Below are 116,311 nucleotides of genomic sequence, written 5' to 3' on the forward strand. Positions count from 1 at the left end.
GTTCAGGCAGCATCCAACGAGCAGTGAAATTGATGTTTCGGGCAAAAGCCCTTCATCAGGATTTTTACCTATGTTTGGATTTCAGCCAGGCTTGACAGATGCTGGATTTAAAATTTGGGAGTCCAGAGGTATCTCCTGTTTGGGAGATCTATTCAATGGGGAGATCATGATATCCTTCAAACAGTTGTGTTAGAAGTTCGGGTTTTCAAGTACGAAACTTCGTACAAAAAAAGACCACATTGATGACTAATTGGTACAAATCAGATATGGACAGGAGAATGATTCAGCCGATGGGTGCACCCTCAGTCAGCACTCTCCACCACTCGCTAGGTAATAAGGTATCGAAGGTTCTGGAACGGTTATATAAACCCTGGACTCAAGAATTTGGGATGGAAATCTCAATGTGGGAGGATATCTGGGAAAATGCCAGGAAGATCTCTATCTGTAATAGAACTCAGGCTATTCAACTGAAGATACCACATCGGGCTCATATGGCACCACAGCGGCTTGCAAAGTTCAAGGCAGGAGCACCCCCAATGTGCCCTAAATGTAAAATAGAAGTTGGGACTCTCACTCATTGTTTGTGAACATGCCAGAAGATTCGTAGATATTGGGACAGTGTAGCGAATGCCTTGGCAAAGATTTTGGGAATGGAGATTGGGTTGGACCTTGTGTCTCTCCTTTTGGGCTTTCCAAATCTTCATTCTCTCAATGCATACAGGAAGAAACTATTTACTATCGTCTCTTTTTGTGCGAGGAGAAACATTTTAGTAAGTTGGGTATCGGAAAATCCCCCGGAACTTCTAAATTCGTATAGGATAGTTATGGAATATATTCCCATGGACTTCCTTACGAATATGGTGCACCAAAAAATTGAATTATTTTATAGGACGTGGCAGCCCTTTTTGAACCACACCGGTGCAGGTGTATCAGCCATACTGTTTTGGGCCTTTGTTTATCCGTGAGGATGATGTTTGTTGGTTCGGTGGCCCCTGGGGGAAGAATCCCTTATAAATGCGGGTTTTGTTATGATTTGATATAATTTTATTTTGAATGCTTATTTATTTATTTACCTTCTTTTTTTGTTGTTAGTTATGTACTATATATAGAATTATTTTCTATATATAGAGTCTTCTTTCTTATATCTTATTTTGTGTTTTAGTAGTTTGTACAGTAGATTAGTAGATAGTTTTCTTAATTTTATATTGATGCTGTAAAGTGGTTACACTATTTTGTGTTAATTTTGTAATTTTGTAAAAAAAACTCAAAACCCTTTTTTTTCAATATTAAAAATATTTACAACAAAAAAAAGGCATACGGTGTAATCGCTTTTATTGATAGAGGGATTGAGTTTCAGAGCCACGAGGTCAAGCTGCACCTGTACAAAACTCTGATGTGACTGCACTTGGGAGTATTGCATACAGTTCTGGTCACCGCATTATAGGAAGGATGTGGAAGCTTTGGAAAGGGTTCAGAGGAGATTTACTACGACGTTGCCTGGTATGGAGGAAAGGCCCTATGAGGAAAGATTGAGGAAATTGAGGCTGTTTTCATTAGAGAGGAGTTTGAGGTGACTTAATTGAGACATATAAGATAATCAGAGGATTAGACGGTGCACAGTGAGAGCTTTTTTCCTCAGATAATGATGGCTAGCACGAGGGGACATAGCTTTAAATTGAAGGGTAATAGATATAGGACAGATGTCATAGGTAGTTTCTTTGCTCAGAGAGTAATAGGAGTGTGGAATGCCCTGCCTGCAACAAGTAGTGGACTCGTCAACTTTACATTTAAATGGTCATTGGATAAACATATGGATAAAAATGGAATAGCGTATGTTAAATGGGTTTCACATTGGTTCCACAGGTTGGCACAACATCAAGGGCCCTCACAGCGCTGTAATGTTCTATGTTCTATATCAGTTAAACATCTAAATTCTAGAGAAACAGGCCTAATTTGTAATATTTAATTCATCTGCTCCAGTCGCATATCCTCAATAATGTTTAATTCCCCTTATCCACCCCCACCTTACAAATATTTAAAGATTCTGCATTCATCACATTTTTGAGGAGAATTCCAAAGAATCACAACCTTTGATATCATTTTTTTCCTTCATTATTGGAAAAATGGGTGACCTATTATTTTGAAACTGGGATGCCTAGTCCTAAGTTATCCCATAACAGCTAACCTGAGAATGCAACTTTAAATAAAACGGTTTTGTGATCTACACATGAAAGAAGTGAAACTATCACTGTATTCTAACAGATGAAAGGCTTAACAATCAATTTTTCAATGTATAATTTCAGTGACATCACACTGTAAATTTTTCCTATAAATTCTGTGTTACGATCGAGCCCTCCACTATCGCCTGATGAAGGAGCGTCGCTCCGAAAGCTAGTGTGCTTCCAATTAAACCTGTTGGACTATAACCTGGTGTTGTGTGATCTTTAACTTCATAACAGGAAAAGTAGTCATAGAGATGTACAGCATGGAAACAGACCCTACGGTCCAACGCGTCCATGCCAACCAGATATCCCAACCCAACCTAGTCCCACCTGCCCCATATCCCTCCAAACCCTTCCTATTCATATACCCACCCAAATGCCTTTAAAATGTCAAATATCACACAACACCAGATTATAGTCCAACAGGTTTAATTGGAAGCACTATCTTCGGAGCATTGCTCCTTCATCAGGTGGCTATTAAATGTTACAATTGTACTAGCCACTTTATCACAATATCCACAGGCTGCAAAAGGATGGACTGAGAACAGGCCCGACCTGGCTCTGACCCAGGGGACGGGGGCGGGGCCGGGGTGTGTGTGCGGACTTGTCCTGCAGGGGGCGGTGCTAGAGGCGCGGGCTGGGGCGGGACCGGTCAAAGCCCCGCCCTTCTGATGAATATGTGGCGTCGTGTCCATTGTTGAAGGTGGGCCATTTGTGGGGCATGACCCACCCCCTTATGAATATGCAGTGAGTTACGCGCTGTGCGTGCCGGCTGTGGGGCGCACGGTGCGGCGTGTACGTGCTGACGTTGTGCGCTGTGTGGGGCTGATTGCTGCAGCGAGGTGTCAGTCTGATGAAGATTGGCATTCAGGTAAGCTGTCAGTCAGCGCCCGCGGCCGGCCCCGCTTCCCGCCGCTGCCGCCGCCTGGCTGCCCGCCTTCCGCCTAGCGGGCCCGGGGCTCAAGGGAAGGTTGGGGAACAAAACCACCCGCTACCTCAGCCCGTCCTCACTCGGAGCGGGAGCGGCGTCCAGCTTCGGCCCAGCCCGGGGCCTTTCCCTTTGTGTCGCCGCCTGCGGATGGCGACGGGGCCGGCGATGGGGGGTGGGGGGTGAAAGAGGGTGAGGCGCGCCTGTGCGCGTGCCCGTTCTTGCTGCTTGGGGAGCGGGTGTCGGGGCCGCGCAACGGGGGTGGGTCGCGGGGCGCAGTCCCGCGGAGCTTCCTGGTTGGTTGGAAAATGGCGCAATTGGACAATGGCGGCGGGGCGGTCGGGTGGCTTTTTGTTTTAATAAAAAGCAGCAGAGGCGAGTGCGCCCTCCGGCCCGGGTCTTAGCACCAAGCTGATGGACAGGCCCAGGCTTCATAGCCAGACGCACAATACTTCAACAACTGACTGTATCCTGATTAAAAACAAAACAGTGAAACTCAAAATGAAGTGAGAGACAAAAGCTGCGTGCTGACGGCAAATGGTCAAAGCAGTAAGACTGGCTTATCATGCCAGGCTGAATGGTATCTCCACAGGTAGATCTGAAATCAAAACATCACCAAATAATATTCTTGGCATGGGACAGAAAACTCTCCTTGTCTACTCTTCACCAAATTTCTTTTACAAATTCTGCTTAAACCACCAATTCAATAAGTGTCTTCCAACATCCAATTGATTTGACTAAAATATTATGTCACCTTCCAATATCCATCATAATCCACAAGGATATCCACAGTTTTGTCAACTTCAGTGAATGTTTTTAACAATAGGCAATGAACAAGGAGTTAAATATTATAATGTAGTCTCCGTGACTTGACTTTCCAGTTTTTCATCGAATGGTGTGACAATTACTTAATAAGAAAATGTGCCTGTTTTTGATAATTGCTCCTTTGCAAATATGAACAAATTTATGAGCTGGAAGTCTGTGGGCATTTTTGCAGTCCTTCATGTAAACATTTCTCAGTGCATACAACACATCTGTATCCCAGCCCCAGCTCACAATCAATGTCTCCAAGGGATTGTCATGACCTTTCTGCTCTGCCAACTCTGTTGCTGATGCAACTTTAGACTATCGATGGACCAACTCTGGATGTATTTTGGGAGATGATCTCACCTTTAAATGCTGCTCCACAAAATCCTGGCATTATTTGCCGAAGTTTCAGTCAAAGTCTGAACTTCCCAAGGTTTGTAAGTCAGTTTGAAAATCTGGTCTGCCTAATATAATGTCAGCTTCAAATAGGTGCTGCACATTAAAGGCTATGGTGTACGGTGTCCTAGAATTATAGAATTGTGGAAAAAGGCCATTCTCGATTGAAAGATTGGAACAGAAAACAGGGTTGCAGTTGAAATTTTCTTAGTTTGGCAAAAATGTTGTCCCTCAGGAGCTACTGTCATTCACGATCTTTCACACAAATCATTTGGATTGAGTAGTTGGAGATATGCAGTTTGACACCATGTTGAGAGTATAGGTGGAAGTTGTACCAACTTACAAGAAGACAAATAGATTTAATATGACAACAGCAGAAGTAGGCCAATCAGCCCATCATGGCTGATCTGATAACCCTCAGCTTCATTTTCTTGCCTTTTCCCCAACACCTTTGATTCGCTTACTGATTAAAAATCTGTCTCAGCCTGAATATACTTAATGACCTAACCTCAACAGCCCTCTGTGGTAAAGATTTCCACAGATTCACTACTGAAAGAAGAAAATTTTCCTTCGTCATAAATGTGCAATCTCATATTCTGAAATTATTCCCTCTGACCCCAGACTCTCCTATAAGGGGTAACAACCTTTACGCATTTACCCTGCAAAGCCCCTTAAGAATCTTGAATGTTTCAATCAGGTTGACTCTCATTTTTCTAAGTTACGAGCCCAACCAATACAATTTCTTCATGTAAGACAATTCTTCCATACCCTTCTCTTTCTTTCTTTCTTTCAATAAGGTGCCCAAAACTCTTTACAGTACTCCAGCCTGACTAATACCTTGTACAGTTTTAGCAAACTCTCCCTATCTGTACAGGTAGTTCTCTGATTAACGTGATGGTTGCATTCTTGTGCAACCCTGTGTTATATAAAAATCGCTTAAAGTGTTGGTAATGTAATCATGCTTGAGAAAGTGTCCCCAATTTGTCAATTGCGTTGCAGTGAATTCACATTAACAAAATGCATGTTAAAGCAGAACAACCAATTTAATCCATTTCCTTTGAAGTAAAGGCCAATATTCTCTTTGCCTTCCCTGTTATCCACTGAACTTGGTTGCTAGCTTTTTGTGATTCATTTATGAGGACTTTCAAACCACTATTTTGTAGCTTTCTGAAGTCTTTCTCCATTTAAGTAATATTTGGCTCTTCCATTCATCCTACTAAAATGTGTAACCTCACGTTTCCACATTATATTTCACCTACCAAGTCTTTTGCCTTGGTAGGTGATCTGACTATGTCCCTGCCATTTTTGTGTCATCTGAAAACCTGGCTGTAGTATATTCACCTTCCTCTTCCAAATCAGTAACAAATATTGTAAATAATTGTAGTCCCAACACTAATACCTGTGCCAAACCATTCGTTAGAGTTTATTATTCTGAAAGTGTCCTCTTATCCCAAATCTCCATCATAGTTAGCCAATCCTCTGTCTGTACTAATAGACAAGTTATAACACTGTCGGCTTATTGGGTAGCCTGATATGTGGCCTTTTATCATTACCTTCTGAAAATCCACATATATCCACTATCCTTTATCGATCCTGTTTGTTAGTTCCTCAAAAAACTCCAGTATGTTTATCGAGCACGATTTCCCCTTTGTGAAGCCATGCTGATTCTGCATATCATATTCTATATTTCTATATGCTTTGCTGTTACATTCTTTATAATACACTTACAATTTCCCAAAACTGGAGGGTTTGTGCATAAGGACAGGATGGATAGGTTGAGTCATTTTTCATTGGAGAGTAGGAGGTTGAGAGGTAACCTTTTGGAGGTTTATAAAATCATGAGGGGTAAAGATAGAGAAAAATGGTGAATGTCGTTTCCTAGTGTGGGGACTTTCAAGGCTGGGGGCATGTTTTTAAGATGAAAGGATGAAAAGATTTAACAAAGACATGAGGGGCAATTTTTAAAAAAAATGTGTGGAATGAACGTCCAGAGGAAGTGGTGGATGCAGGTACAGTGCCAACATTTAAAAGATATTTGAATAATTACATGAATAAGTAATGTTTGGAGGAATATGGGCCAATCACAGGCAGGTAGGACTAGTTTTGTTTGGGATTATGGTCAACATGGACTGATTGAACAGAAGGGTCTGTTTCCATGCTGTATGACTGTACAATAAAAGATGGCCTATAGCTATTTGCCTTTTGTCTCCTTCCCTCTGTGGAATCTGTGATAAATGACAAATTAAATTTAACACAGAATGAGGCTATTCAAGTTGGTAGAAGAATTAAGGAGCAATTTATTTTTTGGAAAAGTGGTAAAAAAGTAGGATTGAGGAACAAGGACTCAAATGAATGCAGGTGTGCAAATGGTGAGGCTTTAGCATAATTAGCATCCAGGTAATTCTGCTGTAATGTGACAGTTGCGTTCTTGTGCTACGTGGTGTTAGAGAAAAATTGCACTTCAGAAACAGCATTACAGTCAACACATGTTTCAAACGTTCATGCTTTAGAAACACTGTCCCCAAATCATCAATCATGTTACAGTGAATTTACATTAACGAAACGCAGATTACAGAACCACCTGTACTGGAGTTTATTTCTCAAAGAATGAAATACAGAAACATGGTGTTGTTAAATTCATATACTGCATAATTATCCATCATTTGGAGTAATGCTTTCAATTCTGATTGACTAGCCATTCTATAAAGTAGAACATAAAATTATAAGAAATAAGAGCAGGAGTAGGCCATTCAGTGTGTGAAGCCTACCCACCATTGATGACTGATCTGATTGTGGTCTAAACTCTATTTTCTTATATGCCCTCCCTCCCATCTCCCCCTTGACTCCATTACTAATCAAAAATTGGTATAACATCCTTTGAACCGATTCAATAATCCAGCCTTTACTGGTGTCTGGGGAAGAGAATTCTGCAGACCAATTAACCACTGAGACAAATTTCTCATCATCTCTGTCTTACAACTTCCCAAAACTGGAGGGTTTGTGCATATGACCCCCAGTTTTAGATTCTTTCACAAGGGCAAACATCCTTCCGCCATCTATCTTGTCAACTCTTATCACCTGTCAGTCCTCTAAACTCTAATAGAGATAGATCCAACCTGCTCAGCCTGTCCTCAAAGACTGAGTACTCACCCCAGGAATCACCCAACTGAACCTACTTTAATTAACTTTCAATGCAAGTATATCCCTCATTAAGGACAGTGACCAAAACTGTACACAGAAGTCCAGCTGTTGTTTCATAGCAATCCTCTCAACGGTCTATTAAGATTTCTCTACTTTTATATTCTATCTCATTTAACTCATAACATTCTATTTGCCTTTCTAATTACTTGTTGTACCTATATTCCTGCTAAACTAATGCACAGAATTGAACAAAATACTCCAGCTGAGATTGAATATATATTTGTACTTTTAAAAATAGTTTTCTTGTTTTTGTACTCTATACACCTTCTGAACAAGCCTAGAAATGTTAATGCTTTGTTAGCCACCATCAACCTGTCCTTCAGTAATTTATGCACAGGTGACTCCCAGCTTCCTCTGCTCCACCAACTCCTTTAGAACAATACCACCACTGTTTCTCCATGTTCTTCCTCCCAAAATGAATTATTTCACACCTGTTTGCATGTGACTTCATCTGCCACCTGTCTGCTCACTTCACCAAATTATTAGAAAACATCAAAATGTTTCCTGTGCCTTAGCCATTTAAGAGGCAGTTTCAGTTCAGATTTAAATCTCAAATATTCGTGGGGAACAAATGCAGAATATATTATGTTCTCCAAATGAAACTTTCCAAATAAAACAGTCGGAATTACATGGCAACTTTGGTAGAGATCAACATTCTTTGAATTTGCAATATGAAGGAGGCCAATGAAGTCTTAACATTAATTGAAAGAACTGAAACAGCTCAGCCTCAAATTCTAATATGCTCTAAAAATCTTAACAAAACATCAACATTAAAATGCACTTTTTTATGAACATTCTGCTTTTAAAAAAAAAGCAGCAAAGATACTCCAATACGATACTCTAATACAATACTCTCATCTGGCTAAGGCATGACCACTGACGCAATTGCTTTTTTTTTGAAACAGCTTTGTAGAATTTTGAACAAATCAGGCCCTCAAGGACCTCAAACAATTTGTTTTAAGGTTACAAGTTTGATTGTTTTAAAAAAGAACATAATGTTGTATAATTTCAGTGTAAAAACAAACTCTGCCCTATTATATAGCCCACACAACACAACAAATTGAGATCCTGATTCAAACACAGCAAAACAATTACTTAAAAGGATTCTCTGAACCAGGATTTTAACAAACCAAAATATTTAAATATCAAACATTCTCAACATGGCAGAATGTACATTGAAACTTTCTTTTTTTGACCCAAATATTAGTATAATCTTAATTTCAGTGTTTCGTGTCTTTTACTTTCCGCATCCTCTCGATGAAATTATGCTTGTGAAAAGAGAAAGCCCTCACAGCAGACTACATGGTGCCGCAGTGCAAGCCACTCACTTCCCCCAGAAGAAAGACTCGCCGAGTCGAATCCACAGCCCAGAAACTGAGACTCCCACAATAAAACCTGGACAAAGCGTCCCTTGCAGTCAATGCATTTGACTGTTGGGATCTGAGCAGACTGGGTCCACCTTCTCCCCATTTTCCCAGTGATGCATTGTTGCTCTAAAAGTACTTCTGAGGTGTGGGGGTCAAAGATGATAACTTTAAGAAGTACCAAATTTTATTTAGATGTTTTTCTTTGAAGTTCCTGGTTTCCAAATGTTCTGGAGCCTCAAATCTTGCCACTAGAGGAATCCAAACCTCTTTTTCCAGGGGACTCAAACCCTTTTTCTTACTCTATATGTCTAGAGACTCTAACCCCAATCAAAACCCTGGGGATTCTAACTCTGATTAAAACCCTGGGCACTCTAACCCTGATTAAATCTTTTTCCTTGCAAAGCGACTTGTTGGTGTGGAAGTATGCGAGTTACCTCAAAGGTTCCGTCACCACCAAGCCCCAGGAGACGAGGGGTCAACTGAGTGTTAAGTTTACAGAGAGAGAGATCAAGATGAATCTTACCTTGTGGGCCCATCCGTCTCATGCAACCAACACTCAGACGATGGCTTATTCAGTCTGCCTAGAAGTTCCGTGTACGTTGGAATCCCACCGCTGCCACCTTATGTTATTACTTTTCCTGCAATTCGCACACACCAACTTCCCCACTATAATCTAAGTGTGAGACAGTGTTAACAATTGTGACCTTGATTCTTTATATCACCTTTGCAGGAGTAGAGCCTCCTGTTTCATTCTGTGCTTGTAGATTCCCAACTTAGGGTATTCCCATTTCACTGTTGCTGACTCAACAAATTCCCAATTCCTTTCCTAAAGCTATGTTTAAATCTTTGTGATAAACTATACCTCCTCACTTTGTCATTATTGTAAATCAATAACAGCATTATACAGTACATCCACCCTGAGCCCCCTCCCACTCCCCAGTACACTTCTACATTTTGGAGTGAGTTTGCTTTTGCAGAGCTCTGGAGTTTATATCTTAGGGATATGGTGACTGCTGGTCTAATATTTCTGAACACAGGTGTGAGGTGCCCATCTGGTTAATATCCAGTTTTGATTTGATCACAATCTACACTTTGGAAATTCCTGCTGTGTAGGTGAAAAATGAATGCTGATACACTCCAGGGTGTGTCACATCACCTTAAGGCAGCTAGTTGCATAATAATCAAGACACAGACAGAATAGTCGCCTCTGTGCCTGTGCTTTTGACAGGATATAGTCCATGTCATGAAAAGTAAAAAGGGGGGGGGGGGGATAAAATTATGAACCGTACCTCAAACTACATCTTCCTTAACCTCCCTTCTTTATGTTTCAGGGTCACCAGCTTCCTTCCTCATGATGCAAACATTCTTCCAGCTTCCCTTGAAACCATGATGGCAACACAGTCAATCCCCCTTGATTCATACCCAGAGCAGCCGGTAAGACAGCTGCACTGCAAGGTCTCACTCATGCTTTGGTATAATTAATGTCATATTAAGATGAGAATAATTTTCAGACATGCTGTTGATGGGACAGCATGCTGTTAGTGAACAAATTTAGTTGCAAATCAGAATTAGTATTTTAATTAGTGGGGTGCGTGAGTTACTTAAGATTCTGAGGGATAAGATATACAGAGGTACCTCTGTCATCTGGCATTCGATTATATGAATTTCAGATTATCCAGCAAGAGCACAAGGTCCCGATGCTTGGCTAAACTGTTCTCTGACATTCAATTATCTGGAATTTGATTAACTGAATGAAATACTCTCCGCTCACAACCTTTGGATAATTGAGGTTCCTCTGTATATGCATTTGGAAAGATGGGATTTGATGAGGAGTAGGCAGTATGACTTTGTGAGTGGGTGATCATGCCTCACAAATTTGTTGGCGTTCTTTGATGAAGTGACCAAGAAGGTTGAAGAGGGCAGGGTGGTAGACATAGTCAGTGTGGATTTCAGTAAGGCCTTTGATAAGGTTCCACATGGTAGGCTGCTCTGAAAGGTTACATTGCATGGAATCCAAGGCTAGCTGGCAAATTGGATTCACAGTTGGCTTGATGGTAGGAAGCAGAGGGTAATAGTGGAAGGATGCTTGTTGGACTGGAGGCCTGTGACTAGTGGAGTGCCTCAAGGGTCGGTGCTGGACCCATTGCTGTTTGTTATCTATACCAATGATTTGGATGAGAATGTACAAGGTATGATTAATACGTTTGCTGATGACACTAAAATAGGTGGTATCATGGACAGTGAGGAAGGCTATCAGAAATTGCAGCAGGACCTTGATCAGCTTGGGAAGTGGGCTGAGAAATGGCAAATGGAGTCTTATATAGATAAGTGTGAGGTGTTGCATTTTGGAAAGTCAAATCAAGGTAGGAGTTTCATGTTGAATGGTTGGGCCTTAAGGAGTGTAGTGGAACAGAAGGACCTTAGAGTTTAGGTGCACAGTTCTCTGAAAGTGGAGTCACAGGTAGACCGGACAATGAAGGAGGGTTTTGGCACACTGGCCTTCATCAGTCAGGGCATTGAGTATAGAAGTTGGCAAGTTATGTTGCAGTTATACAGGACGTTGGAGTATTGGTTTCAGTTTTAGTCACTTGGTTTTAAGAAGGATGTTATTAAACTGGAAAGAATGCAGAAGAAATGGTCTGAGTTGTAGGGAGAGGTTAGACAAGCTAGGACTTTTTTCTTTAGAGTGTAGGAGATTGAGGGGGGACCTTATAGAGGTGTATAAGATCACCACAGCTATGGATAGGGTGAATGCACTTAGTCTTTTTCCTAAAATTGGGGAATTGAGGAGTAGAGGGCACCAGTTTAAGGTTAGAGTGGAAAAAATAAAAGGGAACCTGAGGGGCAACGTTTTTACACATGGGGCGCTATGGAGTTGGAATGAGCTGCCAACAGAAGTGGTTGAGGCGGGTCATTAACAATATTTAAAAGGCATTTGGACAAATACATGGATAGGAAAGGTTTAGAAGGATATGGGCCAAGTGCAGGGAAATGGGTTTAGCATGGATGGACATTTTGGTCAGCATGGACCAGTTTAGGCCAAAGGGCCTGTCTCCATGCTGTGGGACTCTATGACTCTAACATTAGCCCCAATCCATGCTTCTGCCCACCAAAGGAATATAACAGATGTTTACAGATTTAACAAAGTTTCTTATCAACTGAAATAAGGAAAGAGGAATTGCTGAGCACAACAGTGGCAGGGAGCAGCAAATGGCAGTATGTGTGACAGTATAAGGGAGCCAGATTAACAACAAGAGAGAAGAGGTCACTGGGAACAAAGAAACTACTAAGTGACAGTGTAAGGGAGCTGGGTTAACATTAGTTAGGTTAACTAGATTAACATTAACATACAATCAGTAACAAAGGGCACTGAGGGAGAGGGGGGCATTAGTGAGGGAGCAGCATTAACATGTATAGTAATATATAGTTCCTAGGCAGGATGATATGGGTTTTTTCTTGCAGCTGATGGTGTTCCCTAGTATCTGCTACTCTTATCCTTCTAGGTGGTAGAGGCCACTTATTTGGAAGAGTTTGTTGACAATATGATCAAAAGGAAATGATTCTTGGGACATTAAACTAAGACTCTGGAGGACTACTTAAGTGAAATTGCTATTATGCCAGTACTTCCTCACAATTTAAGTTTTTGAAAAGCTTGCTTTGGGAAGGCAATGGCCTAGTGGTATTATCGATGGACTGTTAATCCAGAGTCCCAGCTAAATTCCTGGGGACCTGGGTTCTGCCAAGGTCGATGATGAAATTTGAATTCAACAAATGTCTGGAATTATGAGTCTACTGATGACCGTGAAACCATTGCCAGTTGTTAGAAAAACCCATTTCGTTCATTAATGTCCTTTAGGGAAGAAAACTTACCAGACCCACAACAGTGTGATTGACTCTTAATTGCCCTCTAGGCAATTGGAGATGGGCAATTAATGCTGACCTAGCCAGTGATGCCCACATTTCATGAATGAATGAAAAAAAGCATTGAAATTCACCATCATTGATAGATTTGTAAAACGGAAGGTAAGCTTCCATGATTACCGTTATGATTATTCCACCTTATCATTTAATTTAAGTATTAGAATCATAGAATAGAATCTTAGAATCCCTACAGTGTGGAAACAGGCCATTTGGCCCAACAAGTCCACACCAACCCTTCAAAAAGTAACCCACCCAGACCCCTACCCTAATGCTCTACATTTCCCCTAACTAATGCACCTAACCGACACATTCCTGAACACAATAGCATGGACAACTCATCTAATGGATTGTGAGAGGAAACTGGAGCACATGGAGGAAACCCACACATGCACGGGGAGAGTATGCAAACTCCACCTGAGGTGCCTGAGGCTGGAATCGAACCCAGGTCCCTGGCGTTGTGAGGTGGCAGTGCTAACCACTGAGCCACTACGTTGCCCTCAATATTGTTGAAAAACTAGAATACCTACAGTGTGGAAGCAGGTCATTCACCCCATTGAGTTCACACCGACCCTCTGAAGGGCATCCCAACCCCAGTGCCCCCCCCCTCTATCCCTGTAACTTTTACCATGGCTGATGCACTCAGTCTGGACATGGACTGTGGGAGGAAACCAGAGCACATGGTAGAAGCCAACGCATACGCAGGGAGAATGTGCAATCTCCATGCAAACAGTTGCCTGAGGATGGAATCAAACCTGGGCCACCTGGTGATGTGAGGCAGAAATGCTAACTACTGAGCGACCATGCCACTTACTTAGCTTTTCATTTTGTTCTCATTGCGACATTATGCAAAAATAGAAATTCAAGGGAAAAGCAAATGAGAGAAGAGTACTGATTGGTTAGCAAGTAGATTCTGACTGGTAGGGATTTTGCCTTGAGAATGCACTGATTAATAATGATTAATAGTTAACAAGTAGACATGTTCTGGAGAAAGGAACCAGTGAATGGCTGACACCTAATTTTTGAATTGAAATAGGCATAGTGCCTGTACCTGCTCTCTCTGTCCGCAAAGTACAGGACCCAGTGTATTAATGTATCAGATTTCCAGTATACACACGGGCAGTATACTGTGAGGCTGGCTGACGATCCTAAATAGGTTGTCAGAAGAACTTGCAAACTCAGGACTATCCCTCAAATGCTGTCCAATTACAGATTCACTTCTAATGTTAGGCATTGTGTTGAAAATTTTGCAAGTATAGGCTTGTTGGGCATGATCAGACCCTTGTTTGTTACACAGAAACCAGAGAAACATGTTGTTTGATACAAACTGCTGGTCTTTGAGACATGTAGCCTACATACCTGGCATCACTGTAGTGATTCTAACTTGGAAATGCATTACTGATCCTTCAATTCACTGAGTCAAAGATCCAGGAGCTTCCTCCCCAATGGGATCAGCTTAAACTGAATGCACTACAGCAGTTCACGAAGGCATCTCACCACCACCTTCTCAAAGGAAACTAGAGATTGGTAGTAAATGCTCGACCAATCTGTCTGTCCTATGAACGAATAAAGAAAAACTCTAGGGGACGCTAATAATATGAGGGACAGACATGCATTTCTGCATCTGTAAAGGAGACTCTAGGATGGTAGGTTCATTCCATGGTGCCAGGGTCAAAGATGCCACTAAACAGCTGCAGAGCATTCTGAAGTGGGGAGGGCAAACAGACTGAGGACATGATACATATTGGTAACAATGACATAGGTAGAAAAAGTGATGAGGTCCTAAAAGCAGTATTTTGGATTAAGAACAGCTCCCAAAGGTGGTGAGATATTCATCACTCCCGTTAATGCCAGTCTTAACTCTGAGGTCAATTTTTCCTCTTCATTATAAAGTACCCCCACCAATTTCAGACTGGAAGCTTCTCATCCAGCCCCTATTTCCTCACACTGGAATCAAAAATCCATCTCGGGTTGAATGTAGCATTGCTTGGTGTCAACATGTCCAAGACCTATCCTTTATCTAACTTACTCATAACCTCCTCAGAAGAGAAAAAAAATGGAGGCTTATGGCAGGTACCAAGAGATCAAAACAGCAGAAGCCCTAGAGGGCTATAAAATGTGCAGAAGGAACTTAAAAAAAGTGATTAGGAGAAGTAACAGGGGACATGAAAAAGTACTGCCAGGTAAAATAAAGGACCCTTCAGGTGACCGGACACAAAACGTTAATTCTGATTTATCTTCACAGATGCTGCTACCCCTGCTGAAGTTTTCCAGCAACTTCTGTTTTTGTTTCTGATTTACAGCGTCTGCAGTTCTTTAGATTTTTATACAATCCTCATTTGTTTTACAGGTGCATTAAGTGTAAAAGATTAACAAAGAAAAAGGAGAACCCATTAAGGACCACATTTGGTAGCTTGTGCGTTGAGTCAGGGGAAAGTTCAAAATGAATGCTTTGTGGCAGTGTTTGCTCGTGAGAAGAACAATATGGGTATAGAAATCAGGCAGAAAGACTGGTACTATCGAAGAAATTCAAACAGACAGAGAGGAGGTTCTGAGTGGACTGGCAATCTCAAAACTACATAAATATCCAAGGCTAGATGAGAGGTATCCTGAGTTGTTGAGTGAGGCAAGGGAGAAAATAGCAAGATCGCTTGCAAAATTTTCTAAACCTAATCAAGGGAGAGTACCAGAGAACTAGAGGACAGCCAATGTGGTACCATTATTCAAGAAGGGAGCAAGGGATAAACCAGGAAAATACAGCCCAGTGAGTTTAACTTCAGTGTGGGGAAACTATTGGATGTAATTTTGAGGTAGAGAATTAATCTGCATTTAGAAGATAGGAATTAGTCAAGAACAGTCAGCATGGTTTTGTTCATGAGAAGTCATGTTTGACTGACTTGATTGAATCCTTAAAAGGGCTGACCAGGTCTGTAGGTGAGGACGGTGCATTCAACAGGTTTGACTTGGACTTCAGGAAGGCTTTTGATAAAGTCTCACATGGGAGATTAATAGCAAAGGTAAGAACCCATGGGATCCAAGGCAATATGGCTAATTGGATTTGGAGTGGCAGGAAACAGAGGGTGATACTTAAGTCATGTTTAGCAACTGGAAATCTGTGTCCAGTTATGAAGAGTGATTGTACAGTGTGGGGTTGGTTTCCTTGGAATCTGTGTAATTTAGAACTCCAGAGTATGGTGGACTTAAATTTAAATTAAATTTAAGGAGGATTTAGACAGATTTTTAATTAGTAATGGGTTGACGACAGTGGGCAGGAAAGTGGAGTTGAGATGAACCATAGTCACATTAATTAGCGGGGCAGGCTCGAGAAGTTGAATTGTCTATCCCTGCTCCCATTTCTCATGTTCTTAGAGCAGAACAATTGAGAGGAGACATGATGAAGGAGTATAAAGTTATGAGTGGCATGGATAGGTAGACAGGAAGAAGCTTTTCTCCTTGATGGAGGGATCAGTGACCAGGAGCATACATTTAAGTAAGGGGCAGAGGAAGTATGAGGAAAATGTTTTTTCACCCAGCGGGCGATGGGAATCTAGAACTCATTGCCTGAAAATGTGGTAGAGACAGAAAGTTTCCTAACATTTAAGAAGTATTTAGATGTGCAGTTGGAAAGTTAAGACGTAAAAGGCTTTGGAACAAGTGCTGGAAAATGGGATTAGAATAATTAGGTATTTGTTTTTGCCCAGCTCTGACGTGATGAGCCAAAGGGCTTTTTTTCTGTTCTGTGGATCTTTCTTACTGATGAATGGTGTATTGAATGCACTGCCTGGAGGGGAGGTGGAAGAGGATCAACTGAGGCATTGGATGATTATTTAGATAAAAATAGTGTGCAAGAATATGGGAGAAAAAGAAAATTGGCACAGGATACTGGTGCTCATTTAATGAGATGATGAAGGCACAATAGGCCAAATGGCAACCTTCTGCATTGTAATGTGACTGTGCTTACAATTACTGTTTCTGTGGGGGTCTTTTACTCTAACATTATTAATTAAACTTGTTTCATTACACCTTAGCAGGTCTGAAATAGATTGATCCCTGTTTTGATTCATAACCTATTGTTCCAGGAAACTGTCTTGAATACACTTTATGAATTGTTACATGTGTCTGTCTTTGCTAATCTGACTAACCCAGTCTATGTGAAGATTAAAGGCACCCATGATTAATATACTGCCTTTGTTACATGCCCTCATTTTGTCATAATTTATTCCATGTACCACTTTATAACTACTGTTAAGGAGCCTATACAATACTCCTAGCAGTGACTCCTTTTTTTATTTCTTCACTCACCTCTGGATTCTCCAGATTCTAATCTAGGATCATTTCTTAATCTCTTAAGTATTCCATCCTGTACTAACCATGCCACCTCATCAACCTTTCCATCCTGCTTGTCCTTTCAAAAAGTGAAAATGTTTATAGCCGGACAGGTATCCTTGTAATCATGTTTTTGTAAGGGCTATAAGATAATATCTGTCTTTATATCATTAGTTCATTTGTTATATTCCAAATACTACGCAAATTCAAGTAAAGAGCCATTACTTTTCCCTTTTTACCATTTTGTCCTCCTTTGGTCATATTTATTGCTGTTTTTCTATGTCAGTCCACTGTCCCTTCCTGTCCCACTATGGGTATCATTATCCAAATAGCTGCCCTGTATTGCTGCTGTATCCTCTTGCTTTGTAAGCCTACGTTTTCTCCTCCCATCACCAACCAACCTCTGCCCCGAACCAAATTAGTTTTAAATCCTCTCTACAGCCCTAGTTATTTGATTTGTCAACACATTGGTCCCAGTAGGGTTCATGTAAAACTCATCCCACAAGAATAGCTCCCTTCGATCTCAATACCAGTCACTTGTTTGCAGGTTTGTTTTTATTGAAGGTTTTTAACGTACTAATTAAAAGTCACAGCTTATAGCCATTGGAAAGGTGAAGTAAATTGGCTATCTTCAGGCTTGAGTTGCTTTATACTGAGAAAAAAATAGAAACGGTGCCTTCGTTTAGAACTAATTGCTTCATAGATATTCACATCCCTAAGCTGGGACCCAATCTCTCAGTTGCTGGCAGGCAGGGAAGGCCTTTGTCATTAATAATTGGTCACTGGTCCACAGCCCAGTCAACTACCTATTGCAAGCCAAATCTGTATTTGTTGTTGACCCCTTGGCTCCAGCTCCTAGAATTCCGATGTTGCTTGAAAAAGCAGCTGTGTAAACAGTATTTACTATAAGTGTCAGGATACTTGCTTGAAGAAGTGCAGCAATCCACCGTTTTTAAAACAATTCTTTTCACATTTCAGCCACAATCAAAAGTACAGAAAAATAAAAGTATATAGTCTTTATGCCACAATCTATCAAATGCAGGGCAGTCACTGCATGAAGTCCAGCTGTTTTGTCCATGTTTGACCCAAGGCTGTAATGAGGTCAGGAGCTGAGTGGACCTGGCAGAACGCAAACTCAATGTCACTGACAAGTGCTGCTCGATAGCACTGTTGATGACATCTGTATCACTCTATTGCATATTGAATGTTGCTTTTTATTGTAAGGGGAGTTGAATTCAAATGTAGGGCGATTAGGCTTCAGTTACTCAGGCAATGGTGAGACTGTTATGGTTCTGTTCTCCGAGCTGGGAATTTATATTGCAGACGTTTCGTCCCCTGTCTAGGTGACATCCTCAGTGCTTGGGAGCCTCCTGTGAAGCGCTTCTGTGATGTTTCCTCCGGCATTTATAGTGATTTGTATCTGCTGCTTCCAGTTGTCAGTTCTTGCTGTCCGCTGCAGTGGCCGGTATATTGGGCCCAGGTCGATGTGCTTATTGATTGAATCTGTGGATGAGTGCCATGCCTCTAGGAATTCCCTGGCTGTTCTCTGTTTGGTTTGTCCTGTAATAGTAGTGTTGTCCCAGTCGAACTCATGTTGCTTGTCATCTGAGTGTGTGGCTACTAAGGATAGCTGGTCGTGTCATTTCGTGGCTAGTTGGTGTTCATGGATGCGGATCGTTAGCTGTCTTCCTGTTTGTCCTATGTAGTGTTTTGTGCACAAAGGTCTGCAACACAAATTCCCAGCTCGGCGAACAGAACCACAACAACGAGCACCTGAGCTACAAATCTTCTCCCAAACATTGAATGGTGAGACTATTTTGGAGTACGTACAATATTTTCTTAAGGAAGGATTAAAAGCATTGGAAGCAATTCAGAGAATGTTTACTGGATTAATAACTTGATGAATACTTTGTGGTAGTGTAGTTTTAAGGTCACTGGACTGGTTATGCAGAGGCCCAAGCTCATATTCTCAGGTCATAGATTCAAATCCCACCATATTACATTGTGAAATTCAAATTCAATAAACAGCTAGCCTGATGGTGACCATTTAACTAGTATTGACTGTTTTTAAAATCCATCTGATACACTAATGTCCTTCAAGGAAGAAAACTGCAATCCTTACCTGGTCTGGTCTAAATGCGACTCCAGATCCATAGCATTGGGTTGATTCCTAAATTCCCTGTGAGCCATTCACTGCTCCAAGGTCTGCAGCAGAAGGTAGCGCACTACCACCTTCTCTAGGGCATTTCAGATGAGCAATAAATGCTGGTCCAGCAAGTGACACACACTTCTCATGTGGATGGCCTTATGATTTAAGGTTGGTGTTATGAATCATGGTGGATTGAATGATGTTTTTAATATAAAAAGCTACCGTATTTATCCCTGGGATGTGGGCACCTTTGGCTGGGTCATTTTCTGCCCATCCTAAAATAATCTGAAGAAGGTGGTGAGCTGCCATCTGCTGGAGTGCTTGGGGTGCAGAAATACCCACAGTGCTATTAGAAAGGCAGTTAGAGTCATAGAGATGTACAGCATGGAAACAGACCCTTTGGTCCAACCTGTCCATGCTGACTAGATATCCCAACCCAATCTAGTCCCACCTGCCAGCACACGGCCCATATCCCTCCAAACCCTTCCTATTCATATACCCATCAAAATGCCTTTTAAATGTTGCAATTGTACCAGCATCCTCTGGCAGCTCCCTCCCTCTGCGTGAAAAAGTTGCCCCTTGGGTCTCTTTTATATCTTTCCCCTCTCACTCTAAACCTATGCCCTCTAGTTCTGGACTCCCCGACCCCAGGGAAAAGACTTTGTCTATTTATCCTATTTATGCCCCTCATAATTTTGTAAACCTCTATAAGGTCACCCCTCAGCCTCCGACGCTGCAGGGAAAACAGCCCCAGCCTGTTCAGCCTCTCCCTGTAGCTCAGATCCTCCAACTCTGGCAACATCCTTGTAAATCTTTTCTGAACCCTTTCAAGTTTCACAACATCTTTCCAATAGGAAGGAGACCAGAATTGCACGCAATATTCCAACAGTGGCCTAACCAATGTTCTGTACAGCCACAACATGACCTCCCAACTCCTGTACTCAGTACTCTGACCAATAAAGGAAAGCATACCAAATGCCTTCTTCACTATCCTATCTACCTGCGACTCAACTTTCAAGGAGCTATGAACCTGCACTCCAAGGTCTCTTTGTTCAGCAACACTCCCTAGGACCTTACCATTAAGTGTATAAGTCCTGCTAAGATTTGCTTTCCCAAAATGCAGCACTTTGCATTTATCTAAATTAAACTCCATCTGCCACTTCTCACCCTATTGGCCCATCTGGTCAAGATCCTGTTGTAATCTGAGGTAACTCTCTTCGCTGTCCACTACACATCCAATTTTGGTGTTGTCTGCAAAAGTACTAACTGTACCTTTTATGCTTGCATCCAAATCATTTATGTAAATGACAAAAAGTAGAGGGCCCAGCACCGATCCTTGTGGCACTCCACTGGTCACAGGCCTCCAGTCTGAAAAACAACTCTCCACCACCACCCTCTGTCTTCTACCTTTGAGCCAGTTCTGTATCCAAATGGCTAGTTCTCCCTGTATTCCATGAGATCTAACCTTGCTAATTAGTCTCCCATGGGGAACCTTGTCGAATGCCTTACTGAAGTCCATGTAGATCACGTCTACTGCTCTGCCCTCATCAATCTTCTTTGTTCCATGATCTTGACCTAGCGAAAGCACGGTGGTATGTTTTCAATTTCTTATTTTCTTCTTATTTTCTTTCAAAGGGCCATTTGGAATGAAAAATAAATGTGGGTGCAGCCAACAAAGCACACATCCCCTCGAATGAATTTAAAAAACAGTTAAGGTGGTGTGTGGCTTAGTGAAATGCTTGTAGGTAATGATGGTCCTATGCATTTGCTGCTCTTATGCTTCTTGGTGGTTATGTTTGTGAGGTTGGAATATGTTATGTAGAGGCCATTGATGAGTTACTGAAGCGCATCTTATAGATGGTACACCCTACTGCCACAGTGCATAAATAGTGATGGGCGTGAATGTTAAAGGTGTTTTCTCTCATTTCTCTCTCTCCCCAGATAAGATGTCCTCTCATTATCCTCTCTATTTAACTATATTCAATAAAGTGTGTTGCTGTTTGCTCACAAGAGATTGGATCACATAAACTACAGATTGTTTCATGCTAAAAGCTGTTGCCTAAGTTGTCATTCATGTTGTATAATCCCTGAAAGTGATTCCCAAACAACTGGAGGTCACATTGAGGCTGGAAAATTCTCATTGCCCTTTCAAAGCAGCATGACAAGATGATGTAAGGTAAATCTCCCTACTTTCAAACAAGCATGTGGTAAGTGTTGGGATGTCACGGGTCCTATTTAGAGACAATACTGAAAATAAGGAACAGAAAGGAAGACTTGCATTTAACTTTTACCATTCACAACCAACTTAAAGCACTTTGCATCCAGTGAAATTCTTTTGAAGTCACTGTTGTAATTTAGGAAACACCACAGCCAAATTTGTGTACAGCCAGCTCCACAAACAGCAGTGTGTTAATGTGCAGTTACTCTGTTGACTGAGAGATGAGAAATGGCTGCAGGATCTTATGTCCATCTGAAAAGCCAGGTGGGCCCATTTTACTGTCTTATCCAAAACACAGCATTCCCACTAGTGCGGTTCTATTGGAATATCAGCTTTCTTTTTCGTGCTGAAGTGGGAGTTGAACCTATAACCTGCAGACTGAAAGATGATAATGCTAACAACTGAGCTTGTACTTACAAAAGGGTAGAGACTGTAACAGACGAGTTGGTCCTGATTGTGAGTGTTGCTCTGGACACAGGGCTGGCATATGCTTTTCCCTTTGCACTTGGAATATATAGCTCCTCTTGAATAACTCCAGTCATTCACTTTACAGTTACTCATGACAGCAGTATTTTGCCACAGGGTGTAACAAGTATATTTCAACAAGTCATTACAAAGTTGTAAATGTGTTTTAATACAACCATTTATTGTTTTTTTTCCTATGAGAGAAGCAAAAACAGCTTAGCTTGTCATATTATATGCAGTCAGCTGGTGCTACTGAATTCAGGGTTCAGATAGAATTTGCTAAGTACTCTCAAGTGGTTAGCAATGAACTAATCCAGAGTGTGGGATCATGCTCTGAACAGACAACACATCTAAAGGTTGGTATTCTCATCTTGCAGTTCAATTTGAAACAGTAATGACTGGAGCTTTTGTATTGGCAGCATTTGTTTGGAAAACAATACTGATTTGGTTATTGAGTACGTTTCTAACATTGAAGGCAAATACACCTATTTATAGAAGTAAATATTTTAAATCCTTGTTCAATTGTTATATAGAATTGGGAGAATAAGTTCTTACCTGCAGTCTGACCGAGTTGTTTGCTTGTAATAATCTTGATTTTTGAAGATGTATAAAACCATATCTCAAAATACAAAGATTAATCAACTGAATTCTATTAAACTCAAGTGAATAGAAAATTAATTAAAATTCTGCTTACAGTTGAAATCTAAATATTCAGCAATGTTTGCATTAAAGTTGGGAAATCCCTGTATAGGTATTTTTTACTAATTTGTTTTTGGAATGGAGTCTTCTCTCTCTGGGAGCTAGTTTAGATGCGGCCAAGAGCTATTGAGCTGTTTTCCAGTAATTTTCTGATCAGAATGATCATCAGATATTATACATAAAGTGAAGATGAGATACTAATATGAGTGGCAGAGCAAAGTGTGCAGTGTGAAACTTTGCAGAGGAACATAGATACATTGAGTGAGTGGGCAAAGGTCTGGCAGATGGAATACAATGTTAATAAATGTGAAGTCATCCATGTTGGTAGGAGTGACAGTAAAAAGGATTATTACTTGAATGGTAAAAAGTTACAGCATGCTGCTGTGCAGAAGGACCTGGATGTCCTTGTGAATGAATCAGAGTACAGCAAGTAATTAAGTAGACAAATGGAATTTTATCCTTCATTCTTAAAGGGATTGAGTTTAAAAGCAATGATGTTATATTGCACCTGTATAGGTGCTGGTCAGGCCGCACCTGGCGTAGTGTGCAGTTTTGGTCTCTTACTGAAGAAAGGATGTACTAGCACCAGAGGAACTGCAAAGGAGATTGACTAGCCTGATTCCGGAGTTGAGGGGGCTGGCTTATGAGGAGAGACTGAGTAGACTGGAATTATAGTCATTGGAATTTAGAAGAATGGGGGCTTTTATCCATGACTTTAGTAAAGCTTTTGATAAGGTTCCACATGATAGGCTGTTGGAGAAAATGCAGAGGCATGGAATTGAGGGTGATTTAGCAGTTTGGATTAGAAACCGGCTTTCTGTAAGAAGGCAGCAAGTGGTGGTTGATGGAAAATATTCAGCCTGGAGTCCGATTACTAATGGTGTGCCACAAGGATCTGTTTTGGGACCACTGTTGTTTGTCATTTTTATAAATGACTTAGACGAAGGCATAAGTGGATGGATTAGTAAATTTGCAGATGACACTAAAGTCGGTGGAGTAGTGGACAGTTTGGAAGAATGTTACAGGTTGCGGGGGACTTGGATAAACTGCAGAACTGGGCTGAGAGGTGGCAAATGGAATTCAATGCAGCTAAATATGAAGTGATTCACTTTGGGAAGAATAACAGGAAGGCAGAGTACTGGGTCAATGGAAAGATTCTTAGTAGTGTGGATGTGCAGAGGGATCTTGGAGTCCACGTACATAGATCCCTGAAAGTTGCCACCCAGGTTGATAGTGTTGCTAAGAAGGCATACAGTGTATTAGGTTTTATTGGTAGCGAGGCTGAGTTCCGGAGCTGCAATATCATGTTGCAACTATACAAAACGCTACTGCTGCCGCACTTGGAATAGTGGGTGGCATGGTGGCACAGTGGTTAGCACTGCTGCCTCACAGCGCCAGAGACCCGGGTTCAATTCCCGCCTCAGGCGACTGTGTGGAGTTTGCACATTCTCCCCGTGTCTGCGTGGGCACCCTCCGGATGCTCCAGTTTCCTCCCACAGTCCAAAGATGTGTTAGGTAAGGGGTAAATATAGGGGTATGGGTGGGTTGCGCTTTGGCGGGTCAGTGTGGACTTGTTGGGCCGAACGGCCTGTTTCCATACTGTAAGTAATCTAATCTAATCCAATTATGTACATTTCTGGTCACCATATTTTGAGAAGGATGTGGAAGCAATGGAAAAGGTGCAGAGGAGATTTACCAGGATGTTGCCTGGTCTGGAGGGAAGGTCTTATGAGGAAAGGCTGAGAGACTTGGGTCTGTTCTCATTGGAGAGAGGAAGGCTAAGAGGGGATTTGGTAGAGACCTACAAGATGATCAGAGGATTAGATAGGATGATGACATCAGCTTGTATAAGGGGGCCTAACTACAAATTGAGAGGTGATAGATTGAAGACAGATGTCAGAGGCAGTTTCTTTACTCAGAGAGTGGTAAGGGTGTGGAATGCCCTGCTTGCCAATGTAGTTAACTCAGCCACATTAGGGAGATTTAAACAATCCTTGGATAAGCACATGGATGGTGATGGGATAGTTTTGGGGGATGAGATGAGAGTAGTTCAGCGTAACATTGAGGGCTGAAGAGCCTGTTCTGCGCTGTATTGTACTATGTTCAATGATTGGATATATAGGAAGGATTTGGAGGGATATAGGCAAGGTGCTGAGACTAGATTAGGTTGGGATATCTGGTCGACATGGACGAGTTGGACCGAATGGTCTGTTTCTATGCAGTATATCTTTATGACTTTTATTATAAACATATCTGTCCCCTTCATAATTTTATAAGATAGAAGTAGTGAGGATGTTTCCACTGGCGGGTGAAACTAGCACAGAGGACTTAGACTCAAGATTAGGAGCAGATTTAGGACTGAGTTAAGAAGGAACTTTTTCACCCAGAGGTTTGTGAATTTGTGGAATTTCCTGCCCAGTGAAGTAGTTGACGCTACCTCAGTAGATGTTTTTCAAGCTAAGATAGATTTTCCTTTTGAACAATAAAGGAATTAAGGACTATGGTGATTGGGCGGGTAAGTAAAGCTGAGTTTACGATCTTATTGAACGGTGGGGCAGACTCGAAGGGTCAGGTGGCCTACTCCTGCTCCAAGTTCTTATGAACAAGGATTGAGGCAAAATTGATGAGAGTTTCTTCATTCACCCTCAGGTTTATACTCTCTGCTGATTTTTTACTCCAAGCAATCATTGCTCAGACCAGGCTCTATTGTTTTGTGCTTTCTTTGTATCCATTGGATACTATTATTGTTTATTTACACACCTCTTTGGAATGCTGTTTTAACAACTAGGTTTAATGATGAATCCAACAAATCAAATTGAAGCTGGAGAAATACGATACATGTAGTTGCATTGAGTCTACAGGAGGCAATTCAGGCTAACAGGCCATTCAGCCTCTCTTCAATCCCCATTCCATTATACATGCTCCATGTTAATTTCCTTCCCTCTTTCTTCATCTAATACTAAAAGTTTATATTTCATCTTCCTTGTTTTCACTCAATTAATTCTGGGCTATTTACTTGAAATACATGTGACAGTGAGTTCTGTGTTTTCATAGTTCTTCAAAAATCTAAAAAGAGTAGCAAGAGTAATTGGTCCATTCAAGGATGAGATTTTGGGACCTTATAGGGTTCTGAGTAATGTGGGCAGAATGGGACAAGAAGTTCATTGAGGCATATTTAAATGTTGGGAGCATTTAGACCCTTTTTTATATTTTGCCAAGTGAAGAAGTTTCTTGCTAGTCAGTGGAGATTTGCCTATTAAGTGGGATTCTAACTTGTAAAATATCTGATTAATTCAATTTGCCTTATTAATATTAAACTCCCTATCTTAGTAAAGGTGCTGAACAAATTAGGCATTGAGAATTCTCAATATGGAAGTCAGAGCGGGTACCTGGGAACTTCAGCTTGCTGTGAGGAGCCCCTGTCTGATTACCAAATAGCATTTCAGCACGTAATCCACAGATGCCAGCCACACTCCTTGTCTGTGGACATTTCCATCTGAGTTTACTCACCCAGGGGAGGCAGTGGCCGAGAGGTATTATCGCTGGATTATTAATCCAAAGAGCAAGGTAATGTTCTGGGGACCTGGGTTTGAATGCTGCCTTGGCAGATGGTGGCATTTGAGTTCAATACAAATCTGAAATTAATTTTAACAATGACCATGCAATTTGTTGTTGACTGTGAGAAAGTTTCACCTAGTTCACTATGTCCTTTAAGGAAATAAACTGCTGTCCTTATCTGGTCTGGTTGACATATAGAATCGTTGAATTTTACAGTTACAGAAGGAGGCTATTCAACTTATCTCATCTGTACCAGCTTCCAAAAGAGCTACCCGACTAGTCCCATTAGATAGATTCTTTGATTCCAGACCCACAGCAATGTATTTGACTGTCGATTGTTTTCTGTCGATTAAGGAAGGGTGATAAATGCTGGCCTAGCTAGTGACACACACATCCTGTGAACGAATAAAAAGATCCTTCTTGACCTTCATGACCCTTTATGATATCTTTGCAGGCTGCATATGATGCACAGACATAGGGTGCACTGGCAACTATCATTGAAAAGCTACTGTGAGGATGCTTTGTACACAGAGACAGACATCTGTATTACTCATTGGACCAGGCTACATCTCAGGGCTGCTCATTTACTTCCTTCGTAACCAAGCACTTCATGCCAATCTAAGTGCTTTCAGCACCCCCGGCTTCCCCTCCTTGCCATGCCATGTTATGCCATTGCCTGTGGTGCATTTGGTCAGCATGTTTGGCGGTTAACCAAGAGGTTGGTTGTTCGATACCCCTCGGGGACGGAGTGATTGCTGTTCTCACTTCATCATCAGTTTTAAAAAAGAGTCTTGATGAAGGGTCAAGCCTGAAACATCGACCCTCTTGCTGCTCAGTTGCTGCCTGACCTGCTGTACTTTTTCCAGTGCTACACTTTATTGCCTATGCCTGGTACTTCTTCAGCCAGAGCCAAAGGCTGTCAGTACTAGTGTTTTGACATACTCCTTTGCATAGATGTACAGACAGGCAGCTTGTTAATGGGGATCTGTTCATGGTGGAGGAGGTACCAAGAGGCACCTACTTTATATGATATTTGTCAGTGCAGATTTGCTCAGCCAAATATCCATATTAGAAACTGGCTAATCCTCTATCTAGTCGAGGGGAGGGGAGGAGGGCACTGTTGGCCAAGAGGTCCCAGTACTGTCAGTCAGGGGCACAGTCCAGGGCATTGATCATGATCATTTGTCAGCTGGGAAAGCTGATGTTTGGGGAATCTGTACAACTGCAGTCTGAGAATGGGCAATAGACTGTGCAGTGGGACAAGCAGTTAGAGAATTTGTGCATCATCAGTTGGGGAACGCAAAGCCAGTGTTCAAGGATCTGGTCAGCCATGTCTGAAGAAATGATTGTTAAATCATCCAGAGGACTGGACCAAATACAGTTTTGAGGATCCAGCTATTGATCATTAGGTTGAATTCAAGGAGGCAACTGTAGGTGCAGTGGTGGCTCACTACCAAAAGGAATAGGGGACTCAAAGCTGTATGGGCGTGGGGGGACAATGCCCAGGAGGGTCAGGGTCAATGTCAGTGTGATGGGTGAAAGTGCAAGATCCATACCTGCTGAAGACAAGGATGTTGTAGGGCAAAAATATGAAGTTTGGGTTTACAAATTTCAGTTACATTACATTTGCAATAATCTTTTCACCCATATGCAATTTGTACAGGTGTAAGTCCTGCCCACATTTGACCTACTAAAATGCAACATGCATTTATCTAAATTAAACTTAATCTACCATGCCTCAGCCCACTGACCCATTTGATCAAGATCTCGTATGGCCAGATAACCACCTTAACTGTCCACTACACCACCAATCTTAGTGTCATCTGCAAGCTTACTAACCATACCTCCTAAATTCTCACCCAAATCATTTATATAAATGACACATAACAGCGGACCCAGCACTGATCCCTGTGGCACACTGCTGGTCAGAGGCCTCCAGTCTGAAAAACACCCCTCTTATAACCACCCCCTGTCCTTTACCTTCAAGCCCTTTAGAGCGCAGGAGGCTGAGGGAGTGAACTTGTAGAGGACTATAAAATCATGAGGGGTATGGATAGGGTGAATAGCCAAGATCTTTTACCCAGGGTAAGGGAGTCCAAAACTAGAGGGCATAGGTTTACGTTAAGAGGGGAAAGATCTAAGAGACTGGGGTGGGGGTAGGGGGGGGTAACTTTTCCGCATAGGGTTGTGCATATATGGAATGATTGCACTTTTGGAGAAGATGTGTACCTCAGGTTGTACATTTGCTTGCTGAGCTGGTAGATTTGTTCTCAAACGTTTCGTCACCATGCAAGGTTATGTCATCAGTGAGCCTCCAATAAAGTGCTGGTGTTCTGTCCCTCTTGCTGTTTATCTGTCTTGATCTGTTATGGTGGGTGATATCATACCAGACCAAGACAGATAAATATCAAGAAGGACAGAACACAAGCGCTTCATCAGAGGCTCACTGATGATGTTACCTAGCATGATGACGAAACGTCTGAGAACAAATCTACCAGCTCAGCAAGCAAATGTACAATCTTTATGGAATGAGCTCCCTGAGGAAATGGTAAAGGCTGATACAATTACAGCATTTAAGAGACTTTTGGATAGGGACCTGGAAAGGTATAGAGCAAGGTGGGCAAACACAGATAAATGGGACTAGTTCAATTTAGAAAATCTGGTTGGCTTGAACAAGTTGGTCCCAAGGGCCTGTTTCCATTCTGTATGGCTCTATGGAAGAATTGTCTTTATCAAGGCTAAATAGAAAATGTTCTAATACAAGGAGGTTGAGAAAGAAGCCAAATGAGCTGAGGGAACAGGTAGGCACATGGGAGTATGATATGATAGCCGTTACAGAAACTTGGCTCAAAGATAGGTACCTTAACATTCATGTTATATGGCATTCTGAGAGGAAATTGAGCCCAGCTATTCCCACAGTCATCATAAAAGTTAAAGATTTCATGAAGTACTCAAAGTTTCCCAATTTACCTGACTTTCAGACCCAGACTGATAGATAGCATGGACTGGATTCCTGTAATGATCGAGAATCTATTTTTTACAAGCAATTATGTTCCAACTACAGATAAAACATTGGCATATAATGCTATAAATTAAAACTCTAATCCCCTTACAGAATTCCCTTTACACATAGACATACTGGGTTCAATAGGTCATGACTGGAGGAGAAATGGGAAAAACAATTCAGTGGTCTTTGTCCTAGGTACTGTGTTGTGATATGTTTATGGTTTTTCTGCTGGCCAGCACTTTGCTTTAGTCTTTTTTCTTTGGTTGCTTTAACTGGTTAGTGAGAGGCATAAAATGGCTGATAGACTTAAAACAAGCCTCTGACTTTTCAGTTAAAAGTCACATTTTACCACAACTGTTACCAGCAAAGATAAACTGGTGTGGCCGCACTTGGAGTAATGCATGCAGTTCTGGTCACCACATTATAGGAAGGATATGGAAGCTTTGGAAAGGGTTCAGAGGAGATTTACTAGGATTTTGCCTGGTACGGAGGAAAGGTCTTATGAGGAAAGGCTGAGGGACTTGAAGCTGTTTTTGTTAGAAAGAACGAGGTTTAGAAGTGACTTAATTGAGACGTATAAAATAATCAGAGGGTTAGATCAGGTGGACAGTGAGAGCCTTTTTCTTAGGATGGTGATGGCTAGCCTAAGGTGGGATAGCTTCAAATTGAGGGGTGATAGATATAGGATAGATGTCAGAGGTAGTTTCGTTACTCAGAGAGTAATAGGGTTGTGGAATGCACTGTCTGCAACAGTAGTAGACTCGCCAACTTTAAGGGCTTTTTAATGGCCATTGGATTGGCATAAGGATGAGAATGGGACAGTGGAGTAAAAAATGAGGTCTGCAGATGCTGGAGATCACAGCTGCAAATGTGTTGCTGGTCAAAGCACAGCAGGTTAGGCAGCATCTCAGGAATAGAGAATTCGACGTTTCGAGCATAAGCCCTTCATCAGGAATAAGGGACAGTGGAGGTGAGCTGGGCTTCAGATTGGTTTCACAGGGTGATGCAACATCGAGAACTGATGGGCTTGTACTGTGCTGTAATGTTCTATGTTCCAAACTAGTTTTCCTCAGGTTTACAGGGAGGTTTGACTGAAGAACTCAGAGAAATCCTGAGAAATAATAACTGAACTCTCTGTCTGTAACCTGCTCCCAGCTCCAAACTGTTCAATTACCCAATAACCACTCATGTACTTGGTGCATGCAAAAAGATCTGTGCTGTTGGTCTATGAATGAATGACCAGTTAAAAATGAATTACTTGTTGTCATGAGAAAGCTGGTAGCCTTACACATCTGCTAAGAAGATGCAGGAAATTGCTTGACCACTGCGGGGATAGGGGGGTGGAATTGATCAGAAGAATTCATGACATCTATTCTTAGTGCCAATGGATTGGTGTAAATAAGGTGATAACATTTGTTCACTTGTGGAATGTATGCCAGTACTTCCTTCTTATCCAGGGACTGGAGGCGGCGGATATTTCACAGTGGGATGGTTGGATAAGTAAATATCTGGTTTACATGTATATTGAAGACTCTTAACAAAACCCATACTCAATAGGAAAAGAACTTGTAATTTAATAAGCTGAGTGGAATATGCATGTAATAGAACAATCCTGATACATTTTCATGTATACCACACTGAGCAGATTTGAATTTAAGAAGCTCAGCTCCCTCATCTTGACTGTTTTGGAAGGTGAATGTCTCATTACCTGTGTAGGCTAGGAAAACACGAAGGCTGAAATTGACATAGTAAGAAAGTTGCAAGATGTTCATGTGTGAGTGAGAGAGAGAAAATATTCTTCTGTAAATTACATTCGCTGACCGAAGTGTTCAAGGGATACTGTGTGTGTGTGTGTGTGTGTGAGAGAGAGAGAGAGAGAGAGAATGGAAGCTGGTGGAAAGGTTAAATCTTTGTGGTCTGATTTGAATGTGCACTGACTTGTCATGGATTGAATGTGTGTTGTTCTGTGGAGCTTGAGATCTGGGAATGTTATGAAGTTAATTTCATTTTGGGAATCTAAGATGACTTTAAAAGAAAAAGCCATTTTGTCGGACAATGATCCTGGGTATGTTAGCTGAGCAAAGTTACCTCATGACCTTTTCCACGTAGTTCAGTCTAGTCCCTCGTTATGATGTCCTGTTAAAAGGGAAGGTTATCTAGCCAAAGCAATTGGCCATTTGTCCTGGCTTGATTAAGCTTCCCAGTTTGATATGCATGCAGCTTAATTAATCAAGTGTACACAGACCTGTCAACGAGTTTCTCTTCCTCTGCAAACTTTTGCCATTTCATTGCTGCTTGTCTGATTAAGAACATGTGGCGTTTTGTAATTTTAATACCAAATTCTGTATAAAGACAACTTGTTTGCAGCAATGGTGGGGGGTGGGGTGGGTTGGTGGTGGGGAGGAGGAGGTGGAGGAGTAGTCTGAGAGTGCTCTTAGGGGTAAGAGCTGGCACCACTACTCTGCTAATGGCTTTAGAACCTTAGCTCAAGCCTGGCTTGTAGGTATCTGTGTTATAGTCTAATATTGATGTCATTGGTAAATAAAGGAAATAATTTAAACTAAACTGTCTGTAAGAGTTTAATATTCCAGACTACCACAGCATATGATCTCTGGGACGAACCAAGAGAGGCTGACAGGTCGAGTCTGTCAGGGATTCCCTGAGCCGTCTCGAATACGGACTTTAACAGACAGTAAACAGACTGTTGGTTCTAAATCTTCTACAAACATTGCCTGTAGTGGGTGTTGGATTACTTGTTTTCAAAACTTCAGCCACTGTTTAAAACACTGGTTCTTAAAGCATGACTTCCTTGTTTCAGTCGACAGTTTTAAAAACATAATAATAGAAATACGTGGTCCTTACAGTATATTAATTATATGGATTTAAATATACTGGGTATAATTAAGAAGTTCGTGAAAGATCCAAAACTTGTTTGGATGAGACATAGTGAGGAGATAATCATAAACTGCAGGAGGATATCAATGGATTGGTCAGCTGGGTTTGGCAGTAACAAGTGGAATTCAACCAGTATGGACTTGTATTAGATAATCCATTTGGGAAGGGCTAACAAGGCAAAGGATAACACTATGAATGATCACAACCTGGAAAGTATTCAAGATCAGATGGACCTTGTTCTGCATATCCACAGACCCATTTTTAAAATCATCTTATCTACCTTATCTACCTGCACTGCCACATTTAGTGATCTGTGCACCTGTACACCCAGACCCCTCTGCATATCAATACTCCGAAGGGTTCTGCCATTCTCTGTATAATTTCTACCTGTACTTGACTTTCCAAAGTGCATTACCTCACATTTGTCCAGATTAAACTCCATCTGCCATTTTGCTGCCCATGCCTCCAACTGATCTATATCCGGCTGTATCCTCTGACAATCCTCCTCACTATCTGCAACTTCATCAATCTTTGTATCTTCCACAAACCTATTAAGTAGACCAGCTACCTTTTCCACCAAATCATTTATGTAGACTACAAACAGCAGAAATCCCAGAACTCACCACTAGTTACAAACTTCCTTTCCAAAAAGCGTCCTTCCACTACTACCCTTGGTCTCTTATGACTTAGCCAGCTCTATATCCATCTTGCCAGCTCAGTTTTGGTACCATGTGACTTGTCCTTTTGCACCATGTTGATCTTGCCTGGCTGACGTCCTGTGCAACATAACCTGTGTGCCTTACTCCGTCCAAGTCTTTTGTTTCACCCCGTGATCTGTATGACCTTGCTTAATATGGTTTGCCTGTAAACTGCTCACAAACAAAGCTTTTCACTGTACTTAGGTACATGTGACAATAGATCAAATCAAATCTGCTACGAGGGATCTTGTCAAAGGCTTTACTGAAAGTCCATGTAGACAACATCTTCTGCTTTTCCTACATCAATCATCTTTGTTACCTCCTCAAAAAAACTCGACTAAGTTAGTGAAGCATAACCGCCCCATTCAAAACCATGCTGTCTCTCATTAATAAGTCCATTTGCTTCTAAATGCATATAGACCCTCTCCCTCAGAATCTTTAAGGAGAAAGTGAGGACTGCAGATGCTGGAGATCAGAGCATTCCTGAAGAAGGGCTCATGCTGCTCCTGCTCCTTGGATGCTGCCTGACCTGCTGTGCTTTTCCAGCAACACATTTTCAGCCCTCAGAATCTTTTCCAATAATTTTCCTACCGCAGTGTGAGGCTCACAGGCCTGTAATTCCCTGGGTTATCCCTAGTACCCCTCTTAAAGAATTGGACAGCATTATCTATTCTCCAGTTCCCTGGGACCTCATCTGTGGCCAAAGAGGAGACAAAGATGACTGTCAATTCTCCAGCAGTTTATTCTCTTGCCTCCTTCAATATTCTGGGATAGATCCCATTAGGACTCAGGGACTTATCTACCGTACAACTTTTTAAGACACACAACACCTCTTCCTTTTTAATAGCAACTTGGCTTAGAAATTCAGGATTCCTAGAATAAGTGGGGTGGAAAGGAAGGCCCTTTTTTCTATTAGAAGAAGAGTCAATAACGGGGGGGGGGGGGTGGTCAGAGGGGCAGAGATTTAAGGTTAGAGCTAGATGATTAGGAGGAGAGGCATGGAGAATCGTGTTCACTGAAGATGGTGATTGGAGTCTGGAAGTCTGCTTCAAAGGACTGTTGAGTCAGCAACTCTTGTAACATTTATACATTATTTAGTTATTCATTTATGTTACATTGCCTCCAAGATTACAGAGCCAAGAGCTGGAATAGGTGGAGGGACAGTTAGTGTTGAGGAAGTGAGCAGGTTGGAGAAGGATTTGGACAGGCTAGGAGACTAGGCAAAAATATGGCAGATGGAATACCATGTGGGACTGTACGAGTGTATGCAGTTTGGTAGGAAGAATAGAGGTGTAGACTATTTTCTAAACAAAGAAAAGCTTCAGCAATCTGAAGTCCAAAGGCATTCGGGGGTCCTAATGCAGGATTCTGTTACAATTAATATGCAGGTTCAATTGGCAGTAAGGAAAACAAATGCACTGTTGGCATCATTGCAAGAGGGCCACAGTACAAGAGCAGAGATGTACTGCCATGGCTGTATAAAGTTCTGGTCAGATTTTTGGAATATGTGCTCTTAACAGCACACAAACCAACAGCCACTCTCAGACAACAACTCACCAGGACAAAGGACCCGATACCCAATGAGCAAAACCGATGTAGTGTACAAAGTCTCATGCAAGGACTGCACAAAACACTACATAGAACAGACAGGAAGACAGCTAATGATCTGCATCCATGAACACCAACTAGCCACGAAATGACACGACCAGCTATCCTTAGTAGCCACACACTCAGATGATAAGCAACATGAATTCGACTGGGACAACACTACCATTATAGGACAAACCAAACAGAGAACAGCCAGGGAATTCCTAGAGGCATGGCACTCATCCACAGATTCAATCAATAAGCACATCGACCTGGACCCAACATACCGGCCACTGCAGCGGACAGCTGGAACTGACAACTGGAAGTGGCAGATACAAATCACTTTAAATGCTGGAGGAAACATCACAGAAGCACTTCACAGGAGGCTCCCAAGCACTGAGGATGTCACCTAGACAGGGGACGAAACGTCTGCAACACAAGTGCCCAGCTCGGCGAACAGAACCACAACAACAAGCACTCGAGCTACAAATTTTCTCCCAAATATTGAGATGTTTTGTGCCCTGTATCTAAGTCAGGATAAGGCATTGGGAAGAGTTCAAAGGAGGTTTACAGGAATGATCCCAGAGATGAAGACCTTGTCACATGAGGAGTAGGTGAGGACCATAGATCTGTACTCAGTGTTTTTAAAAGAATGAAAGAGGACTTTATTGAAACTTACATAATACTGAGAATCCTGAATAGAGTGAACATGAAGGGGATGTTTCCACTAGTAGGAGAGATGAGGACCAAAGGCACAGCCTCAGAGTGAAGGGATGGCCCTTCAGAACGAGGATGAGGAATTTCTGCCACCAAAGTGAGGTGAACGAGTGAGGGACAGACATAGATAGGTTCTTGATTAATGAAGGGTTCAAAGGTTATAGGGGAAGGCAGAAGAATGGGGCTGAGAAACATATCAGCCATGACTGAATGGCAGAACAGAATCAGTGGGTTGAATGGCCTAATTCTGCTTTTATATCTTAGCCTTATGGGCGGCACGGTGGCTCAGTGGTTAGCACTGCTGCCTCACAGCGCCAGGGACCCAGGTTCAATTCCCAACTGGAGTTTGCACATTCTCCCCGTGTCTGCGTGGGTTTCCTCCCACAGTCCAAATATGTGCAAGTTAAGTGAATTGCCATGCTAAATTGCCTGTCGTATTAGGTGCGTTAGTCAGGGTGAATATAGGGGAATGGGTCTGGGTGGGTTACTCTTCAGAGGGTTGGTGTGGACTAGTTGGACTGAAGGGTCTATTTCCACACTTAAGGAATCTAATTTAATCTTTAAAAAAAATAAAAGTCGTTAGATCTTTGTTGACAGTTATGGATCAGGCCAGACCCCCTCAAAACATTTCAAGAAAGTAGCCCAAACCCTAACTTTGCTAGTTGTTTTAATGCGGATATTCCAGGAGGAATGCAGTTTGTCAAACCACATTATTTGAAACAAAGCAGAATTTATTTAAAGATTACCGAATGAAACACAAATAAAAGAGATCAGAATACTGAATAACTTAATCTATCTGAAAATCCAATAGATCATCCCAACTTAATGATGCTGTTCCAAATACTTGCAACAATCCCAATAAACACCCCTTTCGCACAAAAGGTGAAATTAAACACAGGGTCTTACAGGACAGATGTCAGAGACAGAGAAGTATCAGCATGGACCTGCTCCTTTGGGTCTGGGAGGGTTATTCTTTGGAGGGTTGGTATGGATGTGTTGGACTGAAGGGCCTGTTTCCACACTGTAGGGGCTCTATGAAACATTGGTGCTGTAGTGATTGGAACCAGACGGATCTCATTGAGTATGAGTTTTTGGATTGGGGCTGTTAACTTGGGCCAATGAGAGAGTCCTGGCTAACAGATATAAGCAGGGGTCTGCAACCTGAGCCGCCTCCGGAATTTTAATTTTGTTTCCTTTCAGGGGGTGAAAAGGCGGGCCTTGTATCAACTGCTGCTGCACACCGTCCACCTCTTCTCCCTCATCCACCGGCCGGACACGCCTTGGCATGCCCATTTGCCACCGGGCGGTGGGGATCCCCAGTGGAGGGCCCTCTATGCTGGAGTCCTCCCCCTTTCTCTCGGGGATCTGGGGTGGAGGGTGCTGCAGGCAGCAGTCCCCTGCAACCGCAGATTGCGGTGGTTCACGGACTCCCAGCCCAACTGCTTGTTCTGTGGTGCTGTGGAGTCCGTGGACCATGTGTATATTGGGTGTGGGCGTTTGCACTCCCTTTTTGATTTTCTGAAAAACCTTCTCCTCTGTTTTTGGTTGCACTTCAGTCCCACGCTCCTGATCTTCGGGCACCCGGTGCGGAGGAGGGAGGGCAGGTCTGAAGACCTCCTCGCGGGTCTGCTGCTGGGCCTGGCCAAACTGGCCATAAACAGGTCCAGGCAGCGGGCCGCGGAGGGGGTCGTTAGGGCCGACTGCCTGCCTCTCTTCCGCGGTTACGTTAGGGCCCGGGTGTCCTTGGAGAAGGAGCACGCGGTGTCCACCAACACCCTGGAGTTGTTCAGGGAGAGGTGGGCGCCGCAGGGAGTGGAGTGCATCATTTCCCCCTCCAACGCTATTTTGATTTAGTCCTTGCCCTCCCCTTCACTGTTTTGATCACACAGCATTGCCCTTTGATGTGAAGGGCACTGCTTGTCACAGGCCACTCGGGTGTTTTCCTACTATTCCTGGTGGTGGAAATTAAATCAAGATTTGTGCACTTTGTGTCTCTCACTGTGTCTCACACCTGCACACACACACCATGGGTGCTGGGGAAAATAAGCACTACTGCAGTTAGGCGATAGTGTGGGGGAAAAAGGAAAAAAAAATATATAAACAGGAGAATTGCCCTTTGATGTGAAGGGCACTGCTTGTCACTGGCCAAAAAGAAAGAAAAAGAAAAAAAAAATAAGCAGGGGTCTCCAACCTGAGCTGCCTCCGGAATTTTAATTTTGTTTCCTTTCAGGGGGTGAAAAGGCGGGCCTTGTATCAACTGCTGCTGCACACCGTCCACCTCTTCTCCCTCATCCACCGGCCAGACACGCCTTGGCGTGCCCATTTGCCACGGGGCGGTGGGGATCCCCAGTGGAGGGCCCTTTACGCAGGAGTCCTCCCCCTTTCTCTCGAGGATCTGGGGTGGAGGGTGCTGCACGCAGCAGTCCCCTGCAACCGCAGATTGCGGTGGTTCATGGACTCCCAGCCGACAGCTTGTTCTGTGGTGCTGTGGAGTCCGTGGACCATGTGTATATTGGGTGTGGGCGTTTGCACTCCCTTTTTGATTTTCTGAAAAACCTTCTCCTCTGCTTTTGGTTGCACTTCAGTCTCCCGCTCCTGATCTTCGGGCACCTGGTACAGAGGAGGGAGGGCAGGTCTAAAGACCTCCTCGTGGGTCTGCTCCTGGGCCTGGCCAAACTGGCCATAAACAGGTCCAGGCAGCGGGCCGTGGAGGGGGTTGTGAGGGCCGACTGCCTGCCCCTCTTCAGTGGTTATGTTAGAGCCCGGGTGTCCTTGGAGAAGGAACACGTGGTGTCCACCAACACCCTGGAGATGTTCAGGGAGAGGTGGGCGCCGCAGGGAGTGGAGTGCATCATTTCCCCCTCCAACTCTATTTTGATTTAGTCCCTGCCCTTCCCTTCACTGTTTGATCACACAGCATTGCCCTTTGATGTGAAGGGCATTGCTTGACACAGGCCACTCGGGTGTTTCCTTTCTTCCTGGTGGTGGAAATTAAAGCAAAGTTAAGCAGGGGTCTCAAGATTTGAGGTTTGTCCTCATCTCCCTGTAAACTGAACGGTAGGGTTTGGGGTCTGGCTTTGCTGCTCCTCTCCCTTGTAAAATTGCTGTTGTATACAGCTGTAAATGTTAACTGTTTTTTGTAAACTGTTTTGTAATTTTGTAATAAAATGTAAAAAAATAAGCAGGAGTCTCCGGGATTCTCACTCGAGGTTGGCTCTGAGCTTACCTGATCAGAGTCCATGTATGGTGCACGTGTAAATAAAGGGTCACTTGGTGCTGGGATACCAGCCTCCATGGAGTTATTTCAGGAGAGGATGTAATTGGGTTCAGTATGGAGAATCTCTGATGTTACATACCCTGTTGAAATTTGCTATCAAATCACACATGAAGAATGAGCAATTGTGCAAAGTACAATTAGATCTGTATACTCTAGTTTGTACTCCAGAAAGAGTCAATGTGCCTACAGTGTTGGAAGGTGCAAACAGAAAAAATAATTGCATTAAATTGCATTCAGTTATCTGACACTTGTCCAGTGCTTAGACTTCAGATCATTCCTGGGAAAGGAGTTTACTGTGAAGGTTTGGTGGCTTCACTTGTCATTTCAAGATTCAGTTCTTCTTCCTAACCATCCTGCATTGAAGACAAGAGGAACAAGCCAAGACCATTCAACCTTCTCGAGCATGTTCTTTCATTCCGTGACAAAATGGTCAATCTGTATCTTAATTCAATTTGTCCACCTCCATTCCTTCACTTTTAATGTTATTACGGGATTGAATACAAGCTTTGTTTAGGCAATCTATCAACCTCATTTAAATTAAATTTTGAGGCCTGGGGTAATACTTAACCTGTATTCTGGTTCTCATCATCCAGGATTGAACACTTGATGGATTTGGGAAATCTGAAGCAGGGAATTTGGGAATATTGGTGCAGGGAAACCCAGTAGTCAGAAGATTTGTGTTACTGGTCTGATAAACTGAATTGACATGCAAATTCAACAGCTAATGACAGTGTGAGTAAGGTTGCCTCTGTTGAGGATTTGTTATTTCATTTGAGAAATGTTTAAAATGTTGACTTGGCTGCTATAATTGATCTCTGTTTCCAGATGCCAGTCATACCCCAGATGTCCAGCAACACTGAAGCAGGTCCAAGCTGCCCCAAGGCCGACCCTGATGCCTCAAGCCCTGTCCCTGCTGAGTGTCAGACATCTATGGAAGCTGACAAAGGAGCCATTTACAGGTAAAGTTGCAACAAATTCTCCTGCAGTTTCATGACAGCTGTATAAATTGGAGGTCAAGTATAAAAATATCCACAAGTGCTGGAACACTTCAACTTCATCTTAATATTGCTTCAACAAATCTTCATCAGTGCCAACTAGGTACTGGATTAAAAAACAGGACCTCATTGGTTGCGATCTTTGCATTACTAGCACACTCCATGCTTGTGAGTATAGGAAGAGGCAGATATGAGACCATAAGCCCATAAGATAGAAGAGCAAAATTAAGTCATTAAATTCATTGTGTCTGCTCCACCATTCAATCATGGCTGAGGTGTTTACTAAACCCATTTTCCTGCATTCTCCCCGTAATCCTTAATCCCCTTACTAATCAAGAATCTATTACTGAGTTTCGAGAAGATTTGTAGCTCAGGTTGAGGTTCTTGATGTAGGTTTGCTCACTGAGCTGAAACGTTTGTTTTCAGATGTTTCATCACTCTACTAAGTAACATCTTCAGTGAACCTCCGAATGAAGCACTGGTGGTGTACCCGGTTTCCATTGATGTGTTTGCGTTTCCTCGAGTTGCTGATGTCAATTTCTGTGGTGAATCATTTCCTTCCCCTTTTCTCAGAGGGTGGTAAAAGGGATCCAAGTCTATGTGTTTGTTGATAGAGTTCCAGTTGGAATGCCATGCTTCTAGGAATTCTCATGATGTCTTTGTTTGGCTTGACCTAGAATGGATGTGTTGTCCCAGTCGAAGTGTTGTCCTTCCTCATCCGTATGTGAGGATATGAGTGAGAGAGGGTCATGTGGCTAGTTGATGTTCATGTATCCTGGTGACTAGTTTTCTGCCTGTTTGTCCAATGTAATGTTTGTTACAGACCTGACACGGTATTTTGTAAATGACATTAGTTTTGCCTGTTGTCTGTATAGGGTCTTTCAAGTTAATTAGCTGCTGTTTTAGTGTGTCAGTGAGTTTGTGGGCTACCATGATGCCAAATGATCTGAGTAGTCTGGCAGTCATTTCAGAGATGTCTTTGATGTAGGGGAGAGTGGCTCGGGTTTCTGGACGTGTTTTGTCAGCTTGTTTGGGTTTGTTGCTGAGAAATCGGCGGACTGTGTTCATTGGGTACCCGTTCTTTTTGAATACACGGTATAGGTGATTTTCCTCTGTTTTCGTAGTTCCTCTGTGCTGCAGTGTGTGGTGGCTCGTTGAAATAATGTTCTAATGTAGCTTCGTTTGTGGATATTGGGATGATTGCTTCTGTATTTGGTCCTGATTTGGAGATGCTGGTGTTGGACTGGGGCGTACGAAGTTAAAAATCACATAACACCGGGTTATAGTCCAACAGGTTTATTTGGAAGCACTAGCTTTCGGAGTGCTGCTTCTTTGTCAGGTGGTTGTGGAGTACACAGTTGTAAGACACATAATTTATAGTAAAAGTTTATAGTGTGATGTAACTGAAACTATACATTGAAAAATACCTTGATTGTTAGTTAAGTCTCTCATCGGTTAGAATGACCATGTTAGTTTCACTTCTTTCATATGTAAATCGCAAAACATTTCTTTAAAAGTTACATTCTCAGGTGAGCTTTGACACTTGCCATAATGTTTAGCCAAAAATGAATTCACAGAATCTTGCAGTTCATGCAGTTTTTGAGCAAAGTACAATGTAACTCTGCAAGTACAAATTCATCCCACAAAATATATGTATATGCATGCATGTGAGTTTGTGTGTGTATGTGTGTGTATGTAAGTAAAGGGGTCAAAGTGTGTGAGAGGGTGCAATGTGGGTCTGTACATAGGAGTCTCTCTCTCTCTCTGTCTCACACACACACACACACACACACACACACACACACACACACACACACTCACATGCACTCTCTCACAGACTTTAGACCCCTTTATACACACATACATGCAAACCCAAATGCACGCTTATACACATACGTTTGTGGGGTGAATTTGTACTTGTAGAGTTACATTGTACTTTGCTCAAAAACTGCATGAATCCATGTAAAATTCTGTTAATTCATATTTTAGATTAGAATCAGTCTAAACATTATGGCACAGACAACAGCACACAGGAGGCTAACACCTTCAACACATTATCTGGGCTGACACCAATTGTTAAAGTTCACCTGAGAATGTAACTTTTTTAAAAAAAGTTTTGCGATTCACGTATGAAAGAAGTGGAACTAACATGGTCATTCTAACAGATGAGAGACTTAACAAACAATCAAGGTATTTTTCAATGTATAGTTTCAGTTACATCACACTATAAACTTTTACTATAAATTATGTGTCTTACAACTGTGTACTCCACAACCACCTGATGAAAGAGCAGCGAAAGCTAGTGATTTCAATTAAACCTGTTGGACTATAACCTGGTGTTGTGTTAATTTTAAAAAATTTTTTTAGCCTTTCTAGTGCTTTTCTTTTTTATGTATTGAGTTCACTTCCTTTTTCCTGCTTAATGTTGGTGCGACTGTCTGATGGTTTGCTGGGTTTCTCTGTGAGTTGGTTGTCTTTCAGTGTTGAAAGTGTTGTTCAGTGCTGCTAAGAAATCTTTCTTGTCCGCATCCTGGAAGTTGTAATTTAATCCTTACTAAGATGGCTTTTTCAGTGTCTGTTCAGTGTCAGTCAGATAAGTATTTTTATCCATGCTATATGTTGTTATTTTGTGCAAGTTTGTCTGTTTTTTTTGTAGTTTTTTCATTTTCTGTGTTTGTCACTGTCTTATGTTTATGGCTTGTTGCACTGTGTCTGTCCATTCATGGTCTGTTGTATTAGTGAGTAAAGATTTTTGGTGCAGAGTTTCCTGATTGTATTTATGGAGTCTGTTGTGGGCATCATTAATCATTTCTCTTAGCATTCTGCAGGCGTTTTGCTCTGCTATTCTTTTGGCGAGTGGGGTGTTAAGGGGAGGTTTGTATTGAAGACACATAGGTAGTATCCATTTCCTTAGGCATTTGTACAGGAAGTACAGCTGTTTGCAAGTGGCACTCTGTTGGATGGCATTTGTTTCCTAATTTTGGGCCATTTTTAGTGTATTGTGCCCATAGGTATTAACAAGTTTTGAGAAGATTTGTAGCTCAGGTTGAGGTTCAGCTAGCCACAAAAAGACATGATCCACTCTCAATGGCATCCTTACATATGGATGAGGAAGGTTACCACTTTGACTGGAACACATCCATCCTAGGACAAGCCAAACAGAGACACGCATGAGAATTCCTTGAAGCATGGCATTCCTTCTGGAACTCTATTATCAAATACATTGACTTGGATCCCATTTACCACGCCCGGAGAAAAAGGACAGGAAATTACATCACCATAGGAAATGATGTCACCACAGGAAATGACAGCACCGACCCAAGGTCACAAATAGAAAGCAGGCTACACCACCACTGCTTCATCTGAAGGCTCACTGAAGGTGTTACCTAGTATGGTGATGAAACATCTGAAAACGAACCTTTCAGCTCAGCGAGCAAACCTTCCTCAAGAACCTATATTTCTTTGCCCAAGTTCCTCTGCCGCCCAGAGGAGATATCCTGAACCTAAGTGCCAGGTAGGCAACACAGCCTTCAGGACTCTCAATTCTGACCAAAGAGTACAGGGCTGATTTCCTCTGACTATGTTATCCTGATTATAACGACATTTTCTTGTCCCTCATGAATGGTTCTCTGTACCAGGCTGCTCTGGTCAGTTTGCTCATTCTCTCTAAAAACCCCACTCTTATTCTCACAGGGAGCAAGACTCTTGAACATGTTAGACAAGCTGAGGCTCCTTCAGTAGTACCTCCTGGATCCCTCTACCTGCCTCACCCTTTTTCCCTACTGTTATCAGACTTTTCAATGGACCTCTCAAATGTTAATATTGATCTCTTTCTCTGTACCTTCTCTGCGGCTGGAATACTACTCTGCTCACTGTTCAGCTACCCTGATGCACTTTGTATTGTATGATCTGCCTATATAGCACACAAAGCAACACTTTTCAGTTTATCTCAGTACGTGACAACAACAAATCAAATAAAATCGCCCTGCTGTCCTTGACTGTAGACTGAATTTGAGATAGTTAATCTGAATTGTGTGACTGCCTCCTAAAACACAGTGTCCAGGTAACTGTCCCCCTCTCTGATACACTATTCAAAACTCAGACTCCAGCTCATCAACTCTGAGCTGGAATTCATCAAGCAATCAACACATGCTACAGATGTGGTCACTATGAACTACAATCGGGTTCACCAACTCCCACAGCATGCAAATGCAACACACAGCTCTTCCAGCATCGCTCTTTTAATGACTTTGTTCTCAATTTGATTTTTAAAAAATTCCTACTGTTCTTTTAATTTGTGACCTGAAAATATTGCCCCAATTAACCATCACTCTAAAAATCATCTGTCATAGATAGTCAAATTGTTTGCTATTACCAACCAATGAGCTTATAGTTTACTTGTGATGTCACTCTTGGGCTGGGCCCCTCATCCTGAGCTTCAATTTATCCTGTTAAAAAAACCTTAGAAATTGTGAGCCAAGAAAAAGCAAAAAATACCTTTTCCCCTCTGCACTGAATTACCATGTTGCCATCAAATTCCCTAAACTGTATCTCATCCTGGATGTGATCTCTTTTTCCTGACCATGATGAATGTATCACTGATGAGTTGAAAGAGGAGGGATCACTTGACCCATTTTGGGGAATGTGGACCATGTACAAGGCCACCTGTTCCAGAACAGAATTAGATAAGGACAAAAAATGGAAACTGATGCTAGACACTGAGGGCTCAGAACGCTAATGCCTGAGAGTTGTATAGAAATTGCATAGGTTACTTAAAAGATAAATTAATAGAGCAAATATGAAAAAACTCCAGTGTGTAATATGCCAGAAATCCAAAGCTGCTTTATAAGTATGTTAGGAGCAGCACGATAATCAGAGAAAGAGGAGGGCCCATTAGAGACCATATGAGAAGCTGAACTTGTTGCTGAAATTATAAATCAGCACTTTGCATCTGTATTCACAATACAGAAGGATGATTAGATTAGATTAGATTACTTACAGTGTGGAAACAGGCCCTTTGGCCCAACAAGTCCACACTGACCCGCCGAAGTGCTACCCACCCATACTCCCACATTTACCCCTTACCTAACACTATGGGCAATTTAGCATGGCCAATTCACCTGACCTGCACACATCTTTGGATTGTGGGAGGAAACAGGAATGCCAGAGGAAACCCACGCAGACATAGAGAATTTGCAGACTCCACACAGACTGTCGCCCGAGGTTTGAATAGAACCCGATCCCTGACGCTGTGAGGCAGCAGTGACAAGCATATACCCTGTGAACCCGTGACTTGCAAATCCTGACAACGCACCTGATCAGTGTGGGGGTTGAATCCACGACCTTGGCGTTATTAGCACCGTGCTCTAACCATCTGAGCTAACCAACTTATGAACAAATTACAGTTAAGTGGCAGGATGTATTAACGGTCTTAGCAAGCTTAATCTTGTCTAAACTTCCCAGCTCCAAATGAGATGCATCGAAGTCTGCTGTGGGAGACAGGAAGAAAATTTTAGGGGCTCTGACACTAATTTTCAAATTCTGTCTGGCCATAGGAAGGGTGCCGGAGGACTGGAGGACTGCTACTGTGGTACCGTTATTCAAGTAGAGAAGTAGGGATAAATCAGGAAACTACAGGCCATTGAATCTATCACCTGTGGCAAAGAAATTTCTGAGGAGTATAATTAATAAAGAGGCCAGGATAATCAAGGGTGGTCAGCATGGCTGTGTGAGAGGAAGACCGTGTCGACAATTATGATTGAATTTCTCAAGGAGGTGATTAAGTATATATGGGTGAGGGTTGTGCAGTTGATGTAGACTTCAGTAAGGCTTTTTGATGAGGTCTCTCATGGAAGATTGGCCATGAAGCTAAGACTACATGGGATCCATGGCACTTTGGCAAATTGGATGCAAAATTGGCTTTGGGGCAGGAAGCTGAGGGTAACGGTGGAAGGGTATTTTTGTGATTTGAAGCCTGTGTCAGATGGCACATCACTGGGTTCAGTGCATGGTCCCTTGCTGTTTATTGTGATAGATTAATGATCTAGACATAAATATATAAAATATGTTCAGTAAGTTTGCAGATGTTATGAAAATTGGCGGTGGTCGATAGTGAGAAGGAAAGCCTTAAACTATCGACAGGGGGATTGATGCCTTTTAGGTGGACTAAAAAGGCAAGGGAATACACATTGAATGGTAGAACCCTGAGAAGTACAGACAGTTTTTTGGTGTGCATGTCAGTAGATCCTTGAAAGCAACACAACAGGCGGATATGATGGTATGATACTTGCCTACATTAGTTGAGGCATTAAATTCAAGATTAAGGAGGTTATACTTGAGCTGCATATAACCGTAGCTAGACCATAGCAATGTGGGCATTGCTGGCCAAGCCAACGTTCATTGCCTTCCCTAATTGCCCAAGGGGCATTTGAGAGTCAACCACATTGGAGTCACATGTAAACCAGACCAGGTAAGGATTGCAGTTTCTTTCTGTAAAGAATATTAATGAGTCAGATGTTAATTGATAATGGGTACGTGCTCTTCATTAAATTATTATTTCCAGATTTATTTACTGAATTAAAATTTTACCACCTGCCATCGCAGGATGCAAACCAGATATCCAGAACGTTACCTGGTGTCTGGATTAATTGTGTCGTGATAATACCACTGGGCTATCACCTCCCACTAAGATAGGTTGGAAAAATGTTTCCCATTAGTAGAGGGCTCTGAAACCAGGGAACAGGGTTTTAATGTAATGAGCGGGAGGTTTCAAGGGAATTCAAGGAATAAAATGTTCACCTAGATGGGTGTGGGTAACTGGAACTCACTGTCTGAAAGGATGTTAGAGGTGGGAACTCTTAAAATATTTAAGTATTATTTAGATGAGCGCTTGAAATGTCAAATCATACAAATCTACGGGCCAAGTGTTGGAAAATGGGATTCGAATAAGTCAATGTGATTCTATGTTTGATGACCAGCATGGACACGGTGGGCTAAATGTGTTGAAAAACTTGGTAACTCTATGTTTGTGGTATTCTTAAAAACAGGTGACGTAAAATTTACTGTGTGGGCAACCCTTCAGAAATTCTGTATGGATGATGGTGGGAATGTTCACACATTTAGAGTAATTCTAAGAAGGAAATTTGAAAAATAAATCAGGAACAAGTAACTTTGCATACTTCACTAATTGTGAAAGAACCACACTGGAGATATTAACTGGGTCGATAGCTGGGTTACCAACTGAGGGTTGATGTGCTCAGTTGGCTGGATGGCTGGTTTGTGATACAGAGTGATCCCAATAGCACGGGTTCAATTCCTACACTGCTGAGGTCACAGTGAAGGTCCTGCCTTTTGGAGTTCACCCCTCGCCTGAGGTGTAGTGAGCATCAGGTTAAACCCACCATCAGTCGTTTCTCTTTCTAATAAAAGACTAGCCTTATGGTCCTTTGGGACTATGGCGACTACATCTACTAGCTGGGTTACACATGCCACTCACCACGTTCAGTGCAATCATGTTTACAGCAGCATCTATTACCCATGCCAATATGCATTTTGAGTTCACTAAATTTAATTGCTTACACTCAGATCTGGAGATTGCAATTAGTCAGCACTAGGATTGAAATGGAGGGGTGGCATTGCCCACCTACAGCTGCTGCTTCTCTCTCGAAGGAGGCCACCTTGCCTTTGTAAACTGGTCTCACCCCCTCCCATCAACCCACATTTACCGAGGGGGTATCTCTTGCCACAGCTAATGGTGCCTGGAAGTATCTGGATCCTGGGTTCCCAACAGTTTGTTTTGTTGGTCTTGAGATAGTTCCAGCAGCAAATAGCTGGGGGCAGTAGCTGCTGCTGGGATGAGGGTGATACCAGTCAATGAGATTGGCTACCTGGTCTCTGAGGTAAAATATCCTGCCTCAAGCTAATTACTGGTTTTCACCACACTGATTGACTGAGCAGCTGTCAGCAGGAGCTGGGCACATTCCCTGTCAACTTTTTCACTGGCGGTACGAGAAACTGTCATTTGAAAATATTTGCCCCCTGGAATGATCCGTATCAACACGACACTCAGCTATATCAAAGCCACTGCAACAAAATACATCCGATTTCGAAGGCTCAGTGCCATATTCTTGAAGACAGTTTGGAATGGCACTAAATGTAACCTGCTTAATGGCACCCATGTCTCTAGAATGTTTCACTAGTAAGGGTGCTTCATAATTTGAAATGTAATTATGATAGACAGTGTGTTCTTAATTAAGCGTAAGTATTTCACCTAACCAGCTCGATAATAACAACAAAGACTGGCACTAATTCTCACTTTGAATGTGCCCTTTAATGTCAGGTAGCCAACTCTGTAGCTACGTTGCTGGCTGGGGAAAATGGAGTGAATGTTGTTCTGATCTGTGAACAGGTTTCCAGGGTTACATGAATTTCCATTTTCCAGTGCTTTCCCTGTCCCCCTGATGAATAGACGATACTTCAGAAAATGAAGACAGACCACAGATTATGGTATAACTGACTCTCCATAACATTCCCTCTGGGTTTCAATATTGAGTGAGACAGTAACAGACCTTAGCAACTGATGCTCATACTATCCTGTATTTGTTTGCAGACATCCTCTGTTTCCACTCTTGGCTCTCCTGTTTGAGAAATGTGAGCAGTCGACACAAGGCTCTGAGTGCATCACCTCGGCAAGCTTTGACGTAGATATTGAAAACTTTGTTCGCAAGCAGGAAAAGGAAGGGAAGCCATTTTTCAGTGAAGATCCAGAAATCGATAACCTGGTGGGTTGTGGTGTATTGGAAGCTGCCTGTGTATTGCGCCTGCCTCCACGTGAGTTAGTACCTCCAGTGTCATGGTTAATGCTTTCTTCAGGAAACCTTCCCAAATCTTCCTTTTCAGGCAGCTGGCAAACGCTGTGCCTGAGAGGAGAAGCTAGCTAACGTAGTGGTATTCTCTTTCTACTGGATTCTCAAAGTGAGCAGCTCAGGTAATCAAGGGCCAAGGCTGAAATGAGACTAGCAGTTGAGTGGTCTTAACAGAACTCAAACTGAGGGTCAATGAGCAGGAGATTCCTGTTTAAGTGCTGCTTGATAGAACTGTCAATGTTTCCTTCCATCACTTTTATGATAATTATGAATAATTGGATAGCATGGTAATTTGCCAGGTTATGTTTGTCCTGTTCTTTGTGGGAAGGGCTTACTTGAACATTGTCAGGTAAATCACAAATCACAGAATTGTTACGGTGCCAAAGGAGGCTCGTCAGACTATCATGTCTTCCCTAGCTCTCTGAGCTCTTTAAATGTTCCTGACTGTTTCTGTCTCCACCATCCGATCAGGCAATGATTCCAGATACCCACAACCCTTTGGATGAATTTTGTTTTTCTCAAATTCCCCTAAATGTTACCATCATGACTTTAAAACTATGACTTGTGGTTATTGTCCTTCTACTCAGGAATAGGTTTCTCCCTATCTACCCTGGACGTGCCCCTCAGAATTTTGTGCACTTCAGTACATCCCCCTGCAGCCATCTCTGCTCTGAGGAACACAACTCCATCTTATTTAGTCTCTCTTCATACCTGAATTGCTCCAGCCCAGGCAACATCCTGGTAAATCTCTTCTGTGCCCACTGTAATGTAACTGCATCCTCCCTATAGCATGGTAACTGGATCTGCACACAGTACTCCAGCTATGGCTTAACTAATGTTATATATGACTCTGTCCTAACCTCTTTGCTTTTTTATGCAATGCTCTGACTGATATAAGTATCAAATAAGTAGCCAATATGCTTTACTCTGGAACCAGGGGTCACAGTCTAAGGATAGAAGATAGATTATTTTGGACTGAGAAAAGAGAGATCTTTTCACCCAAAGAGTGGTAAGCCTGTGGAGTTCTCTGTCACAGAAAGCAGTTGAGGCCAAAAGATTGAATATTTTTAAGAAGGATTTTGATATTGTGCTTTGGGCTAAAGGGATCAAAAGATGTGGGGAGAAAGCAGGAACAGGTATTTGAGTGAGATGGTGAGCCATGATCACGTGGAGTGGCAGAGCAGGCTCAAATGGCCAAATGGTATACTCCACCTATTTTCTGTTTATTTCTATGGTCTACTGTACTCAGTTTGTTCATAGACATGCAGGGTAACTTGATTTATATGGTTCACTTGATTCCTTACTCCGACTCCACTTACAACTCTCTTATCTAATGCTATCTTCCTCTCTGCATTTTATAATAATATTCTTTTCTGGTTCCCTCAATCCTGCTGAGTTAGTTTTTATCCTCCCCAAAAGCAGCCTGTAAGGAACTCAATCCCACTGTGTTCAGGTGCAACCCATCTGGTTTATGCCGACTCTCCCAGAGTCACTCCCAGTGCCCCAGGAATCTAAAGCCTTCCCTGCTGCATCATCTTTCCAACTGCACATTCACCAATCCTATACTATCTTATATCTATATTCCTGAACTCACTCGCACATGGTGCTGGGAGTAAACCAGAGATTGCTATTTGAGCTTGCTAATTTTCTGTCGAGGTCGCTAAATTCTGACTGCAGGACCATGTCCTCCTTTCTGTTTATGTTGTTAGTACCAGTGGACTATGACCTCAAGCTGTTTGACCTTCCGCAGCAGAAGGTTATCTAAGATTATAAAGCAATCTTAATTAATTGGGTCAGTGGGCTAAGACTGGCAGATGGAATTTAATCTAAATAAATGTGAAGTATTGCATTTTGGTAAAACAAACAAGGTAGGACTTGTATAATTAAAAATAAGGCCTGAGGTAGTGTTATAGAACAGAGAGACCATGGGTTCAAGCATATAGTTCTTTAAAGTTTGCAGCACAAATCGGTAGAGTGGTTAAGATGGCATTTAGCACATTTGCCTTCATTACTCAAACCTTCGAATATATGAGTTGAGGTCGTACAGGATGTTGGTGAGGCCTTTCCTGGAGTACTATGTACAGTGCTGGTTATCCTGTTATAGGAATGATAATATTAAACAGGAGAGGGTTCTGAAGAAATTTACCAGGATGTTGCTGGGAATGGAGGGTTTGAGTTATGGGAAGAGGCTGGATAGGCTGGACTTCCTTCACTAGAATATAGGAGATTGAGGAGTGACCTTATAAAGGTTTATAAAGTCATGAGGGGTATAAGGTGAATGGTACGTGTGTTTTCCCTCATCAATCGACTTTGTAACTTCCTCAAAGAATTCTATTAAGTTGGTAAGACACAACCCTCCCTGCTCAAAACTATGTTGCCTATCACTGATAAGCCCTTTTCTTCCAAATGGGAATAGATCCTATCCCTCAGTATCTTCTCCAGCAACTTCCCTACCATTGACGTCAGGCTCACCGGTCTATAATTACCTCGAGTATCCCTGCTGCCCTTCTTAAACGAGGGGACAACATTAGCAATTCTCTAATCCTCAGGATGCTGCAAAGATATCTGTTAAGGCCCCAGCTATTTCCTCTCTCCCTACCCTCAGTAACTTGGGGTAGATCCCATTCACCTTAATGTCTTTTAGGATTCCCAACACTTCCTCCCTCCTTTATGCCAACTTAACCTAGAGTAATCAGACATCTATCCCTAACCTCAACATCCATCATGTCCCTCTCCTTGGTGAATACCAATGCAAAGTTCTCGCTAAGAGTTTCTGTGACACCACACATAACATTCTTCCTTTGTCCTTGAGTGGGCCAACCCTTTCTCCAGTTACCCTCTTCCCCCTTATATATGAATAAAAGGCTTTGAGATTTTACTTAACCTTGTTTGCTACAGATATGTCATGACCCCTTTTAGCCGCCTTAATTGCTTGTTTCAGATTGTCCTACATTCCCGATATTCTTCCAAAGCTTTGTCTGTCTTCAGTCGCCTAGACCTTATGTTGCATACTTTTTCCTCTTAGCTAGTCTCTCAATTTCACCTGTCATCCATGGTTCCGTAATCTTTAGGAGCACTCACATCTTTGTCCAAGAGTATTCTAAAACTTATGGAATTGTGATCACTATTCCCAAAGTAATCCCCTACAGAAACCTCCTGGCCGGGCTCATTCCCCAACACCAGGTCCAGTATGGCCCCTTCCCAAGTTGGACTATTTACATACTGCTCTTGAAAACCCTCCTGGATGCTCCTCACAAATTCTGCTTCATCCAAACCTCTAACACAAAGTGAATCCCAGTCAATGTTGGGAAAATTAAAATCTCCTATCACCACACACTGTCGCTCCTACATCTTTCTGTAACTTGTTTATATATTTGTACCTCTATCTCTCGCTCACTGTTGGGAGGTCAGTAGTACAGCCCCAACATTGTTACTGTACCCTTCCTATTTCTGAGCTCTGCCTATGTTGCCTCACTGTTTGAGTCCTCCTTCACCCCAGCTATGATATCCTCTCTGACAGTAATGCAACTCCTCCACCCCTTTTACCTCCCTCTCTATCCTGCCTGAAGCATCGATATCTTGGGATATTTAGTTGTCAGTCATGCCCTTCTCTCAACTAAGTCTCATTAAAGCAATAACATCATACTTCCAGGTACAAATCCAAGCCCTGTGTTCATCTGCCATACCTACTACACTTCTCACACTAAAACCAATGCACCTCGGAGCATCAGTCCCTTTGTGTTCATCATCTGCTCTGTGCCTACTCTTACCCTTATTCACGCTGACTTCATTATCTGTTCCTTACAGGCTTTAGTTACTACCTCCTTACTGTCCACTAACCTCCTCATTTGGTTCCCATCCCCCTGCCACATTAGTTTAAATCCATATTACCATATTAGCAAAAGCAACCAAAGAACTAAGAAAATTTACAGCCCAAGAACAGGCCCTTCGGCCCTCCAAGCCTGAGTCGATCCAAATCCACTGTCTAAACCTATCGCCCAATTCCTAAGCACCTGTATCCCTCTGCTCCCCACCTACTCATGCATCTGTCTAGACACACCTTAAATGAATCTACCGTGCCTGCCTCTACCACCTCTGCTGGCAACATCTTCCAGACTCCCACCACCCTCTGTGTAAAGTACTTGCCGCATGTATCCCCCTTAAACTTTTCACCTCTCACCTTGAACGCGTGACTTCTTGTTATTGAATCCCTCACCCTGGGAAAAAGCTTGTCTCTATCCACCCTGTCTATACCCTTCATGATTTTGTAAACCTCAATCAGGTCCCCCTTCAATCTCATTTTCTGAAATGAAAACAAACCTAACCTACTCAACCTCTGTTCATAGCTAGCACCTTCCATACCAGGCAACATTCTTATAAACCTTTTCTGCACCCTCTCCAAAGCGACGACATTCTTTTGGTAATATGGTGACCAGAACTGTACACAGTATTCTAAATATGGCTGAACCCAAGGTCTTGTACAATTTTAACATGACCTGCCAGCTCTAAACTCAATGCCCTGTCCAATGAAGGCAAACATACCATATGCCTTTTTGACCACTCTATCCACCTATGCAGCAACCTTCAGGGTACAGTGGACCTACTCTCCCAATTCTCTCTGTTCATCAACTTTTACAGCGGCTCTTCTGTTTACAGTATAGTTCGCTGCAGAATTAAACTTTCCAAAAGGAACCCCAAAGATATTGGTTCCAGTCCGGCCCAGGTGTAGACCATCCAATTTGTAATAGTCCCACCTCCCCTACAACCGGTCCCTATGTCCCAAACATCTGAACCCTTCCTTCCTGCACCATATGTCAAGCCACTCATACATCCTGCCTATTCTTTCATTTCTGCTGAGACTACCACGTGGCACTGGTAGCAATCCTAAGATTATTACATCTGAGGTCCTACCTTTTAACTTGGCTCCTAACTCCCTAAATTATTCGTGTAGGACCTCATCCCATTTTTTTACCTACATCATTGGTACCTATGTGCACCTCAACAAGTGGATGTTCATCCTACCCCTTCAGAATGTCCTGCAGCTGATCTGAGACATCCCTGACCTGTGCACCTGGGAGATAACGTACCATTCCAAGTCTCATTTTTTATCACAGAATGACCTATCTATTCCCTTTACAAATGAATCCCCTATGACTATAACCTTTCCACTCTTTTCCCCGCCCTTCTGTACAGCAGAGCCAGCCACGGTGCCGTGTACCCGGCTACTGCTGTGTCCCTCTGGTGAGCCATCTCCCCCAACAGTATCCAAAATGGTATTCCTGTTTTGGAGGGAGATGACCACAGGGGACATTTGTACTGCCTTCCTGCTGTTCCTCTACCTTTTGGTCACCCATTCCCTTTCTCCCTCAGCAATCCTAATCTGCGGTGTGACCAGTTCACTAAATGTGCTATCCACGACATCCTCAGCATCATGGATGCTCCACAGTGAGTCCATCTGCAGCTCAAGAGCCATCATGTAGTTTAACAAGAGCTGCAGCTGGATACATTCCCTGTATGTGAAGGAGTCAGAGACATCAGCAGTGTCCCTGAGCTCTCACATTGAGCAAGAGGAGCATGACGTGGACCTGAGATGTTCTGAGAAGTCTTTACCAATCAATTGGTTAAAAAAAATAGAAAACTTTACCTTATCAACACATCACAGTCTTTTTTTGGTTAGAGGAGGAGGACTGGTAAGAGAACCTAGACGTGTAGTGTCTTGGGTTCAGCCACTGTCCAAATATATCAGTTCACTCACCTTCCCAGAACACAATTGGACCGCTCCCAGTCAGCTCCTCGCTCTCACCGCTGCTACAAATGTAGTTCACTCTTTACTGACATTGACGCATCAAGAGGATCTGATGACTAAACAGACCCTCATTATATTTCAACAGAAAGATCTTGAGACAGTGGCCTTTCCCCATTGCACCTTGACAGCAGCTTTAGTGCATCCCTCAGGGATAGAACTGCATGGAAATGCTAGCCAGTAACATTTGGTTGAGGTCAACTCTTTGCTTTAGGAGATCACCAAGCTTTGGGCAGACCAAAGAACGTCTTCAATGAGTTAATGGTTCTTCAGGTGCAGTCAGTGTTTGTCTTGATGTGTGTCCCGGGAAACAGACTGTGGAGCACAGAGTCCTGCATCACAGCTGTTCGAGATAAGTTATGACTCAAACCACTGCATCTCACCTCCCAGACTGCTCTTGCAAAGGCATATTCCAGAAGGCAATGCGTGACCACTCCGCATCTCCCTCACCAAAGCCACGACCATGCGATGGTGCAGAGAGTCCAGGTATACATGAAGGATCGAACAGGCAGTGCCCTTCTCATCACCAGACAAGTTATGCCTTGATGTTTGTTGAAAAGTTTTGGTGATGAGAATTCTGCCAAATGATTTTGACAGTCTCCTCAGGGAACAACCTGGCAGATCCACTGTCTCATTTTCACACAGGATCACAAAGACACTACGCACTGACCACTGCCTGATGGAACAAAGGGTCAAAGATGTTTTTCTTTGCAAAGTTCTCCAGGAAGAGCAGATGATATGGAACAGCCCAACTACTTGGAGCATTCTGCAGCCCTGACGTCAGATCCATCCTTTGCAATACCGGGATCAGAGAGAACCTCAGTACATAGTAATACTTGGTGTTTGCATTCCAAGGACCTGACTCTCACAAAGGTAGTCATCAGAATGAGGGTGGCATTGGGTACATTCTCTTCTTCTTCAACAACCCCCACCCCACCCCCACTGCCGGTAGTTCAGTTCCCAAAGAACGTGGCCTTGCTCTTGCCTCGATTTACTTTGATTCTTGAAGCCAGTTTGAACTGGTCACACATGCTCATGAGTCTGTGCATTGAGAGCAGATCGAAGCAGAATATGGCAATATTATCCATGTATAAGGAGGCTTTTACCTGCTGGCCCGCCACTATTTGGAATAGTCACCCATCTCAGGATAGCATCCTTCCTGATGGACTCGGCAAATGGTCTGTACAATACACCAACTAGGTACGAGAGAGGGCAATCGGCTTGATTCCAAATCTGAGCGGGAAGCTTTGTAATTCCTACCTATTGATTAAAACTGCACAAACAATGTTGGTGTACAACAGTTGGATCCAATTGCAGATTCCTTTGCCAAAGCCAGTTTTGGAGAATATGTCCCTCAGGTAGGTGTGTGGGATCTCGTCAAAGGCTTTCTGCGATTACATCCCTGAGGAGCGTGAGCCTCTCCAAGATCTTCCTGCCCCAGTGCAGCACAGGCTTGGTTGGGATGAACCACTAATGGAAACCTAGAGTTGGTAAAATGTGGAGCTTGAAAAAGCACAGCAGGTCAAGTAGCATCAGAGGAACAGGAGAGTCGATGTTTCAGTTCAGCACCCTTCATTAGGACTCATGCTTAATAGAAATATGCTCATGTTTCTTCTATCCCAACCTGAAACGTTGACTCTCTTGCTCCTCTGATGCTGCCTGACCTGCGGTGCTTTTTCCAGCTGCATACTTTATTGACTCTGACTTTCTAGTATCTGCAGTCCTTACCATCTCGAAACACATTCTTGAGTGGGTAGACCTGTCTGGCCATGGCCAGTGATATAATCACTAGGCTGTTCATCTAGAAACCCAGTAATGTTCTGGGCCTGGGTTCAAATCCCACTATGGCAGATGATAGAATTTGAATTCTATACAAATCTGGATTTAGAGTCTAATGATCACCACAAATCTATTGTTGATTGTTGAAAAAAATCCATCTAATTCACTAACCTGGCCTATATATGACTCCAGACCCACCGCAATGTGGTTGACTCTTCACTGCCCTTTGGGCAATTAGGGATGGGTAATATTTTTAGAAATATCTGATACTGCTCCTGGCATGTGAGTGGGATAAATACTGGGCCATGAGGTTGCAGATTGTGTTGGAGTACAGTCCTGCTACTGCTGGCCCACAGCACCTCATGAATGCACTTTTTTGGGTTGGTAGGCCTATTTGAATCTGTATCATTTTTCACAGTGGGAGTGATGGTGCTTCACAGAGTATCCTCAATTTGAATATGTGGCTTCATTTCCACAAGAAGTGTGCAGTGGGTTCTCCTCCCGATACAGTCGGAGACCGAAGCATTCATAATTTACATTCATGAGATGAGGTTAATTCTGCTATTCCCTTTTGTTGGACCCAGTCTGGCAGTTATGTCTTTTAGAACTCAGCCAGTTCAGGAAGTAGTGTCTTCACTAAGTTTCGGTGATGTACTTAGTGAGGTTTAGAAGGAGGAGGGGAGGATCTTATTGAAACTTACAGAATACCAACAGGCCTGGTTAGAGTGGATGTGGAGAAGCTGTTTCCACCACCAGGAGAGACAAGAACTTGAGAGCACAGCCTCAGCGAAGGGATGACCCTTTAGAACTGAGTTGAGGAGGAATTTCTTCAGCAGAGGGTAATGAATCTGTGGGACCCATTGCTGTAGAGGGCTGTGGATGCCAAGTCACTGAGTGTATTTAAAATCGAGACGGATAGGTTCATGGTTAGGAAGGGGATCAAAGGTTATGGGGGAAAAGCAAGAGAATGAGGTGAGAAACATCAGCCATGATCGAATGGCAGAGCAGACTCGATGGGCTGAATGGCCTAATTCTGTTTATATATCTGTGGTCTTATTCTCTTATAGCAGTGCTACTGAGCTACTTTGTATTGAACATGGGAGACCCCAGTCCCCAGAATATTAGCCTGGGCCTCTGTTTATTAGACTAGTGACATTACTATTAAGAAGGTACATGACCTTCATCGGCCGGGGGGAGGGGTAGAGTACAAGAGTTGACAAGCCATGTTGCAGCTGTATAAGACCCCTGTTAGGCCACTTTGGGAATAATGTGTGCAGTTTTGGTCCACCACACTACCAGAAGGAAGTGGAAGCTTTGGAGAGAGTGCAGGGAGGTTCAACAGGATATTGCCTGGTCTTGAGGGCAATGGCTGAGGAAAGGTTTAAAAGACTAGGATTGTTTTCACTGGAGAGATGATGGCTAAGAGGAGACCTGATAGAGATCTCCAAAATTATTAGAGGAATAGATAGAATGGATAGTCAGAGGCTTTTTTCCACGGTTGAAGTTTCATTTACAGGGGGACACGGGTTCAAGGTGAGAGCTGGGGGGTGGGGGGTGTTTATGGGAGTTGTACAAGGGAAGTTTTTCATGCAGGGAGTGATAGGTCCTCATTCCTGATGAAGGGCTCTGGCCCGAAACGTCGAATTTCCTGTTCCTTGGATGCTGCCTGACCTGCTGTGCTTTAACCAGCAACACATTTTCAGCTCTGATCTCCAGCATCTGCAGACCTCACTTTTTACAGGGAGTGATAGGAGCCTAGAAAGCACTGCCAGAAAAGATGGTGGAAGCAGGCATGTTGACTACATTTAAGAGGCATCAGAATGATTACATGAATAGGGAGGGAATAGGGGGAAACAAGCCAGATAAGGGCAGGAGGCTTGGTTTTTAATTTATTCATGGCATAATCATTGGCACAGACTTGGAGGGCAAAAGGGCCTGTTCCTGTGCTGTACTTCTCTTTTATTCGTTATTACACTGACTCCTCTCCTCACTGACATAAATAATAACTGGAGTAGAAAAGAATGATTGTACATTTAATTTACATTTTTAATTAGTGCACAATTTCTTCAATAATCAGAACTTTTGATACAGACTGAGACCATTCAACCTCTCATCTTTGTTCAACTGCAATCACAACACTGCGTAGATATTTTAATCAACCTTTCCAGACATATTGTGAACCTTGAACTTCAGGCCAAAATATGCTGCCCACTCTAATCCCCTTTCATTTCTTGTTCTTAAATTCCATGATTGACTCAGTTTCAGGGTGAATTACATATTCTGATGACTTTGCATGAAGACATTCATTGTCACCTCCTCCTTACAGATCTGCAAAAGTGGAAACAATCTTTCTCTATTTACTCTTAATCACGGATCTAATAGAATCCTCTTCAGTGACTAGAATCATAAAATCCCTACAGCGTGGAAACAGGCCCTTTGGCCCACCAAGTCTACACCGACACGCTGAAGAGTAATCTACCCAGATGCATTCCTCTACTGTGTTGTCGTATATTTACCCCTGACTAATGACACATCCCTGAACAATATGGGCATTTTAGCATGGCCAATTCACCTCACCTGCACATCGTTGGATTGTGGAAGGAAACCCGAGCACCAGGAGGAAACTCAAACAGACACGGCGAGAATGTGCAAACTCCACACAGACAGTTGCCCGAGGCTGGAGTTGAACCCGGGTCCCTGGTGCTATGAGGCAGCAGTGCTAACCACTGAGCCACCATGACTACTCATACCCTTTTTCAAAACAAAAATCTGTCTATCTGTCCATTCTCTTTCAACTTGGGAGTTTTGGCTTTAAAACATTCCATCTGAGAGATGTAATAAGGAGTTAATGACAGTAATTGCTTCATAGAAGTAGGTTGTCTGCAATCTAAATATGAAGGCAGTTTCTTGGAAGATTTTGTAAATATTGCAGCTGATATTTAATTTTGTCCCAATTAGAAAGTATTCACAGACCTTTACATAAATTATGACTGGCTCAGATTTATTGTGCTTCCTACTATTTATTTCATCTTTCCTTTTCACACTGTACAGATGGTGAAAGCAATCCAAGTGTTACGTATTCATCTTTTGGAGTTGGAGAAAGTTAATGATCTCTGCAAAGATTTTTGTAACCGTTACATTGCTTGTCTGAAAACCAAAATGAACAGCGAAAACCTATTGAGCAGTGATCCAGGAGGTCCTTATGCATCTGTTCAAACACAGGTAATGAATGGTGTCTCCTCTATAAACTGTTTTTTTGCCCTTGTACAATCCACCATTAGGAACTTATCTTAAGATCTTACGTTTTGCCAGTGTTTCATTTATCACTGATTAAGGAAATGATTATCCAGAAAATTGCTGTTACTATTGCAGGATCTTTAACTGAAGCAGACAATATTAAACTTTGGGGACTAGACATACAATGAATCAGGAGCAGGAGAAGGCCACTCGGGCCTTTGCATGTATCTTGCCATTCAATAAGATCATAGCTGATCTGATTACTCCAACTTCTTGCAGATCTCTGGAGACCTTTCATCTCTTGCTTGTCAGAAATCTATCCATCTCCGCCATAAAAATATTTAAAGACACTGCTTCCAGCATTTTTTGTGGAAGAGCGTTTCAAAGATTCACTCCCTCCATGAGAAAAATGTTCTCATTTCTATCTTTATGGGTGATGTCTTACCTTTTAGACAGTGACCACAGATGGAAATATCATCTCCACATCTACTCTGTCAAGACCTCTCAAGATGTGGAATATTTTAATCAAGCTGGCTCTTTCCTCAACTGTAACAGATACAACCCTGGTCTGTTGAATCTTTCATCAGAAGACAATCCACCCATTCTAGGTATTAATCTGGTAAACCTCCTTTGAACTGCTTTCAGCACATTTACATCATTCCTTAAATAAAGAGACTGATGCTGAAGACAGTACTCTAGCTGTGGTCTCACCAGTGCCCTGAATAATTGAAGTATAACATCCCTACTTTTGTATTTATTTCCCTTGCATTATATGTTAGCATTGTATTAGCGTTCTGCTTATTTGTTGCACCTTTTTCCTGGCCTTTTACAATTCATGCCATAGGCCACCAGGATCACTCTGCATCTCAGAGCTCTGCAATTCTCACCATTTTTATAATATGTGAAGAAGGTTACCTCAGAATACAATGATATCTTGATCAGATGGGCCAGTGGGCTGAGGAGTGGCCGATGGAGTTTAATTTAGATAAATGTGAGGTGCTGCATTTTGGAAAGGCAAATCAGGGCAGGACTTGTACATTTAATGGTACGGTCCTGGCGAGTACTGCTGAACAAAGAGACCTTGGAGTGCAGCTTCATAGTTCATTGAAAGTGGATTGTGGGTAGAAAGGATCGTGAAGAATTTGTTTGGTATGCTTTCCCTTATTGGTCAGAGCTTTGGGTATAGGAGTTGTAGCTGTATACAAGACATTGATTCAGCAATTTTTGGAATATTGCATGCAATTCTGGTCTCCCTCCTATAGGAAGAATGTAATGAAACTTGAAAGTGTTCAGAAAAGGTTTACAAGGATGTTGTTAGGGTTGGAGCTATAGGAGAAGGCTGAATAGTCTGGGGCTATGTTCCTTGGAGCGTTGGAGGGTGAAGGGTGACCTTGTACAGGTTTACAAAATAATGACCGGCATGTATAGGGTTAATACTATCTGTTTAGTTCAATTCTGAGTGGCCCTATCACAGGAAGGATGTGGAGGCTTTGGAGAGGTTTACCAGGATGCTGCCTGGATTTGAGGATACAAGCTATAAGGAGAGGCTAGAAAAACTACGGTTGCTTTCTCTGGAGCGGCGGAGGCTGAGGGGAGATTTGAAAGAAGTTTATAAAATTATGAGATAAGGTTGATGGTCAGAATCTTTTCCCAAAGCCGAAATGTCTAAAATTAGGACATGCATTTATGGTAAGAGGGGGAAAGTTCAAAGGTGATGCAAATAGCAAGTTCTTTGCAAAGGGTGTGGTAGGAGTCTGGAATGCGCTGCCAGGAGTGGTGGTGGAAACAGATACATTAGGGGCATTTAAGGGACTTTTGGATAAGCATATGAATATGCAGGGATATGTCGAGTCGAAAAGTGTGCTGGAAAAGCACAGCAGGTCAGGCAGCATCCGAGGAGCAGGAGAATCGATGTTTCAGGCATAAGCCCTTTATCAGAAATGTTTGGGGTGGGAGTCCGTCCCCACTGACATCATTTAACACAGCCCCGCCAACCATGTCACCACCCTTATTTATCTCTCAGCCCCCTGTTCTGTTCTGTATCTCCTTCATAATTTATGTTCCTACCTATCTTTGTGTCATCAGCAAATCTACCAGCCATGCCTTCAGTTCCATCATCCAAGTTATTTACATAAGGTGTAAATATTTGTAAGTATTTCCACATCACCCAGTGCATTTGCTAACCGTTTATGCTTACCCTGTGCCAGCTAACAGGAAGCAATCTTCTGTCCATGCCAACACGCTGCCCCTTACACCATGAGCTTGTAGTTCTGCAGTAACTTTTGATGTAGCAGCTTATGAATTGTCTTCTGAAAATCAAAGTCCAGTATGGTTTCCCCTTATCCACAGCATACATTCCTTCTTCAAAGAATTCCCATAACTTGGTTGAACCCATGATTCCCCTTTCACAGAACTATCTTGACTCTGCCAGATTACCTTGAATTGTTCTAAGTGCCCTGCCACAATGTTTTTAATAACTTGTTGATACCACCTCCCCAGAATTTGTAATTTTCTTGAGTACCTTCTTCCCTTTCCACTTCCTAATTTGTAGGTATTTCTGGGATTTTACTTGTTTCCATTATAGTAGGGACTCATGCACATACCTGTTCAAATCATGTACCATCTGCTTATTTGCTGTTGGTAATTCTCCACACTCAATTTCTACTGGATTAATGCTCACTTTATTCTTTTTAAATACTCTGAGAAACTCTCACTATCCGTTTTTATATTTCTAGGTAGATTCTCTGTTTGATGCAGCATTTGCTGTTCTAAGAAACTATCTTGAGAACGTTCTCTGAACTCCTCATCAAATGCAACCTTTGCCCATTTGATTTTTCTAGTTTAAAACACCCCCATGATTCTCACCATAACTTTCTGACAAGCTCTCGTATTTCTTCCTTTATACTTCATCCGATCATGTGGCTATTGTTAGGACATCTGTAAAGCTCCTCCCACAAATGACTTTTTTGCCTTTATTACTTCTCATCTCTCCTTAAAGTACCGCATTATAGTTTCTTGAACTTGCGCTAACTCTCTCAACTGGACTAATCATATCCTTTATTAACAGAGTTGCCCATCCACCTTTTCCTGGTTTCCTATACTTCCTAACTTCTTGTATCCTCAATATACAGATCCCAATCTATGGCATTCTGCAGACGTGTATGTCTCTGCAGTGGCTCTTAGATCATGCTGATTTATTTCTGTTTGTGCCAATAGCTTGGCTGGTTTGTTTTGAATATTATGTGCATGCCTTTAGTTTAGGTCTTTTATTAGGTTGTAACCTCAAGCCTTATTTATTGATTTTCTTTTTGGAAGGAACAGAGAGTACAAATCTGTTGTGGTTTATTTATCATTTTCCATATTAATACCTTTCTCTCTTGCATCATCTCTACTCTTTGATCTTCCACATCTCCCAGATTTAATCCCTTACTTTTTCTATTTAGTTTAAAGCCGTGTCTGCACCCCTAGTCATTTGGCTCTTCAGAAGACTGGCCACCAGCAAGGTTCAGGTGTAGACCACCCCAGTGTTACAGTCTTTCTCCAATGCTGGAGCTCTCTTCCACTGCACTAATCTTGCAGCCACCCATTCCTTTCTTTAAACTGACACTCTTATAGCTATCAAATATGATGAGGTTTCAGACATGGTTTGCCTTTAAGTAAGGTATTTCAGTTTGTAAAGAGATGAAAAAGACAAGGCTTGTTTTCTTTGCGGCAGAGACGATTAAACAATGATATAATTGAACTATTCAGAATAATAATGACTTGGTTTGACAGAGTGCAAAAGGATTGCGAATGTTTTCGTTGACCTGGTTCATAATCAGAGAATATTGATTTAACCTAATTGGCATAAAAAAAGAGAAGGAAGATAAACATTTTCTTTACGAATACTATCATGATTAAAAAAACACATGATGGAGATATCTTCAGTAGTAACTTTTTATAGGGAATTTGATAAATACTTAAAAGGGACAATGTACGGAGCTATGGTGAGGGAGCAGGAGTGGGACAAATTACATACAAAGTCCTTAACTGCGCCTTGTATGATAAGTCCTTCATCCCTGGGACCATATTTGTAAACCCCCTCTGGACTCATCCAATGCTTATACATCCTTCCTTGGATATGGGACCAAACCTTCTCTCAATATTCCAAATGCAGTCCGACAGGAGTGCTAAACAGAACAAAAAATAAAAGAGAAGTACAGTGCAGGAACAGGCCCTTCAGCCCTCCAAGCCTCTGCCAATCATCATGCCCTGACTAAACCAAAAAACAAACTTTTTGCCCTTGTTCAGTCCATATCCCTCTATTCCCTCCCTAATCATGTAACCATCCAGATGCCTTGTAAATGCCGCCAACGTGTCTGCTTCCGCCACCTCTTCTGGCAGTGTGTTCCAGGCTCTCTCAGTCCTGTAAGGAACCCATGGGGTCTAAGCCAAGTTGGCAACTGGATCCGAAATTAGCTACCAATAAGGGGCAAAAAGTGATGGTGGGGGGTTGTTTTTGTGATTGGATGCCTGTGACCTGCGGTGAACCACAGGAGTCAGTGCTGGGTCCCACGCTGATTGTTATGTCAGTGAATGATTTGGATATGAATGTAGCAGGTGTAATTAGTATGTTTGCAGATGAAATGAAAATTGTTATTGATAACAAGAGGATGATCTCAGGCTATGGGCTGATATTAATCAGCTGGTAAATCCCAGCAGAGCAATGGCAGATGGAATTTAGTTCCATCTGATAAGGGCAAACATAGAACTTTACAGCGCAATCCAGGCCTTCAGCCCTCAGTGTTGCACCGACCTGTGGAACCAATCTGAACGCTATCTATCCTACACTATTCCATTTTCATCCATATGTTTGTCTAGTGACCATTTAAATTACCTGAAAGTTGGCGAGTCTACTACTGTTGCAGGCAAGGTGTTCCACTCCCCTACTACTCTGAGTAAAGAAACTACCTCTGACATCTGTCTTATATCTATCACCCCTCAATTTAAAGCTATGTCCCCTCATGTTAGCCATCACCACCCAAGGGAAACGACTCTCACTGTCCACCCTATCTAACCCTCTGATTATCTTTTCTGTCTCAATTAAGTCACCTCTCAACCTTCTTCTCTCTAATGAAAACCGCATCAATTCCCTCAGTCTTTCCTCATAAGACCTTCCCTCCATACCAGGCAACATCCTATAAATCACCTCTGAATCCTCTCTGAAGCTTCCACTTCCTAATGTGGTGACCAAAACTGTACACAATACCCAAATGCAGCCACACCAGTATTTTGTACAGCTGCAATATGACATAGAAAGTAACAGCGCAGTTACAGGCCCTTCGGCCCTCAATGTTACACCGACCTGTCATACCAATCTGAAGCCCATCCCACCTACGCTATTCCATGTACGTCCATATGCTTGTCCAATGACGACTTAAATGTACTTAAAGTTGGCGAATCTACTACAGTTGCAGGCAAAGCATTCCATACCCTTACTACTCTCTGAGTAAAGAAACTACCTCTGACATCTGTTTCATATCTATCGCCCCTCAATTTAAAGCTATGCCCCCTTGTGCTCGCCGTCACCATACTTGGAAAAAGGCTGTCCCTGTCCACCCTATTTAACCCTCTGATTATCTTATATGTCGCTATTAAGTCACCTCTCAACCTTCTTCTCTCTAATGAAAACAACCTCAAGTCCCTCAGCCTTTCCTCGTAAAACCTTCTCTCCATACCAGGCAACATCCTAGTAAATCTCCTCTGCACCCTTTCCAAAGCTTCCACATCCTCCTTTCAATGTAGAGACCAGAACTGTACACAGTACTCCAAGTGCGGCTGCACCAGAGTTTTATATAGCTGTAGCATAATCTCATGGTTCCGGAATTTGATCCTTCTATTAATAAAAGCTAAAACACTGTATGTCTTCTTAACAGCCCTGTCAACCTGGGTGGCAACTTTCAAGGATCTGTGTACCTGGACACCGAGATCTCTCTGCTCATCTACACTAGCAAGAATCTTACCATTAGCCCAGTACTTTGTATTCCGATTACTCCGACCAAAGTGAATCACCTCACACTTGTCCGCATTAAATTCCATTTGCCAGCTCTCAGCCCAGCTCTGCAGCTTATTTATGTCTCTCTGTAACCTACAACATCCTTCGTCACTATCCACAACTCCACCGACCTTAGTGTTGTCTGCAAAGTTACTAACCCACCCTTCTCTGCCCTCATCCAGGTCATTTATAAAAATGATGAACAGCAATGGACCCAACACCGACCTTTGAGTACACCACTAGTAACTGGACTCCAGGATGAACGTTTCTCATCAATCACCACCCTCTGTCTTCTTTCAGCGAGCCAATTACTGATCCAAACTGCTATATCTCCCACAATCCCATTCCTCCACATTTTGTACAATAGCCGACTGTGGGGAACCTTACCGAGCACCTTGCTGAAATCCATATACACCACATCAACCGGTTCACTCTCATCTACCTGTTTGGTCACCTTCTCAAAGAACTCAATAAGGTTTGTGAGGCATGACCTACCCTTCACAAAACCGTGCTGACTATCCCTAATCAAATTATTATTTTCTAGATGATTATAAATCCTATCTCTTATAACCTTTTCCAACACTTTACCAACAACTGAAGTAAGGCTCACTGGTCTGTAATTACCTGGGTTATCTCTACTTCCCTTCTTGAACAGGGGAACGACATTTGCTTTCTTCCAGTCTTCTGGCACTATTCCTGTAGACAATGATGATTTAAAGATCAATGCCAAAGGCTCGGCAATCTCCTCCCTGGCTTCCCAGAGGATCCTAGGATAAATCCCATCTGGCCCAGGGGACTTATCTATTTTCACACTCTGCAGGATTTCTAATACCTCTTCCTTGTGAACCTCAATCCCATCTCGTCTAGTAGCCTGTATCTCAGTATTCTCCTCGACAACATTGTTGTTTTCTAGAGTGAATACTGTCAAAAATATTCATTAAGTGAATATCTCCTCTGACTTCACACACAACTTCCCACTATTATCCTTGATTGGCCCTAATCTTACTCTCGTCATTCTTTTATTCCTTAAATACCAATAGAAAGCCTTAGGGTTTATCCTGATCCTTTCCGCCAACACCTTCTCATGTCTCCTCCTGGCTCTTCTGAGCGCTCTCTTTCGGTCTTTCCTGGCTACCGAGTGACCCTCAAGAAGCGAACTAACTGAGCCTTCACATCTCATCCTAACATAAGCCGCCTTCTTCCTCTTGACCAGAGATTCCAGTTCCTTCGTAAACCATGGCTCCCCCGCTCTACAGCTTCCTCCTTGCCTGACAGGTAGATACTTATCTGGGACACACAGGAGCTTTTCCTTGAATAAGCTCCACATTTCAAATGTGCCCATCCCCTGCAGTTTCTTTCCCCATCCTATGCTTCCTAAATCTTGCCTCATCGTAATTGCCTTTCCCCCAGCTGTAACTCTTGCCCAGTGGTATACACCTATCCCTTTTTGTCACTAAAGTAAGCATAACAGAATTGTGATTGTGATCACCAAAGGGCTCACCTAGTTCCAAGTCTAACACCTGGCCGGGCTCATTACCCAGTACCAAATCTAATGTGGCTTCGCCCCTTGTTGGCCTGTCTACATACTATGTCAGGAAGCCCTCCTGCACACACTGGACAAAAACTGACCCATCTATAGTACTCGTACTATAATGTTCTCAGTCAATATTTAGAAAGTTGAAGTCCCTCATGACAACTACCCTGTCTCTCTCACTCCTATTGCTATCCTTTCCTCTACATCTCTGGAACTATTCGGAGGCCTATAGAAAAGCCCTAACAGGGTGATCCGTCCTTTCCTGTTTCTAACCTTAGCCCATACTACCTCAGTTGACGAGTCCCCAAACATCCTTTCTGCAACTGTAATACTGTCCTTGACCAACAATGCCACACCTCCCCCCCACCCCTCTCTTTTACCATCTTCTCTGTTATTACTGTCACATCTAAATCCTGGAACTTGCAACAACCATTCCTGTCCCTGCTCTATCCATGTCTCCGAAATGGCCACAACATCGAAGTCCCAGGTACCAACCCATGCTGCAAGTTCACCCACCTTATTCCGGATGCTCCTGGTGTTGAAGTAGACACACTTCAAACCAACTTACTGCTTGCCGGTGCACTCTTGCATCCTGAAACTTGATTTCGGACCTCCCTACTCTCAACCTTTTCTATACTTGAACTACAATTTTGGTTCCCATCCCCCTGCTGGATTAGTTTAAACCCACCCCAATAGCCTTAGCGAATCCCCCCACTCCCCCTCCAAGATATTGGTGCCCCTCTGGTTCAGATGAAGACCATCCTACTTATAGAGGTCCCAACTACCCCAGAAAGAACCCCAATTATCCAAGAATCCCAAAACCCTCCCTCCTGCACCATCCCTGTAGCCACGTGTTCAACTCCTCTCGCTCACTATTCCTCGCCTCACTAGCACATGGCACGCGCAACAAACCAGAGACAACAACTCTGTTCGTCCTAGCCCTAAGCTTCCATCCTAGCTCTGCCTGCCGGTTCCCTTTCCATTCCCTGACTGTAACCCAGCTGCCTTTTTCTTGTACCTTAGGAGTGACCACCTCCCTGTAACTCCTCTCAATAACTCCCTCTGCCTCCCGAATGACCTGAAGTTCATCCAGCTCCAACTCCCGAATGTGGTTTTCGAGGAGCTGGATATGGGTACACTTCCTGCAGATGTAGTCAGCAAGGACACTAGTGGTGACCCTTACCTCCCATATTCTTCAGGAGGAACATTCAACTGCCGTCACCTTCATTCCCACTATTCTAAATTCCCAAAGAGATTGTTGAAAAAATAAGGAATAAAAAATAAACTCGTTACCTTACTAAGCTATGTTATGGCTCTGAAACACAATCCCTCTACCAATAAAAGCTAAAACACTATGTTTTCTTAACAACCCTATCAACCTGGGTGGCAACTTTCAGGGATCTATGTTCATGGAAAACGAGATCTCTCTGCTCGTCGACACTGCCAAGAATCTTACCATTTGCCCAGCACTCCTTATTGCTGTTGCTCCTTCCAAAGTGAGTCAAGTCACCCTTTTCCACATTAATTCTATTTGCCATCTCTCAGCCCAGCTCTGCAGCTTATCTATGTCTCTTTGTAACCTGCAACGCCCTTCGGCACAGTCCACAACTCCACTAATGTAATGTCATCTGCAAATTTACTAACCCATCCTTCTATGCCTTCTTCCAGGTCATTTATCAAAATGGCAAGTAGCAGTGGACCCAAAACAGATCCTTGCGGGACACCACGAGTAACTGAACTTCAGGATGAACATTTCCCATCAACCATTACTCTCGGTCTTCTTTCAGCTAGCCAATTTCTGATCCAAACCGCTAAACCACCCTCAATCCCATGCCTCTGTATTTTGTGCAATAACCTACCATTGGGGTACCTTATCAAATGCCTTACTGAAATCCAGGTAGCTGAAAATGTGTTGCTGGAAAAGCGCAGCAGGTCAGGCAGCATCCATGGAACAGGAAATTTGACGTTTCGGGCATAAGCCCTTCATCAGGAATGAAATAAAATCCATGTACACCACATCAATCGCTTTATCCTCATCCACCTGCTTGGTCACCTTCTCAAAAAGCTCAACAAGTTTTGTGAGGCACAACATACTCTTCACAAAACTGTGTTACTATCTCTAATCAACTTGTTCCTTTCTAGGTGATTATAAATCCTATCTCTTATAACCTTTTCCCACTCCTGACCCACAACCAAAGTAAGGCTCATTGGTCTATAATTACCAAGGTTGTCTCTACTCCCCTTCTTGAACAAGGGAACAACATTTGCTTTCCTCCAGTCTTCTGGCACTATTCTTGTAGACAATGATGACATAAAGATCAAAGCCAAAGGCTCTGCAATCTCCTCCCTGGCTTCCCAGAGAATTCTAGGATAAATCCCATCCAGCCCAAGGGACTTACTATTTTCACACTTTCCAGAATTACTAACACCTCTTCCTTGTGAACCTCAATCCCGGTTAGTCTCATAGCCTGTATCTCATAATTCTCCTCGACAACATTGTCTTTTTCCCGATAAGTACCGACGAAATATATTCATTTAGCGCTTTTCCTATCTCCTCTGACACCACGCACAACCTCCCACTACTGCCCTTGATTGTCCCTAATCCTACTCTAGTCATCCTTTATTCCTGATATACCTATAGAAAGGTTCAGGGTTTTCCTTGATGCTATCTGCCAACGACTTCTCATGTCCCCTCCTGGATCATCTTAGTTAGGTGATGGATTTTGGGAGGTCTAACAAGGGAATGATACACACAATGAATGAGAGATCCCCAGGGAGTATTGAGGAACAAAGGGATCTTGGTGTACAAGTTCATAGGTGCCTGAAGGTGTCAGCACAGGGAGACAAGGTGACGAAGAAAGATTTACAGGATGCTTGCCTTCATGAGCTGGGCGTAGAATAGAGGAGTAAGGAAGTCATGTTACCCTTTCTAAAACATAGATTAGACCACAGATGGAAAAATGTATGCAGTTGTGGTCAACATATTATCAGAAGAACGTGAGCGAAAGTGAGAGCTGCAGATCAGAGTCAAAAAGTGTGGTGCTGGAAAAGCACAGCAGGTCAGGCACTACACGCTTTGACTCTGATCTCCATCATCTGCGGTCCTCATTTTCTTGTAGTTTGATATCTATTCATTGGCCAGATATGGTGAGCCAAAGGACCTTTCTCTCTGCTGTACAGCTCAATGGGGCTGCAGTGGTTTAAGAATGATGTGGAGATGCCGGTGTTGGACTGGGTGTACACAGTTAAAAATCACACCACACCAGGTTATAGCTATAAATTCTGTGTTACAATCGAGCCCTCCACAATCACCTGATGAAGGAGCGTCGCTCCGAAAACTAGTGTTCTTCCAATTAAACCTGTTGGACTATAACCTGGTGTTGTGTGATTTTTCACTTGGTTTAAGAAGGCTGCTCACCATCACCTTCCCCTAAGCTATTCGAGATGGACAATAAATTTTGTCCACGCCAGTGATATGCACATCCGGTGACAAATAAAAAGTCAGAAATCTTCAAAATGTGACACAAAACAATGGATTAAAGAAGAATCAAAGTGAAATTAATGACCAATGTTTCTTTTTATCATTCTTTTGTGAAAATGTTCTTCACCAGCTTCCTGTACAGAACACAACCATCACCACCTTACCTGGCACCATCAGTCCTCAGGGCATTGTCGTTCCTGCCTCAGCTTTGCAGCAGGGAAATGTCACAGTGACGACAGTGAACCCTACTCAAGTTGTAACAGGTATGTGAGCCATAATACTCAGTTAATCCTGTGGGTCATTCATTCAGATCCTTTCATGGCACATCCACTTGTCAAACCAATATCCGGTGTTGGATGAGCAAGACTTCTCTTCAGCTCTGTGCTGAGGAGGCTGTGCCAGGTTACCTGTGATGCTATCGAATGCTGCAGATGTATTGATAATTGTGAGAGACGTGGATAGAGTGGATACTCTGAGTCTTTTTTCCCAGGGTGGAAATGTCAAATGCTAGGGGTCATAGGTTTCAGGTGAGAGAGTGAATGTTTAAAGGAGATGTGTGAGGAAAGTTTTGTTTAACATGGAGAATGATAGGTGACTAGAAGGTGACGCCAGGGGATGCGGTAGAAGGAGATACGATGGTAATATTTAAGAAGTATTTAGACAGATAGATGAACAGACAGTGAATAGAAGGATATAAAGCACTTACAGGCAAATTTGATAAGTTTAGAATGGCACGAATAGACATGGTTGGTTGAAGGGCCTGCTGCTCTGCTGTAATGATTTATGTTATGGGTGCCTTTCACATTATTCCTTCTCCATCTGTCACTCACTAGAATCTGACTGAGGAGAAGCTGAAAAGTGACACCGCTGGAAGGGCTGTAATTTGATTGGCTAATAAGGGGTCTGCAAAATTTGAATCTGTTAATTGAATCTTGTTACTTTCTTGGTTGCAACTTATTTATTGGTTACAACTTGCATAAGCAAAGACACAGAAAAGATTTAAAAAATTTTTAAAATACAAAACCAATTAAATAAAATAAGGGTGGAGGGTCAAGTAATGTATTGTTTCTGCATGATTTGGGAGCTGGTGGACCCCATCATGGTTCCCAGTGACCATGTCTGTAATAAATGTTGGTCGCTGTAAAGATTACAGCTCAGAGTCAATGAGCTGGAGTCTGAGCTTCAAACTTTGCGACACATATTGCGATGGAACAAGATGGCAGTGTGGCAGCAGCTTACAGTGGCCTCTCCCAACTGAGAGCTACTTAATTTCAGGCACAGGAGAAACAGGAAACCCAGTTTTTACAGACACTGCTACAGTCCAGGAACCAGCTGAGAATGAACCTGCATGGAGAGCTGCTGAAGGAGCTACGCTATCCTGCTTGCTGCAGAGACCAGGCCTTCAGTCCTCGGCCTCGCCTGATGCCGGTAACCGGGTGTTGAGTTACCAGAAGCGGTGTAAACGTGTAGGAGTTCATGCCAAGCTAAAAACAAACCCTAGCCGGCCAGCTCTACCTTCCGTTCTGCTCTCCAGTGTCTGCTCCCTGGACGATAAACTGCACTGCATCCAATTGCAGCAGGAGTCTCGGCTTGTGTTCAGAGACTGTTGAGTCCTTGTTTTCATGGAAACATGGATTAGCAACAGAGTTTCAGACACCGCTATCCCGGTGGACAGGCTCACCTTGTTTGGCACTGACAGAAATGCAGCTCTGTGCGGTGGAGCTCGATGTGTCTACATCAACACAGAATAGTGCAAAGACTCTGTGCTAACCTCCAGTTACTGCTCATCACTGGTGGCGTTTATGACTGTTAGATGCAGACCTTTCTATTTGCCACGGCAATTCACCGCTTTCCTTGTAGTCGGTGTGTATACTCCTCCCAGTGCCAGTGCTAAGGAGGCACTCTGTGAACTGTTTGGGGCCATTAGCACACTGCAGAATGCACACCCCGATGGCCTGTTTATTGTTGCTGGAGATTTCAACTTGCGCTCTCTAAATTCCATCAGTATGCAGACTTTGCGACGAGAGTGGGGCAAACACTGGATCTTGTTGACACAGACATCCCCAACACATACAGGACAGAGGCCCGGCCCCACCTCGGCTCCTCAGACCACATCTGTTGTTCTAATCCCAGCATACAGACCGCTCGTCAGGTGTGTCAGACCGGTTCAGAAGTAGGTGAAAACCTGGCTGGCAGGAGCCATTTCTGCTCTTTAAGCGCACTGACTGCCACGGGTTCATGGAGCCGGCAACTGATGGTGATTCTATCAACTTAAGCGAGTACACGGCATTGATGATTTGCTATATTAGCAAGTGTGTTGCTGACATCACTGTGCCCAAGACCATCATTTCTCACCCCAACCAGAAGCCGTGGATTACCACAAAGGTGTGTGCGCTGCTGAGGACCCATGATTCCACCTTCAGAGCAGATGATAAGGCAGCCCTAACAACAGCGAGTGCCAACCTGACCTAGGCCATCAAAGAGGCAAAGTGTGCACACGCACAGAGAATGCACAGCCACTTTCAGGACAGCAGCGATACACTGAGCATGTGGAAGGGCATCCAGGCCATCACCAACCACCGAACAGCATTGCTTGCTTGGGCTGGTGATGCCTCGATCCCGGATGTGTTGAACAACCTCGATGCACGGTATGAGGCACGAAATGACATGGCGGTGAGGAAGTCCAACACCCCCAGCGATTTGAAGATGCCGGTGTTGGACTGGGGTGCACAAAATTAAAAATCACACAACACCAGGTTATAGTCCAACAGGTTTAATTGGAAGCACTTGCTTTCAGAGCGCTGCTCCTTCATCAGGTGGTTGTGGAGAATAAGATCGTAGGACACAAAATTTATAGCAAAAGTTAACATTGTGATGTAACTGAAATTGAAAGACCTGGATTGTTTGTTTACTCTCTCGTCTTTTAGAATGTTAAGTCTCTCGTCCCCCTCCCAATGACCAGGTGCTGTGCCTTACCATAGTTGACGTGAGGAAAACCCTATGCAGAGTCAACTCAAATAAGGCTGCTGGACCAGATAACATCCTTGGCAGAGTGCTCAGAGGATGCTCTGATGTACTGGTGGATGTTCGCATCTCCCTGAGATGTGCTATAGTTCCAACGTGCTTCAAGGCAGCTACCATCATCAACGTGCCTAAGAGGTCTTCAGTGTTCTGTCTCAATGACCAGCACCCGTTGCACTAACACCCATCATCATGGAGTGCTTCAAGAGGCTTGTGATGAAGCAAGTTAAGGCCCTGCTTCCATAGCACCCCCCTCCCTCCACTGGACACCCTGCAGTTCGTGTATCGGCCTCACCGCTCAACAGGTGATGCCATTTCCACCGCCCTCCATCTGGCCCTCACCCACCTGGACAAGAGGGACACCTGTATCAGATTATTGTTCATAGACTTCAGCTCTGCATTCAGCATTACCATTCTTCAGCACCTGATTGGAAAGCTGAGTCTGCTGGGCCTGAATACCTCCCTCTGTAACTGGATCCTGGGAGACCACAATTAGTCTGGATTGGGAACTGACTCCAACACCATCATACTGAGCATGCCCCCTCCCCAGGGCTGTGTGCTCAGTCCACTGCTGGTCACCATGCTGACACATAACTGTGCAACAATGCACAGCTTGAACCACATGATCAAGTTCGCTGATAATATGACTGTGGTGGGCCTCATCAGCAGGAAAGACGGGTCAGCATTCAGAGAGGAGGTGCAGAGGCTAACGGACTGGTGCAGAGCCAACAACCTGTCTCTGAACGTGGAAAAAACAAAAGAGATGCTTCTTGACTTCAGGAGGGCACAGAACAATCGCTTTCCGCTGGACACCGATGGCTCCCCAGTGGAGATCATGTAGTGCACCAGATTTCTTGGCATTCACCTGGCGGAGAATCTCACTTGGACCCTCAACACCGGCTCCATAGCCAAGAAAACCCAGCAGTGTCTCTACTTTCTGCACAGACTCTGGAAAGCCCACCTTCCAAACCCCCCATCCTCATCCCATTCTACAGAGGGTTCATTGAGAGTACCCTGAGCTGCTGCATCACTGTCTGGTTTGTGAATTGCACCATCTTGGATTGTAAGACCTTACAACGGATGGTGAGGACAGCTGAGAGGGTCATTGGGGTCTTTCTCTCCTCTCTATTACAGACACTTACACCACACGCTGCATCCGAAAGGCTTAAACCGAAGACCCTACACACCCCTCACTCAAACTCTTCTCCCTCCTGCCATCTGGCTGAAGATACTGGAGCATTCGGTCTCTCTCAGCCAGACTGTGTAACAGTGTCCTCCCCCTAAACCATCAGGCTCCTTAACACCATGGTCACACTTTATTCCATCTGTAATTCTTTGCACATTTCTCGAATTGTTGCTAAAGCAATGGTTTATTCATGATCATTCATTATTACATTGTAATTTGTCCACCACTGTGCCTATTGTCTTGACTTGTTAGGAATTACTGTGCTGTCTTGTGTGTTTTGCACTTTATGCTGCCCCGTGTATGAATGTGCTGTCATGTAATTTGTATTGTCCATGTAGCACTTTGGTCCTGGAGGAACGCTGTGTTGTTTTAATGTAAAAGTTGTATTTGATAGAAATGACAAATAAAGGTATTCTTGACATTAACGGACGGCACGGTGGCGCAGCGGTTAGCAGTGCTGGTTCGATTCCAGCCTCGGCTGACTGCCTGTGTGGAGTTTGCACATTCTCCCTGTGTCTGCGTGGGTTTCCTCTGGGTGCTCCAGTTTCCTCCCACAGTCCAAAGATGTGCAGGTTCTGCGAATTGGCCATGAGCAGGTTTTACTGTAATGAGCGGTATGTCACGTTCCAAGTGATGGATTGTGATAGGGGACTCTCTAGTAAAGGACACAGATGGACATTTCTACAGCTGACAGTGAGGCATCAGAATACTGTGTTGTGTCCCTGCTGCCAAAGTCAAGGATGTGTCAGAGAGGGTGCTGACTATTCTCAAAGGGGGGAGTAACTAGTAGGAGCAGATAGCTGCACATTGGGACCAATGACGTGGGAAGAGAAAGGGATGAGTTTCTAAAGAGAGAAGAAAGGAAATTAGACAGGAGGGGAGTAATATCTGGATTGCTCCTGGTGACACGAATAGGAGTTTAGGGTGGATGAATGCCTAGCTGAAGAGCTGGTATCAGTAGCAGGGATTTGCGGTTTTGGATTATTGGAATGTCTTCAGGGGTGCAAGTGACCTGTATAAGTAGGGTGGTTTATACCTGAATAGGGAGGGGACCAATATCTGGGCAGGGAGATTTGCTAATACTGCTTGTCTGGCTTTAAACTTTGTGAGTGGAAAGGGAGTAGCAGGGCAGGAGGAGGGGTCCCAAAGAGATATTGAGAAAAGAGACTAGTCTAAGGTTGGTACAGTTGAGAAGAGGAGCAAGTCAAATAGTCAAGGCAAGCAAGAGCAAGGCAGAGTATGAGGTAAGGCTGGTAAATTAAACTGCATTTATTTCAATGCAAGAGGGCCTACAGGTGAGGCAGGTGGACTTGGGGCATGGTTGGGAGCATGAGACTAGGATATCATAGCTATTACAGAGCGGTATGTCACGTTCCAAGTGATGGATTGTGATAAGGGACTCTCTAGTGATGGACATTTCTACAACTGACAGTGAGGCATCAGAATAGTGTGTTGTGTCCCTGCTGCCAAGGTCAAGGATGTCTCGGAGAGGGTGCTGACTATTCTCAAAGGGTTTAGCAGGCGTGCCTCATGAAGAAAGGTTAAGGGAGCTAGAGCTTTTCTCATTGGAGCGAAGAAGGCTGAGAGGTGACATGATAGAGGTGTACAAGATTATGAGAGGCATAGATAGAGTAGATAGCCAGAGGCAGAAATGGCTATCACGAAGGGGCTTAATTTTAAGGTGATTGGAGGAAGGTTTAAGGGAGATGTCAGAGGTTGGTTCTTTAGGCAGAGAATGGTGGGTGCGTGGAATTCACTGCCGGCGGTGGGAGTAGAGTCATATACATTAGGGACATTTAAGCAACTCTTGGAAAGGCATATGGATGGTAGTAAAATGATAAGTATGTAGGTTAGTCTGATCTTAGAGTAGAATAAAAGGCTGACACAACATCGAGGGCTGAAGGGCCTGTACTGTGCTGTACCAAGCTACAATACTGGATTTAGTGTTGTGCAGTGAGGCAGAATTGATAAGAGAGCTTAAGGTGACGGAACCATTAGGAGGCAGTGATCATATTATGATTGAATTTACTCTGCAATTTGGAGTTTCTGAGAGTAATTCAGGAGACACGGCAGAGATTCATCCTGAGGAAAAAGAAGCATGGTACAGGGAGGATGAGGCAACCATGGCTGATGAGGGAAATCGGGGATCGTATAAAAGCAAAAGAGAAAGTATAATGTGGCGTAGGGCAATGTACTGTTCTATATTCTATGTTCTAACTTGCCCATAGAGTGCAGGGGTGTGTGGGTTAGGTGCATTAGTTAAGGATAAATGTGGAGTATGAGGGTAGGGGAATGGGTCTAGATGGGTTCCTCTTTGGAGGCTTGGTGTGGACTTGTTGGTCTGAATGGCCTGTTTCCACACTGTAGGGATTCTATAATTGTATACATCAGGGTGGGGAGAGTTACCTGGATACTGTGTTTCAGGAGACAGTCACACTTCTTAAACTAATTAACTCAAATTCAGCCAGTGGTCAGGGACAGGAAGATGTGGCTGTGAGTGAGGCCAGTCGAGGGATCCAGGAGGGAGAGTTGCAGGAGCCTCAGCCCCTGTCCATGTCCAACAGGTTCAAGTGTTTAGCCCCCTGTGTGGACAGGAATGAGGACTGCAGGGAGGATGAGCCGACTGACCGCAGCATTATGGAGCAGGGAGCCATTCAAGTGGGGAGAGAGAGAAGAGAACTGTTGTTGTAATTGGGGATAGTATAGTTCGAGGCATTAGCACTGTTCTCTGTGACCAGGATTGAGAATCCCGAAGGTTGTGTTGCCTGCCTGGTGCTCGGGTTTGTGATATCTCATCTGGGCTGCAGAGGAACCTGGAGTGGGAAGGTAAAGATCCAGTGGTCATGGTCTGTGTAGATAAAATTAGGGCAGAGGTTCTGCTAAGGGAGTATGAAAAGCTCGAAGCTAAATTAAAAGCAGAACCAAAAAGGTAATAATCTCTAGATTAATACCTGTGCCATGAGCTGATCAACACAGGATCAATAAGATTAAGCAGGTAAATGCATGGCACAAAGGTTGGTGCAGGAGACATGGGACATTGGCACCAGTACTGGGGAAGTTGGTTTTCATCTGAAGCATGCTGGGACCAGAGTCCTTGTGAATCACATAACTAGGCCTGGAAACTGGGCTTTAAACTGGATTTGGGGGGTGGGGGGTTGTGGAGAGGGCTCAGTTATAGGGAAAATTAGAAAACCTGAATTAAAGGAGGAGGTAAGAGAACAGAACTCTTATTAGATGTTATTAAAATCTCCAGCACAGACACAAGTAGGATGGAGTGTATGGAAAGGGTCAGCAATCAAACTTCAAGCACAATGGACAAACAAATGACAATGAGAAGAGGGATGGTTAATCCAGGACTGAAGCTGTCACATCTGAATGCAGACAGTATAAGGAATAAGGTAACAGCTTGTGGCGCAGATCGAAATCGGCAGGTATGACATAGTAGGCATCACGGAGAGGTGGCTGCAAGAGGATCAGGATTGGGAACTGAATATTCAAGCATATACATCCTATCGTAAAGATAAGCAGGTGGCCAGAGGGGGTGGGACTGCCCTATTAGTCAAAAATGAAATTAAATCATAGTAAGAAACAAAGCAGAGTCAGATGGGGTAGAACTGAGGAACAGCAAAGGTTAAAAAACATAGTTGGAGTTATGTGCAGGACTCCAAATAGTCAGGGGTTGGGGCACAAGATACACCAGGAGGTAGAAAAGATGTGTAAGAAAGACAATGTTGCAGTGGTTATGGGGGATTTCAATAAGCAGATGGTCTGGGAAAATCAGGTTGTTAGCGTGATGCTGGAAAAGCACAGCAGGTCAGGCAGCATCCAAGGAGCAGAAAAATCAACATTTTGGGCAAAAGCCCTTCATCAGGCTCCGGCCCGAAATGTTAATTTTCCAGCTCCTTGGATGTTGCCTGACCTGCTGTGCTTTTCCAGCAGCACACTCTCAACTCTGATCTGCAGACCTCACTGTCTCCAAATCAGGTTGGTAGTGGATTCCAAGAAAAGGAATTTGTGGAATGTCCATTAGATGGCTTTTTGGAGCAGCTTGTGGTAGAGCCCATCAAGGAACAAGCAATCCTGGATTTAGTGTTGTGCAATGAGGCAGAATTGATAAGGGAGCTTAAGATGACAGAACCATTAGGAGGCAGTGATCATATTATGATTGAATTTACTCTGCAATTTGGAATTTCTGAGTAATTCAGGAGACACGGCAGAAATTCATCCTGAGGAAAAAGAAGCATGGTACAGGGAGGATGAGGCAACCAGGGCTGATGAGGGAAGTCAGATAATATAAAAGCAAAAGAGAAAGTATATAATGTGGCATAGGGCAGTGGGAATCCAGAGGTTTGAGAAGCTTGCAAAGACCAACAGAGGGCAAAAGATCAGAAATGAGGAAGGAGAAGATTATATATGAGAGTAAGCTAGCCAGTAATATAAAGGAAGACTGTAAGAGTTTCTTTAAATATATAAAGGACAAAAGAGAGGCGAAAATAGACATTGAGCCACTGGAAAATGACGCTGGAGAGATAGTAATGGGGAACAAGAAAATGGCCGAAGAACCGAATAATTATTTTGCATCTGTCTTCATGGTGGAAGACACGAGTAAAATCCCAAATATTCAAGAGAGTGAGGGGGCAGAACTGAGTATGGTGGCCATCACCATGGAGAAGGTGTTAAAAAGACTGAATGGCCTGAAGGTGGATAAATCACCTTGACCAGGTGGACTATCCCCCAGAGTTCTAAGGGAGATAGCTGAATAGATAGTGGAGGCGTTAGTGGTGATCATTCAGGAATCACTAGAAACAGGACAGTCCCAGAGGAGTGGAAAGTCACTAATGTGACACCCCTGCTTAAAAAGGAAGTAAGACAACAAAAGGGAAATTACAGACCGATTAGCCTAACCTCGGTCCTGGGTAAGTTCCTGGAATCCATTGTGAAGGATGAGATTTCTGAATACTTGGAAGTGCATGGTAAAATCGGGCAAAGTCAGCATGGTTTCATCAAGGGAAGGTCATGCCTGACAAATCTGCTAAAAGTCTTTGAGTTAGTAACAAGTAGGTTAGATCAAGGCGAGCCAATGAATGTTATCTACCTGGACTTCAAGAATGCCTTTGACAAGGTGCTACACTGTATGCTACTGAATATAGATAGAGGGACAGGTAGCATTGAGGAGCGCAGGAGGCTGCAGAAGGATTTGGTAAAAACAAGGACTACAGATGCTGGAAACCAGAGTTAGATTAGAGTGGTGCTGGAAAAGCACAGCAAGTCAGGCAGCATCTGAGCAGCAGGAAGGGCATTTGCCCGAAACGTCGATTTTCCTGCTCCTCGGATGCTGCCTGACCTGCTGTGCTTTTCCAGCACCACTCTGATCTAGACTGCAGAAGGATTTGGACAGGCTAGAAAAGTAGGCAAAGAAGTGGCAGATGGAGTGGGGAAATGTGAGGTCATGCACATTTGGTGGGGAGAATCGAGGCATGGACTATTTTCTAATGGGATGAAAGTGCAAAAGTCTGAAGTGCAAAGAGACTTGGGAGTTCTAGTCCAGGATTCTCTCAAGGTAAACTTGCAGGTTGAGTCAGCAGTTAGGAAGGCAAATGCAATGATGGCATTTATTTTGAGTGGACTTGAATATAAAATTAGAGACATACTTTTGAGACTCTATAAGGCTCTGGTCAGACCACATTTGGGGTATTGTGCGCAGTATTGGGCCCCAAATCTCAGGAAGGATGTACTGGCCCTGGAGTGTGTTCAGATGAGGTTCACGAGAATGGTCCCTGGAACGAAAAGCTTAGCATGTGAGAAATTTAAGGACTCTGGGTCCATAACCGATTAAAGTTGAGAAGGATGGGGGGGGGGGGATCTAATTGAAACACAGGATACTGAACGGTCCGGGCAGAGTGGATATTGGAAAGATGTTCCCATTGGTAGGAGAGACTAGTAGCCAAGGGCACAGCCTTAGAGTAAAAGGGAAGACCCTTTAGAATGGAGATAAGGAGAAAGTTCTTCAGCCAGAGAGTGGGGAATCGATGGGATTCATTGTCACAGAAAGGTGTGGAGACCAGGTCATTGAGTGTATTTAAGACTGAGAGAGATAGATAGGTTCTTGAGCCTCAAGTGTTATAGGGAGAAAGAGGGAGAATATGGTTGAGAAACATATCAGCCATGATTGAATGGCAGAGTGGACGCGATAGACTGAATGGCCTAATTTCTGCTCCTATGTCTTATGGTCTTATTTCCCAACTGCCCCCGAAATAACTCTTCAGAGGCTGCTATTTTGTCACCAATCACCCTCCATTCTCAAATGCATAGCCTTTGACAATAGAACAGCCTTTCACTGAGTGAAGCATTCCAGGGCTCAGTACTGCTGACATTCATCCTTTTATTGTCAACCAACTCTTCCTGATTAAGGTTGCTTGTCTAATCCAATCTGGAAACTCATATTCTATGAATTCTATAAGCTGGCTAAGTTCATTACAATCACTACGTCCCCCACCATGAATCCACAAACACAGGGCAGTCCGATCCCTTTACAAGCCTCAAGATGCTTTTTAATACTGAATCAGGTTCGTCCGACTTGGAATCTAACATGGGAGGCGTATGATGAATGGGAGCTCACCTCTTGTGCCAGGAGTGCCTGGGTGGGCTTTCACTCCTTTCTTCCTTCAGTCACGCCCATCTCTGGTTCAGAGGACTCAATTATGTTTGTTGGAGAGAGTGATCACTGGGTCCCTGAAATATTTCTGAAGGCTTGGATGGGCAGTGTAAGTTTTGCACATTGTGTGAATTTGCAGCTTCCAAATGATCCACATGCTTGAGCACATCGACCCAAACTTTGTAAATTGCTGATCCAGATCTCATGTTGATCATGCCGCTTACCTGTGTTTGGTCAGTTCGTGCACCAGACTTTGTCCATTTTGTCTGTCTCACCTGATGGAGTCTTGGGTTTGATACTGGATTTCCTAGTGCCATTCAACCCCACCGGGTGTGGGCAGATCAGGCTTAGCTTATTTCTAGTCTTTTACCTATTTCTACTCGGCCTCCTGGATGGTGTTCTAATTTGTAATTAAAAGTACTTAGTAATAGAGCCATTACTGAAGTAACCCGGAAATATTGGTGACACTGCCTTATCCTCTTTAAGCAGACCAAGTAGGGGTTTGTGATCTGTGATTATCATGAATTTTCATCCATAGAATGATTGGTGGAACTGTCTGACTCCAAATATGACCATCAATCCTTCTTTTCCACGTGTGCATATTTATGCTCTGCATTAGCCAGAGTCCTGGATGCATAAGCTATTGGGCGTTTCTCTCGAATGGGCTACTTATGAGCTAAAAAAAAACCCAATGCCATATGGGAAAGCATTGGACATTGATACCAGATCTTTCTTGGGATTGTAGTGTGCCGACATGTTAGAAAATGATAGCTGTTCCTTGACTTCATTGAAAGCTGGGCCTTTCTATGAGACTGTTTCTAAGGCTGCCCCTTCTTTAGGAGTTGATGCAGTGACACCGGGATGAATGCCAAGTTGTGTATGAACTTTCCGTAATAATTTACTAGACCCAGAAATGACGTAAGCTCCAGGACAGACATGGGGCCATGGCAATTTTGATCACCACCACTTTATCTTCCAATGGGTGTAACCTGGTCTTGGCGACATGTTAGGTCACTTGGCAGGACTGGAACACACAGTTTTTCCCTCCTTAGGCATATGTTGCCTCAGAAAAACACCTTGGGCCATATCCAAGTTCTGTAAGGGCACCTTATTGGTTTTCTCTGTTATCATGATGTCATCTAGATAAATGGTGACCTGAAGTACATCCTACAAAATGTTCTCCATTGTCTGAACAGACTGATGATACCCCACATGGCTGTCTCGTATTTTGGTGGAAGTCCTTATGGGTATTATTTGTAGCACACCTCTGAGAATCCTAATCTAAACGTGACTGCAAGTAAGCATAGCTCATGTCAAGCTTCTTGCAGGACAACCCCCCTGCCAGCTTTGTGTACAACTCCTCTATCTGAGGGATTGGGTATTTATCCAAATATGAGAAATAATGTGCAATGTGGAAAGATGGGAAGTTGTTTATTTTGGAAGAGAGAACAAAAGAATAGAATATTATTTAAATGGAGACAAACTGCAAAAAGCTGCAGCACAAAGGGACTTGGGGAGAAACTTGTGCAAGAATGATGCAAACGATCACTAATGGAATGTTGGCCCTTATTTGAAGAGAGTTGAAGTATATGAGTAGGAAGGTCTCACAGCAACTGTTGGTCGGATCACATCTTGTATAGTTTGAGCAGTTTTGGTCCCCTTATTTAAGGAAAAATCCATTAAATAAAAGCAGTTCAAAGAAGGTTCATTAAGACAATCTCTGGTTTGGAGGGATTGTCTTATGAGCAAGGGCTAGACACATTGGGCCTCCACTCACTGGAGTTTAGAAGAGCGATATCTCATTGAAACATACTGGTCCTTGAAAGGCTTGACAGAGTACAAACTGAGATGATTCTCCCATTCTATTAGAGTCTAGAACTGGGGTGTTACATTAAGACTGAGATGAAGAGGAATTTCTGCTTGGAACTCGTTACCACAGACAGCTGTGATATATTGCGTGTATTTAAAGTTGAGATAAATAGATTCTTCAATAAAACAAAGAACTGCAGATGCTGGGAAGACTGGCAGCATCTTTGCGGAGAACGCAGAATGAACAATTTTATTCAGGTAACCCTTAATCAGAAGATTGATTATTGATCAGTCAGGGAATCAAGGGTTATGAGGCAAGGCAGGAAAGTTGATGTGTGGAATGTTGAATCAGCCGTGATCCTGTTGAATGGTGGAGCAAGGTTAAGGGGCCAAACGGTCTATTCTTATTACTATTTTTTTAATGATCTTATTGTTGCTTCCATGTTGAAATATTTGTTGGGAATCCAGTCCTCTTACCAATCTATTCTGCTTTCCCTTTTTCGGATATTTAACATCTGGAGTTTTGACTCCATCATGACAGCACAGTGGCTCAGTGGTGAGTACTGCTCCTCACAGCGCCAGGTGCCTGGATTCGATTCCACCCTTGGGTGACTGTCTGTGTGGAGTCTGCATGGGTTACCTGTGGGTGCTCCGGTTTCCCCCCTCATCCAAAGATGAGCATGTTAGGTGAATTAGCCATGGTAGATGCAGGATTACAGGAATAGGATAGGGGCTTGGGTCTGGGTTGGAAGGTGCTCAGCAGATCAGTGCAGACTTGAAATGGCTGAGTGGCCTCTTTCCACACAGTAGGGATTTTTTTGATTCTATGGCCCAGCATTTCACATGCTAATGATTTTGTAAGTTGAAGTTGTTCACAACCAAAATGTATTTGCAACTTAGCCTATTCCCTTTCTTCAATAGGTGGTGGGGCAGTTTATCAGCCTGTTACTGTGGTTACGCCTCAAGGCCAGGTAGTGACTCAAACACATGGCACAATACGTATCCAGAATGCACAGGTAGGTTCATAGCTTCATATTGGGAGGGAACTGGTAATGAGTGAGAGTATCATAAACAGCAAAAATAAATTATTGAATGGTCGTCATACTGCTTTGTGATAACTTACACTTTTAATATTATTAATTGTATCGAACTCTAGTTTACAGCAAAAAGGTAAATCTGGCATGTAATTAGGTGGAAATATTCTCCATCACAAGAGCAGTGTATACATTGGTAACACCAATATCCACAGTATACATTCACAATGAGCAGAAAATGTGTTGCTGGAAAAGCGCAGCAGGTCAGGCAGCATCCAAGGAGCAGGAGATTCGACATTTCGGGCATAAGCCCTTCTTCAGGCTTATGCCCGAAACGTCGAATCTCCTGCTCCTTGGATGCTGCCTGACCTGCTGCGCTTTTCCAGCAACACATCTTCAGCTCTGATCTCCAGCATCTGCAGACCTCACTTTCTCCTCGAAGATTCACAATGAGCAGGCTGGCTACAGTGACTGCTCTATTGCAGGGTACAACCTAGTTGTACAGATACGAGGAGGATACAGGTACAGTGTGAAGGTTGATGAACACTGTGTCATTTCAGTACATAAACTGATTGCACATCACTCTCATCACAACATTGCAAGTTATTGGATGGGCCGAATGGCTTAATTTCTGTTCCTTTGTCTTATGGTCTTATGGTTCATGCTGGTTATGCTGATGCACGGAATGACCTGTATCAATACAGAGGTTTATTATCCTGATGCTAAGAATATGATTGCACTGGTTGGAGTGATACCTCAGATAAAGGAAGTTGATTGTTGGAGATCAGACATTTCAGCTCCAGGATATTTCTGCAGGTGTTCCCCTGGATAGTATCCTAAGCCCAATCATCTTCAGCTGCTTCATCAATGCCTCCCCCCCCCCCCCCCCCCCCCCCCCCCCCCATCATAAGGTCAGAACTGGGGATGTTTGTTAATTATTATACAATGTTCAGCTTGATTCATGACTTCTCGGATAAAGAAATAATCTGTTTTAAGATGCAGCGAGATCCCGACAGTATTCAGAATTGGGCTGAAATAGCAAATAGTATTCATATCATGCAAATGACAGGCAATAACCATCTCCAATAAGAGAGAGCTTAACCATCACTCCATGACATTCAGTAATATTGTTGTCCCTGAATTCCCCATTATCAACATCCTGGGAGTTACTATTGACCAGAAACTGGACTGGACTAGCCACATAAGTATTGTGGCTCTAAGAGCAGGTCAGAGGCTAGGAATACTGCGGCAAGTAATTCACCTCCCAACTCCCCACAGCCTGTCCACCATCTACAAGGCACAAGTCATTCACTCCCTCCACCACCAACGCTCAATAGCACCAGTGTGTACTATCTACAAGACACACTGCAGAAAGTCACCAAGGATACTTAGTCCTTCCCAAAACCACCAAATTGAAGGACAAGGGCAGCAGATACATGGGAACAACAGCATCTGCAAGTTTCCCCTCCAAGTGTCACACCATCCTGACTTGGAAATATATTGTCGTTCGTTTATTGTTACTGGGTCAAAATCCTGGCACTCCCTCCCTAACAGCAATTTGGGTCTATCTGTGACACATGGACTGCAACAGTTCTAAGAAAGCAGCTCACCAATAAATGCCGGCCAAGTGAGCGACATCCTCCCAGAAATGAATATATAAAAATGTGCAGAATGATTACATTAATATGAGAATGAACAGTCACAATGTATGGACTGATTATAATTTAATGATGGAGTAGTCATGAGAGGCAGACAGCTTCCATTCATGTCACCTTTTGATAATGGCATAGTGTTCGAACTGTAGAGTTTTGTGACAGAAATTATCCTGAGCTGCCTCAATGGCGATTCCTGGTGGTGACTGTGCAGTATACTGTGACCTGATTCTCTTACAAAGGAACAGCTTGTACACACAGTAAACTGCTGAAGTAGATAGAGGTTTAGAAAGAGGTTTTCTTTAGAAGAAAATGACTGAATTGATCTTAATTTGCAAGGAAAGTGAAATTAAACTCTGCCATCCACATTTCTCCTTCATTTTCTCAGCTGTTTTCTTGTCCAGATTTGGTGGCAGGGAAGAATTGTCCTTTAAAACGCACACATTTTGAAATATCCAGAACACACTAATGCAATAATACTTTCTTACAAAGTTCAAGTTATTGCTTCCACTAAAATAAAACAAAGAATTATGGATGCTGGAAACTGAAACAAAATGGAAACAGAAGTGTTACTGGACTAAAAATGTTAACTCTGCTTTCTTTCCACAGATGCTGCCAGACCTGCTGAGTTTCTCCAGTAATATCTGTTTTTATTACTTGCACTAATTCATTGGCCCCAGTAAAGAGGCAGGCTGCCTTCTAGACCAATACCAGCAACCTTTCCAGCTGTCAGGCCCAGAATTCAAGATATGATTATTCCACTTGTCATCCTAACAACTTTGTTGGGATTTACTAGAATTGAAAGAAAACCCACAGTGAGAATTTACTTTTGTTTCTTGCCTTTCCTGAGGAATAAATAGATATGTAACCATAATTTTTTCCAGTCTGTGGTTCAATACACTTCCCTAAACTGTGTCTCTGTATTCATTGTCCCAAGGCTTCCCTTGTCTCCACTGCTTTGAATTCAAGATCCATCTCCTCAACTTTAAATCCCTCTAGAATCTTGTCAGCTAAATTCCCAACCTGATATCTCCGCCTGAGCACTTTGTTCCCCAATGGTTTATTGTGTATCGCTTTGCTTCACAAAGGTGGCAGAATATTTGTTTCACGTAACTTCTGTTGCTTTAAAAGCCTATATGACTATGCTTTCAGGTACAGTTCAGTGACTGGATTTGATCTGATTTACTTTTGTTATATGTATCGAGATACAGTGAAAAGTATTGTTTTGTGTGCTATCCAGGCAAATCATGCCTTATTTCAGGGTAATAAAACAGAATGCAGAATATAGTGTTACAGATACAGAGAAGATGCAGAGAAAGTTAAACTTTAATATATGTGCAGTCTGTTCGAAAACATTCATGGGCCCCTTTTGGTGAAACTGTTTACCAATGTAACCTGGGCACCATCAGCATGAGGCAGTGCATTTAGAAGATGCTCAGGTTCCCTGTTGGCTTCTACCTACATGACATTTCCTCACTATTGCTTAGGTTCTAACTTCGGTGTCTTAGCAGCTCCAGCCAAGTATTGCAAGAATAAGGAGTGGTGCTGAGCCCTTGTGTGATCTATTCAAATGTTCTGAAAGTGGATCATTCAGCAAGAGATGCTACAAGGAATATTAGCTGCTCTGAGTGCCTTTACACTTTATTGTAGTATCGAGGCTCTGTGGAGAAAGCAATCCTTTGATTTGGCTGTTGCCTATTTATACTCTGAACAAGCTGAATTGTTTTACCCAGTAGTGGTTGATCTGTAAAGTCAGTGGAAGTCAAATATATTTTGTAAAATTCTCCTTGGGGGGGCTAAACTACTTTCCATTATGTGGTTACTGAGCTGTATAACATGTTCCACCCATGGTTTGTTTGAAGTTCGTTGATCTCTAAGAGGTCGTCATCCTGAAATGTTAACTGTTTCTTTTAATGGATGCTATTGGACCTGCTGACGGCTTCTAACATTTTCAGTTTTTAAGTCTTGTTAACAAGTCTTATGTAGAGATAAAAGCAAGATACTGCACCCACTGGAGATCTGAAATAAAAATGGAAAGTGCTGGAGAAACTCGGCAGGTCTGGCAGTATATGTGGAGTGTTAACGTTTTGAGACCAATGTGACTCTGCTTCAAACTCTTCCCTTTACACAGATGCTGCCAGCTTTGCTGAGTTTCTTTAGTACTTTCTGTTTTGTGGTAATGTAGACAACTGGATGAATAATCAAAGGGCTGTGATAAGTCCTATTCTATGAACTCAATAAATCCAGACTAGAAAGTGAGTGCTAGTAGTAGTGACTAGAAAACTACCAGCTTGTCACAAAAATTAATTTCACTAATATCCTTTGGAGAATAAAATCTGCTGTCATTACATGGTTTGGTATATGACAAACTGTGGACAAGCAGTAATGTGATTTCACTCTAAATTGTTTTCTGAAATGGCAATAGCAAGTCCATAAAACAATAATATACAGGAGTAGATTAAACCATTCAGCCTATCCAATCTGCTCTGCCATTTAGTCACAGCTGATAAGTTTCTCAACTTCATTCCCCTGCCTCTCCCTATAACCCTTGATCCCCTTACTAATCATGAACCTATCTTTTGCTGTCTTAAGTACACTCAATCTCTTTGCCTGCATAGTCTTCTGTGACAATGTGTTCCACACGTTAACCACCCTCTGGCTGAAAAAATCCCTCCTCATCATAGTTCCAAAGATTTTTAACTCATTCTGAGGCTTGGGTCCTAAGTCTCTGTGTCCATTTTATCCAGGCCTCTCAATATTCTGTAAATTTCAGTGAGATTTTTTCATATCTTTCTACACTCCATCGAGTACGTACCAAGAATCCTCAACTGCTCCTCCTATTACAAGCCTACATCCTTGGGATCATTCCTGTATACCGCCCCTCCAAACGCTAGCACACCTTGCCATTGATAAGTGGCCCAAAGCTGCTCTCACTATTCCAAATGTGGTCTGACCATAGCCTTATACAGCCTCAACAGTACACACCTGCTGTCATTTTCTGGCCCTCTTGAATGAATATTGCATTAGACATCCTAATTGCCAAATGAACTTGCATGTTAACCTTAAGAGAATCTTGAAGTACGACTCCCAGGCCCCCTTGCACTTCAGATTTCTGAAGCCTTTCCCCATTTGAAAATAGTCTGAACCTCTATTCTTCCAACTACATAACTTCATATTTTGCCACATAGCATTCCATCTGCCACTTCTTTGCCCACTCACCGAGCGCGTCCAAGTCCTTCTGCTGCCTCCTCACTTCCTCAGCACGACCTGTTCCACTGTCATTTATCTTTGTGTCATCTGCAAACTTAGCAACAGTGTCCTCTGTACTCCAATGTCCTAACACAGACTCCCACAGAACTCCACTGCTATCCTGAAAAAGACCCCTTTATTTCTACTCTCTGCCTTCTGCCAGTACCTTGCCCCTAACACTATGAGCTCTTACCTTATTTTGCAGCCTCCTGTATGACACCTTGTCAAAGTCACTCAGTTGTACCCATGCTTAACATCATTTTCTTAAAGGTAATTAAAGCTGATCTTCTAGTGACTACCACATCCGATGAATACATAAAAATACTAAGGCTGCAGACTCTGCAAAAAACCAGTCTAGTGCTGTGATGTTCCCAGAGTAGTACTGTGTGTCAGTGAGTCTGGTATGTTAGCAATGTGTTCCACTGAAAACAACCAGGTGAAAATGACCATTTGAAAATATTAGAGTCTGCTGTTCTCTATTAAAGCTCATTTGAGACAGTGGATTATTTTAAGTTGCACATTTAACTGTTGCAGATAGTTAGATTATGCCTGTTCTTTAGACAGATCAGCAATCTAAATCTGAAACTTCTGCATTAGGCAAGTTTATATAAATACTGATTAAATGTCACACAGAATATTTGTTTTTTAACAGCTGCAGCTGCAACTAAATCAAGATGTGAATGTCTTGCATCAAGACAGTGAGAATTCTCCAAAAAACAAACGAGGAGTCTTGCCAAAGCAAGCTACTAATATCATGAGATCCTGGCTGTTCCAGCACATTGCGGTAAGTTTCACATGTAATGTCGTTTAGCTGTAGATGACAGCTGCAATAAAACTCTTGTTTTAAATCTGTTATGCTCACTTGAACAATCTTTTTTTTATTTTCTGTGTTCAATCGATTTCTTTATGAGGGCTGGTGTGATTTTTAATATCATCAAGTAGCTCATATGATAAACATTTCCAGCTGTGTGTCTCATTGTGAACAGTGTCACATGCTTGACTCAACAAATATTCCATAGCTTGATTGTGAAGTTCAGCTTGGTTCCCCATTAACATAATTCCAGCTTGTCTAGTGAAATTTAGTCTTCAGTGCTTCAGGCTGCACAGTATAAGCTGTTCTCATCAGATTTCAATTTCACATTTAAAATACCTAATGATTAAAATTCTGGTGTTATGTATTCCTTGTGGCACTGCTGATGAGCTTCACAAAGACCTGATTAGACCACACCTTGAATCTCTGTGAGCAACCCTGGCCGTCTCATCTTAGAAAGATACCTCAGCCTTGGATGGATCAACAAAATGATCCTAGAATCCTAAAATTTCCAAAAGAACCTACTTAGAATTTTGAAGGTTAAGAGGTGATTTAACCAGATTTTTCAAGATGGGAAACAGAAAGGATAGATTGGAAGAAACTCACTGGGAAGCCATGGGCTAGAGAACAATCTAAAAATCAGTGCCAGACCTTTCAAGAAGTTAGTATGTGCAAAGGTTGATAGAGGTTTGCCACTTTTTGCTGCAAATATCGATGGAGGCTAGATTAATAGTTAATTTTAAAACTATGATTCACAACCTTTTGGGATTTAGAGGTGTTAAAGGATAGGGGCAGAGAAGATAGATGTGAGAAATAAAATCAGAAGTTGCTGCAAAGACTTAGCAGGTCTGGCATCATCTGTGGAGAAAGAGCAGAGACAGCTTCGGGCAGAAAGATTAAAAATGAAACATTAACTCTGATTTTGTTTCTGATTTCCAGCATTTGCAGTTCTTTGAGTTTTTTTTGTTTAAGGTAGATGTGAGGTTAGGTTACAGATGACAAAGGAGATCAGAAATGAGGGAGAGGGAGAGATTGAATGCGAGAATGAGGGTTGGTAGAGGGTTTTGGGGGAGGTAGAGACAGGAGTAGAGTGGAGCAGAAGTAGACCATTGAGTCTGTTACACCATACAATGTGACCATGGCTGATCTGATAATCCTCAGTTCCACTTCCTTGCTTTTTCTCCGTAACCCTTGATTTCCTGACTGATTGTCTGTCTCAGCTTCTGCAGTAAAGAATTCCACAAATTCGCTACTTCTGTGTGGAGTAATTAATCCTTATTTCTGTCTTATTGTGTGACCCCTTATTTTGAGGTTATGCTCTCTGGTCCTGGACTCTCTCACAAGGGCAAACAACAAAAGAACAAAGAACAAAACAGAAGTCCAGCACAAGAACAGGCCCTTCGGCCCTCCAAGCCTGTGCCGACCATCATGCCTTTATTCGGTCCGTATCCCTCTATTCCCTTCCTATTCATGTAACCATCCAGATGCCTCTTAAATGTCATCAACGTGCCTGCTTCCACCACCTCTTCTAGTAGTGCGTTCCAAGCTCCAACCACTCCCTGCGTAAAATAACTTCCCTCGTACATCTCCCTTAGACTCCCATCCCCCCCCACCTTGAACCTGTGTCCCCTTGTAATTGAAACTTCAACCCTCTGCATGCTTCCCATAAGTTTGTAGGCCTCTCATAAGTTTGTAGACCTCTATCAGGTCTCCTCTCAGTCACTGTCTTTCCAGTGAAAACAATCCTCGTGTTTTTATCCTTTCCCCATAGCCAATGCCCTTGAGACCAAGCAACGTCCTGATGAACCTTCTCTGCACTCTCTCCAGAGCTTCCAAGTCCTTCTGGTAGTGTGGTGACCACAATACTCCAAATGCAGCCTAACAAGGGTTTTATATAGCTGCAACATGGTTTGCCAACCCTTGTACTCCATGTCCCGGCTGATAATTATAAGCATGTCATATACCCTCTCGATCACCTTGGCCATCTGTGTTGCCACTTTTAGGGAACTGTGGACCTGCACACCCAGATCTGTTTGATGTTAACGCTCCTAATGGTTCTTTCATTTACAGTATCATTCACACCTAAATTTTATTTCTCATTTCTCTGGATTAAACTCCATCTGCTATTTCTGTGCCCAAGTCATCAATCTATCCATATCCTGTTGTATTCTTTCACAGTCGTTGGTACCATCAGCAACTCCACCAGTCTTGGTGTCATCTCCAAACTTACTAATCAGACCACCCACATTTTCTTCTAGATCATTTATATATACTACAAACAGCAGTGAACCTAAGACTGATACCTGTGGAACACCACTAATTACCAGTCTCCATTCTGAAAAACACCCTTCCACTGCTACCTTCTGTCTTCCATGACCAAGCCAGTTTTGTATCCAACTAGCCAGTCCACGCTGAATCCCATGTTACTTTAGTTTTTGTACCAATCTGCCATGCGAGACTTTATAGAATCCATATAAACTGTATTCACAGCCCTTCCCTCATCAATTATCTTTGTCACCTCTTCAAAACATTCAATCAGGTGAGTGAGACATGACCCTCCCTGTACAAAATCATGCTACCTGTCACAAACTAGTCCACTTTCTTCTAAATGTGTTTATATCTTGTCCTTCAGTATCTTCTCCAAGAGCTTTCTGTCCACAGACGTCAGAATCAGTCGCCTATAATTTCATGGATTATACCTGTTTCCTTTCTTAAACAAGTGAACAACATTGGCTGATCTTCAAAGAACAAAAAATAAACAAGATTACAGCACAGGAACAAGTCTTCCAAGCTTGCGCTGATCCAGATCCTTTATCTAAACCTGTCACCTTTTTTCTAAGAGTCTGTATTCCTATGCTCCCTGCCCATTCATGTATCTGTCTAGATACATCTTAACTGACACTATTGTGACTGCCTTGACCATCTCTGCTGGCAACGCATTCCAGACACCCACCATCCTCTGCGTAAAGAACTTTACATGCATAACTCCCCTAAAGTTATCCCACTGATTTTAACTTGTGACCCCTAGTAATTGAGTCGCCCATTCTGTGGGGAAAAATAGCTTCTTGCTATCCACCTTGTCTCTACCTCTTATGCTTTCTGACCTCAATCAAGTCCCACCTCAACCTCCGCCTTTCTAATGAAAATAATCCGAATCTACTCAACCTTTCTTCATAGCTGGTGCCCTCTATACCAGGCAATGTCCTGGTGAACCTCCTCTGCACCCTCTCCAAAGCATCCACGACCTTTTGGCAATGTGGTGACCAAACCATTCCAAATGTGGCTGAACCAAAGTTCTATACAACTGTAACGTGACCTGCTAACTCTTGTACTCGATTCCCCTTCTGATGAAGGACAGGATACTATATGCCTTCTTGACCACTCTATTGCCACCTGCATTGCCACCTTCAGGAACAATGGATCTGAACACCCATATCTGTATGTATATCCATTTCCCCCAGGGCTTTTCCATTTACCATACAGTTTGCTCTTGAATTGGATCTTCCAATATGCATCACCTCACGCTTGCCCAGATTCAACTCCATCTGCCATTTCACTGCCCAATTCTCCAGTCTTATCTATATTCTGCTGCATTCTCTGACAGTCCCCTTCACTGTCTTCTATTCCACCAATCTCAGTGTCATCTGCAAACTTGCTAATCAGACCACTGACACCTTCCTCCAGATCATTTGTGTATATCACAAACAGCAGTGGTCCCAGCACGGATCCCTGTGGAACACCACTGGTCACAATTCTCCATTTTTAGAAACTCCCTTCCATTACCACTCTGTCTCCTGCTGCCCAGCCAGTTCTCTATCTATCTAGCTAGGACACCATGGACCCCATGTGACTTCACTTTCTCCATCAGCCTACATGGGGAACCTTATCAAACACCTTAATGAAGTCCATGTATGTGACACCTATAGCCCTTCCCTCATCAATCAACTTTGTCACTTCCTCAAAGAATTCTATTAAGTTGGTAAGACATGACCTTCCCTGCACAAAACCATGCTGCCTATCACTGATAAGCCCATTTTCTTCCAAATGTGAATAGATCCTAATCCTCAGTATCTTCTCCAGCAACTTCTCCATGCTGACTCACCGGTTTATAATTGTATGGATTATCCCTGCTACCCATCTTAAACAAGAGGACCACATTAACAATTCTCCAGTCCCCTGGGATCTCACCCGTGTTCAAGGATGCTGCAAAGATATCTGTTAAGGCCCCAGCTATTTCCTCTCTCACTTACCTCTGTAACCTGGGATAGATCCCATCTGGACCTGGGGACTTGTTTACCCTAATGCTTTTTAGAATACCTAACACTTCTTCCCTCCCTATGCCGACTTAACCTAGAGTAATCAAACATCTATCTTAACCTCGACATCCGTCATGTCTCTCTCCTTAGTGAATACCAATGCAAAGTGCTCATTAAGAATCTCACCCATTTTCTCTGACTCCATGCATAACTTTCCTCCTTTGTCCTTGAGTGGGCCAACCCTTTCTCTAATTACCCTCTTTCTCCATATATGCATATAGAAGGTCTAGGAATTTTGCTCAACCCTGTTTGCTAAAGATATTTCATGTTTTCCCCCTTAACCTTTTTAACCCCCTTAATTCTTTGTTTCAGATTTAGTGCTAGTTTCAAGGTATCCTTTCAAAGCTTCGTATATTTTCAGTCACCTAGACTTCATGTATGCTTAGTTTTTCTCATAGCTAGTCTCTCAATTTCACCTGTCATCCATGTTTCCCTAATCTAGCCATTTCTGTTCCTCATTTTCACAGGGACATGTCTGTCCTCCACTATAATCAGCCTCTCTTTAAAAGCCTCCCACATATCAAGTGTGGATTTCCCTTCAAACAGCTGCTCCCAATCCCAGCTCCTGCCAAATTTTGCTGTAGTTGGCCTTCCCCCAACTTAGCAATCTTCCTTTAGGACCACTCTCATCTTTGCCCATGAGTATTTTAACACTTAGGAAATTGGGATCTCTATTCCAAAAGTAATCCCCTACTGAAACTTCAACCGCCTGGCTGGGCTCATTCCCCAACACCGGGTCCAGTATGGCCCCTTCCCAATTTGAACTGTTTACATACTGCTCTAGAAACCTCTCCTGGATGCTCCTTACAAATTCTGCTCCATCTAGACCTCTAATACTTAGTGAAACCCAGTCAATGTTGGGAAAATTAAAATCTCCTATCCCCACCACCCTGTCGCTCCTGCATCTTTCCATAATCTGTTTACATATTTGTACCTCTATCTCACGCTCGCTGTTGGGAGGTGTCTAGTACATCCCCAACATTGTTACTGCACCCTTCCTATTTCTGAGCTCTGTCCATATTGTCTCACTGCTCAAGTCCTCCATAGTGCCCTCCTTCAGCACAGCTGTGATATCCTCTCCGACCAGTAATGCAACTCCTCCACCCCTTTTACCTCCGTCTCTATCCTGCCTGAAGCATCAATATCCTGGGATATTTAGTTGGCAGTCATACCCTTCCCTCAACCACGTCTCAATAATAGCAATAGCATCATACTCCCAGATACTCTGACCCCTAAGTTCATCTGCTATAGTTACTGCACTTGCATTAAAACAAATGCACCTCAGACCACCAATCCCTTTGTGTGCATCATCTGCTCTCTGCTTACTCTTCCCCTTAGTCATGCTGACTTCATTATGTAGCTCCTTACAGGCTATAATTACTGCCTTCTTCCTGTCCACTAACCTTATTTAGTCCCCAACCCCTGCCACATTAGTTTAAACCCTCCCCAACAGCATTAGCAAAAGCACCCTCAAGGACATTGGTTCCAGTCCAACCCAGGTGTGGACCGCCCAATTTGTAGTTGTCCCACCTCCTCCAGAACCAGTCCCCATGTCCCAAAAATCTGAACCCCTCCCTCCTGCACCATCTCTCAATCAACGCATTCATCCTGCTGATTCTTTCACCCCTACTCTGACTTGCATATGGAATCCTGAGAATACTACCTCTGGAACCTCGCTTGTGGTCAAAGAGGAGGTGACAATATCTACTAATGCCCCAGGTATTTCTTCCCTTGCCCCCTGCAGTAACCTGGATAGATCCTATCTGACCCTGGGTATTTATCCACCGTCATGTGATTTTAGGTATCCAAAACCACTTTCTTCAATATATTGACATTCTCTAGAGTACTCACACTCTGATCTCTGACCTCAACATCAGTCATGACCTTCTCCTTAGTGAATACTGATGCAAAGTACTCATCTCTCCCACTTCCTGTGGCTTCAAGCATAACTTCCCTCCTTTGTCCTTAAGTGGGCCTACACTCGCCCTTGCTATCCTCTTTCTTCTACTATATGCATGAAATGCCTTAGAATTCTCCTTCACCCTGTTTGCTAAAGACATTTTATGCCCCCATTTCGCCTTCCTAATTTCATGTTTAAGTTCCTTCCTAATTTCTCTATGCTGCTCTTGCGCTTTGTCGGTTTGTAGCTGCCTGGACCTATCATATATTGCTTGTTTCCTTCATGAGGGAAAACATTTTTCATCAGCAAGTGGTCGTGTCCTGCAACCCACTGCCTGTGAGAGGAGTGAATGTTCAGATGGTCAGTGATTGGTGAAAGAAATTGAATGGGTACTGAGAGGAGATAAATTTGCAGGGTTTTTGAGCAGGGGAGTGAGACTGAGTGCATCTTACATCCAGGGGCTGGCATGGACGCAATGGATTAAATTGCCTTCTCTGGAGTAATGACTTTGCAATTATTTGAAGGTGCTACATGTACACAAGATGGTGTTGTATTTCAATTTTGTTTCGTATGTTTATTACATCATACAAGAGAATGTCATATGAAGAGAGTATCAGAGTTTAAAGTGCTGAGTCAAGACAGTAATATTTGTATAAACTCACTTTATGACACTCTAGATGCTCCAGTTGAAAATCAGCTCCTGATTTTGCAGTTGTTACTGGAACCTTTTTGTTGTGTGTGTGGCTAGTTACACAGCTGCCCTTAACTCAATTGTTCATTCCTATTCCCAGCATCCTTATCCCACAGAAGATGAGAAAAGGCAAATAGCTGGTCAGACTAACCTTACCCTCCTCCAGGTCAACAACTGGTGAGTCGTTGTTACTGTCAATTTACTGAGCTCCATTGTATAGACATCCATTAGATCTAAACATCTCTTGATTGTTCGTTACAAACTGTGATGACCAGTTAATCAATCTGCACTTGTAACTCATGACACATCCAAGAATAGGTTTAGGGTGGGAGGGGAAAGATATAAAAGAGACCTCAGGGGCAATGTTTTCACGCAGAGGGTGCATGGAATGAGCTGGCCAGAGGAAGTGGTGGAGGCTAATACAATTGCAACATTTAAAAGCCATCTGGATGGGTATATGAATAGGAAAGGTTCAGAGGTATATGAGCTGGGTGCTAGCAGGTGGGACTAGACTTGGTTGGGATATCTGGTCGGCATGGACAAGTTGGACTGAAGGGTCTGTTTCTGTGCTGAACATCTCTATGACTCTAACAAGAATGTCACATCCAGAATCCACATAGTGGGACGTATAGGTATGCAGGGTATTTCTTAAATGGTAACAGATTTGAAAGTGGAGATGTACAAAGGAACTTGTTTGTCCTTGTCGATATGTCACAGAAGGCTGACATGCAGGTGCAGCAAAGTATCAGAAAGGCTCCTGTGTTAGCCTTTCTTGAAAAAGGATCAGAGTACAGAAGTAGTGAAGTCTTGCTTGTTTTAGACTGCATGTGGAATACAGTGTGTACTTTTGGCCTCCTTAATAATAAGATATTATTGCAAAATGATGGTTTGTTCCCAGGGACTGTCCTATATGACAGGTTGAACAAACCGAAACTGAATTCTTGAGCGTTTGGAAGAATGGGAGTAATTTATTGAGAGGATCTGGTTGGCATGGGTGAGTTGGACCAAATGGTTTGATTCCATGCTGTACAGCTTTATGACTCTATGAATTACAGTGACCTCATTGAAATTTGCAAAATACTTAAAAGGTGAGATGGTAGACACCAATAAGGTGTTTCCCCTGGTTGTTGAGTCAAAAGCCAGGGGATATTATTTAAAAATAAAGGGAATGCCAGTTTTATCTGAGATGAGGAGAAATTTGTTGAATCAGAGGGTTGTGAACCTTTGGAATTCTCTACACCCAGAAAGCCATGGAAGCTCAGTCTTTGAGTACTGGATATTTAAGATAGAGATTGAAATATTTTTGATGACCAGTGGTATACAGGGTTTTGGAGTTGGGTAGGTAAAGGCATTTTAAGTGATTGCTGGGCCATAATCATTGTGAAAGGTGGGGCAAGCTTAACGGGCTACTCCGGTTTCTGTATCAGAGTAGGTATTCTGATGCTAGGGAGGTGACAATATTACATCTGTAATGTTATGCTGAGTTGCTGTATATTTGATCTTAGGTTTATCAATGCTCGCCGGCGGATTTTACAGCCCATGCTCGATGCTAGTAATCCAGACACTCCACCCAAGGCCAAGAAGATCAAGACCCAAAGTCGCCCAGTGCAACGATTCTGGCCAGATTCAATTGCTGCAGGGGTAGCTCAGCAACACGTAACCAGTATTACAGTGTCAGACAGTAAGTCAATAACACTTGATCGAGCTGGACAATTTGTAGTTTCTTTTATTCATTCATGGCATAGCTGGCTGAACTAGCATTTATTGCCTATCTCGAATTGCACTTAGGAAAGTACTGGTGAGCAGCATTCTTGAATTGCTGCAGTATGTGTGGTGTAGGTGCATTCACAATGATGTTAGGAGAAATGTGCAGGACTTTGACCCACTGACAGTGAAAGAGCACTGATAAATTTCTCAGTCAGGATGGTAAGTGGCTTGGACAGGCCCCTTCCTTGTAAGCAATGGTGTTCCCATGTATCTGCTTCGTAAGTGCTGTTTGGAGGATCCTTGGTGAATTTCTGTTATGCATCTTGTAGATTATACAGGTTACTGCTACTAAGTGTCAGTGGTGGAGAGAGTGAATATTAAAGTTGGAATCAATCAAACATTCTGCTTTGTCCTGGATGAGTCTCCTGTGTTGTTGGAGATGCACTCACCCAGGCAAGTTAGAGAGTGTTCCATCACATTTTTCTGTTTTGGAGATGGTGAACAGGCTTTGCAGAATCAGGAGTTGAGTTAATTACAACAGAATTTGTAGAATCACTGAAGAGTTATTATGGAGAAGGAGCCCATTATACCTGCATCAACTCTTCAAATGAGCAACCTTGTGCTAGTCTCCTTTTTCTCAAATCTCCCCTCAATCTCCTTCTCTCCAAGAAGAGCAATCCCAAATTCTTCAATCTATCCTCATAACAGTGTTCTTCATCCCTGGAACTATTTTTGTAAACTTCTTCTGCACTCTTTCTAATGTATTCATATCCTATAACTAGTACAGAATTACTCCAGATGAGGTTTAACAAGTGCCTTATACAATTTAACATAACCTCCTTGCTTTTGTACTCTATGCCCTGATTAACAAAGCTGGCGATACTCTGACTTGCTCTTGTAGCTACAGTTTTTGTGTAGTGTAGTAGTCCCTAGCCAATGGGAACGCACCAGCATTTTGTTAGTGGGGATTCAGTGATGGTAATGCCATCTGATGTCGAGGGGAGATGTTCAGATTCTCTCTTGTGGGAAATGCTCATTGCCTTGCACTTGTGTGGCACAAATGTTATTTTCTACTTGTTAATCCAACCCTGGATATTATCCAGGTCTTGCTAAATATGAACATGGATTGCTTCAACATCTAAAGGCTCTCAAATGGTGCTGAACATTGTGCAATCGTCAGTGAACATCTCCACTTCTGACCTTGTGATAGAGGAAAAGTCATTTCTGAAACAGGTGAAGATGGTTGGGCTTAGGATGCTACCCTGAGGAATTCCTGCAGAGATGTCCTGGAGTTGAAATGACTGACCTCCAGCAACCACAATCATCATCTTTTGTACCAACTATGACTCCAGCCAATGGAGAGTTTTTTTTCCCCTGATTCCCATTCACAGCAGTTTTGATAGGTCTCCTTGATGCTGCACTCTGCCTCGACATTAAGGCAATGTACTTTTTAACCTGTTCCATGCAGAGCTATCAGCATCAGCATCATTGTGACTGTGGCACAAACTTCCAGTTTGGCAAGTTGTTGCTGTGCATGTGCCTTGGAGGCCCGTATAGTCATACGGAATGTAGAGGAAATGCTGTTCTAAGGACAGTCACTTTCTACTCTCTGACGTTTGACTCTTTTGTCTATATAGGGAATCAGGGTGTAATGAGGTGTTGTGAAGATGTAGAGGTGTGTGGACAAAATTTTCTGAAGATGTGCAGGTTGGGTAAATTGGCCATGCTAAATTACCCATAATGTCAATAATTGCACATGTCTTTGGATTAGTCATGGGGAAATGCATGATTGGGATTGGGGAGTGGGTCTAGGTGGGATGCTCTTTAGAGGATCAGTATGGACTCGAGGGGCTGAATGGCCTGCTACCACACTCTAGGGTTTCTATGTTTCTATCTATGATTCTATGTTGTTAAGGTCCATTGCCTTTGCAGTGTCATGCAACTATTTCATATCTTGTGGAGAAAATTAAATTTGCGTGAAGAGGAGGAGCCTGAGACAGATCATTCACTTGGTACTTCTAGCTGGAGATTGTGAAGAATGTATTGAGTTTCCTAATCATTGAGGATGAGCATATTAGGGGAGCATCTGCCTCCAATGAGTTGTTTAATTGTCCTTTATCATTGAAGACCGGATTTGGCAGGGTCAGATCAGATCCATTAGTTCTGGGGTCTCCTTAGTTTTTCTACCCCTTTCTTTTTTCACTGCTTAGCACATGTGTAATCATGTTGTAGCTTCACCAGGTTGATACCCCATTTTTACATATGTGTCGTGCCCTCCTGTACTCTCCATTGGACAAGTGTTGGTCTATAAAATATCACAAGCAGGTGCAGAAAAGAATTAAGAAAGCTAATGGAATTCTGGCCTTTAAACTGAGAGAGCTGGTGTGTAAGGATACAAAAGTTATACAAAACCTTGGTTAGACACAATTTGGAGTACAATGAGCAGATCTTTTTTATTCATTCATGGGATGAGAGCATTGCTGACTAGGCCTGTATTTATTACCCATCACTAATTGCTCACAGGGTAGTTAAGAGTCAACCACATTGCTGAGAGTCTGGAGTCACATGTAGGTCAGACCAGGTAAGGATGGTAGTTTCTTCCCTAAAAGACATTAGTAAACTAGATGGGTTTTTCCAACAATCGACATTGGTTTCATGGTCATCATTAGACTCTTAGTTCCAGATATTTATTGAATTCAAACTTCACCATCTGCCATGGCAGGATTTGAATGCGGGTCCCCAGAACGTTACCTAGTCTCTGGGTTAACAGTCCAGTGGTAAGAGATCAGAGTGCTGGAAAAGCACAGCAGGTCAGGCAGCGTCCAAGGAGCAGGAAAATCGAAGTTTCGGGCAAAAGCCCTTCATCAGGAATGGAGGCAAGGAGCCTCCAGGGTGGAGAGATAAATGAGGGGGGAGAGGCGAGGCGGGGGTGGTGGGGCTGGGGTGAAGAGATCAAAGAGTACACTAGGTGAATGGGGGATGGGGAAGGAGGTGATAGATCAGAGAGGAGGATAGGGGAAGGTAACAAAGAGTACAATAGGTGAATGGGGGGGGGGATGGAGGTGCTAGGTAAGAGGGGAGGGTGGAGTCGATAGGTGGGAAGGGAGATTGGCAGGTAGGACAGGTCATAGAGACAGTGCTGAGCTGGAAGGTTGGAATTGCGATAAGGTGGGGGAGGAGAAATGAGGAAACTGGTGAAGTCCACATTGATGCCCTGGGGTTGAAGTTTTCTGAGGCAGAAGATGAGGCGTTTTTCTTCCAGGTGTCTGGTGGTGAAGGAGCAGTGGTGGAAGAGGCCCAGGACCTGCATGTCCTTGACAGAGTGGGAGGGAGAGTTGAAATGTTGGGCCACAGGGCAATGGGGTTGATTGGTGCGGGTGTCCCAGAGATGTTCCCTGAAACGCTCTGCGTTGGGAGCAGCGGATGCAATAAATGACATTGGTGGATGTGCAGGTGAAACGTTGATGGATGTGGAAGGCTCCTGTAGGGCCTTGGATGGAGGTGAGTGAGGAGGTGTGGCCGCAGGTTTTGCAATTCCTGCTATGGCAGGGGAAGGTGCCAGGACGGGAGGGTGGGTTGTTGGGGGGCGTGGACCTGACCAGGTAGTCACGGAGGGAACATCGCGGAAAGTGGAGAGGGGTGGGGAGGAAAATATATCCCTGGTGGTGAGGACTTTTTGGAGGTGGCGGAAATGTCGGCGGATGACGTGGTTGATGCAAAGGTTTGTAGGGTGGAAAGTAAGGACCAGGGGAGTTCAGTCCTTGTTACGGTTGGAGGGGTAGGGTTTGAGGGTGGAGGTATGGGGTGTGGATGAGATGAGTTGGAGGGCATCTTCAACCACATGGGAAGGGAAATTGCAGTCTCTAAAGAAGGGGGCCATCTGGTGTGTTCTGTGGTGGAACTGGTTCTCCTGAGAGCAGGTATGGCGGAGGCGGAGGAATTGGGAATACGGGAAGGCATTTTTGCAGGAGGTAGGATGGGAAGAGGTGTAATCCAGGTAGCTGTGGGAATCGGTGAGTTTGTAAAAAATATCAGTATCAAGTCGGTTGTCATTAATGGAGATGGAGAGGTCCAGGAAGGGCAGGGAGGTGTCATAGATGGTCCAGGTGAATTTAAGGTTGGAGTGGAATGTGTTGGTGAAGTTGATGAACTGCTCAACCTTCTCGCGGGAGCACGAGGTGGCGCCGATGGAGTCATCAATGTAGTGCACAGCTGGGACCCATACGGGTGCCCATGGCTACCCCTTTGGTCTGGAGGAGGTGGGAAGATTCGAAAGAGAAATTGTTAAGGGTGAGGACCAGTTCAGCCAAACGAATGAGAGTGTCAGTAGAAGGGTACTGTTGGGGACGTTGGGAGAGGAAGAAATGGAGTGCTTGGAGGTCCTGGTCATGGCGGATGGAAGTATAGAGGAATTGGATGTCCATGGTGAAGATGAGACATTGGGGGCCGGGGAAATGGAAGTCTTGGAGGAGGTGCCCAGTCCAGTGATAATACCACTCGTCCATTGCCTCCCATTTGGACACCACACCTTAGGAAAGATATATTTGCCTTGGAGTGAGTGCAACATTGGTTTGCAAGAATAATACCTGGATTTCAGGGGTTAAGTTATGAGGAGAGTTTATACAAATTAGGCCTGTTTCTCTCAAATTTAGAATGTTAAGGGCTGCTCTGATTGAACTTTCCAAGATAATCAAAGTTTGGGAGAAGATCTGTAGCTCGGGTGCTCATTGTTGTGGTTCTGTTCGCTGAACTGGGAATTTGTGTTGCAAATATTTCGTCCCCTGTCTAGGTGACATCCTCAGTGCTTGGGAGCCTCCTGTGAAGCACTTCTGTGATGTTTCCTCCAGCATTTATAGTGGTTTGTCTCTGCTGCTTCTGGTTGTCAGTTCCAGCTGTCCGCTGCAGTGGCCAGTATATAGGGTCAAGATAATAACAGGAAAAGATAGAGTAGAAAAAGATTAACTTTCCACTAGTTTTAAATTCTAGAACCATGGGACATCATCTGAGAATTAGGACTAGACATTCAGGAGAAATGTTAGGAAGGTACTTGCACACATTAAAGGTGGTAAAGGTTTAGAACTGTTCCACAAACTTCAGCTGATGCTAGGTCAATTGTTGGTTTTAAATCTGAGAGTACTTAACAAACATGTATGTAAAGATTCAGAGATATGGGCTAAAGGCAGGTGTTTGGAGATCGGGCACACGTTGGCTACGATCTCATTGAATAGCAGAGCAGACTCAAGGGGGTGAATAGCCTACTCCTGTTCCTATGTGTCTGTGCTTTGGTGGAAAGAGCATGGCTATGAGGATACAGAGCTGAAAATGTGTTGCTGGTCAAAGCACAGCAGGTCAGGCAGCATCCAAGGAACAGGAAATTCGACGTTTCGGGCCAGAGCCCTTCATCAGGAATGAGGAGTGTGTGCTAGGCAGGCTAAGATAAAAGGTAGGGAGGAGGGACTTGGGGAAGGGGCGATGGAGATGTGATAGGTGGAAGGAGGTCAAGGTGAGGGTGATAGGCTGGAGTGGGGTGGGGGTGGAGAGGTCAGGAAGAGGATTGCAGGTTAGGAGGGCGGTGCTGTGTTCGAGGGAACCGACTGAGACAAGGTGGGGGGAGGGGAAATGAGGAAACTGGAGAAATCTGAGTTCATCCCTTGTGGTTGGAGGGTTCCCAGGCGGAAGATGAGGCGCTCTTCCTCCAACCGTCGTGTTGTTATGTTCTGCCGATGGAGGAGTCCAAGGACCTGCATGTCCTTGGTGGAGTGGGAGGGAGAGTTAAAGTGTTGAGCCACGGGCTGGTTGGGTTGGTTGGTCCGGGCGTCCCAGAGGTGTTCCCTGAAGCGTTCCGCAAGTAGGCGGCCCGTCTCCCCAATATAGAGGAGGCCACATCGGGTGCAGCGGATGCAATAGATGATGTGTGTGGATAAAAGCAGCAGCTATCAGTCCAACAAGGTTATTCAGCAGCGCGACTCGTATAGCCGGTGGTTGCGGTTGAACGCTCGTGCACCCAAAGAAGCCGCTTGGATGATAACAGAGTACGCCTCAGTGCCTTACCCGGCGTTGAAACTGAGTCGGAGCTGACAACGAGACTGAGAGACCCCAGTGAGATTTGAACTCATGACCCCTAGTTTACAAGACCAGTGCTCTAACCGCTGAGCTATGGAGTCGGGTGTATTTTGAGGATACAGATTGTGGTTGAAAACATTTCATGCTGAAGCTGAAGATGTTAATGGCCCACAGTGCCTCTTGGACACCCAGGTTTGAGTTACTAGATCTGTTTGCAATCTGCCCCATTTAGCACTCTGGTAGTCCCACACAAAACGATGAATGCTATTCTCAATGTGAAGACAGCACTTTGTCTTCACAAGGACTGTGTGGTGGTCACTCGTATACATACTGCCATGGACAGATGTATCTGCGGCAGGCATGTTAGTAAGGATGAGTTTTTACCTCTTGTTGATTCCCTTACCACTTACTGCAGACCAAGTCTAGCAGCTTTGTCCTTTTGGACCTGATCAGCTCGATCAGTCGTGATTCCACTGAGTCACTGTTCATAATGAACATTGAAATCCCCCACCAAGAGTACATTCTGCACCTTGCCACCTACAGTGCTTTCTCCAAGTCATGTTCAATGTGGAGGAGTATTGATTCAACAGCAAAGTCAAATTTGTAGGTGCTAATCACTACATGGTATCCTTGCCCAAGTATGACCTGATACCATTTGACATCATGAGTCGATGTTGAGAACCCCAGGCAATTCCCTCCTAGCTGTATACCTGTGTGCCAACTATCTGTGCTGTGCTGGTCTGTTCTGATGGTGGGACAGGAGATACCTCGGGATGAGACATTGGCTGGATATGATTCTGTGAGAATGACAATGTTAGGCTGTTGTTTGACCGTTCTGTGATAGCTCTACCAATTTTGGTACAAATCAAAGCAAAATACTGCGGATACTGGAAACCCAAAATCAACACTGCTGCCTCACAGCGCCAGGGACCTGGGTTCAATTCCCACCTCAGGCGACTGACTGTGTGAAGTTTGCACGTTCTCCCCGTGTCTGTGTGGGTTTCCTCCGGGTGCTCCGGTTTCCTCCCACAGTCCAAAGATGTGCGGGTCAGGTAAATTGGCCATGCTAAATTGCCCGTAGTGTTAGGTAAGGGGTATATGTAGGGGTATGGGTGGGTTGCGCTTCGGCGGGTCGGTGTGAACTTGTTGGGCCGAAGGGCCTGTTTCCACACTGTAAGTAATCTAAAAAAAACACCGAGAATGCTGGTGAGACCCAGCAAGTGTCAGCATCTGTGGGAAGAGGAGTCAGACCAGAATCTCTCCATAGATGCTGCCAGACCTGTTGAGCTTTTCTAGCATTCCCTGTATTTGGCATAAGTTGCTGTGTTAGTCAGAATCAAATGCCTCGTCATTTCTGTTGGGTAGTCCAAATGTATTTTTATTCATCTTTTCTGTAGCAATTTATTGCAACTGAGAGTCTTACAATTTCAAAGGGTAGTTAAGAGTTAACCACATTGCTGTGGTCTGAGTCATATGGAGGTCAGACCAGGTAAGGATGGCACATTTCCTTTCCTAACGGGCATTAGTGAACCAGATGGATTCACTAATCTGATAGTTTCATGGTCATCATTCCTGGAAAAACTGTGTTTTGGTTCCATATTTATCAATTTTATTGCTTTTAACTTGCTCTAGCCACACTTGTGAAGTTTGATTTTGCATCTCCAGACCATCAGTGTGGACGTCTGGAATATTCATCCAGTGACAATACAGTAGGCTATTGTTCCCTTATTTACTCACAGTATGGGGTCTTTAATTGCTCCTCCTGCCACAAACACTCCATACTTTGAGACTCATTGTCTATCTGATTGATGTGTGAATTAAATACCCCTTGGTCCCTCTGCAGGTGCGATGGTCTCAATATCAAGTCCAGTGAATGTGAATGTGGACAGTCTGCAGTCTTTGTCGTCTGATGGAGCAACACTGGCTGTACAGCAAGTCATGATGGCCGGACAGAGTGGAGAGGATTCTGGCAACAGTGTCGAGGAAGATGACAGTGATCTGTCTGCAACAAACATTAGTGGCCTGGCCTTAGACAACAGCGACTCACTGCAGTAGGCCCAACACACAGAAAAGCCATGAGAAATGGAAGGAGGACTGGCCATGTATTTTTATTCTTTGCACTCAGTGCATTTTATTTCTGACGTATTTTATATATAGGTAGGAGAGCGCACTTTTCTATCTCACCTTGTATTGAATGAATGGGGCTCTAAATACTCTCACATTGAACTAGCTGTTTTAATGTGGACAGACAGTAAACGTATTTCACCGGATCGATGTGCAGACTGAATCAGAAGTGTTTCAACTTCATGTGTGCTTGGTCTGTTTTATCCACTTAGAAATAACTGGCCATAATTTTAAAGGTGATTTGAAGAAACTCTTTACCTAATTCTCCAACTGACAAAAGAATTATTGGATCAAATCCTGCTTTTTTTTTTATTTTAGTTGATGAATTTTATCGTCAACAGCTTTTTGCAGCGAACACCAAGTTTAGTTTGATTAAACTATGGGTTTCGGATTGGACTGAACCTAACTTCAGGTAGGCACAAAAAAACATCTTGGGTCAGGGTTAATATTTTGACAGTTGCCACTGACAATGCCAACTGGAGAGGAATTCTGGTCAGAGTCTGGTGCTAAGTAGCTGTAAACTGCGTTCACATTGTACAATAATGATAAGCTATGTTATTAATGCATTTTCTCTCCGTTTCCTGGGTTAGTATAGGAGCACAATGAGCAATCTTTGACTGTCAGACTGATGTCCCCAATTTTGTGCAGCTCCAGATGAAGCAAAAGCTCACTATGTCTACATTTCCTTTTGCCTCAACACTTTGCTGACTACCAAGACTGAAAAACTGGAGCTCCACAATTACAATCATTAATGAAGAGAAGTGGGGAGGAGTGGGGAAGCAAATCATCTCCATATTCATGGGGGACATATGCTAACTGGTCTGTTTTGGTTATTCTACAGTGAGGGTACTGTATATGAAGCAGGTATGTAACACACCTAAACTGTTTGAGAAGAAGCACAGTGCATGTAGAAGGAATATCTCATATATATCATTCAAAATCCCATCTGTGGCACATGTCCTGTACATCATTGACAGCAAGGCCAGCAGCATAGGACATGTTTGATCTATTCTGCTTCTTCCAGTTTTATATTTTTATTTGACCAGCTCTGTAATCCTGAAATTTTGTCTTTCATTAACAAAAATAATAATGTAAACTTTGTGTACTTTAAATATCCTGCAGATAATTACTGTGCCATTGTAGTGAAATTGAACAATAATCATCTCCTTTCTACAGTCCTCCCCGTTTATGTCGACCCTGCGTAGGTCGATATCTTTCTTAATTTGACCACAAAATAAAGTTCCACTCCATTCTTCTATTTGCCTATTCTATTTTACCATTTTATCTTGATATTGACATAAAGGGTTACCCTGATAAATTAACCATCAGTCTTTGTTCTGCCCTTACATCACCAATTGGAAAAGCTCCATATATCTCAGCATCTTTTTTTCAACTTTTCTCACATGTGGCAGAACAAAGACTGATGGTCAATTTATCAGGGTAACCCTTTATGTCAATATCAAGATAAAATGGTAAAATAGAATAGGCAAATAGAAGAATGGGGTGGAACTTTATTTTGTGGTCAAATTAAGAAAGATATCGACCTACGCAGGGTCGACATAAACGGCGAGGACTGTAGAAAGGAGATCATTATTGTTCAATTTCACTACAATGGCACAACAGGCGTTTTGCAGAGTTGAGCCAAATCACAATCTAGAGTCGTTTGCAAATGACAGCAGGTATCCAGCCCACATTTTCAACAGATTTTATCACTCTGCTGGCAGAGGGCACAGTGTGAATCCCAAATTCACCAGGGCCTTTTTAAACTTAGGACATTGGTTATGTCAACAAAATCTCTATAGGCCCAGAGATATTGATATAAACAAATAGGAGCCATATTTGCTGTTCCACCATGAATACTTTGCCTCACTCCATAGACGTTTGCCTCTCCATTGTTCAGGTGAACCTTGATAGATGAATTTCAGTAACCTGTCGTCTGCTCAAGACTGACCCCAGTCCAGGACACTTAGGCACCAGTTTATTTCTGTCTTGTTAAAGTCAGCTGACAGTATAATTTGGAATTGAAGATGTGAAGCCCTTGGTTCAGCAGCAACAGTACATTCCCCCACTCAGCTAGAAGGGGCACAGTTAATTTTTATTTGATTTGTTTATGAAACCGAGAAGAAGTATTATACAAGTTTTAAAACATGTTCTTGTTATGATACTGTAAATTAACTCCTATTTTCATAAGAGGTGTATATGTGAGAGAGACAGATCGAGAGAGTGTGAGGGAGAGAGATTAAATGTGCGTTCACTGTGACAGGCCTGGTGAGTGTGCGTTCACTGTGACAAGCCAGGTGAGTGTGCGTTCACTGTGACAGGCCAGGTGTGTGTGCGTCCACTGTGACAGGCCAGGTGTGTGTGCGTTTGCTGCTCTGTAATGTGTTAAATCATGGGCTGCCTCAAGAGTGGCTGGCACCAGGACACACACCACTTTACTGATACATCACATCACATTTACATCGACATCACCACTTACCAACCTCCAGCATTATACCACAAAACAGCTGCCAGATAAAATTGAGACGCTCAGTAACTCCATTTCTAGTTTTGGAAGGTGTGGACTATCTGGACAGGGACTGGAGCCCACAGGCTGAATAGTAAGTATTTCTGATTCTCTCCAGAGAAATAGGGCATGAAGAGAACAAAAATGCACTAAATACACCGCTCAAAGACTAGGTAACAAATTCTTAAAATTATTCACACAGGGAGAGAGGCAAGTAGAATGTTGAATTCGCCATTTTAGATGTTCAGTTGTGCCTTTTTTGTGCACCAGGTGAGCCCAGGTGATAAGCCTGCCTTACCTGAGGGGATATGGGAAAGAACGCTTCCTTGGAGATTTTTCTGGATCTGTTTAACTAACATTTAATCCACTTGTTAAGAAAGGAAACATTTTTAAAGCCAGAACCACCATTCAGTCATTTTCCCTCACTGCCTTCCTTACGTCTGGTGGAATAATCGCTCCAATATTTTAAAATGAAATAACGTACTGCTTGAATATTACTGAAAAAAGACACATTTTATTGAAGCTTTATACCTTGCCCTCATCAGGAGATGAGGTATTAGTATTGGTATTCACAAGAATACCAATTCAAAGGGAAAACCAGATTCAGAGTCCACTTGTCAATAAGTTAACTCTCTCCTCTCATGCAATATATAAATGTTATTCTTCGGCTTGAATTTGGATTCTTGCAAAATCTTCTGGTGATTGCAAGTTGTAAAGCTTCAGCGAAATGTAACTACTAGCACAATGGTTTTTTTTAATTCCTTACTTTGTATTATATGAACATGAACACATTGAAAGTTAACTGTTTAGGCTCCCTTGTTAAATCCCAAAATAAAATAGTGAATTATGTAGGCTGCCTTGAATGAAGTGATGGTGTGATGCTGTGTTAGTGTATTCAGCCAAAACAGTGTTGCATGGTAAGTCTCAATTCTGATCAGGTGGTGAGAATTGGCCTTTGTAAGTAAGGTTGTAAGTTTGTGCTTCAATGAGGGTTAAACATTGTGCTTCAATGGATCATGCTTGTGCAGTCAGTAACTGATTTCAAATTATAGGTTAACTAATTAATAGGTAATCTGTGTATTTATTCAGGCCCAGCTACCTCCTTTTTCCCTCTGATTCACTGCCCATTTCTTTACATGACACTAAAGAAATCAGCCTTACAAACTAGCTTTAAAGATCGGGATAATTTTAAGATGCTTTCAGCAGCTCATATTAAGTGTGAATGGGAGGACCTCAGATTTGTGCTGTGTTCAGTCCACTGCAGCTTGACTTCTTCAACTCACTCAAACTTGATATTGAGTTGAGTTGGTTGTTTGAGAAGCATAAACTCAAATGCAGTTCTGAGTAAGGATCCAGCTTCTTTCAACTTTGTGCTGGTCTGAAAAATTCACATTTCGGCTGTCTGTGTGCTACTCAGAGGAAGGGTTTCAGACTCGAACTGTATGACAGTTACACAGGGATAGTTCTAACATTTGCACACTGCAAAGTGACTTTAAACCCATCCTCAGTTATGGCAGAAAAATAAAAGAGCCCTTTCCATAAGTTCCAATAAATGTGTACTTATGCAAATCCACTTGCATACTCACACTCTCAAACTAATATAGACACACAGTCACACATGCAGACTCTCACAAGGACATGAGTACATGCTCTGACGCACGTACACTCCCATAAGCCTAGTGTTTATTCCTGAGACTGGAGGTATGTCAGAGCCAAGGCTGGCTCTGCGTGTTGCCAGTGATTGATCAGACTTATTAAGCAACTGGCTGTAGATGGACAATCAGAGGGTTTGTGTGGTTAATCTATGTAAATATATTTTTTATATTTTTCATCACTGAATAAAGGAGAATATTCAGAAAGGGTAAAGGAAGAGATGGGAAAGCTGAAATACTTGTGAGGGGCGAAGAGGACACTGGGGAAAGGGTAAGGGTGAGGAAAATAGGAGGCAAAAGATTGAGGAGAGCAGTGAAAGAGGTCATTGATAGGGTTTGCAGGAGATTAGGCAAGGGCAGGGGAAGGTGAGAGCGAGAAGATGCAGGCAAGGCTGGAGTAGAGGGCATATACACTACAACTGTGGTGTTAATTGTATACTTATTCCTTTTGACCTTTAAGGGATTTGTAAATTAGATGAGTTATTTATTTTTGATCAAGGTTAAGATTAGCATTAAACTCATTTGAGTAAAACCTTTCCTCATCTCTCTGGATAAGTCACTGATCATCATTGGCCACATCCAGTGTCCTGGTAAAGTGTCTCCCGCTGCTAAGTCCTCTTCCCCTAACATTCAACTGACCAGCATTCAGAGGAGGACAGAGCAAACTCTGAAACAATGCTCTGAACCTTTCCCTTAAGTGTGGCAGCGTTGACATTAGTAACTGAGAGGAGCTTGCTGCCAATCAAGTTAGATCACACATCAAATCCAAACAGCTTAATAATGAGGCAGAGCTACAGCTGAGAAGGGTAACTCACATGAAATTTGGACCCCTCCAGCACATGGGCTATCCTGCCAATGTGTTCAAAAATCTGAGAGTCAGAAATTAGCCTGTTTAGTCACTGAAGACTCACAGCAGAAATTCACCGTCATGAACAGATATCAGTCTTAAATTGAGGGACAGCCAATGCTGATTGGGTTAGCCATAGCTTGCAGATTAAACTAGTCTGGATTGTGGCTTTGTTTTGAATGTGAGATCTTTGAACACAATTACCATTGTAGGTTCAGAATTTTAAAGCAGTGGTAAACTGACTTCCAGTAGATTTGCTGGGTTACCTGATCATGACTAGGTTGGCAGTACAGCTGTAACTGAGCTAAAGAAGGACAGTTATCCAGGACTCATGACAAATTTGCTGAGCAGTAACCCATGCTGACAGAAGAGGGTGTGTGGCTAATGGAGGTACAGGTTCCTCTGCACAGCTGCAGAGGTCTCACGCCTTACTGCTCAGACAAAGAGGCCGCACACAAGTAGCAGTCCCTTTAAGATTTGTAAATGTGTGGCTGTCAGAAACATTTAGGAGGATGGGGCAGGGCAAGAAATAGGCTGTACTGTCAAAAGCTGTGTCTCCAGTCACATCTGCTCCCTGACAACTGCAGTCAGTCAGAAAAAGGTTTCTATCTCATTTGTACAGACCTACCAGTGAGAAAGAAGGCTTTCTCTGTCATTTGACAGGGTCATGACCTGATCTGATTGTGACCTTAACCCCACATTCCTGCATACCCCCAACACCTGCTGAGTCTCTTGCTACTCAAGAATATATCTGCCACAGCCTTAAAAATGTTCAGCAACCCAGCCTCCTTCTTACTCTAAATACAGATAATTACTCACCCTCATCTGCCTACTGAAAGGGTGATAGGATCTTGGTCTGCCTAAACATTTGTTCCCTGAGAGACAGCAATACATGTTCTGTCATTGTCCTGCAGTGAAAGCTTATCAACTTTTTTCTTACATTTAATGTAGTATAGATTATGACATTGTTACAAGCAAGACTTTGATGTATTTGAGCACTCCTGTATGCAATAATATGTTCAAATATTACAGTTTTCAAACTATTGATCTGATTTGTTTTACTTTCCTGCCCCTAGGGTCAATACTATTGACAGAAAGTGTTGCAATCTGTGTAAAAACAAGATTATTGCAAATTGTTTGCCCTGACCCTTGTGTTCTGTCCTTAATATGGTCATCATTGTGTTGAAGATCAAACAGACAGAAGCCCTCAGCAACCTGCACATTTACACAGCAGATTTAATCAGCGAGGGGGATTTTCCACTTGCATTAGAAGTTGCAAGTCACATAAATAAACTAATTTGTTGCCTCATGTCACTGTGTTTTGTGGCCAGACACATGAGGGCTCAGAATGTTCAGTGGAAAAGAAATCGTTTTAATATTAAACCGTCAATTAATCAGTTTCCCAAGGAAACGACAAGTTTAAAAAAACTTCTGATACATCAGGCCTGATTTGTAGTCCCAAAGAAAATTTGGTCAAATGATGGAATCCCCTCCCCAAACCCCTGGTAAACTGAACAAGAAGCAAACGTTGAAAATCATTTGTGTCATTTTACCATTTCCTGATTTCTGTGCCCCCACACCCTCCCCATACACTTTATACATTAGTTTATGTTTCTGTACGTTTCCTTTCATGTTCCCCCATCACCTTTTCTCTGTCTGTATTCCTCCTTCAATGCTGTTCCTTTATAAAATTCTCCAGTTCTGAGAAACAATTAATGGCTGTAATTACTCTCGATGAGGGCTACACACGGGCTTATTTCTGCTTTTGACAAAACTTGATTTGACTTATTCAGGCATGAAATTATTACAGTACGATTATTATTAGTACAGAATATGTCAAAATATTCAGTAGTCTGTAAGCATCTTTAGAGAGAAACAAAGAGCTAACAAACTGGGCATAACGCAGACAGCAGGAGTCTTGCCAATGAATGCCCTTGTTGCCTTTTTGCTAAATTAAGTTCCAAATGGACAGCAATGGACCTTCCTTGGGTATAGATCCTGCCCACTAAGAGTATCAGCCAATCAAAGGCTGGCACCAGGAAGTTGTGCCAGTGGGAGGATACTGGCTGCCAGTAATGCACTTCCCTGAAACCCAGGCTCCTCACCAGATCCCAAACCATAGAGAAGTGAGGGCATGGCTCCAAGTCCCTGGATAACCCAAGCCATCAACACCACTGCCAAAATTGCCAGTGCTTCAAATTTAGGGTCTTTCATCAGAACTTTACGTTTGTTCTAAACCTTTATGTTTCCAATTATTTATGCTTTGACCATAAAGGAGACATGTGAAAGGTAATAGAGAAAGAGCAGGTTGTGCTGAATGGCTGTTTGAATGAGCTGATGTTAGTGAACATTGCTGTGCCATGTGTGTCCATGCTGTGAAATCCTCACACTTTCTCCCCACACTCTCCCTGGTCTCTACACCTCTTCTCTTCCCCATCCCCATCTGAGTTTCTTGGCTCCTCGTTATTCGGAATCTCAGCACTGCCCTTCCTGGACCATTTCTTGCCCCTGTTCCAGATTTCTGTAACCTTGTGACAGTGAATCTATCCAGTACTCCACTGATGCTCACCAACCTGTCAGTATAAATATGTTTTTATGAATTGTGCTTCAGTTGGGGAATTTGCTTTGGATAAAAATGTATTTTTGTATGGAGGCAATTGTATTTACTATAAAGATTTGAAGAATTTATTAAGAGAAATAATTCGGTGTTGAGTTTCCTGCATGTGTTAGCTTTGATGAACCAGCGTGAGGATTTTGAACATTTCCACTGTGCTCAGTAGAACCGGAGCTTTGCTTCTTTAGCTGTAACATTGCATTTTATTCTAGTCTCTTTTGCAGCAAAAAATATATAAAAATAAAAACGTTTTTAACTTTTGAAATATATCTGGAGGCAACGTGTCAGCATAAAAATGTTTAGAAGGTGAAACATTAAGGAGTGATATTTCTGGTTTTTGTTGCAATGAAGATCAATTGTTGCTGAGTTTTAATAGATTTCCTTTGTCCTTTCAATTCCACGTTCCTTCTCACTCCATTCTCCAGCTTTCACTGCCTTCTACTATTAGTTTACTAACACAGGTCTAATCTGTGAAGCAACAGTTTCAGTCATGGCAGTATCACAGCAGAGTTCAGTATAGCCCCTCATTAAGTACTGTCTGTTGTCATCTGTTTTACTGGTGCCTGATCACTTCATTTAAGCACCTTTACCAATAAAACATCCAAAGCTACTTTGCAAGAATACATTTCCAGGAAAAATTCAGACTGAACTCTGAAAGAAGGTATTAGTTAGGCAAGCATACTCCATCATTCAAAATGGTTATGACCATTTTTGACTCAGTTTTGACTCCACTTTCCCACCCACTGTCATAGAATCCCTACACTCCAGAAAGAGGGAGTTCTGCACTGACCCTCCGAAGAGGGTCCCACTCCCCCACCTTATCACTGTAACCCTGTATTTATCATGGCTAATTCACCTGGCCTCCTCATCACTAAAGTCAAGAAGTAATGGGATACAGGTGATTTGGCTATCTGGATTCAGAATTGGTTGACTGACAGAAGCGAGAGAGTTGTTGTAGATGGATAGTATTCTGCCTGGAGGTCAGTGTTGAGTGGGGTCCTGCAGGGCTCTGTTCTTGGGCCTCTGCTCTTCGTAGTTTTTATAAATGACTTGAATGAGGAGGTTGAGGGATGGTTTAATAAATTTGCCGATGACACAAAGGTTGGAGGTGCAGTTGATAGTATCGAGGGCTACTGCAGGCTGCAGCGTGACATAGACAGGATGCAGAGCTGGGCTGAGAAATGACACTTGGAGTTCAACCTGGATAAATGCGAAGTGATGCATTTTGGAAGGTCGAACTCCAATGCTGAATATAGGATTAAAGACAGGATTCTTGGCAGTGAGGAGGAACAGAGAGAACTTGGTATTCAAGTGCATAGATCCCTCAAAGTTGCCACCCAAGTGGACAGGGTTGTTCAGAAAGCATATGGTGTTTAAGAGCAGTGAGGTTTTAGTACAGCTCTACAAGTCAGTCCACACTTGGAATATTGTGTCCAGTTTTGGTCACCCTACTACAGGAAAGATATGGTGGCTTTGGAGAGGGTGCAAAGAAGGTTTATCAGAATGCTGCCTGGACTGCAGGGCTTGTCTTTCGAAGAGGGGTTGACTAAGCTCGGACTCTTCTCTCTGGAGAGAAGGAGGAAGAGAGGTGACCTGATTGAGGCATGGATAGAGTCAAAGCAGAGACTTTTCCCCAGGGCAGGATTGACTGGTACGAGGAGTCATAGTTTTAAGACATTAGGAGAAAGGTATAGAGGGGATGTCAGAGGAAGGTTCTTTACACAGAGCGTTGTGAATGCATGGAATGTGTTGCCAGCGGTGGTGATGGAAGCAGAGTCATTAGGGACATTTACACGACTGCTGGACATGCACATGGATAGCAGAGAGTTGTGGGGTGCATAGGTTAGGTTATTTTACTTTAGATTAGGAATAATCCTCGGCTCAACGTCGTGGGCCGAAGAGCCTGTTCTGTGCTGTATTTTTCTATGTTCTCATATTATGGGCAGTTTAGTGTGGCTTGTCCTATGGTTTGTTTCCAATGGAATAAAAATTATCTCAAGGTTAAGTACATTTATCTAAAGCATTTGCAAAACTCTGCAGTGAAGAAATGCAAAGATTCACCATCCTCTGAGTGAAGATATTTCTCCTCATCTTTTCTTTCTGTGGCCTCATATTCTAAACTCCCCGACTAGGTGGAACAACCTCTGTGTCTACCCTCAACTCCACCAATATTCAAGACATTTAATACCATCCAGGACAAAGTATTTTGCTTGAAAGGCACTCCATCCACTACCTTCAATATTCACCAATGCGCAATGGCAGCAGTGTGTATGCTTTTGCCAGCTTCTTCCAAACCTACATCATCCACCATC

The 116,311-nt window shown here is 43.0% G+C and overlaps 1 protein-coding gene across 3 annotated transcripts; it reads left to right on the forward strand.

Moving 5' to 3' along the window:
* Positions 1 to 3,013: 3,013 nt before the first annotated feature.
* pknox1.1 (pbx/knotted 1 homeobox 1.1) lies at positions 3,014 to 106,649 on the forward strand. Of its 3 annotated transcripts, none has more exons than XM_060833889.1 (11): positions 3,014 to 3,093; positions 10,253 to 10,355; positions 39,261 to 39,394; positions 48,039 to 48,210; positions 58,928 to 59,098; positions 70,293 to 70,425; positions 83,755 to 83,849; positions 89,421 to 89,552; positions 96,587 to 96,663; positions 97,992 to 98,167; positions 106,100 to 106,649. In XM_060833889.1, the coding sequence occupies exons 2-11, from the start codon at positions 10,308 to 10,310 to the stop codon at positions 106,309 to 106,311; spliced, it is 1,350 nt and encodes a 449-aa protein (XP_060689872.1). In that variant the 5' UTR covers positions 3,014 to 3,093; positions 10,253 to 10,307; the 3' UTR covers positions 106,312 to 106,649. The 3 variants fall into 3 exon arrangements, with proteins under 3 accessions (XP_060689872.1, XP_060689873.1, XP_060689874.1); XM_060833890.1 differs by lacking the exon at positions 3,014 to 3,093 and adding an exon at positions 39,029 to 39,167 and having other exon boundaries at positions 10,279 to 10,355; XM_060833891.1 differs by lacking the exons at positions 3,014 to 3,093; positions 48,039 to 48,210 and adding an exon at positions 39,029 to 39,167 and having other exon boundaries at positions 10,279 to 10,355.
* Positions 106,650 to 116,311: the final 9,662 nt, after the last annotated feature.

The sequence above is a fragment of the Hemiscyllium ocellatum genome, chromosome 12 (genome assembly GCF_020745735.1).
Source record: "Hemiscyllium ocellatum isolate sHemOce1 chromosome 12, sHemOce1.pat.X.cur, whole genome shotgun sequence".
In the NCBI taxonomy this organism is placed as follows: domain Eukaryota; kingdom Metazoa; phylum Chordata; class Chondrichthyes; order Orectolobiformes; family Hemiscylliidae; genus Hemiscyllium; species Hemiscyllium ocellatum.

What these genes read in the sequence shown, in the direction of transcription:
- pknox1.1 (XM_060833889.1), top strand. Translation starts at nt 10,308, where the DNA reads ATGATGGCAACACAGTCAATCCCCCTTGATTCATACCCAGAGCAGCCG. An exon ending in GACAAAGGAGCCATTTACAG is followed by an intron (nt 39,395 to 48,038) that starts GTAAAGTTGCAA and finishes ATTTGTTTGCAG; the next exon opens with ACATCCTCTGTTTCCACTCT. An exon ending in GGCTGTTCCAGCACATTGCG is followed by an intron (nt 89,553 to 96,586) that starts GTAAGTTTCACA and finishes TCCTATTCCCAG; the next exon opens with CATCCTTATCCCACAGAAGA.